Source organism: Typopeltis vanoorti, chromosome 17, assembly GCF_054136105.1.
Source record: "Typopeltis vanoorti isolate ZY-2024b chromosome 17, IOZ_Tvanoo_1.0, whole genome shotgun sequence".
NCBI classification, from domain to species: Eukaryota; Metazoa; Arthropoda; class Arachnida; order Uropygi; family Thelyphonidae; genus Typopeltis; species Typopeltis vanoorti.
This window is the reverse complement of record NC_143565.1, coordinates 15,100,392-15,244,570: the sequence shown is the minus strand read 5'-3', so window position 1 is coordinate 15,244,570 and position 144,179 is coordinate 15,100,392. Positions and strand designations below refer to the sequence as shown.

At 36.9% G+C, this 144,179-nt stretch overlaps 1 pseudogene across 1 annotated transcript; it reads right to left on the bottom strand.

Annotated features, from left to right (window-relative positions):
- Positions 1-32,932: 32,932 nt before the first annotated feature.
- Positions 32,933-93,981, bottom strand: LOC150097179 (allatostatin-A receptor pseudogene; annotated as a pseudogene). Its single transcript, XR_016549669.1, has 2 exons — positions 93,950-93,981; positions 32,933-35,514 (listed from the first exon to the last, which is right to left on the bottom strand). The product of XR_016549669.1 is annotated as an allatostatin-A receptor pseudogene (transcript).
- Between the last annotated feature and the right edge of the window lie 50,198 nt (positions 93,982-144,179).

The window sequence follows — 144,179 nt, the reverse complement described above, 5'->3', positions numbered from 1 at the left end:
AAACTATCATCATCTCAACAATCTGAAGGAATTATAATTTACAGTGACTCAAGAACAGCTATGGAGGCAATCAAAAAATGGCAATACCAAGCTCACACAAGACATCCATAAACTCTTAAATCAACTAAAGTGTTTAGGAAAAAGTTGCATTTTACAATGGATTCCTGCTCATGTAGGTATTGATTACAATGAAGCAGCTGATAAATTAACAAAGGATGCCAGAGAACTCATCCAAGAAACTCGCATGATAACTCTTGCTGATGCTAACGCACTAGCAAAAGCTAAGCTAATTCCACTGAAATCAGTGATACAACATCAAATTCCCGAAATCAGAAAGACCTCCACCACGATAGTAAGACTACAAACAGGACATTACAGAAGATCAATGAAGAAGATTGAAGATCAATACAGATCTTCATTTTTAGGCAGAATTATGCCGACTTCAAATTAATAGCATGATTATATCAGCTAACTAAAGGTTTTGGATAACATTAAATAATACTATTTCTCAAATATTTTAATTTATGCTATTATATGCTATTATAGCGTAATTTTTTAAGTTATTAAAAATAATATTATTTTAAGTATCGTGTATTTAATATTAAATATTTAATAAAGCCGTTAATAAAAATATATTAAATAAAGTATATTTAATATTAAGCATATTATTATATTTAGCTTATTATTAATATATTAACTAAGTATCACCTACTATAACTAACTGTTATAATAATCTAAGTCCTACAGATTTCTGTCTGTTACGCACAAGAGGACGCTGTGATCGCAGGTACATTAGCCGTTATAACCAGGATTATTTATCCTGGTTATAATCATACGATTCCAAATCATAAAAAAAAAATCTAAAGGTTAGTTTCGTAATTTTTATATTCATTTGTTTTCTTGTTACTTTGAATAAAAACGTAATAATATACAAACTAGAGATATGTAAGTTATTATTTCGTGAATGTTCATCAATCACAAGAAGAATATTGTAGGCGAAAATAAATCATTATTTTCGTCTGTCTGCTATTATTGATCAACTTTCATAAAAAACACAATAGCGAGTAAATTACAATTTTCTTCACACTTCTTTTAAAAATAATTATGAATATTATACATAACACATCTTTTTATCTTTAATTTTGTTTAGTTTTATCATTTCTAGTTTATGTAGTAATTTCGTGATAATTTTTATGAAAATGCTTTTTTACGATGAGTTATTGTACTGTCCGATAGAGGTCGCACTCTATTCGATCACTCAAGCTTTACGCTTGGAATGTTTCTCGTATTTAAATGTCAACAGTTCGTTAGATATGTATGCATTTATCACATCGATTCAACTGCAACGAGATGATCTCATTTTCATGCGTTGCCGTGATGTCACAGAATACATAATTAGAAGCAGATATCAGCCTACAAAACTAAAGTTCCTTCGCGGTGATTACTTTTCTCTTTTACCTGGAACAGAATAATTAATGCTCGCTGGAGGTAACGAATACAAAATGTTCTTAGCGACAAGCGTACAATAAATGCACACCAGAAATCTCTTTTTCATTAACAAACATTCCCATTGTAAGCCGACTCGTGTTACACAATAGAAATTACATTCACGTGTAATAATTGCAACTCTTAATCCAATTGAATCCTCGACAAATAATATTATTCTTGCAAGATGCATAGCTAGATGGTGAATATTTGGGGACACATTTTGTGAATAAATATAATAGCAAATTTAATTTTTTTTTTATTATGAAAAGTAAATTAAGACTCGAACAATGAAACAGAGAAAGTAATTCGTTTTGGATTTAAAATCTGAAATTAAAAATTAATTTTAAAACAAAATTTTAAATTAAAAATTTTAAATAATTATTATCAATTACATAATTAATTATTTTTCAATTATTTTGAGAATAATTATTTTTAAATAAATCATTAATGACTAATAATCATAATTTAATTAATTTAAAAATTAAACTGACACCATTTTATATCATACATTTACATCAGTGAAAAGTAAAGAACACAAAACTGACTTCATTAATCTGTAAAACTATTTGATCACAACTTTTAAAAGAAACTTCCAAATAGTTGGCCAAATATTGATTTTATTAATTTGTCTTAGAAATTCCTTTACCCTGTTATAAAAAAAATTCTCAAGTGTTTACGAAGCTCTAGGGACGCCAACAGACGTGTCGGTAATTAAATGAAATTCATCTGGAATGAATATTCAGGTTAATTGAGCGATGTTCATACATATATCGAAAGATGAGGTGATGTGTGAGTTCTTTTTGGTCCTAACTTCCAAATCAATAAGTGTCTGTGGGAGTACTACTCTACATGACACTGTTGATTCATTAATTAGCCATGTCAGAGATAAATGAATCGACAGGCAAACTACACCTTAATCTAAAATTACATCCTAAGTCTTCATATCAGTGACTGGCGTGTACAAACTTGCATGTAGAGTCGAATCGGTGTATTGATTACCGAAACGAGTGAGTGATGAAGGATATTAAAAGGCAATTTTTACAAGTTTTATTGGTGCCATGTTTGACTTTATTTGAAATATTAGGTGGACACCAAGTAAATTAAGGAAAAAGTGATCGGCAAAAGGTGATCCGATTGTATTGCTGTAACCTATATTTAAATCCAGGTTTCAATCTGTATCCCAAGATTCGGTTAAGAATAAGTCTCAAGCCTGAAATTTGCATCAACAGTATCAAATGTTTGTCTGGTGGTTTGCAACCCAAGTTCGAAACATGTGAAAACCATGAGATGGATATTTGGGGTTGAAGCTTTGAATCAGCGAGATTAGACTCATGATGGAACCAGTCGAAGGGAGAATAAGTTCTAACACATGTTTGAGATTCATTCTGATACCAGCCTAATAACTACACTTTTAAATCCAGCTTAAAACCCAATGTCCATCGAAAATTTCATCTGAATCATATGAGACGCGAGTTACTTAAGCAATTCGGTGCGAACTAGCTTGTACTAGTTCGCAACGAATTACTTTGTTTCCATGGAGATATTTACTTTGTTTCCATGGAGATATTTTTCCACTGACGCTATCTTGGAACCCAATCTCTATCGAAAATTTCACCTGAGTTGAAAAGAGCTTCGAACTTCAGATGCGAAATGTTTCATGTTCTAGTTTAATCTTAGTTTTGAGCCTAAATCCGAAACAGTTCTCTTCTAAAATAGATCCATGTTTGAATTGTATATTGGTTTGAAATCCAGGGACTCGAATCACATTTTAAATCCGCTTCTAGCTGAAGGTTCGACTAAGATCCCAAATGCTGTTTAGCACTCATGATCTGATTATGGTTCTTATGAACATCTAACTGGCGTAATCTGGAGTCATGTTCGATCTATTCTCTGATTTAAAATTTGAATTCGGTTTCAAACTAATTTCTTTCCAGAGAGTAGGATCTGAATTTGAAATGACTCTCAGTTATGAGGAATGATTACAAGAAAAAACCAACTGTTTTCTTCGGGAAAAAAAACAAGATTCAAATGTGAATCTCGGATTACGATTCAAACCAATCTCTAAGCCAAGATCGATCCAATTTGATGAACAAGAAAGATAAAGAGAGAAAGAGAGAGAGAGAGAGAGAGAGAGAGAGAGAGAGAGAGAGAGAGAGAGAGAGAGAGAGTTATACACTGGAAAGCCCATCTGTATCCTTAACCAAATATCATCCTTTTCAACGAAGAACTTTAAGGGGAGAGTGTCCGGGATATTAATAATGCGAGAGTTCCCTGACAGCACAAACTAATAAAAATTACCAGACTATATAGACTCTGACTACAAAAGTACTTTCAAAGAAATCTTAGGCAGTATTTTTTTATCTCTGAACCTTCTGAGACGTGAGTGGTTTAAGCAGTTCCATGCGAGCCAGCTTGTCCTTTGTTTCCATGGAGATATTTTTCCACTGACGCTATCTTAGATCAGGTTCTTTCTGAATAACAAGACACGCGACACTTGTAGCTTGCCCGTCTGTTCTTTGTCATACATCTCCTCTAATTACAATATGAGAAGCGGCGAAATCCTCATAAATTGTCTACTGCACCCCAGCAAAACGTATTGTTCGCAGCCTAATGCGGTTTTAATTATTTTGTTCTTGGTAGATCGTAAAAGTCACATAAAAATTTTATTTCTCAAAACGACCATTAAAAGGAGGTCGTATTTTAAATTAAAGAAAAAAAAAACAACTAATAAAAAAGGAAATTAAAACTGTGGATTCACGTACAAATAAGAGATCGTTGGTTTAAATTATGATCAGCAAGAACACAACAAAAACCCTGACAAAGTTGTAGCGTAGTTAACGATTGGAAAGAAATAAGAGATAAGGTACTATGGAAAAGTACTAAGGTACTATGCGAAAGATTTAGCAGAATCTTTCACACAAATCCAGTTTCTTCGTATTCATCAGCTCTTTCCAATACAGATTCTGCTCTTTCTTTTCCTTTACAGCTCTTTTCTATACAGTTCCTGATTCTTCGTATCTTTTTACATCCTCTTTCATACAGATCCTTTTCTGCAGTTGCTTTCCTGCAACTTCTTCTCCTGATTACACTAAACAATTCTTCTATTGAAGCTCGTGACGATTCTTTTCCTGAAGATTTTCTTGCAGCTGCTTTCATTCAGATTCTTCTCCGAAGGTTCCTTCTTTTAGCTTCTTTTCAAAGAGCTTGTTTTATCTTAAGATTGTTCATCCAGATTCTTTTGCACAGATCCTAATTGCAGCTACTTTGCGCATCCATTTAGTAGCTCCTTCTTGATCTTGAATAATCTATTCCACTTATGAGCTATATGGTGACAGTATGTGATCAGCTTGGGAGATCATACTGAAAATTGGATTACGAATGTCTCCAAATCTGATAACCATCAGTGTATAAGAAGTAATTCTGTTTCTTTTAATGCACAGTCTTTTTCAGACGACTCATCGTCCTTTCAGATTCTTTTATACGAATCCTTATTGCCGCTATTTTTATGCATAATAGCTCTTACTCCTAATGACCTTGAAAATTCTCTTGCACATCCCGACAATTCTTCTCCTGAAGACCTTTTTTATTCAGCTTCTTTCTTACAGATTCTTCTTCTGGTGTTCTAAAACCTTCCTCTCTTGGAGATCATGAAGACTTTCCTCTGATGATCGTTCTTTCAGATCCCTTCATGCAGATCCTTCTCGCAGCTCAGTTTTTGGGGATCCTTCTCTGATGTTGAAAATTCTTCTGCTAAAGATCCTGGAGATTTTTCCTCTGGAGATCCTTCTTGCAGCTCATTTGTTCTAAGTTCTCATGAATCTTCATCTCCTCAAGATTTCTCCAATGAAGATCGTTCTTGTAGTTAATTAAACACAGTTTTTCTTTCTGAAAATCGTTCTTTCATCTTCTTTCATACAGATCAGATCCCTCCTTTGAAGATCCTTGTAGATACTTTCATAAAGTCCCTCCTTCTTGCAGTTTTCATACAAACCGTTCACTTGCAGATCGTCTTGCAAACTCTTTTTATGCAAATTCTCCTTTACTAATCCTTATATACTCGATCTTTTTTCTGTCAATAGCATGATATGCGATCCGATGTTACGAATCCTTCCCTATTCATACGGATCAGCATAGTTTCATGAAGACCGCTGCATTTATAACCATGAACTGTTCTGTCTTTCTCCCCTCCTTCGCTCACTACTTCCAGAACTAAAGTATACATATTTTTGAAAGCGAGTCAGCCATCTTTGAATGAAACATTCATAAAGCTCGAAACAATACCTGTGTTTGCCCAATGTGGAATTCCGTTTCTGTGACACACACACACACACACACACACGCGCGCGCGTTAAAAGAACTGGAAAGCTTTTAGCGCGATGAGTGATTGCAAGATATTACTAAAAGTGAAGTGTCGCATCCGATGGAAATACGAACCTCGGTTGAATACGAAGGAGTTTGCCGTTCGTGTTGGCGTTCGCTGTCATCCATCACACGTGACATTTGTATACACCCTAATATGGTGCGCACACCAGGGCAACTGAATTGTCGACTGTGTCGAGATATTAAGTACTTACCGGAGAGTCGTAAATGCACGTCAGGGTGTAGAAATTGGAGTGCAAAAACCAAGAAATCTTTCCATGCTAAGAGAACAAAGTTGCCAACAATTTTCTAATGTTTTTTTTTTTCCTTTTCTTTTTTGCTGGTTACCGAATTGGTGAGTTGTAGCATCGCTCAGAAAAAGACCATTAATGAGAAATTCCTGAACACTTTTTTGAGTATATTTTCCTAGCCCAGATGGAGGTCTGCAATGTTAATGGGAAACTTTGACAGACAAACAGAAAGTGCAAGTAACAGATGCATTTCTTAGCATTAATATTGTCACCGTCAGCTGGCAGATATTGGCGACAAGCCAAAGTCCGCTAGGACCATATGGAAATACCAAACGTAGACGAGAATTCTGATAACCTTTTCTACTGGTAATGCAGTATTATTGAACGTTCAGTAGAAATCTAGACATAGTTGGGAAAAAAAACAGAGAAAAATAACACACAGCAAAGCATTGATAAAAGAATTAATCACATCGAAGAATGAGGATGAAGGATGCAATAGATGATGTCATTTAGAGTTTGGTCGTCTTAGGATGATTCTGTGAATCCATTTTAGGATATCGAATTATATTTATGAACCTCTATGTAGCATTCATTGATATACTGGAAAATAATAATTGTCAAGATAAGCAGGGTATCGAGATTATTTTTAATTCTTATACCACTGATGATGTAGGCTGATTACCTTTAGTGTGTAGACTGACATTAAAAGAAAAATGTACCTGTGTGTGTGTGTGTGTGTGTGTGTGTGTGTGTGTGTGTGTGTGTGTGTGTGTGTGTGTGTGTGTGTGTGTGTGTGTGTGTGTGTGTGTGTGTGTGTGTGTGTGTCGAATTTACTCTCGGCTAGGATGAATAATGACCTACAGATTTTCTTACGTACAGACAATCATGTAGGTCATCACAAGGCTTCGCAAACCTTTGTTTCTTTTCATTGAATACAAACATAGATGGTCTGAACAGAAAATAAGAACGCCAACAAGTCATTTTCCATCTTCTTTTTCTTTTTCTAGCTTACATCTTTCCCATTATTTTCGGTTGGGATTCTTCCACTTCACCGTTTGAATGTTGTCATCCCGGGGTTGCAGAAACGACATCCCGCTCGTTTTCGTCGTAGGACATTTTGCATTAATTTTTGTAAATAATCAATGGATGATAAAGTGTATTATAAAAATCATTAAAAAGGCAATTTTTATTAAGATGAATGTCAGTGATACATAACATAATGAAATCGTTATCCATCAGTAACATCGCTCATTGGATGAAATGCTAATGCTGTGAAGCATTAATTTTCGTGTTGAATTCAGCATCTGTTTGATAGCGTAACTTCAAACCAATGGCAACAATTTTGCGATGAAGATTTTATGACATATGAAATAAACAACCTGTTATATTTTTTGATTAAATATGTTAGAAAATGTATGGACAGTTGCTTTCTGGAAGTCAACCATTAATGTGTACGGATCTAATGATGAACGTAAGCACTTTAAGGCACTGAATTATCTGCTGTAAGTTAATTCTGATTTGTCTGGAAGCAAAGCAAAAAAAGCCACCATGGAATCCTTAGGGGTCTCGTGCTAGACCCAAGCCTGGATAAAGAAGGAGGGTCGGTTCAGATGAATCTCGATGCTCTGACTGTAAAGAAAAAACACGATTGTTATCTGATGCATATACGATCAACAGCTACAACATGTCGGCTCGGACATCGGCCGGATCAACAAGGTCCGCGATACCAATCAAGCAATCGGGGTTGGGTCGAAAAGTGGGATACCGAAAGGAAGCAGAAACTGAAACTAACAGAACTATTATCAGCAGGAACATGGAATGTACGGACACTTTGGATGGCAGGAAAACTAGAATTACTAGAACAAGAACTAGGAAACGAAGAGATATCGGTGGGATATACTAGGATTGGCAGAGATGAGATGGACATCATCTGGAGAGATCAATGGATGCGAAGTAATATGGTCAGGACATGACACCATGCACTAAGCAGGAGTTGGCTTCCTTCTTAGCAAAAGAGCTCGAGAGGCCCTGTTAGGCTAAAAACCAGTTAATGAACGAATCATAGTAGCAAGATTTCAGGCAAAGCCATTCAACATATCAATAGTCCAGATATATGCACCCACATCTGACAGCACAGATGAGGATATTGACTTCTTCTACAAAGATCTGACAGAGACAATAGAAACAATACCAAAGCAAGATGTGCTAATTATTGAAGGAGATTGGAATGCCAAAGTTGGAATAGATAATGATGGTTGGGAAAGAGTCATGGAAAAATATGGTTTCGGAGAAAGAAATGAACGAGGTGAAAAATTGTTAGAATTTGCTGTGGACCACGAGATGATGATCTGTAACACAAGATTCCAACAAAAGGAGTGTAGAAACCAAATGATGGGAAAATCAAGAACATGATTGATATGATTATGATTATAAGAAGATGGATAACATTAGTACAGCAGTGTCCAACTTTTTAAGGAGCGGATATAGACTCGGACCATAGTTTAGTGATTGCAAACATCAAGTTGAAATTAAAAATAAAATATAAACCCCATCATCAGAAACGAAGAGATACAGCAAGAATAAGTGAAGCAGAAATAGGAAGAAGGTACAGAACAGTGTTAGAAGAGAAATTTAAAAGTGTGGGGAAAGAAAAAAACTCGAATGTAAGAGTGAAAAGAGTAATGAAGGCGATAGAAGATGCAGTTGAAGAAACAGTACCAGAAGAAGAGAAGATCAAGAAGAAATGGATTACACAAGAAACACTGAAGTTAGTACAGGAGAAGAGAATGTTAAGGGGTAAATCAGAAGAAAGAGAGGAGCAATAGAGAAGAAAGTGTAATGAGGTGAAAAAAGCAGTCAGAATGGATAAGATGAAATGGTTAGAAGCCCAATGCGACAATATAGAATAAAAATGGAGAGCATATAACTAGGGAGGTGAAGAAAATTATTAGAACCATTAATGGAAAGTGGAAACCAAAACAAACCACAGTAAAGAAGAAAAAGGGCAGAGTATTGAAGAATAAAGATAAAATTGTACGATGGTGGACAAGATACTGTAGTGAGTTACATGAAGAAAAACTACATTCAGATAGCATTGGGAAACTGACTGAAGAATTGAAGCAGATATCACCACCAGGTAATGAATATGATATGTGCAGTTTAAGAGGAGAGGTAGAAAAAGCAATAAGATGGCTGAAACACAAGAGTCCTGGTAACGATAACATCACTGGAGAAATGATTAAATATGGCGGTGAAAGTATGGTTACAGAAATGCACCAACTATGTAATATGGTATGGAAAGAAGGGAAAATGCCAGAGGAGTGGGTGAAATCGATATTAGTGACATCATTCATGCAAGAAAGGAAATAAGCTAGAATGTAAAAATTATAGAACAATTGCCTTGACAAGTCACCTTGGTAAAGTGATGATGATGATATTGACAGAAAGATTGAGAACAAAATTGGAAGTATACCTTGCAGACGATCAAGCAGGATTTAGGAAGGATAGGACTACAATTCAACAGAGTTTGACAATGCGGTTAACAGTAGAGAAAGCTGGGAGAAAAAACAAAAACATATATACTGTACTTGCTTTGTTGATTTTCAGAAGCCATTTGACAGTATCGACCAGAAAGTGACAATAGTAGTGTTAGAATCCTATGGAATTGACAGAACACTAATAGCTATATTAAAAGATGTTTATCAGAATGCAGTTGCAGCAGTTAGAATAGGTGATGATTTGGGGAAATGGTTTAAAACAAGCAGAGGTACTAGACAGGGAGACCCAATATCACCAAGCATTTTCATCGCACATTTCGAAAGAGCAATGGATAAAATGAAGGAAGATGCAAAAGGAATATCTGTACACGGAATGAGAATTAACAATCTGAGATTTGCAGATGACGTTGTTATTATTGAAGAAGACGAAAGAGAACTACAAAAAACACTGAAACTGTTAAATGAGGAAGGGAAGAGATTTGAACTTGTTATGAACTTTGAAAAAACAAAGACAGTGGTATTTGGTGAGAAGAACATGAAACAAAAGATACAAGTGGATGGAACTGATATAGAAAATGTAGAGCAATTCACGTATTTGGGAAGTAAAATGACGTGTGATTTGGACTGTAAAAAAAAATAAAGATCAGGATTGCAAAGGGAAGAACAAATCTGAAGGTCATGGATAACATCTGGAAAAGTAAAGTGATCAGTCTGCAAACAAATCTAAGAGTACTGGAAACATACATCTTTAGCGGTGTACTGTACGGATCTGAAACGTGGGTAATAAATAAGGAATCAAGAAAAATAATTTTGGCATCTGAAAGACCTTGTTACAGGAAGATTCTAAGAATAGGATGGGTACAGAAAATCACAAATGAAGAGCTCTATCGCAGAAGAGGTAGACCATACAGAGAATGGATAGACAACATAAAAGACTGGGTGGAATGGGTATACAGAAACTGCGATACTGTGCACTGGACAAAGAAAAGTGGAAGAAGATAGTAAAGGAGGCATCGGACACCAATGGGCAGTGACCCCATGGTTCGTGATGATGATGAAAGCAAAAAGACTTGGAATGATAATGTTTCCTATTACTATATGTAGCCTGAATAACTGATAATATATATATTTGGGCTGCTTTTAAAAGTACCGTCGCATGCCCAATCCTTATTATTTTCAAGGTCGTCTAATCCAGCTAGTGTACCAACCAAACAATAAAATTCTCTCTTCATCTTCACCACTACCGTACAGTATAATAAAAACTGTTCACCATTTTCTAGAAATTTATACTCATCTGGAATTATATATCCACTTCTTTCAGTTGGGATAGGGGGTGCTTGGCCTTTCTTTTGCCTCCGTCTAATATTGCGACACAAATTTCTTAAAGACGACATCAGAGATGAAGGGAAACACACAATCAGACTCAATTAGAAAGCTTAATTTTAAAGAAATTACCTTCCTCTATCTAGTTGGTTGATAACATCACCAAATTATTAGTTAAATTTTTACGGCGGAAACGTCTTACGGCGAAAATGTTTACTGCTAATTTTCCGGCCACGGTTGAAACCATCTCAATCTGCAAGTTGTGATTACACCAGTTAGTAGTGGCGATCTATAGAATTCATATAATTCTCGATTACGTCATTTTCTCCATTTACCTGTTGTGTTATCTCTTACAGGTCCATAGACTTTTCTCGGGATTTTATTTTCAAAGATTTAAAGGATTTATTTTAAAGGAGCAGAATCCTGGATCATAATATTTGGAGTAATATGATCCAGGATTCTGCTTCATATAATGGTCATCTAGTATATTTATATTTTAACCCTGCTTGATAGAATTTTGGAAGAAAATAAATAAGAGCTACAGTGAAACCTCGCTTAACGCGAATTCGATATGCACGATAATCAGTTAGAGCGATTGAGTGAAATGATACCATTTCCCGCTTTAAGCGAGTGATTAATCAGTTAACGCGATTTTTTACTTCATGCGAAATTTTTTGACGCCAGTCTGCAGCGAGCGAAAAAGCTGGAAGTCATTAAGAGACATGAAAGTGGCGCTAGTAATACAATGATTGTGCGTGACCTGGGATACGATGAGTCCACAGTTCAGACTATATTAAATAAATAAGAGCAACAAATACAGAGAACAAGGGAAAGTTGCTACTGCTTCTTTAAGCATGCAGATACCCGAAATAGAAGCCATTTAGTGATCGAGATGGAGCGTCTTCTATCACTGAGCTAGTTTTCAATCACGAGTATAATAATGAAATTTGTTTGATGCTGATCCTGATATGGAACGAAGTTTCGAAGTCCCCCGAATTCTTGATAAAGCGATCGACAGCTCTCGCAAATTTCATGACAAGACGAAAAAGTCCAGCACGATTCAGACATCTTGACTTGATTTTTTTCGTAAAAAAAAAAAAAAGCTCAATCAAATGTTTAGACATTAAATGAAAATTTAAGCAATTGATTTTTATTAACTTTTTATTTCTTATTGCTTATTGTATTCGTTTAACGCGATTTCGCTTAGCGCGCATCGATTGATGGATTAATTAATCGCGTTAAGCGAGGCTTTCTTGTATTGGAGACATGCATTCTAGCTTGTATTTGTATTTTAATACTGATTCTATAATGTCGATGGTAAATTGATAATTTTTTCAATAGTTGTTTTTTCTACATACATTTAAATGTTCGGAATACCTTGCGACAAGTAGCTACAATAAACTCCCAAATGAAATCAAATCTATAACCTCAGCTTATGCATTCAGAAAAAGATCTCATGGGACTAAATAATGTTGACAATTACTTTAAACGAAAAACATGATAATCTTCCTGTTCAAATGTCTCAGCAGGTTGATTGCTCTTTACGAGATTGTTAAAATACTCTCTCCACCTGTTTGCTATTTCATCTGTAAGTAGTTCATGTTTATCCATTTATATGGTTGATTAGTGTTGTTTCGATAAGTGGATTTGTTTCCAGTTTCTTTATACAGTCTTTGATGTGATTCATTACAGAAGTTTTCAATATTTTATTCGCTTGGAGATACTAATTTTTCACTTTTTCTTTTATAAATTTTCATACTAAGGAAAGTAAAAGTAAATAATAAAACTGGAAATAAAAGAACAAAAGCTATATAAACAAAATAAATATTTTAAATTAAACAAACAGAGATATAATTCTTTTAATGAAAATACACCATTATTATTAAATTATCATATCTAATAAAAATGCATTATAAATAATGCATCCGAGAATGAATCGACCGTGAGATGCGGTGATTGATTCATTCAATCCAATATCCTTGGAGGGTAATGGATGGCAATGCTGTAGCCAATGAAGTTCTAACTGAGGCTCGGCTATTGCTGTAACCCTCTTGCCATGATCTGAGCTTTAAATGCTCAATAACACCTTATCCCTACACTGTCCTCTACAGATAACGGGGAAGATGAAAAGCATTCTTGCTTCGCCCCTTTAAGCCAGTCCTTATTATAAGGACTATAAGGCATCCGAGAATCTGCCCCTAAGATTTCGATGCTCTTTTTATGTTACACGTTCAGCCACATTAATAATACAATCGTTTTTGATTATAACGAATGCTATTAAAATATATTTTCATAAAAATAAATACAAAAATATACATTTATTTCATAAAGTACATTTTAGTCAACTGCTAATTCTTTATAACATATCGAGCCTTTTTTTGTGTGTCTTCTGGATCTTCATCGCATTCGTTTGACATATTTTTTTTTTGTTTTAATTTTGAAAATAGATAAAAATGATTCGAAGTCTGGATAATAATAAGAATGATTCATCTTATTATGTCCTCGTTGTAAAAGCTTTTTCTCATATTCAAATTACGTACCAAATATTTACGTTAAAATTCGTAATTCTTATTCTTTCAAACTTCAGGATTTCGGGCCTTTTTTTCTTTATTTATTTGTACGGTCATAATTTCCGAGTTGTTAATCAAAGGTGTTCTTGGAACAGTTTTTCTATTTGCTGTAGTATAAAAAGCTTTTGGGAAGCAAACCCTTCATTTGAAACTAACTCACCTTCACTTGAATAGTCTAACAAAGATTCCATAGTGTCGTAGACGGGAAAATTCCTGTAACTACTGCTTGAGATTAGTTTAAACGGTTCCTAAAAATTCCTCGCCTCACTGAAGAGATTTGAATAACTTTTTTTTTTTTTTAACTCGTCGCCCAACCAGAAGCATCTCTCTGGTCGATCAGACGCCAGCTCGCTTTTACAGTTGAATATGGTGATTTTTCCTATCGTGACATTTAATATTTAACCTTTTTTAATATAGACATGCCCGTCGGATTCAATTTGAACTGCTGAATACGCCTCAATTTAAGGCGTTATGAGAATTTTAATCCCCCAGAATGATCAACTCGCAGTTCCTGTACAGTCAGGTTTTGAGTATGTTGCGGTGTTGCAAAATTTAATACCACAGGGAACATCTCAGATATTGAAAGTACACAAATTTCATTTCGTTTTTTTGACCGTACACCACATGACACGGTTTCCATAGTAACGGGTTACGTAAACAAACATTAGATCCGTTGACGGTTTTTTTTTTTTTTTCGTGTTTCTCTTCCAAACTGTGGTGTGTGGACTCGGTAGTTATGCAGGAAGAAACACGAAACGAAAGAAGAAAAGAAATTCTGTTGAAGAAGTTAATAGATACATCATCGTGGGAGGGAGAGAAGTGCGGGAAAGAGTTGGCGAAGACAAGGAAAAAGATCTGGTGCAAGGTGATGAATGACTTTTAGATCAGTAGAAGAAATCGTAATTGTCGTGTGAAAGAAAAAGTTTGTAGTTCAAAGTGAAATCTTTTGGGAGAGAAAGAGAAGAAAAATCAGCAGGAAATTGATGCTACTGAATAATAAGTGTGGTAAGAAGAGAAAGAACAGTTCGCCCAACTCATATAGATGAAACTATTCCAATCTATCTTTTTAACAAGAGCTGTCTCAGACTTTTGGTCTCCAGTGATTTTTGGACGGTCAAGAGAATAAATCTCTCTCTGTTAGCGAAGTGTAAAAAGTAAAAGAGATTGGCGATCCTTTTTAAATATGGGAATCTGCTGAGAAACTAGTAATACGGTTGCGTTATCTTCCAAACAATCCGGTTACTATTGGATCAAATTTTCGAGTTACCACTAACTGAAGAAATGGGATTTGTAAACTCCTTTCAAGACGTTTCATACATTCTAATGTCTTCTATTATGGAAGACTTTAATGTGTAAACGACTCTGATAGCTTCCCATTGCTTTATGTATCAGATGGTATTATGCTACAAGAAACTGAAGAGACAAGGGATCTTGGTGTATTGGTGGATAAGAATTTAAAGTTCAAAGGTCACATAGCAAAAGTTGCAAATGCAGCTCAGAGAATAATTGCGATGTTGTAGCGAACCTTGACATGTAAGGATAAGGAGGTAATTTTGCCCCTTTATAAGGCGGCTTTTGATAAGACCACACCTGGATTACTGTGCCCAGAATTGGTCTCCCGGGTTCCAAGTGGATAAAGAAGCTGTGGAAAGGGTGCAAAGAAGAGTTACAAAGATTATATCCGGATTATGGGATTTCGATTATGAGGACAGACTGCGAGTATGTGGATTGCAGACTCTGGTTAACAGGAGATGATATGATAGAGGTCTATAAACTTTTGAATGGGTGTTATAGCAATTCAAATGATGAAATTTTTCGTTATATGGAAGGTGGGGAGAGAACACGGGAGCATCCATGGAAGTTAAATTTATTGAAGTCAAGAAAGGGGTAAGAGCTAGGTTTCTCTCTCAGATAGCATGAGTGAGTGGAATAATTTTCCCTTAGGAATAGTGAGTGCATCTAGTGTAAATGAATTTAAGGGAAAGTATGGTAGCTGAGTTGGGTAATTTACAGCCTCCGTCGATGAGTCCTTGAACTCCCTGGAGGTCTCAGATAATAATAATAATAATAATAATAATAATAATAATAATAATAATAATAATAATAATAATAATAATAATAATAATATTTTTTTTCAAATATTTACATATGTACAATGATCATCTATTCAGTATATTATTTTACAAGGTTCAGCACTTTGTGCTACATATAATGAGATTTAAATAGTAATGATGATAACAGTTTTTTTTTATATAACAATCATAATAATAATTTACAATTATATTGTTCAGAGTTACATAAGTTGTATAACATTACATGTTGTAGTTTACTATTTTTTTTTCAAGTTTGAAAAGGTGTGATTATACAACAGTATTTACACATATGCAATCTGAATATTGTTTCCTTATTTTCACAAACATACGGTGTAAACTCATGATTTATTTTTAAGATAATTTTTTTTTACATTGCATACATTTGTTACAATTATTATATACATTACATTCATTTGTTTACATATGATACATTACTTTACATTTGTTTACATGTGATATTTACATTACGTACATTGGTTTACATACATTGGTTTTCTTGTGATACGTACATAACATGCATTTCGTTACATATGATACATCTTGGATGAGAACTAATTTTTTTTTTCCTTTCATCCTCGAAGCTTAAATGTAAGCTTATCTGAGGATGACACCAGTTGGTTATTATGTATTGTTTTTTTTTTTTTTGCTGTGTTAGATGCTACGAAATCCATGATTGAGAAATTCGCGCGCGTGCGCACTCACACGCCCCCCCCCCACAATAAATTGGAATGTACTGATGCGTCGCTGAACTGGAAGCCTCAGCGAATATATTGTGTTTCATTAAGTTTGTATGGAATTTTGGGTGCGTGTTTCTTGTTCGTAGTATGTCCTCAGAGCTCTTTTCAGGCTATTGTAGTTTGTAAGGTTTCTGTATTCAAAAGGTAATTTGTTTATCATGTCTGGGATGTAGAAGTTTCGCGTGGCCTTTCCGTAGTGATTATTGTATTTATATGTGATATAATTAGTAGTCTGAGGTCTTGTTATACGGTATGTATTTCTGACTGTCCTGTAGTTGGCATCGAAATAATGTTTTAGTAAAGCTGCATAGTGACATAAATGTTTTGATGTCAGTATTTTGTGTTCTGACATTGCAATGTATATAAGGTCGTGATTTTCTTTGTTCCCGAAAGATCAGTTTTATCATTTTGTACTGTAGCGACATTAATCTATTTAATTTGTAGGGTGCACAGAATGCATACGTTGTTATAGCATATCTTAGTATATTTTGGCATAGTGCTTTGTATATTAGCGTTTTTAGGCGTATGGGAACTATGGCTTTTAATCTGTAGAGTTTGCCACTTATTATAATAATATCTTATAATAATAATAATAATAATAATAATAATAATAATAATAATAATAATAATAATAATAATAATAATAATAATAATAATAATAAAGATATGAGGCTAACAAAAACACAGTTCGTTCAGACAAGTTATCTGGTGTCTTTAAAATTAAGTCAGCTGTGAGGTGAATGCAGTTTAAATTTTTCGGCCACGACAGTTGGTTGGTGTTTCCATTTCTCTCTATATTCCTTGATCTTTTCATTTACATCGTAAATATCTAGTTATTTTCTAATGTCTTCATTTCTTATATGGGCGAGTAGTTATGTGCATCCTTTAATTGTTCTTAAAAATCTCTGCAGCGGCAGTTTACTTTCTTCTTTCTTTTTAGCCGTCCATGTTTCTGAACCGCATGGTAGAGTGGGAGTGGCCATTACTTCATAAAATTTTAGAAGAGTTTCTGATCTTTTTTTTTTATTATTCGATGTCCTTTTAATTATTCCACAGATTTTCTGGTATTACTTTAATTTTTCAGCTATATCTTTTAGATGTGTTATTATGCATTCTAAATAAGTAAACTCTGCCATCTGTCCTATTATTTTATGTCCTATAACTATTTGTGATCTAACATGATTCCGACCTTTAAATGCCATGACTTTTTTTTTTGTGAAATTTTTAAATTATATTGTTGCTCTGCTGGATAGACTAAGAAACGAAGACATAAGGAAACGACTAAAACAAGAAATAACAATAATAGACAAAATCCAAGAAAGAAGAATGCGATGGTTTGGCCATATGACCAGAATGGGAACAGAAAGATTACCATTTAAAAGGGGACCTGAAAATCAAATCAAAACAAGCGACAAACTGGACAGAATTGTTCAGACTCTCTCGAGAGAGACAGAAGCGGAAAGAGTTCATTCAACCTCATCATCATCATCGATATAGATGATGGAAGAAAGAAGAAGAAGATTATTGCCTTATTTTGTTTAGTTCGTAAACTTATTTTTGAAGGTCATTTTCATTGTCTTGTAATATACTCTCATCATCTGCATACAGCATTGCATTGATAAGAGTTATTCTCTTTAACTGGATACCTTGTTCTATTGTTGTTTTCCATATCCATATTTTGTTAATCTGACCAATATACATATTCAATAGAGATGGAGATAAGCTATATTTCTGTCTTCCACCTTGATTTATCCAAATTCAGGTATCGTTTTAATTATCTCCTGCCTTAGTATCTGCATTTTGATCTCCCTAAATCTAGAATTCAGCTTCTCAAACCACGGAAGATACCCGATGCTTAAATCACTCTAAATAGTCTGCATTTTATGACGTATACAGAAATCTGATTTATTGCAAAAAAAAAAAAAAGCAACCTTGATGAGTTCCTATTTATTGGAACATTATTGACAACAATATTCGAACCAAAAGAAATCGTATCTGTCTTCCTTGTTAATTCGAATATTGTTGTCAATAATGTTCCAATAAATAGGAACTCATCAAGGTTATTTTTTTTTTTGATTTTCTGACCCTACAGAATGCGCTTGCAAACCCACACTGAATGACCGAAGCCGTACAATCGAGATGTAACCTTGTTTATTACGGCAAAAACCTTCAAGTCCATGAACGCACAACTCAGTGTACACTACCGGAGCCACAAAGAAAGTTATAATTTTATTTTCACGTGACCTCGTTTTCTTTCTATTCTGTAGGCTCCAAATGAATTACTCGTTTGCTTTTTTTTAGATAAGTTTTTCAAAATGCGCAAACATTTATTAAACAAATTCTATTGGAGGCTCCTTTTATGCCTGCGGGTGCGATCTTGTGGCAAGTTCTGATGACATTTCATTTTTATATGGCAAATGTTTGTCGTGTTTCACTTTTTTAAAATCAAGCCATGTTTCAAGACCATATTTGGTTAAAAATTTCGGAATACTGCAAAAAAGGATACATTTAGGATATAGGATTCAATTTCAGTTAAATCCGTGAAAATAATCAAAAGACGAATTAAATGTGATTAGATGCGTACAGTAAATGAGACAAAAACTTGAAGTTTAATGACGTGGTCGAATTCCCTGTTCTAATTCCTACCAAAGATATTAGATGGAGCTGAGGTCTGGACACTGAGCCGGCCTGTCTATCGCTTCGAAGTTGTTTTGTGGAAACTAGTCTCGGACACGCAATGCAGTATGGCATGGAGCACTGTCGTCCTGTAACATGCAAGAGTCATTGCGAAGTACTTCCACAGCGTCAGAAGCATGAAGTTACCCAGGATGTCCAAGCAGCCATCGATGTCATAGCTTTGGGCAAGTCCCATACAACTGAAACACCCAAATACCATTGCCGAATTTCCACGAAACTTGAGAGTCGGAATGATGCAGTCATGAGAGAACTGTTGCCCTGATAATCTCCAGTCCAAATACGACCATCAGATTGAAACATTTGCAAGCTTGATTCGTCTCTCCGTAGAACCCTTTTCTAATCATCTACTGGCCAGGAAAAACACGTGAAACTCTCCGCGGATAGCTCTAGCGCTAGCACATGTCTCTGCAGGTTGACTGCGAGGTCCGCTGATTATTTGCGGAATGCTCGAACTTTCCGACGATCTCAGTCAGTGAGTGTCGGTGACCTTACAGGTCGTTTTCTTATTCCTACTGTGATAACGCTATAAACTTTACATTTACGAATGACATAAGCAGTGGCGCATATCGGTATACTGAGACAGGTGGCAATGTCACCGACAGAATGACCTCAGAAAGACTACCATCCCACTACAAAGTCTGTCCTTTCAACTGAACGTGGCATTCTGACATCGAGCACAATGCAAAACGTGCAACACATCCCACCATTTATAACCAGACTCACGCAGACACTATCTGAATATTTGCGTGGCACCTAAGGTGCACAATACTTTTGTGAACCTAGTGTAACCATCATTTTCATACCGTTATGACCTTCAGTCTGAAAGCCTTTATCAATGCTTTTAGGAAGTCCAAAAAGGATTCGATCTCAAGTATTTTCAACCAAAGAAATATTTGTATTTTTTTGGTTGAAAATACGTGAGATCTAAAACATTCTTTATTCTGCCTCATGTTCCATCTTTCTTAATATTTTGGTCAGCGTTAACCAAAAAAAAAAAAAATGGTCTTTGTGTCCAACACCAATACTAACTTTTATACCTTCTCTTAAATTCATCCGCACTACACCCCCTATCCAAAAAGAAACAGAACTTTTGTAAAATAGAAGAAACTAGTGGCGCCACCTGTTGTATCTTTTTATTTTCGAAAGCAGCAATTCATTCACGATATTCATGCCGTACGCGACGAATTCTCGCAATCAATCGCTTCAAAAGTTCAAAGCGTTTGTATCGGGCTCATACTCAAAACACCACGCATTGTCACCAGTAAGGATCGTTTCAAGGAAGTTTGAGTCCTTACGAGCGGTTTTAATGAGGTCCTTGCAGTGTTCAATTCGATACATTTTTTGGTCGTCGGTCAACTTGTGGGGAACAAATCGTAAATTCAATTTACGAAGGCCCCAATTCTCGGTCAAAATGTTGTGCGCAGTTGATTTTGGAATCCCCAATTAATTTCCAATCAATCTCACGGACGATTTCGGGTTTTCTTTGATGAAATCACTCACTTTTTGGATGTTAACTTCGCTCAGTCTAGTTTTTGGACTGCCTAGCTTTTCGTCATCCTCAAGCGTCTGAAGACCACTTTGAATTCGCTTAAACCACTCGTAAACTTGAGAGTAAGCTTGATAAGTATTCATCACCGTATGTTTTGGGAAGCAATCGATGCATTTCGATAAAACGTTTACCAAGTTTAACACAAAAGTCAATCGCAGCTCTCTGTTTGAAACTCATTTTCCGACCGTTCGTCAAAACACTGTCTCTTGGCACTATAACTCGGCTTGTAATGAAACAAATGTCATAAACAGTTGACACAACACTAATGAAGGTTGCCGCTTTCGACAACGAAAAGATAGAACAGGTGGCGCCACTAGTTTTTTCTATTTTCTGAAAAGTTCGGTTTCTTTTTGGATAGAGGGTGTTGATGCACTCGGACAGGTAAAAGCCTAGCTCAACCCTTTCTAAATGCACCCAAACTTAACTTCCAGGGATGGCTCCTTGTTCCCTCTCCATCTTCCATATAACGAAAATTTTCATCCGATGATAACCTATTCGCTTGACAATTGAACAAGTCAGGTATTTCCTTAATTTGTATAGATTTCCTCTCAAATTTTCGTATCTAAAAGAAGAGCAGGTTTTTGATTTTATGGACAGGAAATCGACATACTTTTATCGCTCTCGATACCTTAAGATCTTTCATTTCTCTTAAGATCTTTCTCTCTATCTTAAAGATCTCTATCTCTCTGTCTTCAGATTTCTCTCTCAGTAAGTGTTATATTTAGTATAAGTGTTAGAATACGACAAAATTTGAACCCACGTTATAGCACCCATGTTCACATTAATATAATGATCAGAGACAATAATAAAAACAGCGTTTGGGATTGAAATAGCATTCTTGTATAATAATATCATTTATTACCATAGCAACAGACACGAGGTTTGTTTCGCATAATTTGCCTGCTAAAACTATTCAATTGAAACCTAAATTGAAACGAATTTAGCAAGCTTTAATTGAGAATTTAAACTCTAAATTTTATTTAAATTGATCCTTTTGCAGTGATTTCATTTTGGAGTGTACGTCTTAATGCGAAGGTACAAGAAAGGGTCCTTTATTGTCATTTTTCAATAAATGATGATGGATCTAGTATTACTTTTGTGTACTAAGTCCCCCATTGTGTGTTTCGTCCCTGAATTCATTTAATAACGTCGACTCTCATTGCTTTACCATTAAGCAAATATATGATTAGCAGCGTTGTGCAGCGCCCTCATTTATCGATAGCTGAAGTTTCGTCATCTAACCGTAAATTTTGTTTCATTACTCGGTTCGCTGTATCGAGTGTGTGCTGAATTAAAAAAAACGTTCATACTTTCTCTCCATATTTCGATAGCAAAATCCATCGACTATGCTAATGAGCCACAGATGGGACGCGTGGCTAATGGCACCGCACGAGATCAATAAAGACCTCGTATTACGAGCGGCAATTGTCCTCGAGTAAAAGGCAACGAAATCTTTACGTTTGAAATGGGAATTAAGATAAATGGCAAAGTCGTCAATAATCGTGCCATTTTGAAAGCGGCATTGATTTAATTAAAGTCGGTTTCAGCGATGCCTGAAATCCCATTAAACTGACGAGGATTTATTGGTCGCACATAAGGCTTAACAAAATATTTCTTTTTGGGGGAATTTTACGCTGTCTTCGAGTATTAAATATTTCTGGGAAGTGTTGATGGATTTCCCTTAAGACCTCACGCCAGATGTTTCGGAAAACGAGCCTCGGTGGGTAAATCCATTCAAATAAGTCCTTTGTCAAGTGGCTGAACTCGAGCAATGCATATACTTTTAAGTGTCATTTATTTCACCCCCTCCTTTTTACTCTCTCTCTCTCTCTCTCTCTCTCTCTCTCTCTCTCTCTCTCTCTCTCTCTCTAATGGCTTTCATTTAAAAAAAAAAAATATGTACTTCGCCTTATAAGTGACTTCGATGTAACATACTTCAACAAGAGTGTATGAGCATGTAACCTCTCTGCCTGACTGAGAGAACCCAAACCCGGTTAATCCTGTATATAAGATTGTTATGTTCACCACAAAAAAAAAATCTATATATATATATATATATATATATATATACACTTCTCTTTAAAAATCAACAACAGGCTCACTCGCACTTTGTCATACTCTCGAGGGAAAAAAATTACCCAATCATCATATGCCGATGACGTCACTGTAATAGTCCGAAATGAAGAAGAAATGACAGTAATCGAAGAAGCACACAGATTATATGCACAAGCCTCAGGGGCTAAATTAAATTCTGCATAAACCACGGGCTTGTGGTCAGGCAGATGGAAGTCTAGAAATGATTCTCCGATCGAATGTACCTGGTCAAGCGAAGGACAAAGATACTTAGGTATGCACCTTGGCAACACCAGAATATATAACACACTGAACTGGACACAGCTGCACAACCGTTTTAAACAGGTGCTAGGTAAATGGAACAGCGTTCGTTCCATGTCTTCACTTAGAGGAAGAGTACTAATAGTTAACCAGATGACTGCGAGTGTCTTATGGCATACCCTCAATGTATTCGCACCTCCTGAAGAATTTCTCTACCACATTCAAAAGGAAATCAAACGTGTCCTCTGGAACAATACTCACTGGACAACATACCCTCAACTCTGCAAACCACTCAGCAAGGGACATCAAGGCCTGATTTCCCTTGAAAACAAGATTAGATCCTTCAGGATAATCCTCCTCCATAAAGACACTTCAATGCAATCACACTTATGTAACCACCTTCGATTACATCACGAAATCATCTACCAGAGGACTTACACTTTTCACAATCCCGAATGGCCAGTCCTGCACCATCTCTTCCCAAACTACCTCATTTTTACACATTACACAAGACTTCATCACACAGATGAAGTGTGCTAAACCAGATTCCGACATACAGTGGAGACTATGGCATAACATCTTACCAACTCCTTCTAAGCTCTACAAATTTCAGCTAAGAGAAAAACGGATCTGTGTCTATCCTGCGAAGTTTCAGGTAGCTTGGAACACGCATATCTAACCTGTCCCGCAAACAAAGTGATAATCACCTATGTCCTGAATACTGGTTCTAGCACCTGTAACTACGCACACAGCCAAGACGACTACTGGAATTTAGTCCATACAAAAGAAATCAGATACAGAATATGCAATTTCCACTTCATCTGCACCCATCCATCACCGAATCGGCACACAAACCCTTTGTATATCCTCCGTCGGAAACTACAAAGTCGGCTTTCACTGGAACTTGATTACTACAAAGAAACAAGAACTGTCGCGAAATTCATAGAGGAGTGGAATCCAACTGGTACCCTGTTCTGGATTGCCGTCGACGATACATTTCAACTGAAAGATAACTATGAGTGATACTGAACTGTAACGTTGATTCTTTTATTGTATTTTCTATTGTATATTTGTCAAAATATTTGTCAAAAGCATGGTATCATGTGTTGAACTCCTCCCAACAAATCTAAATAGCATTATCCATTGATTGCAACTTTTGTAACACGTTTTGTCTATACAATTACTTTAAACGCCAGCTATCAGTGTAATTTAATAAGCAAATTCTGTTGTCTTCTTTTAATCATCAAATGAAATTATTACATTAAGTGCAGTATTTAATTGCTTTTTAAATACTTTAGACAGTCAATAAAAACGCATTGAATATTGCTATTTCAAGAAATAAAATTGTACTTGTATTATCGTTATTTTATTTACAATCGAATTTGAAAAGTACTTCCTGCTGACTCAAATATGTCACTTTCAAATAACAAACGTTTCCCTAGCAACAACGCTATCAATGCTACACAACCTTGAAAATCTACTTTGCAAGGTTTTACTCAAAGTGGGCCATATGTAAATGTTATTATAAGACGGTTATAAGTTAAACAGTGCAAAAAAATCTTTTATGTTAGCTACGTTTTTATAAAAGACTTTTTATCTGTAATAATTAATATTGTATTGTTCATCAGCAGGAAGTTGGTTTGGAAATATTATTCGTACACCAAAATGTTTCTTTGTTTTTGTGAACTTAAAATGTTAATGTGATTTTAATGTTCGGAAAGGGAAGGTAGGAGGTGGTCAATCGACCGTGAGATGCGGTGATTGATTCATTAATGCCCTTGGGGGTGATGGATAGCAACGCAAAGCTGTACCAATGAAGTTTAACTGAGGTTCGGCTGTTGCTCTTACCCACTTGGGCGATGAGTTTTTGAGTTCGCTCTCTTAAGGTTTTTGCCTTAAGGGAGCACTTTGAGTCTCCGGGGAAAGTGTTCTCTGGCACGGCCCGCTGAGGGGTACTTGCCGGTGAATTATTTTCCTCGGAATATGAGCGGTTCTGCTCAGTGGTCGGGGAGCCCGTCACTGAGTGGAACCAACGCTGAGATTAGGACGGTCTTTCGCCCACTATGGAGTGGCCTAGAGATCGTCCGTATTTTTGAGATTTCACCTTTACTTACATAGTCGGTGATTGATTCATTCAATCCAATACCCTTGGAGGGTAATGGATGGCAATGCTGTAACCAATGAAGTTTAACTGAGGTTCGGCTGTTGCTGTTACCCTCCTGCCATGATCAGAGCTTTAATAGCTCAATAACACCTTATCCCTACACTGTCCGCTACAGATAACGGGGAAGATGAAAAGCATTCTTGCTTCGCCCCTTTAAGCCAGTCCTTATAAGGATGTTCGGAAAGCTAGCGTGTTTATTGATAAAGAAGTGGCGTTAATCATTTCGATAGCTTTGAAAAATAAAAATAAAAAATCAAGTGAGAAGTGTTATTAAAGCAGACAGCAAGTTTCCTCATCCACCAACAAAGAGGTGCATAATTATTTAGTAGAATTGGCATTTTGACCTTGACTTGCTGACAAGGCCAATCTCTGTCTCCTTAGAAGATGTCAGGACGTGTTTATGTCAGAGAATTATTAGCCTTTTAAAGGAGGCTAAGTTGTCATCGTTAACTGATTAAAAAGAGAACTTGAGAAGTGGCTTACTGAAGATGCACAACGCAAGAACATTAACAATATCTGGCATTAAAGACACGAAGGAGTTCGGAGTGAAAAACGGCTGGTAATAAAACGCATGTCCTTGAAGTTAAAAACTGTCAGATGACTGGTTGGATCGTATATGTGACTGCTACAGATTCTCTTTCATATACTTCACGATGACAGCGTATTTATTCTTATCCTACTTCCACTGGAATATCTTGTCACAATCCATACATCATAGAAAATCGATATTTTGCCGTATTTTTTTTTTAATCAGAATTCCGAATTGGAGGATTCTAAAGTATAATTTTACAATAAGATGTTAAGAATCGCAAGGGGAAAATATCAAGATACCTCTTATGTGTAATTAAATTTTTTAAATTACTTTGTTTATTCATTGTTAACGAATACTATGTTATGTGTGGAGTGTAGCCCTCCTCTATGCAGCTGAAACTTGGTCATTGAAGAAAGAAGAAATTAAGATTTTGGAAAGCTTTAAGATATGGATTTGGAGAAGGATGGAAAAAATCAAATGGACAGATAAAATAAAGAGGTCTTAAAAAGAGTAGAAGAAGAAAGGAGTCTGTTAAAGAGGATAAAAAGAAGCAAGGGAAACTGGATTGGACATATTCTGAGAGAGAATGGAATCATCAGAGATGCCATTGAAGAAAAAATTAGACGGAAAAAGACCCAGAGGAAGAGTAAGGAAAACAATGCTAGATGACATGCTGAATGGAGACAGGTTCACAACCTTGAAAGAGAAGGCTCAGAACAGAAGAGGAAAGTTTCTGCTACTAAAAGAAGAACCTGCTCATTTCCAGAATACTTAAGAAGAAGAACGAATATACAGTTGCTCTACAAAACAGAATGCTAAGGAAAAGTTCATCTTTGAATTCTTTGGAAGTTAAAGTCCTGACAGATAAAAAAATTATTTGGAAGTAAATCAACTTCATTATGTAGTAGTATCCTAGATCCTGTGCGCCTCCGTTGAGGATATACTCCAAGAATTAATAATAAGAATGATAACAATGATGTTGAAGAATATTATATATTTAAGCTGGTTGCCAACTCGATAACGTCCAATAGTCTAGATTTGAATCCCGTAATGGTCATTGGTGTTTGTGTAAGTATCTAGGTTTGTAAGTATCTAAGTTTGTGGAATAGAATGCAAACATCCATATGGAATGTGCATTCTTATGTTTGTTCGTTTTCTTTTTGAAAAGAAAAATCAGCTAATCAACTACTTACATACAAATATAAGCTACTAAGATTACTAAGGCTTCATATTGTATTAATTTGTTATGGAGGTCACTGTCCTGATGTATGGTAAACACCCTAGGAACAATCCAGTCACTCTACATGGAGTTCACTCTCTCCTGGACAAGGTAATCCATCTGGAGTGACAACAAAAATTTTTAATTCGCCATATTCATATTTTTACCGGAATATCACATCATGTAACTACTATCATATGTTTTATGTCTTTGAGAGAAATCGGGAGTACCAGTGGAAGAAACTGAAGCTACAAGATTGCAATCCGAGACCAGCTAACTCAGTTCCCAAGAACAATAACATAAAAACAACAGATGAACCACATATGAGTGACAACCAAACTGATATTTTTATAACGAAATTCATCGATAATGTGTAGTTGGGTTTTTGTATATTCAATTACGCTATCTTTTACTCTTGCAACCTTCGGTTTTTCAGCTGTTGATTTTAAATTTATCTTTTAATTATTCGTTATTTTTGCATGGGTATTTAAACACATAACACTACCAACATGTTCAATGCCCAAGTGCAACAGACTATCGCTATCTACCTTATAATTCCCTAAATTAACTTATTCAATTAACTATCCTCTGTCAACGATTGGATACATTCAACAAATTACTGATACCCAACCCACTGTCTTGCAACAATCCTGCTGCATTCCATTCACGCATACATTCTCCATTCTCTAGATATCCATTAACTCTCCTTGGTGAGTTATAATCTGATATTAACCTATCCAGAGACAAGTATAATATGTAACTTCCATCATCCTTATGTCTGTTAACAGACGTATCAACAGATATATCTGTTAACTGAGTACATGTACGTCGATGAGCTGTTTTCAGTGTTGTAGAGGAGTAAAAAAACTAACAAATAATAACTCTTAGTTCACGATACATAAAAATCCATGTTGACATTTATGGCAAAAGCCAATCATCCTGGACGTAACGTTGTCTTCTGAGTGAACAAAATTGCTTCGTGATTAGAGGGTTATCTCTACCTGCAAAGGTTTTATTGCCTGTGGAGGTCAGTTAGCAGTGTATATATATATATATATATATATATATATATATATATATATATATATATATATATATATATATATATATATATATATATACAGGGTGTCCCAGAATTCACGCGCAAGATTTAAGCGCCATTTGTGCGGTAAAGTGTTGCCAACAAGAAAAAAAAAAAGACAGCGTGACAGCTGACAGTTCAGGGTTATTACAAATGGAGCGCTACACGAAAGAATAACGCATTTTCATTGTTGAGCAATATTTTAAAATTAATGAAGGTTTGGCAGCTACAGTTCGCAATTGTCGTACAAAATATGGTTGGAATAGTGATTTAACTTCATCAACTGTGAAAAGATTAATTAAAAAATTCAAGGAAACTGGATCAATTAGTGATCTTATACACTCTGGCCGTCCTTCAACAAGTCGTTCAACAGAAAACATCCAAGCAGTTCGTGAGAGTGTTGCTGAGAGTCCAGGAACATCAATTCGGCACCGTAGTCTTGAATTGGGCATTTCGAGAAGCTCTCTACAGCGTATTCTCACGAAAGATTTGCATCTTTATGCTTACAAAGTTCAATTGACTCAAGAACTGAAGCCTACTGATCACACACAGCGAAGAGAGTTCGTTGAATGGATAATGGAACAACAACAAGTGGATGCTTATTTTTCGAACAAAATCATCTTCAGCGATGAGGCTCATTTTCATCTTGATGGCTTCGTTAATCGACAAAATTGTCACATTTGGGGTTCATAAAATCCATGAGTGATTGTTGAGAAACAAATGCATCCACAACGTGTCACTGTTTGGTGCGGATTTTGGGCTGGAGGCATCATCGGTCTATTCTTCTTCGAAAATGCGGCTGGTAAGGCAATAACAGTTAATGGTGCTCGCTATGGCGACATGATAATCCAGTTTTTTGCGCCTAAATTGCAAGATATGGATGTGGACGACATGTGTTTTCAACAAGACGGTGCCACATGCCATACAGCCCGAGAAACAATTCAATTACTGCATGAGTCATTTCCTGGTCGTGTAATTTCCCGTTTTGGTGATCAGAATTGGCCGCCCAGATCATGTGACTTAACTCAGTTGGACTTTTTTCTTTGTTTTTTTTTTTTGAAGTCTAAGTTTTATGCCAACAAGTCCACTCCTTGAAGGAGGAAATTGAGCGCTGTATCAACAAAATTCAGCCACATTTATGCAAAACGGTCATGGAAAATTTCGACAAAAGAGTGCGTATGTGCCAGCAAAGCCGTGGAGGCCATTTACCCGATATGCTATTCCACGCATAACCCTATACTGTATACTTTATGAATCAATAAGAAATTACAATTTTTAATTAAAAACCTGTGTTTTCTATCAAAAGTACTTCTTGCGTGAATTTTGGGACACCCTGTATATAATTATAATGTCTTATGGAATAAAAAAGGTACAAATAAATATGAAATAAATGACTTTATTAAGATATGAACTTAGTAAAACTTAACAGATAGCCTGTTTGTTTTTTTTTGTTTCTTTTGTATAAACTGATTGACTAAATGAAACATACTTTCGAAGCTCCGAAGAAGGTTATAAATCGATATAAAGGAATTTATTTTTGTTTAGATTAATCTATAGATGTAAATATTAAATGGATTCTGGGGAAGGGGGGGGGTAACTTTCCTTTATAGTTCTACATATTACTAGCACTCAAAAATGTTATCCTTCACAGATAGTTGTTTTTGACGAAACCTGGAATTGCATGAGTTTAATCTTCATCAGAGCTTTTCAGTAAAGGGTGTAATGACTGGTGTCACAGGGAGCTAAGAGATTTTTCCCCTCAAGATTCTCGAACTTTTTTACCCCCCAACCATGCAAACCTCCCAGGAGAACCCATGCAAAACTAACAATACTATCCTAAAATTACGTAAGCCGATCATAGCGGTTTGTGGATCTTCATCATCATCAACTGTGGCGCTAACAGACACAGTTAATGATGATGAAGAAGGCCCCAAGTATCTTTGGATTTCGTATCGTAATTCGACGATGAGGTGGTTGGTCTCATGCTTATAAGTATCAGGTGCGACTGAACCTACGAGGGATCTTGGTTGTGGGCTTTAGGGGCCTTTAAACAACACTGGTTATTATTATTATTTATTATTAGTGCTTCGAATGATCCTGCATTCGCGTGAATAGCAGTTGCACTGGGTCTGTAACGTGTCCCTTCCATTTTCAAACTCAACAGATGGAGTATTAACTAAGGTTCTTTAGAATATGTCAAACTTTATATACGTCAACAAAACCGATAGAAAAACAAGAAGAATGTGCACGTTGTTGAAAGTAGTTTCTCGATAATTTAATTAAAATTTGTGATTTCACTGATTTATAGTTTACTGTAGTAATTTAACGCATTTATCGTAATGTAATGAATTTAATGTATGTAATGTAAACACATTACATTGATAATGCAATGGGTTTACTGTAATTTATCCAACTGTTTCGTAATCCTTTGTCAGGAGATAAATCTAAATAGGGAATATCAACACAAGTTTGGACATGGTTTCATTTTCCGTCTTCTTTCACATTTACTGTTTAATTAAATTTATAAATCACGAACTCTATCAAGTTTTAAGTGTCCTTAGTCATTAATATCAGGGCTCACAGGTACATGTTGTCGACTAGTCTATTTGACAATAAATAGTATAAATATGGTTGCTTGCAAACCATAATAGGTTAACTCAAAAATTAAAAAAAAAATCAGCTAACGCCTTTTTATTCCCATATACGGGAGTAGGCGAGGCCCTTTAGCCCTATCTAACTTTTAAATTTTAAATAACCAAAAAAAAAAAAGTTCGTGATGGTGGATGAGAACAACAGTAAGAGATAATCAACCAGATCTTAATAAATGTTTTAATAAATAACTTTGGGGAACTTATTTTAATGCGGTTGGTACCACTTGGAACAAAAATCCTAGTAGAAAAACATAGAGAGACAGAGAGAGAGAGATCCAGGGCGCCAAATATTTTTTTTTTTTTTTTTTGGATGACGATACTATTATACAGTTTTTCAAACTACTAAATAAAATAAACATAAAATAAAATATAAAACGTTATTCAAGGAAATTTAGCGGCCGGAAATATTAATCTTAATTTAGTTCTTCTTCTTCTGCAGCTGATCCCATTAAAGTAGGGTCGCTATTTTTAGTGAGCCTCCTCCACAACCTCCTGTCTTGGGCTGTAGCCACATCCAAGTTCTTCATCCTCAAGTCCTCCTCCACCATCTCCTCTTTGGCAGTCCGCGCTTCCTCCTCCCTGCATATCACTCTGCATGACCTTTTTTTTCCCCACATACGCTTCCTGCCTCCTCATCACATCACCAAACCATCTCAACCTTGCCTCCTGTATCTTCGCTCCTAAGTTCGTAACTTTCACCGTTCCCCTTACATAGTCATTTTTCAGACGATCCTTTCTGGTCACTCCGCACATCCACCTAAGCATTCTCATCTCCACTACCCCCATCCTGGTGATGTTATTTTTCCTCAGGGCCACAGTTTTCATAGCATACGTCATAGCTGGTCTCACTACTGTCCTGGAGATTTTGCCTTTAAGATTGATCGGTACCCTCTTATCTCATAGCACTCCAGCCATCTCTCTCCAGTTCTTCCATCCGCTTCTATCCTGCATCCCACTTCCTTCTCAGCCTCACCATCCTCTTTCATTGTTGAACCTAAGTATCTAAAGTCACTGACCTTCCTGATGACATTTCCTTCCAGCTCCAGATCTGTCTCCTGGCTGCCATCCACTTTGCAACACATATACTCTGTCTCTGTATTCTCTTTTATGATTACCATAATGTGTAATAATCAGTAAATAGTTCATAGGTTAATATGATCGATGCCTCTTAGTATTTTACTTAGAGGTGGATTAATAATTTAGGTGTAGACAGTGAATGGTTTATAATTTTATATTATACAGATAATATGTATACATATTATACATGTATTACATATTATACATATTATTATTACACATAATAATAATATGCATAGGGAGCAGGCGAGGCCGTTTTGTCCTAACCTTCGAAGATTAGTTGGAAGCCAGCTTCCACTCTTAACCAATCACAAAATAGCTGTCCAAGATTATTATTGATTTTAATTGGTACTCCGGGAGCCTGTACAGCTCAGTGGAAGTGGTGTTTGCACTCCTCAGCGCTGAACTGTCCGTAGATAGACTTCGAGTTCAAGTTCTAGTCGCTGACTAAAGGAATTTTTACTAAGCATTTTTCGACCGGTTCCCGAGTTAGTCGATCTCTTGCACAGGCAAGCGGGGGTTTTCTCTGGAAACTCGGGTTTTTCGTCCAGTAAACTCAAGAAAATCGACAGTAGAACCCACACTACTTCAGACATTAAAATATTGTGTTAGGGTTAGAAACAACGACATATCGGAACTTGTTGAGCCGTGTCTTCACTGTGGGCTGCTTAATTAGTGATAGCCTTGGGCCAGCTATCTCTGAGTGGCCACCAGCGGGATTGAACTGCCGAATCAGTCTCCAAAAGTTAGATAGAGCTATAACAGCCTCGCCTACTCCCTATAAAGAATAGAAAGTCGTTAACTGATTTGATTTTTTGATAGGTACTTTGGGAAGAGAGAATACGGCAGACTAGTCTGAAATAGAGTGGGTTCTGCAGTCGATTTTCTTGAATTTACGGGAAGACAAACCGGACTTTCCCAGAGAAAAAAAAAATCATTTGCTCATACCAGAGATCGAGTAACTTGGAAACCGGTTGAAGAAAGGGTTAAAAATATTGGCGATTAGAATCGAAGGTTTTTCTTCAGACATTCTAGCGCTATGGATGAAAACATTTCCACAGGGTTACACAAGTATTTTATTATTATTATATAAATTTTTAAAAACTTTATTTTTTGAATCCACAGTTTCGTTGTCTTACTTATTGATTTACAATATTATTAATGGTTTTAGTGTCGATTTTTCATCAGTTATTTTTTGGATATTCTTCAAATTTCATGATGATATTATAAAAACAAAAACAACTGAGAAAATAAAGTACCAAAAATAGGATAATTTGTAAATTCTTTGTTTTATTGGTCAATGATTACACCTGAAGTAATGTTTTACATATATATGCATTTATATATATACTGTATATATAATTATTTATACCTATTTTCGGACGCTATTATTATAACACTGATTTTTTTACCCTTTGGCTTGTAGAAATCTCAATGAGCCTTTCACGTCCACTATCCTGTATTATTGGATAGCTTTTCCGTGGTCTTTTTCCCCTAAGATATGTAACAGCACCTCAAATGCATTGGTATGAATCTCAAGCCATATTTAGCGAAGTGACATAGAATGTAGAGCCCCATTTTTTTACAAACCATGCCAGTTAGCTAGACCGAGATGCATACACATGTTGATGGATATTGTTTGATATGACCGGCTGCAATTGGAAATTAAGGTCACCATCAATTAGACATCGTCAGATGCCTTTTTAAAACTCTTGCATTCGTGATTATCACTTGCAAATTCTATTATCATCTGACACACACATGGACTTGATGTTATGGTAATCATCTGTTTGGAATCTTTGTCTCTATTAATGTTGAAAAGAGCAGTTTAAAAAATAAATGAACAAGAAAAAGAAATTTGCTGTGAGTCGAGTTTCCTCCCAGCGATAATAGCAGTTCAGCTTGGTTGGGATTCACATGGGTATTAGCTCAAGTGACATACGATAAGCTGGCCCTTTAGCTGCAGAGACGTCTTTTAAAACTTACCTTATTTTGCTATGAAGCACCAAAGTTGTTACTCTGTTTATTTATATATAAATACTAGAAATATAATTCTCACTATAGGAAACACTTCTGTCAAACAACGTTTTCTTTGTTGGAAGTTCAATCTCTCCAGAATTCATTACAAGAAAAAAATGTTCTTGGTTTCCACAGATTTTTCCGCCCATTACAAACAATTATTTTTAAAATATCCACTCGAATTTCTTAGCAAAAATAAATAGTCCTTTGTGGAGTTGAAGAAAAATGTAAACACCTAAGTTCTTTTGTCAACCTGAAGGTACAGTCACATAGAAATATGTCATATCTACAACAAACATACAAATACTGAAATCATCAACATGTTGCTATGGTTACAGAATGATTCGAACGAGTTAGGTTTAGGATCAGGTGTGTTAGAACATTTACAACATCTACCTTTATTTAATATAAGTAGTGTGGTTTGGGAATTATAATCTTTTGGCATCGAGAGAATACAATAAGTTGATCAGTGCATTGGTGTGGGAATATGGTTACATTGTAATCTTTTTTATAGTTCTTCAGGTACGGACATATGGTAATAAAAATAACTGCTTCAGATTGCAATCTGTAGCAGCATCAATGGAACTATTATAGAATATCATTGGATAACTTAGTGGTTTTTGTGTTGCATGTCCCCACAGTCTCTCGCTCTGTCCTTTCATAGTCCGCTCTCCTTGGTCGGGTTCCTTGCGGACTGCAAGCAATCACCTTTCTAAATGCTTTGCGAAAATTGTCGGACAGAAAAGCATAAAGGATTGGATTCACACACGAGTTCATGTAGGCCAGGATGTGCGAGGTGATTTGAATCACAATCTTGGCGGTTGTGAGATCGTAAGCGTTGACGCTCTTCATCACCAAGACGATCTGGATGGGACACCAACATACTGCAAAGATGACTACGACCACCACTACCATCCTGGTAACCCGTTTCTTCGAACGCAAACTCTCGGCGCTCACGTGACCTCCCGGTGCAACGCCAAACCAAAGTCTCTTCAGCATCAACATATACAAACAGAAGATGAGTCCCAAGGGGATGACGTAAGAGGATAAAAAGAAACAAATCTGGAATGCGGCGTAGTTATAATCACCAGCCAGGAAGACGCACACTGAGTATTCCTTGAAGGCGAAATAATAGGTCATCTCTCCGTGAGACTGGGAAGCGGGGATGCAGGAAAGCAAGATGAGGAGCCACATAAAGATTATCGCAATATATGCATTCTTCTCTGTACGAATAGACATTGATGTTATGGGATGTACTACCGCCAGAAAACGATCAAGCGACATGAGGACGAGGGTATAAATACTTGCGTATGCACAAACGATTACTAAGTATTGGACAACCCGACACCAAGTGTCCCCAAAGGGCCAATAGGTGAGCGCATAGTCCCAACCGGTGAAGGGCACACAGAAGACAATGAACAGCAAGTCGGCCATCGCCAAGTTAATGATGAGCAGATTGGTGGTGGAACGCATCTGAGGATTGCAAGTCACTACAATGACCACCAGGGCATTGCCGAACAGCCCGACAATGACAATGATCCCGAATAGGATAGGAACCACGATGCTCAAGATCTTCTCCATAGCGAAAGCGTCACTGTAGTCGGGGTCGTAGAGGTAGGTCTTCGAATCGTTGCACATGGCGTCCGTAAGGTTGGTATCGTTACAGAACGTCTGAATCGTTTCGTTTACTCGCTGAAAAGTGCTAAAAGCGCCCTCTATTTCAGGCATCGGCGGTCCAGAATCCTGGACTTCAGCCTCGATGTCCAAGTATTCAGTTTCGTCCATGGGGACGAGAGTTAGCGTTCTTGATAAGGAATCAGCAGTTGACATGATTACCAATCTTCTTCTCAAATTTGGAAAATCTTCATATTATCTAAAAATAGAACAATAAAACACCTTATATAGTAGACATTAATAAAGGCTTTTAAGATGCTATTAAGACTACAATTATGTAAGCACTATGTTAATGATTATACGCTCAAACATTCGATGTAAGAAGAGAATGACATCTAAATAAGCATATTACTGTGGATGAATCTAAATGAAATGCTTCGCCATTTGTAAACGGAATCGTAGGGAGAATTAGCTGTCGACGATAGATAAACATTCTCATCTGCATCCAGCTGGTTATTCTCCTTGTACAAAGCACTCGGAGATAGTCTATAATTAGAATTCACCCGATCAGATAGCCATAGCTGTAAATTACAGATCAAGCAATAACATGCGTGATCACTAACCACACCCTGGTCATGTTAAGGCATGAATTCTCATTAATATCAACGAACACTCCTCGTATGTCACTAATCTACTCCCTTTGAGCCAAACTACAAGAAAGTTAGATGTCGGTAACATCCGTTGGGGAGATTATGATTTGTTGGAAAAATATTAAAGTTTTCATTCAGCTAGGTTATCTGTGCATGTAAAATATATCGTTAGCTGTCAAGTATCATTAAATTTAAACCAGCAATAATTGTTTAGTATTTCCAACTTTAAGCCTAAGTATTGCCTTTCGTTGTTTCAATTGTACACAAAGAGGTTGACAGTTGAAAGCACCGATTAGTATCCATTAGAGTATCAAAACATTCAATCTGGGGGTGTTTATCTAAGTGACAAACACAACCAAAGGCATTCGTGTCATTTTGAAGTTGACAGTGGTATTTATCGCAATTCGTTATCTAAAGTATTTTAATGATTTTGCTCGAGATAATCATTGATTCAAATCCCCGACAGGAAAGAGAAAATTAGAAGCACTGAATTTATTTATTACACACACACACACACACACACACACACACACACACACCACACACACACACACACACACACACACACACACACACACACACACACACACACACACACACACACACACACACACACACACACACACAAAGGGGTATTAATATTAGAAATACGTTCTTAGAAGCTCAGGTTTCATTCTCGTACTAGCTAATTAATTTCGAAACATTATTTAGGATTCTCCTAGGATTTTAAAGACTTGAGAAACCCAAAAAGAACGAAAATTAATTGATATTTTGTTTATCCTGAGATCTAAGCAATTAAATCGACATACGTAAGAGTGTGCATGTGGGATTAGAGCATTATTTAAAATGATGGTAGAAATATATTTGTAAGCAAGATGAATTGGAGTAAATGCAAATTCCGGCGTTGACTGCTGTCGAAGTAAACCTCAAGAAAATATGCTTAATGGCATTCGGAATAAACGTAACATCTCAAAGAGATAAAAACGATTTTCATTCCCAATTAAAGTACAATCACAAGTCGATCATGATAACAAACCTGCTTTGTAAACGGTTTCAGAAGAAACTACTGCAATTAGGAGAAATATCTCTTTAGTCAAGCTTTTAAGCCCTCGGGAAAGATGGAAAAGACTTGATTCTTAATTAAGAAGAACATCACGATAAATAGAACTTATATGAAAGTAAAAGAGAAAATATATTGCGCTAATAAATGTTAGATTTTTTTAAGTTTACTTGATTTTTTTTTTGAAAATAAGATAATTTTACGACAGCATCTAATTTTTCTTTTTCATGTGTTGATATTTGGCATAATGCAAATTATCACCTGCTTCGTTCTACTCTCTCTAGGTTCAAAATAATATACATTATTTTGATATCACGATAGTTTCTTCTATAATTATTGCAGAAGGTTGTTAAGGAACCTTGAAGAGAATATTTTAACAGAAATATAACTTAAATCAAAGTAAAAGGGAAAACATACAGGGATCTCGTATGTTATTCATTTGTGCTTTCCTCATCCATTGTTATAATGCCTTTACTACTGGTCTGAAGTGAGGTCCAAGTGGCTGTGAGATAAGCTGAATTCAAACTCAGGACTTTTGGAAGTAATGTCAGCTTCTCACCACTAAGCTAAGAACAGCTTGTCGACGTCTCCCTGTTGTCATGGAAATTTGAAAGTATAGTGTCACATTTGTGTTAAAAAAACGAATTTGTTTTGGTGATCATTCAATAACCTCAATAAAGATGGCTTTTAATAAAAGAGTCAAAAGGGTTATGTTCGTAAGTACAGTATATAAAATACATTTTATATACCGTACTTATAAAATGAAAACTGTATTTTCAAACAATTAGGCAACACTTTGTAGGACTTTATCCAATATTTCTTTTATTGCAAACTGAACCGAGTTAGGATTTCAGTCTTGATTTACCAAATGATATTCTAGTTTTATGTACATGTTCTACATCACTCAATAGGTTGTCTGTTTATTATAGTCACAAATATATGTGTCTGGGGGGAAGAGTTATATTATTGACTGCAGATTGTCAGGTTGGCCGAGTCGATATTTCCATTTTCCAACCAAATGTCTTTGTGGAAGATGAATTTTATCGCCAGGTGTGAGACTACCACTCTACTTATTGAAGGCTTGAAATAGTTTGAAAAAGTTTTATGTTTGGTTTTTCGAACAGGATTTCTCGTATTATGTAAAAATAAAGAAAAATTTAATAATTAGCTTTTTTTTTTATTAAAGTCACTACACAGGATAATGGTTGCTACTTTTTCAATAGCATTACCGTGGTGTCTTTATTGTTAGAGCTTGTATATCGCATCATTCATTCACCGATTGACTACCTCTCTCTTATGCCGTCTTTATTACGATAGCCTTCCGGGACAGTTCTTATCCACTCCAATGCTGATCGATTGACACTTTGATCAATATCGGAGTGTCTTACATAGGCTTTGTTACTATAGCCTTAAGCGCCTCTTACGTGTTATCAGCATCTAAGTTTAGATTACAGAAGATTAGATCAGCTCATCTACGGATAAATAGATTTAGGGTAGTTTAAATAGTGCAGGAAGAAAGGGTAAAAATAATTTGATGCTTTAATAAGCTTTTTAATATAAATTTTTTTTTCATGTTTATGAGGTTTTTTGGCACTTGAATTAAATGTCCTAGTGTCAGCTATCTTCACACTTCTTTCAAGAATACTAGTAAGAAAAGGGAAATAAGATAATAACATGGAACACGCAGTTTTGAAAAGATGTTGTGTGTGTGTTATGTTCCATCGAGTCGTTTTCGACTCGTGGTGATTCTATGAACATAAGCTCTCCATTCCGATCTGTCCCTGGCCGTATCTTTCAGAATTTCCAAGCGCATTTCAGGCGTTCCTTTAACTCCATCCACCCATCTTCTAATTCTTGGTCTTCCTCTTTTCCTATTTCCATCAACTTTAGCAAGCATCATCATCTTCTCCAGACTGTCATTTGATCGAATAATATGTCCAAGTATGACAATTTTTGCTTGATGATCATAGCTTCGATGGAGCAATCTGGCTTTATTCTGTCTATCACTGATTTATTGGTTTGCTTTGCAGTCCATGGTATTCTTAGTAAGCGTCTCCAAACCCATAATTCAAAGGCATCTATCTTCCTTCTTTCACTCTTTCTCAGGGTCCAACTTTCACATCCATAAAGCACCACAGGGAATACCATTGTTTTCAAGATTCTGATTTTTGTTGCGAGGTTAATATCTTTAAAGATCTTGCTTAAATTTGTCATTGCTTTTTTTCGAGTAATAATCTTCTTCTAACTTCTTCAGTACAATAACCATCTTGATCAATTCGGGATCCTAGGAGCACAAAATTGTTAACTGCTTCCATTTTCTCCCCATCTACTTCAAAATCATTAAGTTCACGTGTTGTCCTAACTTTATGTGGTTAAGTTTCAGGCCATATTTAGCACTTTGTTCTTTATCTTTCATAATAAGTTCCTCCAAATCTTCTTTGTATTCTGCTGAGAAGGTGGTATCATCTGCATACCTCAAATTATTAATATTTCTTTCACCAATTTTAATTCCAACTGAAGACTCCTCCAGCCCTGCCATTCTTAAAATTATTCACTGTACAAGGTAAACAGGTACGGAGATAAAATACATCCTTGTCGCACCCCTTTACCTATTGTGAACTACTCAGTTTCTCCAAGATCTGTTCTGAAAGTAGCTTCTTGTTCATAATAAAGATTCCTCAGAAGGATAATGAAATGCTCTGGGACTCCCATTGGTCTTAACACATTCCACAGTTTCACATGATCTACAGAGTCAAAAGCCTTGCTATAGTCAAGGAAACAAAGGTAGACATTCTTGTGCTCTTTCTATTATCCATCTCACATTGGCGGTTTGATCTTTTGTTCCTCTGCCTTTTCGAAATCCTGCCTGTTCATCTGGCATTTCTCTCTTTATGAATGATTCCAGTCTTTTCTGAATGATCTTAAGTAAGACTTTACTTGCATGAGAAATCAGTGCTACAGTTCTGTAATTTTTGCACTCTCTTGCATCGCCTTTCTTCAGTAAGGTATATAAACTGATTTTTTCCATTCCCTAGGCGATTTAGTTGTGATCCAAATTTGCAAAGACATAGAGCTGTTAAAATTTTAACTGCCTCTTCTTCCAGGTCTTTGAGCACCCTCCAGTAAGAAAGGATGGCTGTTGAAGTGCCTACCTCACTTCACTCCCCAATGGTACTGGTTCCTGTGTATAATCCTGCTCTTCAAATTTCTCTGAAAAGATGTCACTGAGTTTCAAAATGAAACAATTTTATTTTAAATAATAAAATTATTTTATTTTTTATTAGTTTTTATAAAACAATAAAATTTTTATTGGTTTTTAGCATTTCTGAATCTTAAAGTTCTTAAAAGAACTGGGCAATGGACTGAGTCCTTGACTCTTTATCCCGTCATCTGAATGAAGAAAATCTGTGTGGATGAAGTGTTCTTGAGCTAAAAGCTCTAGTCATGACTAGGTAAAGGCAATAGCCGAGCCTCAGTTAAAACTTCATTGACTACAGCGTTGCCATTTGTTATGGGCGATGGACTGAGTCCTTGACTCTTTATCCCATCATCTGAATGAAGAAAATCTGTGTGGATGAAGTGTTCTTGAGCTAAAAGCTCTAGTCATGGCTAGGTAAAGGCAATAGCCGAGCCTCAGTTAAAACTTCATTGACTACAGCGTTGCCATTTGTTACCCTGATTAGTAAGTAAAGGGTAAAATCTCAAAAAATCGGACGATCTCTAGGCCACTCCATAGTGGGCGAAAGACCGTCCATGTCTCAGCGTTGGTTCCACTCATTGACGGCCGCCCCGTCCAAGCACCCCGACGGGCTCCCCGTTTAAGCAGAACCGCTCAGCGTTGGTTCCACTCAGTGTCGGCCGCCCCGTTCAAGCACCCCAACGGGCTCCCCGACTCCTGAGCAGAACCGCTCAAATTCCGAGGAAAATAATTCACCGACAAGAACCCCTCAGCGGGCCCTGCCGGAGAACACCTTCCCCGGAGACTCAAGGTGCTTCCTTAAGGCAAAAACCCTAAGGGAGCTAACTCAAAAACTCACTCCCAGGATAACAGCAACAGCCGAACCTCAGTTTACTTCCTCGGTTCAGCATTGCTAATTGTTACCCTGATTAGTAAGTAAAGGGTAAAATCTCAAAAAATCGGACGATCTCTAGGCCACTCCATAGTGGGCGAAAGACCGTCCATGTCTCAGCGTTGGTTCCACTCATTGACGGCCGCCCCGTCCAAGCACCCCGACGGGCTCCCCGTTTAAGCAGAACCGCTCAGCGTTGGTTCCACTCAGTGTCGGCCGCCCCATCCTAGCACCCCGACTCCTGAGCAGAACCGCTCAAATTCCGAGGAAAATAATTCACCGACAAGAACCCCTCAGCGGGCCGTGCCGGAGAACACCACCCCGGAGACTCAAGGTGCTCCCTTAAGGCAAAAACCCTAAGGGAGCGAACTCAAAAACTCACACCCAGGATAACAGCAACAGCCGAACCTCAGTTTACTTCCTCGGTTCAGCATTGCTATTTGTTACCCTGGAAGTCCTAAAAAGGACTTTTGGCATCAAGCCAAAACGACTTTTTCTATAATATATTCTTCTCTAAAATTCATGATATTGAAATAAAAAAATGGTGTATCAAAGTAATTTTCTATTATTTTAATTAGTTTATTAAAAACTGGAGTATTTTTCTTTAAATCATTTCTTTTATTTATTTTTCATTATAACTGTTAATGAAATATTAAGAATAAATATATGCATTAAGAAAGAGAGTCCTGTCTATTTTTTAATGAAACACAACACTGTAAGATAGGCCCTTCGTAGTTAATTCTGTCATCGAAGTTCCAAGCCCATAAATCAAAAAACGGTGAAAGACACAAAATCCTATGTAATACATTAATATAAAAAAAATCTGAATACCACGCTATTTGAACTAAAAAGAATAATAAATTGCACACGTATAGATAAGAAATAAAGTGTCCTCCCACTTTTCAAATGTCGCTCTATGTGACGGCGTGCTACCAAAACTTCGGGCAGATTTCTGAGAAATGTTTCCCATTTATGTAAAACTTCTGAATTCCATTATCGAAGTTCGATTGTCTATTTATCTTGTACTTTTTCTTCAACTCCTCATTGGTCCTAAATTCCGTTGTTACATGTTAGCGTGACTAGCTAATTCTTACTCATTGCGTTTGCTGTTTTTTGTTTCCAGATCACGCAAGTAAAGAAAAAAATTACCAAGCCCCTCTCTGACAAGAGACAAATGTAATGACAAGGGTGGAAACTCAAAAAAAAAAAAAATCATATTAGAGTAATACTACAAACAAAACACTGAGAAACTCAATGCAAATACTTTCCTTATAAGCTTAAAGGTGAGAAGCAAGAATGCTTTTCATCTTCCCCGTTATCTGTAGAGGACAGTGTAGGGATAAGGTATTATTGAGCTATTAAAGCTCTGATCATGGCAGAAGGGTAACAGCAATAGCCGAGCCTCAGTTAGAACTTCATTGGCTACAGCATTGCTATCTGCAAGTACTTTCTTATAGTTTTTATAAGAACTGGGCGATGGACTGAGTCCTTGACTCTTTATCCCGTCATCTGAATGAAGTAAATCTGTGTGGATGGGGTGTTATTGAGCTAAAAAGCTCTAGTCATGGCTGGGTAACGGCAATAGCCGAGCCTCAGTTAAAACTTCATTGGCTATAGTATTTCCATATCTGTAAATAGCTTATAGTCCTTATAAGGACTGGCTTAAAGGGGCGAAGCAAGAATGCTTTTCATCTTCCCCGTTATCTGTAGAGGACAGTGTAGGGATAAGGTGTTATCGAGCAATTAAAGCTCTGATCGTGACAGGAGGGTAACAGCAATGGCCGAGCCTCAGTTAGAACTTCATTGGCTACAGCATTGCCATCCATTTCCATTACCCTCCAAGGGTATTGGATTCATCAAAAATCCTATTCCTTCACCATTCAACCCTGCAAATACTTAGTCCTTATAAGGACTGGCTTAAAGGGGCGAAGCAAGAATGCTTTTCATCTTCCCCGTTATCTGTAGAGGACAGTGTAGGAATAAGGTGGTATTGAGCTATTAAAGCTCTGATCATGGCAGGAGGGTAAGAGCAATAGCCGAGCCTCAGTTAGAACCTCACTGGCTACAGCATTGCCATCCATTACCCTCCAAGGGTATTGGATTGAATGAATCAATCACCGCATCTCACGGTCGATTGATTCCTTTTTCCCCATTCTCCCCCCCCCTGCAAATTGCAAATACTTTGATTGTTTGTATACAGTTAACTTAAATTTATATTAAAAATGAGAAACTTAGAATTGCTTTTCATGCAATAATCAAAATTCTTTTTAGAAAGAGTATCTAGTATTCATTAGTTATTTAGTTAAATTTACTTACAAAAGTATTTTATAAAAGTTTCACGAAAAGTAATTAAAACAGAAGGGTAAATTAATATTTCATTATATCTCCTAATAACATTAAAAACGTAAATAAGCAAATATCAAATATCCATCGAATTTTTATATTTCGTATTTGTTGACGCTTGGTAGAAACAAAGGGTATCCAGTAGAATTAAGTCTTTTAATTGAATGTGTATTTCTGGACAATTTGTCTATTTTGTGAAAAGGGGAACTCGAGTTTCTGGAAGAGCTCTGCCACCTATCGGCTGAAACGTCCTTACGATATTAATTCGCGTTTTAAAGGGCATTCAATATTTTTAGTCAAAGAGAAAAGTCGACCAATGGAGGCTAGCAAATATACGAGATAAAATTTCGTACCGAAGTAAGTGAATAGATGTAGATCACTATCATTTGTGCTGTAAAAGTTTCTAGTTAGGGCTGTATGAGGGGGTTGCAAAATTGTTTGTGATGAACACAATTCTATTTTATGCTTTGAGATGTCGAGGTCTGGAAACACATGAAAGGTTTTATCAACCAAATTCACTCATCTGTTTGAGATAAACAGACCAGTAAATGACAAGAATAAACTTCGAAATACGATTTCGCAGAGGATTTGAGCCATAAGATTTGGGAGATGATTAAAAAAAAAATAAATAAATAAAAGCTCGATCTTCAGCCAGTAATTCAGTTTTTAAGAAACGTGATCCAAGAACCGGATATCATCCCCACTTGGGTATTTCTTTAGGATGTACAAAGGGATCAAGAATTACTAGTATATAAGGCTGCGGGTTCGAATCCCACCGTGGCATGGATGTTTTTGATTGTCTGTGGAAATACCAGTGGTGGTGGGCGGTAGATGGCGTTGGTGTAGTTGAGGTTAGTTGTAGTTGGTGGAGACAGAGAACTGTGGAGTAGGTGCCCTCCCTCGATGATTCTTTGGACTCTCTGGAAGTGTCACGTAATAATAATAATAATAATAATAATAATAATAATAATAATAATAATAATAATAATATATACTGCACATACTGAGGAATTATACTGAAAGAGTTGCTTAGCAGAATAATGTAACTATATCTCAATCTCGTGGGTTTATCAATTTACAGTAAATTATTAACCACTAATCATGTGAATGAATATTGCAAACGAACAACTTAAATGTAATGAATCACGGTTACAGGTTTACACTAATTCAACGTAGCAGAAATTACTGATTATTAAATTTCTCGTAATTTTAAATCGAGTTAGGAGTCAAGTCCAAATGCTGGAAATTACGTACTGGGAATCTTTAACTTCATATATCAGCCCAACTACAGATCTTCTGACGTCAATGAGAGTTTAAAATAAATTAATCCATTGACACAGAATCGCTGTTATTTAAGTCCTTATTCTTATAAGGACTGGCTTAAAAGGGCGAAGCAAGAATGCTTTTCATCTTCCCCGTTATCTGTAGAGGACAGTGTAGGGATAAGGTGTTATTGAGCTATTAAAGCTCTGATCATGGCAGGAGGGTAACAGCAATAGCCGAGTCTCAGTTAGAACTTCATTGGCTACAGCATTGCCATCCATTACCCTCCAAGGATATTAATCACCGCATCTCAGGTCGATTGCTCTGTTATTTAAGGAGCAAGTAATTTCTTTACATACACACATGTATATGAGTAACTTCACGGTGTTTCCTAATCTTGTTTCTAGTCTGTCATTATTTAGTACTAGAAACAAACAGATTGCAAATAACCGTGTTAGCGGATTTAAAAATCATTTTAAAATTACTTAATTGATACCACCACTGTTTCCAACGTCCACTTCACCAACATTCACAACATAAACACAAATATAAATTGCCAACCGCAGGAGTTACAGACATTTAGACCTGACCTTCTAACTGATTCTGAAAAATAAAATTTGACAACTAGGGTATATCTCGATTGTCCAAGCTACTCTCTGCATGAGTACTTTGACCAAGGGTAACATTTGTGCTTCTGCCTTTGTGCGATCTGATATTCCATACCAGACAATGTCAAAATTAGAATTTTTTGTCTTCGACTTCATCTGGTTTAAGGTTTCCTGTTTCCATTCAATTGCATCTGCTGTCTCTGCTGATTTCTAACTCCTAACAGTCACTGTGATCCCTTCGATATCTTACTTATAAAAGTGAATTGTCCCAGATCCAAGTACCCAAATATTGAAGTCATCTTCTTGGGTGAATTAAATGTCCACCACTCCAACTGAATTTTCTTTTCCAATGACAATAACCACGTGGAAGAGATGAGGAGAATGTTTACTGTTATGAAAGATCTAATGCGAATCGTTCCCTTATCAAACAGAATAATAGGTCACGTTCTATATTCTCTAATATCCATGATCTCTTTTAAACTAGTTCTGTTTTCTCTCTTTCCAGATACACCGTATAGGTTACACTGTTATCAGTACTTAGAGCATAATCTTGTGCACTTTTACCCTCACAGAACTCCCTCCCCAAGCCATTTTCAACCTCCTTTTCATCGGCTCTGAAACGTAAAAAAGTGTTTCTTTCTTTCATCAGTCTACTGCTTCCACTCTTCTGATCTAAACATGTGCTTGGGTACAGTTACATGAATCATTTTCCTGTTCCTTCAAGAATTTGTACTCACTGTAGACATCATGGTTTACCAACAGGTGTATCAAAGCAGTCTACCCCAAAGTTGCTTGGGAAAAGAGTTCTAGCCTAATTCAATAAATGCAGAACGGCTACCAAACTCTTTCAAATCTCATTTGAAATAGTTTGCGAGGGGGGAATTCAAAATATCTCCCAACTTTTGTGAAGGCTATAAGGCTCAACTTTCCTACATCTTTGCTTTCTCTCTCTCTCTCTGTCTCTCTCTCTCTCTCTCTCTCTCTCTCACAGTAGCGATATAACAACATCTGAAAACAAGTTGACCTCTTCGCATTATTCTTATTTCCCGACTGATGTGCACAGGTATGTTACGAGGCAATTTAACTAACCAGAAACAGTGAACTCCATTCCTCGTGAGGTCTTTTGGGAAAACACTTCTTTAGAACAATTTTAAACAACCTACGGAACAAACGATTTTAGTCTTGGAGGATATTACCTGAACTGTACACCAGAGTTGTTCTGCAGAACCCACCCTGCATCACTCTACATTCTTTTATGGTCAACTTGCATCTACTCCGTACATGGAAGTAGGTCTACGTTCATCATTCGAAAAGAAAATAGAAAAATTCCGTAGCGAAACTACTAACCAATGTTTCTCACCTCGGGCTTCTCTGAAATAATCGAGTCATTAACCTTTAACCCCTTCAATATCTACAAGTCTTCTTTTATGTGACTCCCACGCACGAAACTTTGTTAATCTATAGAAACTTTAGTGTGCAGAGATGTTTTCTATTTGAAATTTATATCCAGGAACAAACTTGTGGTGCTACACTTTACATTTTTAAAGTATTTATTGAGATCCGGCATTGAAGATTGCTGAGCAAATTTCCATCCATTAACATTCTTCAATCGGTCGTGTGCGAGATTGATATAAAAAAGATACTTTGGTTGTTTTCCACTTCCTATAAATTTACAGCTTTTTTGCGCTTGCGTGTAAACATACAGCCGATTCACTTTAACAATGGTCAATTGATTTTTATGCTTACTACTAAAATCAACATTGTTTTAGATTATTTCCAGAAACATCGTGACTTTTAATTTTAAAGGAATTAATTGCACGAATTTGTTTTATCGAGAAAGAAACACGCTTAGAAGTGACAGAAATGAAGTATAAAATAGTCACTGTTAGTGGTCGTTATTTGTACTTTTAAATTAAGCATTTAATTATTTTAATGACTAAATCCGTTAAAGGAGCGTTTTAAAGATTAAAATGCGGAAACTTTGTAATGAAACGTTGCCAGAACTGTCGTTGTAGATTTATATCAACACTGATCACTGATGACTATGCAGCGAATAGGTCGTTGTGATGTTAGTCCGACTCGCATTATGCTCTAAATATTTCTGATCTTCGTGCGCCGTACCATCCAACGAGCCACATGTTTCCAGCCAGTATAAATTGAAGGAATACGATGCTTCTAAATCTGTGCGACTGTGTCCGGGTGAAATAGCTGAGATAATCGAACTGACGGAGTATGAAAGCGGTGTTGTCACAGGATGCCATGTTTCAGGCTTATCTGTTCGCAAATTGGGCCATCTCAGGTCAACAGTCGGTGATACCATACTAGGGTGGAAACGCAGGGAGTGAGCCTCATATGCTACCTGCAGTGAACAACCTACCACACAGAACGTGACCTCAGGGTGCTACGAAGTGTAAAAAAACGCCGGTGGTCGTCCAACAAGTTGAAAACGGAGTTTCGGACATCGACCGGAACACCAGTCTACACAAAAACATCCAGAACCGAAGTTCACAACATGGGTTTCTATGTTAGGGCCGCAATGTGCAACCCCCATGTTACCAGAACCAACATGTTGCGTCGTCTTCAGGGGGGTGCAAAGAGCACCCCTGAAGACGACGCAGAAGCATGGAAAATTGTGTTATGGAGCGATGATTCACGCTACAGGTGTCAGTGGGGTTGTATGGTCTGATCCTGTATTTCCTGGTTTGGCCTCAGACGTCTGTTTGTAATGCCCCGAATATTGAACTCTTGACATTCTGGACAATGTAATGCTTCCTACTTTGTGGCATTTCTACGGAATTGATCATAATCTCTTTAAGGCATGCACAATGTCATAAAGTTGCTACTGTAACTGCACGGATGGTGGACATGAAGGTCACCACATTTGAATGGCCTCCGTAGATAGTCCTGATCTCAAACCTATTTCCCATATGTTGGATGAAATGAAGTGCCGGGTTAGGCCTAGGTACTACACTAAGCAACTGTCCAGGACCACATTACAAGGTGCTACGAATGTAATGTGGTCCAGGACCACATTACATGCCCACAGGAAACATAGTCCAAAATTCCCATTGATCGCTGTCATACGCTTGTGGAGGTCCTAGGATTGGTCCTATGTCTTAGGATGGGTGCAGTCATTGCACCGAAAGGAGGTCCTACATCTTATTAACGGTATTAATAAGATGTAGGACCGGTATAAAGGCTCGGTATTCTTCGCCCTATGTCCGTTCACTTCTTTTCAAGCAGTGTAGTTATGCTATCATTTAGTTCATTGGCAGTACTACAATAGAATTCATCTGCTTCAGATAGAGATGGAAAGAATTTCTGCGATCTCAACTTTTTCTTGCTAAACAAGAAAACAGGAGAGTGAAGAAGTGAGTGCAATTGGAATACATAATATCTGATTCATGCACTTGGTTCGTTTGGGGTGATTTCTGAAAACATCCAATTATTCTACTTACAAGAACAACCTGCATTCCAGAGTGACTTAATCTTGGAGACTAAATAATCCGTGAATTTAGTCCTGAAGAGTCCCAGATCCCGTGAAAGCAAAGAGTATCCAGGATCCAAAGTGTTCACTGGAATTATTTCGGAAATTAATATTACGATTTGGGAGTTCCTAAACTGAATCTACATCAGTGGAATCCTAATCCCAATACAGTCAAAGTATCTTGTCGGCCAAGAATAATATATGAACATTAGTATAAGGATCGACTATTTCTAATCTGATCTAATCTAATCCTAAAGCTAATTTCTTTTAAGGATAACATAATACAAGTCAAATCCTAAAGGATAATTTCATTGAAAGTTTATCTTGAACAAGTCCAAGTATCATCTTATCGTGCTATCATCTTAGCTACGGATAATTCAGGTTTAAAGATGCTATTGCAATATACACCCTCTGTGCAAAAAGGAACCGAACTTTTCGACAATAGAAGAAACTAGTGGCGCCACCTGTTGTATGTTTTTGTTGTCGAAAGGTATCCTTCATCAGTGCTGTGTCAACTGTTTATGACATTTCTTTCATTAGAAGCCGAGTTATAGTGACAATGTGTTTTGACGAACGGTCGGAAAATGAGTTTCAAACAGAAAGCTCCGATTGTCTTTTGTGTGAAACTTGGTAAATAAACGTTTTACCGAAAAGCATATGGTGATGAATGCTTATCCCGTGCTCAAGTTCATTAGTGGTTTAATCGATTTCGAAGTGGTCGTGAGACGCTTGGGGACGACGAAATGCCGGGTCGTCCAAAAACTGGACTGAGCGAAGTTAACATCCAAAAAGTGCATGATTTCATCGAAGAAAACCCGAAATCGTGCGTGCGATTGATTGAAAATTAATTGGGGATTCCAAAATCAACTGAGCACAACATTTTGACCGAGAGTTTGGGCCTTCGAAATTGAAATCGCGATTTGTTCCCCACAAGTTGACCGACGACCAAAACATTATCGAATTGAACACTACAAGGACTTCATTAAAACCGCTCGTAAGGACTCAAACCTCCTTGAAACGATCGTTACTGGTGACGAAGCGTGGTGTTTTGAGTATGAGCCCGAAACAAAGCGCTAGGGTGATGAGTGGAGACCACAAGAAGAGGGGCATCCGAAAATAGTCGCTTGGAGAAGTCAAAAGTAAAGACAATGCTGATTAGTTTCTAAGATTCCAAGGGCATTATCCACAAAGAATTCTTCCGCCTGGCCAAGCGGTCAATGGCGAGTTTTATCTCGAAGTTTTGAAGCGATTAATAGCGAGAATTCGTAGCGTACGGCATATAAATCGTAACAACCAACCGTTCGTGAAAACACACTGTCACTCTTCACACTATAACTCGGCTTCTAATGAAACAAATATCATAAACAGTTGACACAACACGAACGAAAGTTGCCGCTTCCGACAACAAAAAGATACAACAGGTGGCGCCACTAGTCTCGTCTATTTTCCAAAAGTTCGGTTTCTTTTTGAACAGAGGGTGTAATGCAGTAATTATTTCTTTCAAATACAAGCTACATTAAGTCATAATCTACTTACAGATATAATCCAAGGATTATCGTATAGTAGGATAATTTTATAATCATTACATCTACGCAATATCCAGCAATCCTCAGCAAATGATCATCTGCATGAAGATAACCAAAACAAGAATCGGCATCTTTACACGAAGCTAATGTGGACTTGAGCAGTGTGGACTTTATTCGTTTGAATGATTTGTCTTCATTTGTTGTGAAATGCATCCACAATTAGCGTAATTGGATTTTGAATGCTCCCAGAAACAATTTTCTGAAGAATGCCCGGAGAACACGCCATCTACAGGTGTGAATGCGAAATCCGCTTTCGCTAACGAACAGGTGACAATTCTCATTTCTCATAGCTCATCAGAGCTTAACGAGATGTCCGTGGCCTTACGATATCGCATCGGATAACTGTCTGGACATTCAATAATTACCTAACCGAACCTTCCAGTACATCTTTCTCTCTTTCATTATAGCAATTCGCTATTGTAGCACCGAACGAATTTTTATGTATAATGGCAAATGCTCCATCATCGCGTCTAATACTTCAAGAGACGCTCGTGTGACAAAGTGCTCTTAGCCGGACTCATAAAGCATCGGAGACTGTCGTCGGCGAGTGACGATGAGGATTGTGTGTCGCCTGTCATTAGCGCAACCCAATAATAACATTGATAAATGATAGCGGCGATTCTAACGCTGTCTCTAAGCCTAATCACGATGAACAATAATGAAGAGAATTAAGTTATAATTTAGTGAGTTTCTGCGTGGGAAGAAGCTGCTGTTAATGTCAGCGGCAATATAATGAGCTACCTGTAGGTAGCCTCTCTCTCTTTCTCTCTCTCTCTCTCTCTCTCTAGAACGCTTCAGTTGTCTCCTGGTGGATACTGAATTGTTAGAAATGAAAAGTGAGATCTTGGCTACAAGCCTTTTAATTTTACATTCTTACAGCTTGTATTCGTTTATTATAATCATTTGTTTACGATAATCATTGATAAATATCATCTGAAGATCGAGATTTCTATCGGCAACAGTCTTGTCTGTGACAAAAATGCATAGATGGTTTTGTTGTTTGGGTCCCTAGACAGTTTTTACTTTCATTGGTTTCCGATATAGCAATTATAATTTCACAGTTCTCTGACCACCACTAAAATCAAATATAAAAGTTATCATTTTCAAAGGAAGACAGATGAGAAATAATTAAAATATCGAGGACAGGAATCTTCTGTAGGAAAATTTAAATATTTTTAAATGTATCTTTGGATTATCTTCATCTGAAAGATTCTTCACATTGGGTGCAAGAATTCTTCCATTTATCAATGCATCTCTGGCACCCATCTTCAGGAATTATGTGGGAGTTGCCGGTCATAGTTCTACGTCTTTAACGACATGGGAATCATTTACCTTTGAGGGTGATTTTCCCTCTGATCAACATATCACAAGGGGGAGCAAGGGAAGATTTTTTAAGTTTACAAATCTGCCACTTGTGCGCGTTAGGATGAGCTAATAGTTACAGCCGAAGCAAGTAAGGTTTATCTGATCAAAAGTATCCGGACACCTACTCGAAATTGTAATCAGACTTTCCCTGTGACACACTTTCCGGTAATGGACATTAATACGGGGTGGGTCCACCCTTTGATTCTATGACAGCTCTAACTCTGCCGGGGAGACTTTCTACCAGGTGTCGGAACGTCTGTGGAGGAATCGCAGCCCATTCTTCCTGAAGAGCTGTAGCCAGAGCTGTTGTGGTGATGTGGGTCGTTGGGATCTGGAGCGAAGTCGGCGTTCTAATTCATCCCAAATGTTTCTATGGTATTCAGATCAGGGCTCTGGCACGACCAGTCCATTTCTGGAACGATATCATCGACAAGCCAATCCCTCACAGACCTACCTTGCTTTACGCAGGTAGCATTGTCATACTCATACAGACAATAGTCATTACCGAATTGATCTACCGTAGATAGTACACAATGGATCAAAATGTTCATGTACCCTTCCGCATTTAAATTTCCTTGTAGTTTTACGAGAGGACCAAGTCCATTCGAAGAAAATAACCCCCCACACTGTAATGCCATCTCCTCCAAGCGTGATTCATCACTCCAAATTACATGTTTCCAGTTGTCCACTGTCCAGTGGCGTCTCTTTACACCACAGCAGACGGCTCTTAGCGTTCACAGGAGAAATGTTTGGTTTATGGGCAGTTGCTCGACCATGGAATCCCCATTCCTCTTAATTCTTCTCCATACTTCTTCTCCATACCCCTATACTTCTCGGGCCAACCGACCGTGTTTGGTCGGGTAGGCCCGCGTTTAATGACAGACATTAGCCTTGGTTGTGCCTTCAGGTTTCCACTTCACAATCACGTCACCAACTGTTGACTTGGGCAACTTGAGGATGGTTGAAATGTCTCTGACAGATTTCTTACTGATGTGGCAACCAATAACTAGTCCACATTTGAAGTCACTGAGCTCCCTTGACCTACCCATTCTGTTCGTGCTGCTTATCTCTGAACAGCACGAATTACGGAGGGGAGAGGGAGGGTGTCCGGATACTTTTGATCAGATAGTGTATTATCAGTGTGTTTTGTTTCCAATTTTCGAAATTGTGTGTGTTCTGAGTGGTTTGTTTGTTTTTCATCTTAGAAAACGGTAAGATGGAAAACCTTGACATTTCCTTAGGAGACAAACTAAACTAATCTTAAACGCTTTGGGCCCATGTAATGCCCAAAGCGATTAAAGTTGAGTTGTTGGTGGTGAAACTTGCGGTCATCACTCAAAAGTGCCTTACAATATTCTCATACAATTTCCAACAAACTTGATTGTGTTTTAACATTAATTGACTTGAAAACTGCAATGCGCACAACATCGTGATAAGCTTTCAATTGTTAAAGAGCTAATTAACATCTTACAACATATTAAGATTCGCTGATGAAGTAATGAGTCTCAGAATTCAAACTAGCTTACTGAGATAAGTGGCTCATTACTGTGTATTAAAAGTCTTTCGAAACTACACTTGAAGTTTAAGTAGTTGGGATATTTTCAACAAATGCCGGAGGGGAATACGCTTTGAAGAGATTGGCATTGTGTTCAATTGTATGTGTTCACTGACCGATTTATCAGCTTTATTTTTAGAACAAAAAAGATTTTTCAATAACTAAATCTTAATATAATTCTAAACAATAACAGCCGCTTTTGAGAGCTCCTAAAAATTATTCAATTAAGAATATTTTTAATGATAAGGCTCGAAATGAATGACATAAAAGATTCTAAAAATACAGGTTATCTGGAAATTATAACGTCGATAAAGGCAAAGATAACAACGAAGAGTTAATTGTTTGGGATTTGATTTCGGCAAATCAGTTTAATCAATTAAAACCAGCACAAGAAATTTTTTGCATGTTTTTAAACCGAAATCTTTTTATGGTATGATTGCGCATGTCTAGGACCTTCTATATAATGTCCAAAAACATAGAATAATAATGATACGCTTAGCGAATACTTGGCAATGGTGGTTGGAGGATGCATCACAAATATTTGAATTGACGAAAGCCGGAGAAATATTATCACTGACTTTTTATCGATCCAGGGTGGGACTGTCTACAAAAAAGTTTATAACTTTTGAGCATAATTAAATTAATACTGAGAGGAAAAGCTCAAAATGTTATTGGTGGATTGAATTCGACTTTCGGTTCTCTCACGATCATACTAAAGATTGAACTCGCAGCGATCTAATCAAATATTAGTGAAATGGAAATAAAGCAGCCGATATCCATCACCAACACCGTCTAATTCTAAGGTGGAAAATTTCTCAAAGCTGGCAATTACGTGCAAATCGATTTCCTCTTATAGAAACCAAGTTGAACTCTGTTTAATGGATACTGGTATCAGGAATGCCCAAGATCGATCTTTAATTAGTTTCTCCATCACTTTATCCACAACAACTCTAAGAGTTACTGGTCTATAACTCACCGTACTATGCGAAAACTCCTCCCTGGTGAGTTGCAGCTACTTTAGCGTACTTCTAATCAACGAACCACGCCTCACTTCAAGAACTACCGGATTCAGCTATCGTCGACAGCATAAACCTTATCAGGTGCAGGTGGAATAAATTCTCGCTCTTTCCTCAAAGTACAAATAACTCATTTAGAAGATCGATAAAATATCTCTTCGAAATCACATCAATAACTTGGTATTCATCGAAATCCAACATATTGCGTATTAGATTTGTCTACAATATTAACAGTAATTATTGATATCCTGATATGTGTTTTGGGAAAATGCAGTATCAGTTTGGTTATCTCATTGAACGGAAATAGGAAGTGCACCAATTCCCAATGGACTTTCTTAATATAATAAATAAATGAAGTGTTTTTATTATTAAGGCTGAAACCTAAATAATTAATAATCCTTATAAGGACTGGCTGAAAGGGGTGAAGCAAGAATGCGTTCTATCTTCCCCGTTATCCGTAGAATTCAGTGTAGTTCTGATCATGGCAGGAGGGTTACAGCAATAGCCGACTCTCAGATAGAACGTCATTGGATACAGCATTGCCATCCATTACCCTCCAAGGGTATTAATCACCTCTCACGGTCGATTCAGCCACTCAGAAAACCGAATAATCCTTATATAAAGCTGGCTTAAAGGGGCGAAGCAAGAATGCTTTTCATCTTCCCCGTTATCTGTAGAGGACAGTGTAGGGATAAGGTGTTATTGAGCTATTATTAAAGCTCTGGTCATGACAGGAGGGTAACATCAATAGCCGAGCCTCAGTTAGAACTTCACTGGCTACAACATTGCCATCCATTACTCTCCAAGGAAATCCGAATAATCCTTATAAGGACTGGCTTAAAGGGGCGAAGCAGAATGCTTTTCATCTTCCCCGTTATCTGTAGAGAACAGTGTAGGGATAAGGTGTTATTGAGCTATTATTAAAGCTCTGATCATGGCAGGAGTGTAACAGCAATAACCGAGCTTCAGTTAGAACTTCATTGGCTATTGGCTACAGCATTGCCATCCATTACCCCCAAGGGTATTGGATTGAATGAATCAATCATCACCGCATCTCACGGTCGATTGCTCCCTCAGTCAATCCGAATAATCGTAACATTGTAGAATATTTAAATCATCATAAGCGAATTCTTAGCAGGTGTATAATGATCTGCAAAAATATATTATTGAAATTCATTAATTTGAAGATATAAATTAAAATAATTTAGATTATTATAGTTCCACATATATTTTATAATTAAATATAGATAAAATTAAAATATTCCTAAAAATTTAGCATATGATAATATAGCTTTGACATCGAAGGTAGCTTGGTTGAATTTCTTAAAAGACATCAACTCTGTCCAGGAATTTCGAACTCTTTCTATGTTTTTTCTATATTTGGCTATAAAATATGAATGGATCTATAATATCCTCCATTCCATTAACTTATTAATGCCAAATTGAAGCTATTCTGCTCTATACCTCAGTAACTGATTTAAAGAATTTATAAATCCTACTGCAGGTAATACAAGTCTTTAAAAGGATATATAACTTGTGTAAAAAAATGCGTATTCTATAAATTCATGGCAGATACATCCCTTTAAATGTTCTACCCAAGTGCTTTTTTTTTCACTTTCTTTCTACAGGTGGCGCTAATCATCAGTACCAGAAACAGGATTTATAAAGCCGTATACTATAATGGGGAGCGGGTTGTATTCCAAAGTTCTCTCGGTTGTTTTATTTTTGTTTTCTCAAAGTACATGTAATAAATCCGCCCACATAAAAGCAACCTTTTAGCATATTCTCCGAAGGATTTTGAAAATAAAATGCCATTGATACGATGGAGGGAAAAGCATCATCTCTGTCTCTGGAGGTATTATTAATCCTTGTTTATTTCTAGGAGGGGCGCGTGACAATATTTAAAACAAGATGTGTGATTATGGAAAAGTTACTGTACTAACTCTAATGGAGTGTCACACTTGGGAATGTCATGTGATAGTTAGAAAATATCCAATACTTAAAAGAGAGAAAAACAAGTTGGCCTCAATTCATCGTACGCTATGAATAGCGGCCTACGTCTAAAAAATATATGTGAAACTATAATAACTTAAATCATATTCAATTATATCTTCAAATTATTATATTTTAATAATATATTTTATCACTTCAACTTACACCTACTAAGAATTCATTTATTATAATTATTTAAATAAACTACGCTGTTTGAACTAACATTAGCTGAGAAGTTCTTTACCAAGACAAGTAACCACCCAAACCCTTTAATCAAGGAAGCCTCGGAATATAATGAAGAAGAAATCAACAAATATAAAAGACCAAAGTCTATCTTAAGTTCAGCTGAACGCAACTAACTTCACTGCCCTCAATGGGCGAGCATAAAGCTCACAAACATTCCATTTAAAGTCCTACCATTACAAGACAAAGGGGAATATGAAAAGCAATTTTGCTTCACCTATCTAGCCAGAAATGTTAATGTTAATGTTAATGTTAATGAACTAACATTAGTTCAAAGCTTTCTGAGGAGAGTCATTGAGGGAGGCGAGGGAGGAGAGCATATGAGAGAAGGGAGGATTTAGTTTTGTGACGATATATATATATATATATATAAATAATTATATATATATATATATATATAAATATATATATATATATTTACTCCCTCCTCCCTCGCCTCCCTCAATGACTCTCCTCAGAAAGCTTTGAACTAATGTTAGTTCAAACAGCGTAGTTTATTTAAATAATTATAATAATTATTATAATTATATATATATATATATATATATATATATATATATATATATATATATATATATATATATATATATATACAGGGTGTTCGGGATAAATTTGACAGTTTCGTAAGGAAAAAGAAAATCTTCTTTGTATCTATTAAATTTAATGAATTGACAAAAAAACATTACAGGCAGAGTTAATTACAATACTATCAACAAGATTTACTCAAAATAACCACCATTAGCATCGATCACAGCTTCAATTCTGCTTCGGAACCTCGAACAAGCTGATGCTACAGTCTCCCTGGGAAGGGCCGCAAAAACTGTTTTAATTTTATCCATTAACTGGGCTTTTGTATTACTGGAAGTGCGATTGGTGTCTTTTTCAACTGCGCCCCATACAAAATAATCCATGGGGATAAGGTCTGGGGAGTTTGGAGGCCAAACATTTGGACTGGTGAAGTCGTAGAAATTTTCAGACAACCATTTTTGACTTTTCCCAGAGGTGTGGCAAGGGGCCGAATCCTGCTGCCATACATACGGCCTACCATTGGCTACCCTTGTTATCCAGGGCTTGACTACAGTTAGCAACTCCACGAACAAAGCCCGAATTCCAATGCCAGGGTTCTTCAACACCTGTTCCTGCAGATTTGCGAGGAATTCTGCTGTACGAACGCAATCAGATCGTCTGCTAGGGATCTTTCTTCTTGCTACATCCTCGTAGTCACCATTGCAAGTCTCTAGTTCATGCCTGATTGTTTTTACTGTATTCAGGGAGCATTGGGCAGCAGTCGTAATATCCTTATTTTGATGGCGGGCACGAATCATCATGATACAAGTTATTCTCTTCCATGATTCAGGTGGGTTCCAGCTATCCATCCTTTCTGACATCTTGTATATGAATGAAGAAGGGTCCAAACTTTTAAATGAAGAGAAGTGTGTGTTAATACATGTAACTTACGGAAAAATATAATTAATTATAAATATGTCAAATTTATCCCGAACACCCTGTATATATGAGAGGAGGGAGGATTTAGTTTTGTGATATATATATATATATATATATATATATGACAGGAGGGAGGATTTAGTTTTGTGATAGATACATATGAAAGGAGGGAGGATTTAGTTTTGTGATATATATATATATATATATATATATATATGACAGGAGGGAGGATTTAGTTTTGTGATATATATATATATATAGTGATTAGTGATACATATATAGTTTTGTGATATATATATATATATATATATATATATATATATATATATATATAGTGATTAGTGATATAAATATATATAATGATTAGTGATATATATATATATATATATATATATATATATATAGTGATTAGTGAATATATAGTGATTAGTGAATATATATATATATATGGTGATTAGGATATAGTTTTGTGATATATATATATATATATAGTGATTAGTGAATATATAGTGATTAGTGATATACATATGGTGATTAGGATATAGTTTTGTGATATATATATATATATATATAGTGATTAGTGATTAGGAGGATTTAGTTTTGTGATTTAGAGAGGAGTCATTGAGGGAGGATTTAGTTTTGTGATATATATATATATATATATATATATATATGACAGGAGGGAGGATTTAGTTTTGTAATAGATACATATGAAAGGAGGGAGGATTTAGTTTTGTGATTTAAAGAGGAGTCATTGAGGGAGGATTTAGTTTTGTGATATATATATATATAGTGATTAGTGATACATATATAGTTTTGTGATATATATATATATATATATATAGTGATTAGTGATATAAATATATATAATGATTAGTGATATATATATATATATATATATAGTGATTAGTGAATATATAGTGATTAGTGAATATATATATATATATGGTGATTAGGATATAGTTTTGTGATATATATATATATATAGTGATTAGTGAATATATAGAGTGATTAGTGATATACATATGGTGATTAGGATATAGTTTTGTGATATATATATATATATATATATAGTGATTAGTGATATAAATATATATAATGATTAGTGATATATATATATATATATATATATATATATATATATATATATATATATATATATATATATATATATATATATATATATATATATATAGTGATTAGTGATATACATATGGTGATTAGGATATAGTTTTGTGATATATATATATATATATAGTGATTAGTGATTAGGAGGATTTAGTTTTGTGATTTAGAGAGGAGTCATTGAGGGAGGATTTAGTTTTGTGATATATATATATATATATATATAGTGATTAGTGATATAAATATATATAATGATTAGTGATATATATATATATATATATATATAGTGATTAGTGATATAAATATATATAATGATTAGTGATATATATATATATATATATATATATAGTGATTAATGAATATATAGTGATTAGTGAATATATAGTGATTAGTGAATATATAGTGATTAGTGAATATATATATATATATGGTGATTAGGATATAGTTTTGTGATATACAGGGTGTTCGGGATAAATTTGACATATTTATAATTAATTATATTTTTCCGTAAGTTACATGTATTAACACACACTTCTCTTCATTTAAAAGTTTGAACCCTTCTTCATTCATATACAAGATGTCAGAAAGGATGGATAGCTGGAACCCACCTGAATCGTGGAAGAGAATAACTTGTATCATGATGATTCGTGCCCGCCATCAAAATAAGGATATTACGACTGCTGCCCAATGCTCCCTGAATACAGTAAAAACAATCAGGCATGAACTAGAGACTTGCAATGGTGACTACGAGGATGTAGCAAGAAGAAAGATCCCTAGCAGACGATCTGATTGCGTTCGTACAGCAGAATTCCTCGCAAATCTGCAGGAACAGGTGTTGAAGAACCCTGGCATTGGAATTCGGGCTTTGTTCGTGGAGTTGCTAACTGTAGTCAAGCCCTGGATAACAAGGGTAGCCAATGGTAGGCCGTATGTATGGCAGCAGGATTCGGCCCCTTGCCACACCTCTGGGAAAAGTCAAAAATGGTTGTCTGAAAATTTCTACGACTTCACCAGTCCAAATGTTTGGCCTCCAAACTCCCCAGACCTTAACCCCATGGATTATTTTGTATGGGGCGCAGTTGAAAAAGACACCAATCGCACTTCCAGTAATACAAAAGCCCAGTTAATGGATAAAATTAAAACAGTTTTTGCGGCCCTTCCCAGGGAGACTGTAGCATCAGCTTGTTCGAGGTTCCGAAGCAGAATTGAAGCTGTGATCGATGCTAATGGTGGTTATTTTGAGTAAATCTTGTTGATAGTATTGTAATTAACTCTGCCTGTAATGTTTTTTTGTCAATTCATTAAATTTAATAGATACAAAGAAGATTTTCTTTTTCCTTACGAAACTGTCAAATTTATCCCGAACACCCTGTATATATATATATATATATATATAGTGATTAGTGAATATATAGTGATTAGTGATATATATATGGTGATTAGGATATAGTTTTGTGATATATATATATATATATATATATATATATGGTGAGTGAATATATAGTGATTAGTGATATATATATATATATATATGGTGATTAGGATATAGTTTTGTGATATATATATATATAGTGATTAATGAATGTATAGTGATTAGTGAATATACAGTGATTAGTGATATATATATATATATATATATATGGTGATTAGGATATAGTTTTGTGATATATATATATATATATGGTGATTACGATATAGTTTTGTGATATATATATATATATATATATATATATATATATATATATATATATATATATATATATATATATATATATATATATATATATATATATATATATATATATATATATATATATATATATATTAGTGATAGTGATAGATAATATAGTGACAGTGATAGATATATAGCGATTAGTGAATATAGTGATGGACGAACCATCTCGATACCGAGGAATGGATTTGTATTTAAATTCGTTCAGCGAAAGGTAAGGTCTCGCTACTAATATACTTAGTAAGTTACACTTTGTAACTGACCAGTAAATATCTCTCCCCCCCACACACACACGCGCGCGAGCACTTTAACTGGACACGAATGGACATCACCGATGAGTGTTCAAGCCTTTAGCAAAGATCAGCTACTTGACCTTTTCAAGAAAATTCTAAAAAGGTTTGACACAGAATTCCCAGGATACATAAACATTTATACACATGTCAACGATCAAGAGGGAGACGAAGAGGAAACAGAGGGCGAACTCACAAACATATCATCACCCACAGCCGATAGACTCCCGAGATGAACGGTCACCCAAGAGATGGAAGACAGAACAAGAACACATGGAAGAAGACGTAACACCACAGAACACAGAAGTTAAAACTGAAAAGGTCCCACCAGTCATCCTCCGGGATGAAGAGAAGTGGACCTTAGTCTCGAAATCGTTAGGCGAACGAAACATAAAATTCTCGACTTCCAGAAACACAGACGATGGTGTTAAAAATTCAGCCAGATACAGTCACCGACTACCACAAAATGACGAAGGTGTTGGACAACGCCAAACTGCCCTTCCACACCTTCTCACTGCCAAGTGAGAAAAACCTTAAAGTGGTCCTCAGAGGGGTTGCTGAGGGAATCAGAATAGATCGAGATCACTGCTGACCTAATCAAACAAGGCCTGACACCAGTCAAAGTCAGCAGAATGATAAGATCTGACAAAAAGCCAATGCCACTTGTGTGCTAGTAGAAATAAACAATACCCAAAAAAGGATTTATGAAATTACAGATATCTGCAGGATCAAAATAACAACTGAGCCGCTAAGGAAAAAGGCATAGGCAGGGCAATGCCACACATGCCAAACGTTTGGACATGCACAAAAACTGTGCAGAGCAGCATACAGATGTCTGAAATGTGGCGAGGGACACCAGACCAACACCTGTACCAAACCACGCACAACTGCTGCGCGATGTGCAAACTGTGGAGGACCTCACCCAGCCAATTACAAAGGATGCCTCTACCACCCAAAAAATCGAGAATCAGCAAGAATTAACCCAGCTCCCATTCGCAATTACACCAAAAGCAACGAAACAGGTCACCCTTCAGTCCGAAACACATCAACACAGGAAGGCACGAGACCCACAACCAAGATCAAAACTTATGCAGAGGCTGAAAAAATTCGCATCTCCACTACCCATGAGCAAGCAAGCACAGGTTTAACGGCAGCTTTAACAGCTTCGCTGTACAACATGATGCAAGAATTTAGCAAAACAATCATCCAGAATCTCACCACCTTCCAGAAAGATGCCCCTACAAGGAAGCCAAACCACCATAACAACCACACACGATGAACAAAAAATTCAAACCAAAGTCACTCATGGGTAGTGGAGATGCGATTTTTTTCAGCCTCTGCATAAATTTTGATTAAGATAGTTGCATGGAATGCAAACAGATTGACAAACAAAGTCCTGGAGCTGCAAGAATTTGCGACCAGACACAGTCCTGATATCATCTTAATTGGAGAAACCCACTTAAGGCCAGCAAACAATCCAAGAATACGTGGCTACACTACATACAGAAATAACAGACTTTGTGCAAGAGGAGGAGGCACTGCTATATGCATCAAAAGCTACCTAAATCACAACACAATACCCAATCCCAAAACAAGGAACCTGGAAGTAACCGGAGTGGAAGTACATACCAGCAATGCCAGCAGCATAAAAATTTATGCCGTTTATAACCCACCAAGCCTACCTATACTGACAACAGATCTGGACTCCATCCTAGGATTCAATGACTCCATTATCATTGCAGGGGACCTCAATGCAAAACACATATCTTGGTTCAGTTCATCAAACAACACCAAAGGCACCACGCTATTCAACTATGCATTGCTCAAATCTATGGTTGTGGCTGGACCCACCGAACCCACTCACTACAGCCCTACAGGCAGCTCAGATGTGTTAGACATCGCCATTCTTAAAAATATTAAATATCAATACCAACTGAAAACAATAAATGAACTCTCTTCGGACCACAATCCCATAGTACTCCAGCTAGGATCATCAGATCCAATCTCTCCTCCACGCACATTCATACCATGGGACAAGCTAGCAAAGGTCCTCCCAGAGCATATCGGTCCAGTTCCAATCATCCGCAAAAAGGAAGAGATGGACACAGCCGTGAATTTAACCAGCCAAATCCAGAAAGCAATGGAAGCAGTCAGACAAACCACAGTCTACCACCCAGCCAACCACATCCCAGAGGAAATAATGGATCTAATAAGAGCAAAGAATAAAGCCAGAAAGCGATACCATAACACAAGAGCACCACAAGACAAAAGAGCATTGAACAACCGAAACAGACAGGTCCGAGAGGCTCTTCAAAAACATTGAAACCAAAAATGGGAAGACAGACTGACCAACATCAGTGCTGAAGATCACTCTGTCTGGAAATTTTTACCGCACCAAACAACAAATCATACCCCCCCCCCATGCAAACTAAGAAAGGAATGGAAATTTTTACCGCACCAAACAACAAATCATACCCCCTCCCCATGCAAACTAAGAAAGGAATGGTACACACAGATAAAGAGAAAGCGGAAGCACTAGCAGATAAACTGGAATCACAGTGCAATCCATCTTATACAAACCTAAACATCAACCTTATATACAAGATACACCGCCAGGTTAAGACAACCTTACAACTGCAGAAAGATAACTCAGAACCCATCACTCCCACCACTCCGGCAGAAATAACAAACATCATAACCCATCTAAATAGCAAAAAGGCTCCAGGCCCAGATGGCATAAATAACCGAATAATAAAACTTCTCCCAAGAATGGCCATAGTACATCTCGTCAACATAACTAACGCTATCCTCAGATACCAGCATTTCCCCACAGCTTGGAAGATCGCAAATATCATACCTTTCAAGAAGCCAGGAAAGAACCCCCAACACCCTGAAAACTACAGACCAATCAGCTTGTTACACAGCCTCGGAAAGGTGACCGAGAAAGTGATACTCTCAAGGCTTCAAGCAGAAACAGACAAAAGGGGAATTGTACCAAACGAGCAGTTCGGCTTCCGCAAGGGCCACAGCACAGTCCAACAAATACACCGGCTAGTGGAGATCATCACACAAGGCTACAACTGGAAACAACACACAGTTGCGATCTTCATCGATGCAGCGAAGGCATTCGACAAAGTTTGGCATCAAGGCCTTCAGTACAAATTCATAAAATTTAACATGGCAGTTAAGTTAACAAAGCTGAGGCTCGGCTGTTGCTGTTACTCTCCTGCCATGATCAGAGCTTTAATAGCTCAATAACACCTTATCCCTACACTGTCCTCTACAGATAACGGGGAAGATGAAAAGCACTCTTGCTTCGCCCCTTCAAGCCAGTTCTTATAAGGACTTTCTTTAAATTCCCCGTGTGGTTGCCGGGATAAGAATAGCACCAATGCAGCTCATGCATGTCCTACGAGGTGACTAAAATGGGTACCCTGTGAGAGTAATGGATGGCAATGCCGGAGCCAATGAAGTTCCAACGGAGGCTGGGCTATTGCTGTTATCCTCTTGCCATGATCAGAGCTTTAATAGCTCAATAACACCTTACCCCTACACTGGCCTCTACAGATAACGGGGAAGATGAAAAGCATTCTTGCTTCACCCTGCGTTATCCTAGAAAAATACTAAAGCCTACTCGAAAATGTTACGCCCATAAGTTTTTCGACACCAGCACAGTGCAGTGAGTCCACATCTCACGCTACATAAGCTGTCCCCACTCCTACTACGTCTATTCCATAATACCCGACATTCCCATTTTAAAATTACATGTGATGTGGCCACCAACTGAGAGTCAAACTAAACGTGAAAAGTATATGCCTAATGATAGCCAAAAACTAATAAGGATACGTGGGACCCATTCATGAATATCAGAGTTGAAAATCGTATCTGTAAAAAGTTTCAAAATACGGAAAACGAGAAAAAGAATGTCCACTGAAGGCGGAAAATCCAACAAGACTAATTCTAACTCCTCGAAGGCATGTAGGTAAAGAAGCAAGGCAAAAGAGAGTTGATAGTTCCGTATAGTCCATGAACACAAAGTGCCGTAATGCTAAATCTGCACGAGAAAGACTAAGTAAATAATTACCAACTGCAGAACTTTTTAACCATTTTTTTTCAATAGATTCCAGATCATCCGTAGAGGTAAATAGACTTTTTATAATTCTTAATTATAGAAGTAATAGAATACATACAGATAAATACTAGTTTGAGTTAAGAACACATTCGTTTGTTTAGCAAGGCTGTGCAAAATATTCTCGACTGCAACAATCATTAAACATGATCACCTCTCTACCGATTTACGAAATAGAGTTAACACTAATTATCCTTACGCCATTTGAGTAATGAGAAGGTGTTTCTAGCAGGGGCGAATGCCGGTCTTGAAATTCACGCTTACTCTTGTTATCATTCAGGGAATGAGAGGTGTGATTTATGTCTGATTAGCGGAATAATGAATTACTGACCATTTAAAACTATATATTTAGAAATTAAATACATTTAATCATACAAATACAACATTTATTTTACAAATGATATTCTATCTTTTTCAATTTAGCTACTTGAATACAAATTCTACCGTACGGTTCTTCTTTATGAACTGGTCAATAACATCGTCATAAAAAGTTGGTTGTAACTTCATTTTCCCAAGCAATACGCACACCTGTAAAGGCTGGCTGTAGCTCGTTGGCTAGAGCTACGTGGATTGCGTATGGCCCGTGCTTAAGATGACTTCAATGGAGCAGAAATGGCTATGCGCGCGCATGAAATCACAGTGCTGCTGCGAGGACCTGGAAGCTCCTACAACCGAGCAAGCCAAGGTAGCTTTGACTAGACGAGCAAGCATCGGCCTTGCTCAATTATTATTGAGCAAGGCCGATATATATACAAAACGCAAAGCTCAGTTATTGCCGCGCAAGCTTAAGACGTCTTCTGTCTACAAAAATAAAAGCCTAAATGGAATGCTTATAAATGCATGCATTTATTAACAAATAAATAGTACTTCACTTAAATTAAGGGGATATTAAATTATTAAGGGGATATTAACAGTTATCATAAGACATATTTATTGATTGTTACAAAATAATTAACAAGATCTCAAAGTCAATAATTAAAAATTAAAATAAATTCAAAAACTTCGTAATAAAAATTTAATTTTATGTATTTAGAAAACTAGACTGTATGCGAGAATGATGTCATTTTTATACATGTTTATATTATTTCTTTTAATATAAACCGCACATAAATTGTGTGTGGACTACAGAGCATGTAGGATATATTGAGATTCAGGGCATCTTATATAAAGAGTCCGGGAAACATAACTCGTCAACATCTTTTTATAGTAAGTTTGTTCAATTGAGTGTGTTGTGCTTGGTCGCTGAAAGTGAATACAAAGTAAGTCAGCGCCTGATTCTGTATTATCAGCAGATACACGAGAATTGGTTACTTCGTGGGGTTACATAATTTATGATGTTCTGTCCTCTGAAGAAAACAGACAGCCCGTAAGGACATCCGAAAGAAAATATTACAGGAGTCCTCAGGGAGATACTCTTGACGATGCAGCAAGGTCTGTATGAGCGAAAGATAAAAAAATTGTTTTGATCATCTCAAGATAAGTCATTAGCAATGTCAAAGGAAAGGAGAAAAATAACAGGAATGGTTCTGTGGGGATGGGTTCGTCTCTTGCTGGTGATTGGTATCTGACCTGAGCTTCCCTTTCCGCACAGAGTTAGTAGGACAATCAGAAACATTCATGCCCATGGCGGGATTTGAACCCGCAGCCTCTTGGCTGGAGAGTAAATACGCTTACACATACACACACACACACACATACACAAATAACTTTATAAGTGTTCCAGTTAAATATGTTTTGGTCGGCCCGTATAATTTCTGAAATGTATCCATATTGTTAAAGAACTCCAGTAATGTCTGGGAACAAATAAAGATACGTATTTTACTTTCTCCTAGGTGGTGTTTTCGCAATTTGTAATAAATAGAATAATCTTAACAGGCAGTATGCCTCCTTTATAATCACACAAGCTAATCAGAGGATTACGTGCGTGTACTTACCTGTATTTATACAATATCATCAGAAGAATAATGAAGGTGGTATTATTTTTAGGGGGGGAAAGACAGAAAGAAAAGATTAATTTAGAATGAAGGAACGAAGAAATACTTAATAGAGTGAATATTCACATGAGGTGAACACTATCGTAGCAAAGTGAATGCCCAAAGCACATTACAGTCCTCTAAACAATGTTTAATGTCCATAAACTTGTAGAATGGCTCTTAGTCGAAAGTAGAAAGAGTCTTTAAATGGGAAACATGAAAACATTATGGAGAATTTCTAATAACAAACAAAGCATCGCACGTAATTGGATAAAAAAATCTCCTTCCAAGGCCACACTAATAATGACTGAGCAAAAAGAAATAACACGCGGCATTTGGAAACATCGGAGACATTTTAAATGGTGACGGTAATGAAAGCAATGGGGTTGGAGTAATAAAAGAAATGAGGGACACATTAATGGATTTAGTCATCTAATGGATGCCATATTCATCTTCCGCATTTCAAAGAGCAGCTTAATCATGACGAAACCGATCACCACTAAGGACTTTTGCTAATGAGCTTTTTGGTTTTTGCACTTGTCGGTAGGTGTCGCTAGAGTATCGAAGATTTAGTAAGGAAGGTATTAAACAACGGGTATTTAGAGTTTCTAAAATGAACAGTGCATTAAGAATGCTGGTTTCTTTCAGACATAAAGAATTGAAATTCTTCCATTATAATAAATCTGTCGGGACACAAACCTCAACGCCATCTACCGGTAAGGAAGAGAACTGTTATGCATTTTTCTACTCCAGAATAAAAACATGTCTTCGAAGAAATGACAAAAACAGCGCCATCTATGAATTAAGTGATGGACTAGCATGGGATCTCAGGAATATGAATAAAAAGGTTAAGCGCTCCGGACAAAAATCAAAAGGTCATCTATGAGTGAGACGCTGAACAATGGTATAAAGTTTATTACTATTATCATTATTATTGCTATTACTACCACTACTACTACTGCTCTCAGGGAAACAGCTGGTCGCAAAATTTAGTAGCAGAATAAAAGTGAATACCAAAAGAAAGTAAAAAAACGGAAACAAAACATTAAAAGCACTGTCAATTTTAATGTAGTATGAATTGAAATTGAGTTTCATGTTCATTTCTGCTTCCATTTTCAACTTCAAGTTGAATCAACAGAACCCGTGGTGATGCCTTATCCTCTTACGTTGAAAATCCGATATTTTCCTGTCATCTTTAAGTAGTGTTTTCTCTTTTAATTTATGTAATCGATTGGATTTGCTTTACTGCCCTCTGGAGTCAAAACTTTTACTAGAGAGGGAAGTTGGTTTCTCAGTTCATGTCATTATTTTTTTTATTTTGTTTTCAGTGCTATCGATAAAGATACAATACGATTGGCATCCAACCGACAGTTGATTTTACAATGGATCTTGTTTGTTTATGTGTGTGTGTGTGTGTGTGTGTGTGTGTGTGTGTGTGTGTGTGTGTGTGTGTGTGTGTGTGTGTGTGTGTGTGTGTGTGTGTGTGTGTGTGTGTGTGTGTGTGTGTGTGTGTGTGTGTGTGAACAACGTCTTGCATTCTTTCTAAACCATTTTATGGGATCATCTGCTTTCATATAAACAAAAACTTCTGTTTTTGTTTACATGAATCTTTCATGTTTATATGAATATGAAAAAATTCATCTAAAGTCGTATGTCTTTCCAAGTATAAACCTTTTGAAAAGATTTTCGTTTTACAGAGAGAGAGAGAGAGAGAGATTGTTTCTTAAATTTAGTGGTCATAACTTACTGTACCTTCGAAGTTATTACAAGTTATCTAAACACGTTTTTCCAAGCGGTTGTATTGGGAAAAGAACTCAGCCATCTTATGATGGTTTTCTCGGAGTTTGGGGTTCATAAAATGTATTCTAGTTGAACTCATAGATTTCATTTTATTGAGTGCTGCTATTGCAACGAAAAACTACCACTGCAGTGGAGTATTGTTGGAAGTATATGGCCTTACTTCATATTCCTGGAAAATGCGTGGAATCATACTTGCTTTGGAAATGTTTGTTTCAAATGTATTCCACTTAAATAATTTTATTTCCCTGACAAAAAAATAGCGAATTTTACGTATTAAGTTAGATGTGTTTTATATTATGCAGACAAAAATTCTTCCCTACTTTGGATGTTTTGGATTACAACAACAAAGCACATAACAACCAATGCTCTGCAGTAGTGTACTGATATTTTTGGAAAGGCAGTGTACATAAATCGTGCAAAAGGATCAATAGCTTTTGACAATAGTTGTATACGCCTCCTGTAAGTGATTAAAATTCTTCTTTTTTTTTTCCAAGAGGGCCATCATCGAAATAAAAATGTTGTTCTAAGTTTACATCATTTGTATACTTTTATCGACACACATCAGCTCCAACAACAACACCTCGCCATACTCCGATAACAATTTATAAAATTGTATTTCCTTTGGGTCTCCGTTGTTTATCCTTCAATTTATGGCGATACACACGGCATTCTTTGATCTACAAATGTAGGTGGCTTTAAATATTCATGATGTCCAATTCTGCAACATACAGAGGCTCTCGTATCTTCTTTGTATTAGCGTATCTTTGTTTCCATTTGCATGTAACTTACAGGAGAAGACATTAATAATTCATTGAAAGGATAGAAAAAAAAAAGGTTGCATCAGTCAACTCTGTTCTGCTAGTAAGCGCTCTTTGGATTACTTACAAAGATGATGCATGTAAGAGTTTTGTTAAGCTCTGGCTTCTGTTTAACAAAGCATGTGTTCTTTGATAAAATCAAATCCTGCAAATGCATTCTCCTTGATATTTAAATACACGTGAACAACAAGTAAGTTTTAGAGTCTGGAATTAGCCTTCTGAATCACCGGTTTTGCTGCAGGTGTGTTATCATCCACCTGTTTCTATCTCGATGGAACGAAATCGCAACAGACGAGGTGTTCTTTAGCGTCTGGATCCCTGATCTGTTCGTCTTTATCGAAGTGTGAGAGAAAGCAGATGACCTCGTACTGCTAAATCCCAATCATTAAAGCATCGTTGCCCTTTCGTATTTCCACTCTCTGCTCCCGTCTGATGTGTCAATCCTCCATGCGAAAAATTAACGTCCGAAGAGAACACAAGTCCAGAGTTTTATAAAAACTCGGAATTTACGAATAACAAAGAAAAAGTTCCAGACAGTAGACGAGATATTTTTTCTCCAAAATGAGCAACTTCATCTGTGTAGGTGTAAAGTTATGAACTTCGTATCCGCATATGTTTCTCCGTAGTCTTTTTTTTTTTTTTTTGGTATTGTATATTTGTACTATCGATGGTCAGGAGCGTGATGACTGAAGTTTGGCAGACTTCCAAAAATACACGCATTCGCTTTTAATGCTCTAAATCCATAATAAATAAAGCCTTGCTAAACAGAAACCATTTCTGATTTTATAAATAAAATTTATAAAATCATAAATTTTATATTTTTTTTGCTGTTTTAGAATTTCAACCCCTTTCACCCTTTCCCACCCAATATAAAAAATCGCTATATAAATACTTTATATATATTAATTATATAAAAATACTATATATATATTAATTATATATTTATTAATGTTAATTTATATATTAATATAATTATATATAATTAAATATAAAAAATATAATAAATATATAATTAATATATATATTAAATTATGCTACATCTATTTATTGGTAAATATACATCTCTAATGCCCTAAGAATCCGTGAGTAAAAAGCTCATGACATTTAAACAGAAGCAGGCAAAATAGCCGTAAATATAAATACTTTGTTTAAGAGGAGTAACATGGGAGCATGGGAGTTTTCCTAGAAATAATATTCAAATGTCATTTTTACATAACAAACAGATTTATTAATGTATTTTAGATATCTTATCGAATTTTACAAATTTTTATTAGAAAAAATATTGCAACTTTAAAATTTCATATAAATATTTGATATATAATTTTAAAAAGTTGAAATTTTCTAGAACAAAAGATAAAATATAAAAACACCTTTTAATTTTTTATATTATTTTATTAGTTATTATTAAAATCATGATATGGTCGATCCGTGTGGTTGCCGGGATAAGAATAGCACCAATGTAGCTAATGCATGTCGTACGAGGCGACTAAAATTGGTACCCTTGGAGGGTAATGGATGGCAATGCTGTAGCCAATGAAGTTCTAACTGAGGTTCGGCTATTGCTGTTACCCTCCTGCCATGATCAGAGCTTTATAGCTCAATAACACCTTATCCTTACACTGTCCTCTAGAGACAACGGGGAATATGAAAAGCAATATTGCTTCGCCCCTTTAAGCCAGTCCTTATAAGGACTATGGTCGATATTCCGGTCCTTGGAGGGTAATGGATGGCAATGCTACAGCCAATGAAGTTCTAACTGAGGCTCGGCTATTGCTATTACCCTCCTGCCATGATCAGAGCTTTAATAGCTCAAAATAACACCTTATATCCCTACACTGTCCTTTACAGATAACGGGGAAGATGAAAAGCATTCTTGCTTCGCCCCTTTAAGCCAGTCCTTATCCTTATAAGGACTATAAGGAAGGTCGATATTCCTGCCATGATCAGAGCTTTAATTTAATAGCTCAATAACACCTTATCCTCTACAGATGGTCGATATCGATATATGGAGTATTCACCATCAGATAGGGAGGAATAGACTTCCAGGGTAACAAATGACAATGCTGTAGCCAATGAAGTTTTAACTGAGGCTCGGCTATTGCCGTTACCCAGCCATGACTAGTGCTTTTAGCTCAATAACACTCCATCTACACAGATTTACTTCATTCAGATGACGGGATAAAGAGTCAAGGACTCAGTCCATCGCCCAGTTATTTTAAGTTTATGGTCGGTATATATATATATGGTAAGAGTAATGGATGGCAATGCTGTAGCCAATGAAGTTCTAACTGAGGCTCGACTATTGCTGTTACCCTCCTGCCATGATCAGAGCTTAATAGCTCAATAACACCTTATCATACATCAGAGCCTTAATATTGCTGTTACCCCTGCTGCCATGATCAGAGCTTTAATAGCTCAATAACACCTTATCCCTACACTGTCCTATAAAGATAACGGGTAGATGAAAAGCATTCTTGCTTCGCCCCCTTTAAGCCAGTCCTTATAAGGATATATAATGGTTAGTATGGAATTTTAAGAGAATTTAGCTTTGTTCTTTTAAATTTTAAATATAACAATGGCTATTTTTATGACCTTTATAAAACAAAAATTATGAAATATAAAATATGATTATCATATTTGGAATATTGATGTAAAAATGAAAACTGACAGACGAAAGTGAAACCGAACACTTTTGTTTTCTAAGTGAAAAATACTCTTGAGCAATTGAGTTAGTAAAGACCAGAAGCAAAACCTGGTCTTTACTAACTCTAAAAGCAGTTATTCCCCAGATCCACACATTTCAGAATGCCTCAATAAATTCTTTCTTCTTTACTTTATCTATGAGTTTGATGCGAACCTGGAGGAAAAACCGATTCAAAGAATGCTACTTGTCTGCCGGACATAGCGAGTCAACAGAGAGATATCTCAGGTGACATGCGTTGTTATCTTGACCAATTGCTGTAGGGTGCTAACGGAATATTTCAGTTAACACAATGCTACGGAATCCGAGGTATTCTTTTGCCGGCACGTTGTTCAGTCCCGAACATAAGGTGAGGCGTGCTCTCACACACATGCTATTATTATCTATTAAACGTATGTTGAATTTTTCAATACTTGAAAAGAGAGAAGAACGGTAGTGGTGAACAGCCCGCTTCAGACTTTGATTTTTTTTCATCCGAAGTTGATTGCTTTAAGTGCTTTATTACTAACGCATATTTTTAATTACCCGAATCAAAGCAGCAACGTCTTTAGTGATACAAAGATGGCGTACAGCGCTACTGGGAAACTTGGAAAACTGTTTTGAAGTGATAATGACGAATCTGGGTCTGATGCCCAGACCCAGACCCAGAAGTGAAAGTGATACAAAGGCTGAAGTACTGCAAAGTCATAATTTCTTATGACTTTAATGATAAGACGAAGCGGAAATCCAACAGCAAGTCTATTTCACCGTTGACTTTTTTCATCATCTAATTATGTAAACTTTATTTATAAAAGGCTAAGCAGAGACTGTCGTAGAAGATAGCCACCAATTTTTCTAGATATTTGTTAAAGATACCAAGCTATTTTAAACCTGGTTTTAGTCCATTTCCCAAGTAAGCAAACAGACAAATAAGTCAAGTTTGCGCCTGCAAGTGACGCAAGTCTAGCTGACCCTACAGGTAGTGCAGGACCAGGGCAACTCGTGGTAAAGGTGGTATAAGCTCTGATCACTAATCTTAATATTTACCCTTAATGCAAAGCACATCTCCTGGAGGAGATGCATGATGCTTTGTATTAAAGGCAAGCGGCCACTACCCAGATCGGCATCGACCTTTATTGAAGTCTCATCAGTGGGAACAAAGCTAGAAATACCAAGATTTTAATCCTTATAAGGACTGGCTTAAAGGGGAGAAGCAAGAATGCTTTTCATCTTCCCCGTTATCTGTAGAGGACAGTGTCGGGATAAGGTGTTATTGAGCTATTAAAGCTCTGATCATGGCAGGAGGGTAACAGCAATAACCAAGCCTCAGTTAAAACTTCATTGGCTACAGCATTGCCATCCATTACCCTCCACGGGTATTAATCACCGCATCTCACGGTCGATTTCTATCCTCTCACCAAAATTTTAGTAATACAGTGCTTATATAAGTGTTTTGCCAAAAGAAGTTACCATAAGGTGTTTTAACCTTATTAAAAATCTCTGGAGGAGATATTAATGTAGAAAGTATTTTACCTTGGGTATAATAAATGTTAAAGATACCAAGCTATTTTAAACCTGGTTTTACTTTGCTTACTTGGGAAATTGAGTAAAACCAGGTTTAAAATAGCTTGGTATCTTTAATATTTATTATACTAGATATTTGCTAGGAATGTGCGTGAAGTTAAATGCCTATTGGTTAAAGAGGGGAAAGTAACAAAGCGGAATAAATTTAAACATCAGCAAAACAAAAGTGATGGCTTCTGACAATTTATACGAATTTATAATGGAGGAAGATAAAATAAAACTTTTATGATTTACTGGGGTCCAGAATCAGAAAAGATGATAAATGTGAAGGTCAAATTAATAGAAAGAGAGTCATGGAAAAAACGCGATGTTAAACCTGTCAAAGATTATGAAAGATGGAGGTGTGAGTAAGACCACTAAAGCTAGAATTGTCAAAACAATGGTATTTCCAGTGATGTACGGTGTGAAAGCTGGATTATTAAGAATAAAGACATAAAGCCAACTGATTCATTTGAATTATGGGTGTGGAGGAGACTACTAAGAATCTCATAGACTGAAAGAATGATCGGTAAGAAGGTTTTAGAAAATATAAAGATGGAATGCTCCTGGATGGCGATGATCAATAGAAGTTGATGAACTTTGGACATTATGCAAGCTGATGAATCATTGGAGAAAGCAGTTGTGTTGAGGACGATTGAAGGAATGAGATGGAGAGGAAAACTGCAAAAGAGTGGGGTGGACAACATAAAAGAACTTACCGTTACAATTACTGAAAGAAAGGACAAGAGACTGAGTGGAATGAAGAGCCTTTGTTCACAGGAACGAGATTCGAAAACGACTGGTTGGAACATAACATCAACAAATGCGTCAAGTAAATGTTAATATTGAGAGAGAGAGAGAGAGAGAGAGAGAGAGAGACATACGAAGCTACAGAGATTAGATGAATTATTTATCATAGAGTTAATGAAATTTACGTATCAAAGCTTTACATGTAAGAGAGACGATATAATAGATATTGATATAAAATATAAAAGTTCGTAGACTAGTCAATAGATGGTTCGAATCTAGTTTATGGTGCGATAAAAGAACGTAAAGGTTTGGACTGAATTGAACAAAAGGCGAGTAAGCTGGTTACAGAGTTTTTGTGCCTGAAACTTGGATTTTTTCGCTTCGCAATAGAGATTGCTTGGTCGTGTTAGTGCTTGATATGTAAGTAACTATGAGATGGCAGATATGAATGTAACATACGGATTTATAGATTGGCCAATGGCCGGCACTTGATTTTAATGGCGCGTGTTTAGATTTTTATTATAAAAATTTAGCCTTAACACAGATTTATTTTGGTTACTTATTTCTGGCGTCAGTAATCAGTCGTCGTTAAGTGTGAGCCCATTAATCATCATCATTGCAGATCGAGTTGAATATTTCTTCGTTTATCTTTCTCACTATCAGAGGGACAACTTTCACGGTTTTCCTGTAACGCAATTGTCCCATCATTAGCATGCCAGGATGTCGTTGTTCCAGTCTCTGAGTTGTGGCGTTTTGTTTATCTGAGATTCAAAAGCTCGTTCATCATACAGACTGTGTTATCGCTAACTGCCGACGACTTTTACCAGCGATGCATCGGCAGGACAAGAGCAGCTTGTTTAGAGAACACACACACACACACACACACTGGAGTGATCGATAAAGTTCCGTGTTTGTAGCTTCTCATCTTCCTTAACAGTGTCCATCAAATCCACTGCTGCGATTTCGGTAATAGGTTGAGCTTCTAGATGAACAACAATAACCAAATGAGGGAAGATAATGGTTATTTATCTGGCCACTTGCGTGATAACAGATAATCATTGCTTTGCATGTAAACTTCGGATACACAGTATTACCTCAGAAGAAGATTTTTGTTGTGTAAAAATAACGATCTTTTCCAAACTCTAAAAACAAGAAAAGTTTGGAGGATGGACTAAGATGAATGAGATGATCTCACGCACTGAACCTGATACTTAAGCTAGGAAGAAAGTATCCTGAGCCTATATTTTTCGTAGAGGACGTAGTCGTGAATAGGAAATCGCATAAATGCGCGCGCTGTACAAAGATGCAAACAGCCAGACCGTAGTCTAAGCCACTAAGAATACAAAACGCTTATAGAAATTGCCCAAAGCAATTGTACAAAGACGAATAGCGTGTCATTCACAGCTGCAAGTGTCATCTATCGGCACAATGGTAGCAGTACGTTGCTTAGCAACGACAACAATAGCATCGTAGACCGTCATCCACAACGATGCCTTTCTGCCAAGCGGATTTCATATAAAATCAAACTATTCTTGGGAGTCGAAACTCCGCTTATAAGTTTTATTAGGGTAGCATCTATGTCTCGCGATACTCCCCCACTAGAGGAATGCTGTTTATTTCATACATAATAAGGTATAACGCGATGCATTAGCTCTGTTTCTATTGCTCAACCCTTCTTTCTCCAATATTGCCTGGATTAACAGAGAACTACTAATGCAATTCTAGCTTCGATGGGTAGTCGGCAAGTTAATCGGCTTATATCTAAGTCCTAACGAAAGCATTGGGGCACTGGAGATCCGATGGAAGGAACGAAATGGATCGTTCACTGCTCCTTTTAATGATTGCTTCCAATATGTCATTGAATCGACAAAACAACCAAGACATTCTGTCTTGTGGCTTAGTGCGTCTTACTTAAACATGGAACTATCTTCTTGAGTAAGCGAAGAAAGGTATTATCAAGGTAACTTTTGTTAAGCAACTCGACATCAGTTCTCTCTCTCTCTCTCTCTCTCTTAGAACGTTTATTATTGCGTGGGTTAGGAAGGTTTAATGAGCAATTAAGATTGAGAAACTAGCTACCTATAACGTCTTAAGACATGTAGTTATTCTTAGAATATGTTTTACTTCCAGTTCCTTCCTGCGATGAGATTTTTGAGTTTTACGCAAGAGAGAAAGAGAGAGGAGATTTTTATCTTCTGTAATAAACAATATAAAACTTGACTCCACTAGTCTTCCTTAATATGATCAAACATCGACACCAACATTTTGTAATCAAGATGTCCATTGCACCAAAGTGATGCGAATTTGCCATTTTTTAATCACAAAGCCCACCCAGTCATTTAGTAGAGTCTCTAGAGTCTCTGAAATGCTATGCATTCACATGTGCTACAAAACACGAGAGTTAGATGAAGGAAATATTGACAGCAGGGACGAATTCATCATGATTGCTATGCTTGCTGCGCAAGCTCATTAATTGAGAGAGAAGTAATATTTATTTGTTAATTAAGGCATTCATTTATAAGCATTCCATTTAGGCTTTTATTTTTGTAGACAGAAGTCTTAAGCTTCCGCGGCAATAATTGAGCTTTGCGTTGTGTATCGAAGGCCGATGCTTCCTCGTCTAGTGAAAGCTACCTTGGCTTGCTTGGTTGTAGGAGCTTCCAGGTCCTTGCAGCAGCACTGTGATTCCATGCGTGCGCATAGCCATTTCACGTCATCTCACTCTGTTGCTTAAACACAGGCCATACGCAGTGAACGTAGCTCAAGACAGTGAGCTTCAGCTAGCCTTTAGAAGTGTGCTTGTTGCATGGGAAAATTAAGTTACAACCAACTTTTTATGACGATGTTATTGACCAGTTCATAAAGAAGAACCGTAGGGTAGAATTTGTATTCAAGTAGCTAAATTGAAAAAGATAGAATAGCATTTGTAAAATGAATGTTGTATTTGTATGATTAAATGTATTTAATTTCTAAATATATAATTTTAAATGGTCAGTAATTCATTATTCCGCTAATTAGACTTCAATCACACCTCTCACTCCCTGAATGATAACAAGAACAAGAGAATTTCAAGACCAGCATTCTCCCCTGAGTGACTGTGACAAGATAACCTCCGTTTTGCTGCAGTTTTAGACGAATATTGAACGTAACTGCTAGTACAGTGGTTCCCAACCTTTACCCCTTTTAAACACATTTCTATAAATTATACCCCTTGTTTTTAAATACTGACACTTTTGTTCATTGCCTATCTTAATGAAAAGAATCACAATTAAAGACAACGCACTTACTTATACTCAGTCAACAACTGAACGGATCAAATAGACTGGCCACGGATGGATTTTTATTTTTGGAGAAGTTCTAGAAACGTCGCAAATGGAAGTCAGTGGAAGGTTCGTTATCCAAAAGGTCATTTCTCAGTAACATGCGATTGTTCTGGAAAGGAAGATGGGTGACAAAAGTGACGCATGAACTGCATAATGATTGGTAGAATGATTGGTGTTGAGGAGGGGTTCATCGCCACGCCCTCACCAATCATCATTCGCTAATGTGACCTAGTTTTATAGTGTCTCCATTAGCGGTGATTTAAACTCAACATTATTGTTCCATAACTAACGTTTTGCGTTTTGTTTACTTTACTTGTGTCTCCGTCATTACTGATTATTTTTCGCGTACCCTGGGTTGTGAGCCGATGTGCTAGTACATCCCCAGTACCCACAGTAATGAAATATTCTTAGTGATACTTATTATTTTCTGAAGCTTGCAAGAAGAAGAAGCGTTCTTTGTGTTTCTATACTTCTAGAACTACAGACAGTTAGATGTATCTTCGAGAGTAATTTGGTTAGAGGTTTAAATGCAGCTAGTTGCCGGCCAAAATAATTCACTGAACTATTGCAGCGATCGGAATGGAAAATATTCGACCCATTTGAAGGCGTACATTTCCTCAGCGTACTTCCCTATCACTAAACCAATGTTGTTGTTCGACTACGGTGATCTCTGGCATATTACGTTTTAGAATAAAGTCCTCCCATATCTGTACATTTTAATTTTCAATAACGTTTTGAACTGTGTGTTGCCAAAGGATTTTTTAAGTTGTTAAACCGTATTTGTTACACACGTTTTTCTGTACTGCTTTTGCTAGTGGATCGTGCTTTTGTTTATAGTCTGTACGGACAATCTTCATGCACGAACTAATCAGATTGTCCACTGCTCTTCTTTATCTCTTCACAGTATACATTTGCTATCTGAACTTTTCAATCTTTTTCATTATTTCATTTGTTTGTAGTGCTTGTTCTCGAGTAGAAAGTAGACCTATACTCTTTGTTGTTGCCTTGCTGAAGCTACTGTATGTTCAGCGACTGTCAACTTTCGCTTCAGTATCCTTCAAATATTGACCACGCTGCTCTGTTGAGTTTACTACAGTATCTATTTCTTTTGCCTCCTTCCTTGTTGTAATCCTTCAACGCCCGCTTTTCTACTTCTGCTCTTTGCTTGACTTTTAAAAGCCCACGTCTTCCTCTTTTCCTGGCTATATTTGACCGATCCACATTACTGTGCAGGTGCAAGGCATGATTCGCTGTCATTAATTTTCGCTTTCTACGATGAAGTGCATCCAAATCAGCTTGTATCAGATCATGGTCGGTGTATGGATTGCTGGTACAGTGTTGCCTCCATTCTAAAGAAACCTCTATATGCTTTTTGACTCATGAACTCCGCTATTGGGCTCATTAGTTCATTAGTGGCGCATTTCTCATGTCCAAATTTCATACCAATGTCCTCACTAAGGATCGGACTGTATTGAGCAGGACTCAATTTATCTGCTGATTTTCCGCATAGCTTGAGGTCATTCATGTATAACAGATGTGATATTTTCCCTCCTTGCTTTAAAGTTTTCTATCCGAAGCTAGTTTTCTTTAGAATTAATCTTCGAGGAATCAGTGCTAAGATGAACAACAGAGGTGATATTGAGTCACCTCGGAAAATTCCTCTTTTGCTGTGCCCAAATTGTCTCCATTGTCTAATAGCTGAGGTTTCCACACGATCATGACAGCTGGTAAGAATTTTCTGACGTTTTTAATCATTCCAAAAATTTCTAGGTATTATCTAATCCGTTTATATATAAGTAATTATTATTATTATTATTATTATTATTATTATTTTGATGCCAACTACAGGACAGTTAGAAATACTTACCGTATAAGAAGACCTCAGACTACTAATTATATCACATATAAATACAATAATCACTCGAAAAAAGGCCACGCGAAACTTCTACATCCCAGACATGATAAACAAATTACCTTTTGAATACAGAAACCTTACAAACTACAATAGCCTGAAAAGAGCTCTGAGGACATACTACGAACAAGAAACACGCACCCAAAATACCTTACAAACTTAACGAAACACAATATATTCGTTCAGGCTTCCAGTTCAGCGATGCACCAAGACATTCCAAATTATCGTGTGTGGGTGGATGTGGGTGTGTGCGCGCGAATTTCTCAACAACGGCTGCAGCGAAAATAGAACCTATATTAAACATCAGTTTACTTCCCAACACAGCAAACAAACCCAATACATAATAACTAACTGGTGTCATCCCCAGATAAGCTTAACAAATAAGCTTACGAGAATGAAAGCTGAGATTTTACATCTCATCCAAGATAATAATAATAAATAAATAAATTTAAAAAAAAGGGAAAAAATCGAAATCCATGTATCGCATTTAAGTGTTATAGTTACCGCGCTTAAATATTCTAAAAAAACCAAAATTGTAAATATAACTCATTGTTAAATGAAAAAATGCTGCATTATTATTATTATTAATACATTATACCGGACAAAAAAGGACAAAAAAAAAAGAAAGAAAAAAATCTGTTCGAATTTCATTGTTATAAAAAAAACAACAGAATTAAACCTGTTGTAAATATATAATCACAATTTTAATAATAAGAAAAGGATTGAATTTTTTTAAAAGAAAAATATGCAATCAGGTATGTATCATATGTAATCAAATGTAAGTAATGAATGTATCGTATGCAATAAAAAATGATTCAAGAGTGAAAAATAAAATATTATTATTATCTAAACTTACAAATACTATTTTTTGTAAATCCTAGCCAGCACGTGGGTTGAATTTATCGTGTTCAGATTAAAAAGATCACAGTTGATTAAGAGCAACACGAAGTAAAAACTCAGAATTCTTTCTGCCCTTTGGTGCCCCCCCACACTTTCCCCCTTAGAACTAATTCGCATTTTTTGGTTTATAAACTTTTAGTTCAGCAGATGGGATACGGGTTAAGTCTGAAATTAGACAGAGAGAGAGAGAGAGAGAGAGAGAAAGCGACGTTGTGTGTGAGGCATTTTCCTCTTGTGGAATGAGATAGATACCTCTTCTTTCAGGAGGTTACTTTATTTTTAATCGTTATCCCTTGCTCGAGGATTATTAAATCTTTCAAAGAATGGGAAATCGATTGCAAGATTTCCAGCTCAGAGGGGTACAGTTTAAATAGAACTGAAAGACTGCTCTTAAAATAAAGAAAGTGAAACATGGAAGGATGTGTGTGTGTTACGAACATCAGGCCACAAAATATTCCTTCAGATATTCGAAATTAAAAAAATAGATAAAACCCTCGAAGGGTAAAACAAATTCACGAATTGTTCAAAACAATTCATTGATTGAAGATTACAGACCTGATATGGAAACAAAGCCTGCAGATAGACAAAAAAAAAGATTAGCGAAAGCCCGTGTACTGTTTTATTAATTATCCGACATATTGGAGAAAACAGAAGAGGAAGAAACACCTTAGAAGAAGAACACAAGTCTTATATTAAATACCACGAGCCTGAGCAGTCTGGATTTGCAGATAACGCAAATCCACACTTAACGTGGTGTTCATTGGAACAAGACAACAGTCCTTCATTAAATGCATTTCCTCATAGAATGTCTTTATCCTCCGCAGCTCAGACGGTATAGACGACGTCCTTTAGTCGGTAAGGACCTGGGTTCGATTCCCGTCGGTGACTTGAGGAACCTTTATCTGGTCTATTTCGACTAAAGGTGAGTTAGCCGGTTAGTGAGTTAGCTTCCCTCCTCTTTTACCTTCTAAGCAAGGTAAAATTCGCGGTGGATAATTCCAGAAGTGTCGATAAAAGCAATGACCATTATCTTGACACGTGGAGAAAACTTTCCCGGCTATTTCATGCTCTGATGTTCCGTTTCCCGATCAAAATAAAAACACTCACATTCCACCGGTGACAATTCTTTGCAACACATCACGACTTTGATCAACTGCATGCATGGAATTTTGACAACATGCTACTCGGTGCTCTCTCTGTTCGTGCGTCAACGTGTGCGGCCAAATCTTCCTGTTGTCAAATCCCTTTCTAAGATTCAATGGCAGTTTCCTCATCGACACTACAGCGAGTAACCAAGTTTGGTTATTCGCGTGTCATGGGCAACAATTTCCCAAGCTTTTACCACATTTTCATTTGACCGTGCAGAAACTGGACTTCCACAGTGTGGCTCATCCTCCAGGGACTTCACCCCCCCCCCACCTCTTTTAATGTTGAAAACCAGCAAAACACCACCTGGGAACGGTTCAGACAGTCATCGCCGTAAATTTGTTTAGGTCTTGGCGCACTTCTGTACTAGTTTTTCCTCATTTACAATAAAATTTTATCACAGTTCTTTGCTTCATGACGTGACTTTTCACTCGCTCCACTCACACACACTTACTTCATCGGTTGCCATACTCGAAAGTTGCACCAGCAATTACAACACACTCTAGCGATCAAAACTGTAAACACGTTTGTAGTTTTGACCGCTGTCCGTTTGTTTCTTTTACTTAAAGTGCTGTCCTGTAAAAATGAGAGAGAGAGAGAGAGAGAGAGAGAGAGAGAGAGAGAGAGAGAGATGGAGAGTGGAGAATAGATACGCCATCCTGTTGGTATCATTTTAAGGAAACTGAAGAACTCTGATGTTTTAAATTATTTGAAGTCCTTGGGACGGTTAACGAGTATTCTTCTTTGACACTACAGACTTCCATAAAGAAAGAGCGAAAGACAAAGAAATAATCGGTTTTAAATCCTGCATGAAATTGCGACCACACAAATGGTTTCATCTGCCCATAAACTTGTAGATTTGAGACCTTCGAGCAGATCTGAACAATAAAATTTAGTACGCCTGTCAAGACTCGTGAAAATTTCACCAGCACTCATACGTCGCAATCTTTTCAGGCGTAGAAAACTGATAAGTGTCACATTCCGAGTCATGGCAAGCAAAGCGCCACGAAAGATCACACTTTCTGCGTTGGCCCGACGAAAAACGCGAGTAAAACGATGCGGTTAAAGCATCCCCAGCCACGAGACTGAACATGTCACCAGCAGCTGTCACCTTTCCGAAAGCTCATTGCTCTGCTATCTTCCAGATGCTGCGAACAACCGTCACGGTGGAAACAGCATCTCCGCACTGGACGCCGAAGATCGTATAAGCACCGCGACTTCCAGAATCATACTAGAACGCCAAAGCGAGATAATCTACTTTCTCTTTATCTTGTTTTTCATACAGGATTAGTAATTTACACATGCGGAAACTCGTATGATGTTTCCGGCACCTGATGAAGCCCCAAGAACGAAATATCCAGTCTTTATTGGATACAATCAGCGAGTCGTAAAATCCGCTCATCTCCACGGAACTTCCTTTGTTTTATTTAACGGCATTGCATCCCAATCATGCTTACAAAAACAAATGAAATAAATATTTTATCCTTGCAATCTATATACCGAAGCTTGATCGCGTGCCAGCTAGGTCATCAGCTATTTCGGGAGACTGCTTCAAGGCAGCGATCTTCAGCTATCAGAAATACTTTTTCGATCTTTTCGTCTAGATAAACACCGACATTATTGATTATTTCAATGAAAATATACGCGAATAGAAGTCTATCTCCAATGAATACATCAATGAGTTGAGATAGCGAATAGATTCAAAACACACATTCAAATTGTGCAACAGAAACCGGCTGTTTCGTCTTAGTTTTAATACTGGCTGAGATGATTTGAAATTTTTATCAGCAACTATTTTTCTTCATAAAACCAAATGAAGTTGTTCTTAATGAAGATTACTTTTGCAGTTCTTTTCCTTCAGAAGATATTCTACGACATCTTATATATATGAACACACACACACACACACACACACACACACACACACACACACACACACACACACACACACACACACACACATATATATATATGTGTGTGTGTGTGTGTGTGTGTGTGTGTGCGTGCGTTCATATAAAAGATGAACATATACAGGGTGTTCGGGATAAATTTGACATATTTATAATTAATTATATTTTTCCGTAAGTTACATGTATTAACACACACTTCTCTTCATTTAAAAGTTTGGACCCTTCTTCATTCATATACAAGATGTCAGAAAGGATGGATAGCTGGAACCCACCTGAATCATGGAAGAGAATAACTTGTATCATGATGATTCGTGCCCGCCATCAAAATAAGGATATTACGACTGCTGCCCAATGCTCCCTGAATACAGTAAAAACAATCAGGCATGAACTAGAGACTTGCAATGGTGACTACGAGGATGTAGCAAGAAGAAAGATCCCTAGCAGACGATCTGATTGCGTTCGTACAGCAGAATTCCTCGCAAATCTGCAGGAACAGGTGTTGAAGAACCCTGGCATTGGAATTCGGGCTTTGTTCGTGGAGTTGCTAACTGTAGTCAAGCCCTGGATAACAAGGGTAGCCAATGGTAGGCCGTATGTATGGCAGCAGGATTCGGCCCCTTGCCACACCTCTGGGAAAAGTCAAAAATGGTTGTCTGAAAATTTCTACGACTTCACCAGTCCAAATGTTTGGCCTCCAAACTCCCCAGACCTTAACCCCATGGATTATTTTGTATGGGGCGCAGTTGAAAAAGACACCAATCGCACTTCCAGTAATACAAAAGCCCAGTTAATGGATAAAATTAAAACAGTTTTTGCGGCCCTTCCCAGGGAGACTGTAGCATCAGCTTGTTCGAGGTTCCGAAGCAGAATTGAAGCTGTGATCGATGCTAATGGTGGTTATTTTGAGTAAATCTTGTTGATAGTATTGTAATTAACTCTGCCTGTAATGTTTTTTTGTCATTTCATTAAATTTAATAGATACAAAGATATAATTCTTTTTCCTTACGAAACTGTCAAATTTATTCCGAACACCCTGTATATATGTTCATCTTTTATATGAACACACACCTTATAGCAGAATCAGAAACAAATGGGTAGAGTTTGTTACCTTCGTCAACATGTTGGGACCTCAGATTGTAGGCATTATTTAGAGCTAGCCATCAGAATCAGACCTACTAAATGGTATCGAGTGTCATGGGTACGCTATTTTTAGAAAGGATAGAGATAGAGTGGATAGGAGAGGAGGGGGCGTGCTGCTAATGATATCGGATGACTTGAATCCAGTTAGAGTTGAGACCTATGATTGTACTACTACTAATAATAATACTAATAATTTAAAAGATTAATTACATAGTGGGGTGTTGTTACAGACCTCGTGGATCGGCTGCTAGTGATGAAGAAATGCATCACCAAATACAAAAGATGAACACGAAAAGAGTAATCATGACTGGAGACTTTATTTATCTAAATATTGATTGGATGGAAGTAGAATCTCATGAGAATAATGAAAATGCATTTATTGAGCTGTTGCGGGACAACGTCCTCACGCAGCAGGTGACAGAAGGAACTCGAGGTCAAAGAGTGTTATGTTTGATTATAGTGTCAGAGGGCGTTTCAGTTAAAGGCGTAACGATTCTGCCTCCAGTTGGTGACAGTGATCATGGATTACTCACTTGGGAAGTGACTAAGTTTATGAATGTTCCATTCAAAAGAGGTTACATGCTGAACTACAAAGCAGGAAATTATGACCAACTGAAGAGAATACTGAGTTCAGTGGAATGGGATCGGTTGCTGAATAGAAAGAATATCGACAATGCACGGGAAACATTTAAACAATACTTAATGTGTCCCGAGAGTTCGAAGAATAAATTGAGTAGGAGTCAAATGGATGTGTAATGTTATTAAGCAAGAGATTCGTAAGAAAAGGACGATGTGGAAAGTATACCGTTTGCATAAGGATGACGTCCGTTATGAACGTTATAAGCAGCAGGCTAGAATAGTCACAACTGTTGTAAGGAAAGCAAAGTCTGAGTAATAAAAGAAACTGGTTCTGCGTGGTGAAGACAACCCACAAGAATTCTCTATCGATATGCTGCAAGTAAAAGAAAGAATGAATATAAAAAAGTAACTCATAAATCCAGATGATGTGAGAGTACAGATGCAGAAGATGTTATTCAGTTAATGAGTGCCCATTTCGTTAAAAGCTATCAACTTAGTGAACGCAACATTGAGCTCACTGTTACCTCTTCACTAGAGGAAGAAACGCACGTGTGTCTGTGAGGCTGAGGTATTAGAGCTGTTGCAAAAAATGAATAAGAATTCAGCAACAGGGACTGATGGAATATCAGGATGTGTACTAAAAGAGTGATCAGCTGAACCGATCATTTCTTTCACCGGAATGTTTAACATGAGTCTCAGAGCAGGGAAGATTCCTCAGGAATGGAAGGAATGCGTGGTAATTCCATTGCATAAGGGTGGTGCAAAGACCGATGTATCAAACTATTAACTAATTAGTATCTCACCAGTGGTGGTGAAGATTTTTGAAAAATTAGTTAGGACCCGCATTCAGAAATGGGTTGACAATGAATCTCTACTTTGCAATGAACAACATGGATTTACTAAGGGAAGGTCATGTTTTAGCAACTTGCTCACATTCTATAACAATGTTACCATTGAACTAGACAAGAGAAAGGATACACCATGATACTTTTGGATTTTGCTAAGGCTTTTGACAGAATGCAGCATGGTAGACTTTTGCATAAATTGGAGAAAATGGGTTTGGGTTATACAATATTAGCTTGGATATGAGGATGGCTAACTAACAGATATCAAAAAGTGGTATAAGGGGGGATCTGAGTCTGCAAGGTTTAAGGTAACAAGTGGTGTACCATAAGGATCAGTGCTTGGTCTACTGTTATTCAATCTGTACATTAATGATATTGGGAAGGATTTGACAAGCCACATACAGCTATTTGCTGATGATGCAAAGTAGGGTAATCAGGAATGCTGTTGATATGCAGTCTTTGCAGAATGATTTGAATAGGCTGGAATTGTGGGCATGGGAAAATGGGTTTCAGTTCAATCAGTAAATGTAAAGTCATTCGCTTCAGCGTGATTTAGATATCCAGTGTCGTATTATATTGGTGGGATTATGCTAGAAGAAACCGATTAGGCCAGGAATCTTGAAGTGTTGTAGATAGCAAGTTGAAGTTCAGGGACCATGTAGCAAAGATTGCAAGTACAATTCAAAAGATAATTGCAATGCTCAAACGAACGTTCACATGTAAAGATAAGGATGTTATTTTGCCTCTTTACAAGACCTTGAACTTCAACTTGCTATCCATTCCGTGACTGGAATGGATTTCCACTGGATGTTGTGAGTGTGAATGAATTCAATAATAAGTATGATAGGTAGTGTGTGTAGTATGTGGCCTCTTTCGATGTGTCGCTGACTCCCTGGAAGTCTCGCTTAATAATAATAATAATAATAATAATAATAATAATAATAATAATAATAATAATAATAATAATAATAATAATAATAATAATAATATATTTTGATTAGTGAAAATCAACAAGATTAAATTGATTCATCCCAGCAGCTTAGTTCTTCTCAACAATATTATATTTTCAATGTATTTACTAAAATAAAGAGCTCAAAGGCTTCATTTCGGCGATGCAAAATTACATAAGCAAAGTGGATATTAGATCCAGCATTATTTCAAAGCCGAATGTAGAAACTATCAATGTTTTGTAAGTTGACCTCGGCGCCAATGTCTTTTAAGTAGTCCACACTAAGGCAAATGGAGGATGCCGAGGAATGTATTCCAGGAAACTCTCTGGTCAACTTACGAAATTTTCATGGTTTCTACATTCATCTTTGAAATAATGCTGGATCTAATATCCACTTTGCTTATGTAATTTTCAATGTATGTGTATGAACGCCTCCAAATTGGTAACAAGTATGGAGTCGAGCACAAAGATAATTCATCTGATGATGTTTCACCGAAAGATCATTTAGCAAAAGGTGAATGCTATTTCATCCATAATAATTCACCGAAAAACACTGTGTGAAGTGAAATTAGTTATCAAAAATAACTTCTGTTTTTATTGGAATAATTTTGAAGATGTTAAAATTAATTGTAGATATTATTCCCCTTGTATAATTTATATAGGCGTGTGCGTCAAATTTTTTTAGAAATATTTTTCTAAATTTTTATAGTTCGAAAATAAGCCTTAATGCTCTCAAAAATAACTGCTCGCCTATGAGACATAGTTGCACCTTTTCCCACATCGTTATTTTTGGTCTAAAATAAATATAAATAGATGATTTATAATTTTAGATAATAAAATAGACCTATAAATTAAGAAATTATGTTTTCTTGGATATGATTAGGTGGAATTAATTTGAGAAAAATACTCTAATCAACCGGTAAGGAGAAATATCAGCATTTCTATATTTTAGATTGTCCGCTAATCAGTCCCAAGGATGAAACTTGGGCTCAAATGCAGATTGAGTTTGCTTAATCCATTTCCACAATCCAGTTACAAAAATTCATTACGAAAAGAGAGAATGAAAGAATCACAGAAAGAAAGAATGAGAGAACAGTTAGTTATTCAAAAATGAAAACAACGAAACATACTTTCAACCATAAAAGCTACAACAGGCATCTAAAATAAAGTAAATATTTTATTACGGCTGAAGTTAATCATCAAACACTAAACTCGAAAAGAATTTATTAAGAAAAACAGCATTCATTGATTTTCAACACCTCATATTCATAATTTACGAAGCAAGTAGCTGTGATCGTGACATCCCGTGTTATGTTTTAGAACTCATCACACCAGAATATCAGCATTTTACAGTTTGATAAAATTATACAGTTTGGTATAATTCAAAATCACTTAAAAATAAAATCCATTCCTTTAATTGTATTGTCCAAATATTTAAAGGGACGGAGTAAACACGATAAGCACTACGAATACTCTACTACTGGCGCAAACTGCACATGAACAACAGTGGAACTGCGCCACGGACAGTGCCGCATTACGCTAATAGCTCGCATCTCACTATGACGTGCATATGCTTGCGTACGTAGCAATATGCCACTGTGGTAAACACAGTGCTGCTAGCGCCCTCCTAAGTGCTACAAGATGGATTTTTATTATTTTTTATACAAAATAAGAGAATTGTATAGGATTGTTGATGATAAAATTAAACATTACAAGCAAATATAAATAAATTAATAAATATATTTATATATCGAGAAAAATTGGTGGTGCTGCAGTTCCGCAGTGCCTATGCACGAGCCGCCCCTAATAATAATAATAATATTTTGAGGATTACAGTGGAACATGTCGAAAATAACTTCTTTTTGCCGTACAAGAAGTTATCTGCATGATTCAGTTTTATTAAAATTAGTCCATTTTTAATGGAAAAGTTTGTCAAAACATTTTTAAAATTGATTCCCCTCTAGCTGGATTTTGTTAGAATTTTTATTAAAACAAGTCGATGAATATCTGTTTAACCTCCATAGTAATACGTGCATATTATAATGTTCTAAAATACATCAAAATAATTATTAAAAGTCTAGATGATCACCTGCTTGTGTTATCTGCATATTGGGTGATGTAACGGAAATGTTTACAGCAATATTTGGCAATAAAATAACTTTTTTGGGATAAATTATTAAAGAAATTCATCGAAAATGATCTGTAAAAGAATTTGGTTTGGTGATTTGCAATTAATCTATAAAAGGATCTCAATTAACAGCTATTTACATCGTTAGAGGTTTATTGGAAAATGAACGAATAACTGATGCCTCTTCACCAGGAAAATATCCAAGGAAATATCTATAGAAAGCACATAAAACAGAATAGATTGACGATGGCTTAGCGCATTAGTAATGCTGGAGAATCGATTAGCCAACTTTCCCACTGCTGATCGGAATCAAGGTTCTAAGTGATGTTTTAGTGACCTTAGCGAAATATGACGAGTAATCTGAGTTTGACCAGATGCCAATTTGTACGGCTACAATTCTGAGTTGGGCCATAAAAAGTTAGATAAATGTCAGCCCATGATGAGAGATAACATCGTGTGGGAAGCTGTGGATATTATCAAAGGTAAAGAGAAATGACTTGAAATCTTTCTCATAAGACAAAAACGGGACTACGTTTAGGTAGAAATAAAAGACTCACTCTCAAGGAAGTACGACTTAGAAATGTTGCTCAAAGCGGTGGTGGTTGTGAGTGACTTTGAAACTTTGCACCAAAGCATCGACAGGATTTTGAGGATAGACAGAGAAGGTCAGCAATATAGAGGTTGAAGGGTGTTACAGGAAATACACAATCGTGGGATATTCCGACATTGGTAGCGTGTAGTGTGCGAATAACAAAAATGAATCCACCCATCCAATTATACTGAAGAGTAGGGAGAGAGGTTCAGTGGGATTTTAAGTCAAATCTCATCACATGAGCTGCAAATGCCAAGGCCGACTGTCTGAATTCTTAAAATAATAGAGTGATCATGAAATATTTCAGAGCTGAGTTATTTAATTAGACAAATATCATCCTGTGACGAAAGTTAAAGCAATAATACATCATTACACTGCATATGGGGAAAATGCTACAAGTAAAGAAAAATGCAACCTAATATATATTGATGTTCGAGGTGTCTATTTAGATACTTCAACTTTCTGTCATCACAGTCGTTGCAGAAGGAGATAATCTTTCTTTTCATGCATACAAGATGAAATATTCGTCTGGGAATCTGACCGTTTCTTCTCATCAGATGAACTTGACTGTAACGTGAGCACTTCGGTGTCGCTAAGAAGGGGACGTTTTCTATAAATAAATTCAGATATTTATATCTAAACTTTCGTATATTTATATTATTCTATGCATAAATGCAGCAGCAAGATCACCATTTAATGCAAATGCAACGAAAGCGTCTGTCGTTGGTGTGTCTAAAAGTCCCTTCAAGGGTCCCCAGACGAGATTCTCTACAAGACAGTATTCAGCGTTTAAGGACGACCCTCGTTTTAATTTTAAAGTCATTCGAGGACGTTGATTTATACCCAGAATTCATTAAGGAATTAGCAAACAGTTTATACTCCAACGTTGGTGACAGCACGTGTGACTAATTATCTTTAAGGAGGAGGCGACGACTTGCTTGTAGAAGAGGCGACTCTCTCCGAGTATTCATGCAACGAAGTGCGCTTATTAAAGAAACTGTGAACGTCAGGGTGTTTTTCCCTGTAGAAATAAGTGAGGTTTCGTGTAGTTACAATTGATCTTAATTGGTTGAAAATTCTTTGGAACTCTTAAGCGAACTTTCACTCATTACGCATTTGCGAGGCAAATTTATTTCACACTCACAAAGTCCGACAATGAAACAACAAATTTAAAAAAAACAAAAAAAAAACAAAAACAGTCTACTTCATGATTAGCTGTTAGCGAATGCGACCTACTGCGAAACTCTACCCAGCTGAGTCTCGATACGTTTTTCAAACTCTTCTTACCTCGCGACATCCTTTCAATCAATGACTGCTTCAGGCAGTTGAATTCTGAAATGAGTTTGCCAACACTTTTGTCAACAGTTATCTATACAACTCTATTTTCGTCCAAAAAGAAACAGAACTTTTCGAAAATAGAAGAAATTAGTGGCGCCATCTGTTGTATATTTTTGTTGTCGAAAGCGGCAACCTTCCTTAGTGTTGTGTCAACTGCTTATGATATTTGTTTCATTAGAAGCTGAGTTAGAGTGACAGTGTGTTTTGAAGAACTGTCGGTCGTCACGATATTCATACCGTACGCGACGATTTCTCGCTATCAATCGTTTCAAAACTTCGAGATAACACTCACCATTGACTGTTTGGCCAGGCGAAAAGAATTCTTTGTGGATAATTCCCTTGGAATCTTAGAAACAAATCAGAATTGTCTTTACTTTTGACTTCTCCAAGCGATTATTTTTTTTCGATGCCCCTCGTCTGATGTTCTCCGCTCAGCACACTGGCGCTTTGTTTCCGGTTCGTACTCAAAACACCAGTAACGATCGTTTCAAGGAAGTTTGAGTCCTTACGAGCGGTTTTAATGAGGTCCTTGCAGTGTTCAATTCGATACATTTTTTGGTCGTCGGTCAACTTGTGGGGAACAAATCGCGAATTCAATTTACGAAGGCCCAAACTCTCGTCAAAATGTTGTGCACAGTTGATTTTAGAATCCCCAATTCATCTTCAATCAATCACACGAACGATTTCGGGTTTTCTTCGATGAAATCACGCACTTTTTGGATGTTAATAACTTCGCTCAGTCCAGTTTTTGGACGGCCTGGCTTTTCGTCGTCTTCAAGCGTCTCACGAGCTTTGAAATCGCTTAAACCACTCGTAAACTTGAGTACGGGATACATATTCATCACTGTATGCTTTTTGAAGCATTTCATGCGTTTCGATAAAACTTTTATCAAGTTTAGCACAAAAGTCAATCGCAGTTTTCTGTGTGAAACTCATTTTCCGACCGTTCGTCAAAACACGCTGTCACTCTTGGCACTATAACTCGGCTTCTAATGAAACAAATGTCATAAACAGTTGACACAATACTGATGAAGGTTGCGCTTTCGACAACTAAACGATACAACAGGTGGCGCCACTAGTTTCTTCTATTTTCAAAACGTTCGGTTTCTTTTTGGACAGAGGATATAGAGAATACACAGTAGAAGAAGCAAAACTGGTATTGTGGGAAACGACTTGAATAAATTGAATAAATTTAAATGGAATAAGAGAGAAATTAGTCAAAATACAAACTAGTTGTTTACAGGATAATGTTCGAACCAATTAATTTATGGAGCTGAGAGTTATGTTAGAAATAAAACACTTGATCAGAGTCAAAAGATTACAGATGTTAGCGTTCTGAGAAAAATTAGGAGAGTGAACAGATGGCATTAAGCTAAGAATAAGGAACTTGATATTGTCAGCATTCAGGATTGCTTGGATGTTAAGGCCCCTTCGGAAAAATTAAAATATTTCATGGTCCCCATGGATAAAAAAAATAAATCGTAATACGGACATATATTATTATAATATTTATTGTATTTATGTTCAATACAAAACATACGCAGCGAATATTGCAAAAATCAGTTGCAAATATTACATTTTTAGCATCTTACATACACATTTGACATGGCACACCTAACACATTTTCCATTTGTTTTCATTATTTCGTGGCCCCCTCAACAAAGATAACAGCCCCCCAAGAGAGCCGCGGCCCACAGTTTGGGGGGAGCTGCCTTACAGGACCGAAATATAAGATCTGACAATTTTGGTCCTGACAGATAAGAGATTAACTTGGAGGAAAATTGTGAATAGGAAGTTGGTAATGATGTAAACCTAGTCATGTAGTTACTGCATACATTCCTGATAATAATTTCAGTACTGTTGGATACATTTGTATTCAGATACCAGGAATTTGATGGTGGTGGTGATGATGGTTGTTGCATTTGTGTAGCGAGAAGAATCTCTTACAACAATCTCTCTATAGTTAATCAAGTATAGTTTTTACGATAAATGTGTTATAGTAGGAGAACTATGAAGCTCACTTTCGTGAACTAACTCAAGGATAACACCACTTTACCACTGAATTAACAAATAAAAATATCAGTTTTCATGCCACACCTAAGCCTAGCACCATTCACTACGAACTCTAGATAGAGTTCAACGTGTTTCTAAATATTCTGAGGACCCCAATGTGGACTAAGGTGAAATGCTAACTAACTAAACTCCTACATATATTGTCTTCATCAAGTGCATCTCTTCTCTCCATAATAATAAAAAAAAATATCGTGGGTCTTAAAAACAATCCCTGCACCATATTTTGTGCAAAAGCGAAAATTTATTACAATAATTTAAAATAATATATATTTCTGTTTTATATATATTTCAATGTCATATTTCGAGGGTACTTACACTGCTTCGTTATAACTTTCATGACGCAATAGAAATATTTCTGCAATAGAAAATAGAAAATCTATTATAATAGAACTATTAATTCTTAAAATGGTAGGCAAATTAACCATTGAACACCATATGTACAAACAAATATTGTTATGTTCGATAGCAGAAGTTATTATATATATATATATGCAAGTCCTGGTACTGATATTTCAATAAACTTAACACCCTTGTTTTCACTTTTTTCAACCACTGTGATATCGGGTGTATTACATTCCAAGTTTTTGTCAGTCTGGATTTGGAAATCCCAGAGTATTTTAGCTTTTTCATTCTCAACCACTTTCTGGTGAACTTTATGCTTCCAATAGTCTTTAGGTACTTCAAACCCATACTTTTTACATAAATAGCAGTGGATTATCTTAGCTACGTTATCATGCCTTTTACGGTACTCAATTTGTGCGATTTTGCTGCATCCACTTATAATGTGGTCTACCGTTTCTTCCTTTTCTTTGCACAATCTACATTTACTGTCTTCTTGAATTTTTTGTATTTTTGCCTTCATAACGTTGGTTTTAACGGCCTGTTCTTGTGCTGCAAAAATTACCAATTCTGTTTCTTTCTTTAGTGCTCCATTTCTCAACCATTGCCAGGTCAAGTTGCTGTCAGCGCTGTCCTCTATGCTGTGAAGGTATTTTCCATGCAATGCCTTATTTTTCCATCTTTCGGTTCTCACTTTTACTTGGTTGGTTTTGTACTCCAATTATGTGTTCATGGGTTTAAATAAACCCTCTTTCCTTACCTCAATTAGAAATGTTTCCGTTATTTGCTTCAGATAATAATTTAAATTTCTTCAATAACTAACTTGCTTTACTTGTAATAATCCATCCTCTACCTCCTTTTTTGCATGATTGATAGAGCCTATCAATGTCACAGCGAAGATTGAGGGCATGGTGCATTGTCATTAATTTTCGAGTTTTTCGGTCTAAATCTTCCACCTCTAGCTTGGTCCATTCAACAATGCCTGCTGAATATCTCAAAACAGGTATGGCCCAGGCATTAATTGCTTTTATCAAATTTCCGGCATTAAGCATTGACTTAAGGAGTTTTCTTAGCCACCTTATGTATTCTGCTCTAGTTCTTTCTTTGATCTTATTGTGCAAAATTTATGATCCTTCTAAAATTCCCAAATATTTGTAGTTGCCTTCGAATTTTATTACCTTGATTATTTCACCATTGAGCAGCTCGATTTCGTTCATATCTTCAGACCTTCCTCTTGTTATTCCAGCAATTGCACATTTGGCTAAGCCAAAATCCAGTGATATATCTTGACTGAATATGTGCACAGTATTAAGCAATGATTCAAGTTCTTTCTTTGATTTTGCGTACAGCTTAGGATCGTCCATGTATAAAAGGTGAAATATCTTTGCACTCTTTTGCGCAGTTTGATAACCATGAGCATTTTTATTTTAAATTCTAGTTAAAGGGATCGATGAAAATATAAACAATAGAGGTGATAATAAGTCTCCTTGAAAGATGCCCCTTTTTATGTTTACCTCTCCAATTTCTACTCTATTCAGGATCAACATTGTTTTCCAATTTTTCATGCAAGCTTGCAAGAATTTTTGTATGTTTTCGCAAATACCGAATAGTTCTGTTCATTTTAAAATCCAGCTATGAGGCACTGAATCAAACACTTTTTCATAATCTATCCAAGCCATATGAAGGGTGATTTTCCTACGTTTACAATTTTTCAGAACCATTTTGTCAATCAGCAATTGGTCTTTTGTACCATATGAAATATATATATATAAAGGATTAAAACTTCGTTTTAATCCTTTTTCCCAAGAAAGGCAAACAGACAGGTAAATCAAGTTTGCGTCTGAAGTATTTTCATGTCTGATGCAATTCGTGGTAAAGGTGGAGTAAGCTCTGATCACTTTCCCTTAATATCTCCCCTAATGCAAAGCACATCTCCTTGCGGACATGTATGATGCTATGCATTAAGGGAAGGGCCACTATCCAGACCGGTTTCGACCTTTATTGAATGTTCAAGTATAGGTCAAACTCCAAAAACGTTGTTCCCCTCAGTAACAGGCTCACAATGCCACTGAGAAGAACCCTCATCGTTTGCTCTACCTCGAGGCAGGCTCACCCCACCACCGAGCAGGGCCGCTCATTTGCTCATACGTCATCTGAGGGGTAACAGCAACAGCCGTGCCTCAGTTAACTTCATGGGCTACAGCATTGCCATTCATTAACCTTCCCAGGACCTAGGTGACAGCAACAGCAGAGCCTCAGTTAAAACTTCATGGGCTACAGCATTGCCATTTATCACCTAAGTTTCAAACCGGTTTCTACCCCATTGAAGTCTCGTCGGTGGGAGCTATACCCTGAGACGCTAAGGTTGAAGTAATGCAGAACTTATAAATTTTACGTATACAAGTTGCCACAAGGTGCTTTGACCTTATTACATAACAATCGCAGGATGAGAGAAAGATGAAGAAAGTTTTTCACCTTGGTTATACTATACGTTAACGATACCAAGTAATTTTATAAACATGGTTTTAATTATTTTTACCAAGTAAGCAAACAGACAAGTAAGTGAAGTTTGCGCTTGAACGTAGTTCAAGTCAGAGGCAACTCGTGGTAAAAGTGGAGTAAGCTCTCATCACATTCCTTAGTATCTCCCCTAATGCAAAGCGAATCTCCTTGCCGACATGTATGATGCTCTGCATTAAGGGAAGGGCCACTATCCAGACCGGTTTCTATCTTTATTGAGGTCTCGTCAGTGGGAGCCAGACCCAAAAAATGCAAAGGTTAATACAGAGCTTACAAATTTTACCTAAACGAGTTGCCACAAGGTGCTTTGACCTTATTAAATAAAAATCTCAGGATGAGAGTAAGATGTAGAAAGTTGTTTACCTTAATGCATAGCAGCATACATCTCCGCAAGGGGATGTGCTTTGCATTAGGGGAAAATACTAAAGAAAGTGATCGGTTCTTACTCCACCTTTACCACGAGTTGCCTCAGACTTGTACTATGTTCGGTTCAAGTCATTTAATTCTTCATAAAACTATATATATATATATATATATATATATATATATACATATATACATATACTGTATATATACAGGGTGTTCGGGATAAATTTGACAGTTTCGTAAGGAAAAAGAAAATCTTCTTTGTATCTATTAAATTTAATGAATTGACAAAAAAACATTACAGGCAGAGTTAATTACAATACTATCAACAAGATTTACTCAAAATAACCACCATTAGCATCGATCACAGCTTCAATTCTGCTTCGGAACCTCGAACAAGCTGATGCTGCAGTCTCCCTGGGAAGGGCCGCAAAAACTGTTTTAATTTTATCCATTAACTGGGCTTTTGTATTACTGGAAGTGCGATTGGTGTCTTTTTCAACTGCGCCCCATACAAAATAATCCATGGGGTTAAGGTCTGGGGAGTTTGGAGGCCAAACATTTGGACTGGTGAAGTCGTAGAAATTTTCAGACAACCATTTTTGACTTTTCCCAGAGGTGTGGCAAGGGGCCGAATCCTGCTGCCATACATACGGCCTACCATTGGCTACCCTTGTTATCCAGGGCTTGACTACAGTTAGCAACTCCACGAACAAAGCCCGAATTCCAATGCCAGGGTTCTTCAACACCTGTTCCTGCAGATTTGCGAGGAATTCTGCTGTACGAACGCAATCAGATCGTCTGCTAGGGATCTTTCTTCTTGCTACATCCTCGTAGTCACCATTGCAAGTCTCTAGTTCATGCCTGATTGTTTTTACTGTATTCAGGGAGCATTGGGCAGCAGTCGTAATATCCTTATTTTGATGGCGGGCACGAATCATCATGATACAAGTTATTCTCTTCCATGATTCAGGTGGGTTCCAGCTATCCATCCTTTCTGACATCTTGTATATGAATGAAGAAGGGTCCAAACTTTTAAATGAAGAGAAGTGTGTGTTAATACATGTAACTTACGGGAAAATATAATTAATTATAAATATGTCAAATTTATCCCGAACACCCTGTATATATTTAATTCTTATATATATATATATATATATATATATATATATATATAAGAATTAAATGACTAGAACCGAGATTTAAGTAAAAAGGTTTTAATATAAACACACTACTAGTAATTTATGGACTACAACTGTTTCGCTTTTTTTTTTGTGATAGTCAAATTCGTTTGCTTTGTCAGAGTCTAATACTCATATTTATTCATGACTTCGTAACATTAGCTAGAGAACTCTCGCTTAACAGAATTGCAAATCTCATTGCGACAGCAAATTAATTTAGAAATAAAGAGCATTTACATATCAGTATTTTGTTTATTTTTAACCTTCTTTGTTTGAATGAATCACGGCTTGATTCAAGTTTTGAAAGCTTTTAAGCTCCACTTTGTAACTTTATTATAATCCGCGTCGACTTCAATTCAGTTACATAATAAGATTTCTAATGTGTGACGTTCCTTGTATTTTGCTAATCAGCTTTGCTGAATTATTAGGAACATACGTTGTTAATAAAACCCTGCACGTTCTAGATATTACGTACAGGTGACCTGCAACACACGCTCACACACTGTATGCATCTGAAGCACATTGTAAAGAGGACCTCTAATTATGTCTTACTGGATCAAAGGTTAAAAATGTTCTGTCCTTTGTATAACATTAGTCGATAGGGTTAGAATTTTGTGTCTCAGAAAAGAGATTGAATGCTTTTCTCTTCCCAGCTGAGGTTAATTAGTGGTTTGGGGGGGGGCAGCCATTTCCACTCTTGGCCAATTATAGACGCCTGGCCCAAGCCTATAGTGATTTTAACTAGCATGCAAGGATGAGAATGGCAGACTTCTGTCGCCATCTCGTGGTGCCAAACGCTAACACTGAATATTATTGTGTAATTTTTATTTTCAACTTACAATACATTAGTACCATGGATGGGCAAGAAGGAACATGTACCTTCAAGCGGTGTGGATTGTATTCCTTGGGAAATACATAAGATGGTAGACTGTTCCAGAGGGCAGTAGTGGAAGGGATAAAGGAAAAGGAGGAGAAATTTATTTTGTGAGTTTGGAAATTCACTGTGAGGGGTATTTATCAGTTTCTTCACGCTTTTGGACTGATTGGACAGAGAGCGTGGGTATTATTGATGCTAATTGTGATGAACAGCTGCTATAGAATTATTCGTAGGAGATGCAAGCAAAGGAAACTGAGCGATTGTGTGAGAGTGAGTGAAGAGCAACTCTGAGTGAGGATCATTGATCAGTCTGACCACTTTTCTGTACAGAGTCCATTATCTTTAGGAAGCTCTTAGAGACCAACTTCACCAGATATAAAAGTAATATTCAATGGTCGAATGGATTTGTGATCTGTATAAAGTTAGGAGGTGTTTGGAGTTGAAGTAACGCTAGGAACTTAAAACGAAAATCTTTTTTGTAAGCAGAGGACGCAGTATTTGTAATATGTTTGAGATAAGAGAGACTTCAGGTTAGTGTTATTGCAAGAAGATAAATTCCATCATGCATGGTGATTTAAGTGTTGTCAAAAGTAAGACAAAAGTAAGATAAACAAGATTATCCAAACCAGGCTAATGAATCTTTTGGAGATCTTCATTTAAGGTGAGAGTGATTAAGGCTTTGAAAATGTAGTGATTTGTGCATTGCCAAATTTTACTCCTCAAATTTCCTCCTTATCGTTTGGCAAAATGCTTGCCAAATGAAGAGGAGGAATGCAATTTGCTGTCGTCAGCGAAACTATGTAAGTATATAATACGTTTATCGTAAAAAGGAGAATGTTGTAAGATATTAGTCTGGATACACAAATGCCATAATCACCACCATCATCAAATTCCTAGTATCTCAATACATATAAGAAATGCATCCAACAGTACTGAAATTAATATCACGAATGTATGCAGTAACTACATGACTAGGTTGGTAGTCTGCTGGAGTAAGTCTTTTTTGTATAGAGAGAACAGGGTAGGTGAAAGAATAGAGCCTTGTGGGAAGTGTGCATCCAGTTTGTCAGTGTCCAGTCGTTGGCAATTCAAGTGCAGAAGTTACAGGGTAGACCAAATTATGGCAGTTTACTTAACAGGCTTTTGTGTCAGATCCGATCAAAAGCCTTGGAGATATCAAGGACAACCACTTGGGACTGCCAAATTTCCATGGTATGTTCGAACATGGGTGACATAAGTGAGTAGATCACCTGTGACCAGAGATGGAAACCATACTGGTGATCATTTACTAGGTGAGAGACTTTAAGATAGTGTAGAAGATGAATGTTGGTAGCTCTATCCATCACTTTGAAAAGAACTGGAGTAAGAGAGAGAGAGAATTTGGACGGTGGTCTGAGGATATTGATTTGTCTCCCTTTTTAAGTTAAATGTGAGCTAATTTCCACACTGCACGATAAACACCAGTGAAATAAGAGAATGTAAAAGCCGACAAATAAATCATTTCTGGAACACAAATCTTCAGGACAATTAAAGAAATGCCATCCAATTTTTAGTATCCAATTTGAGCAAAATTCTCCTGATATCTTTTTAGCGAAACGACGCACTGGACATTGAGTGTAGGGTGTGCGGGATGGTTGGGGGACATTTGCCAAATTCAGCAGTACAAGAATTGGAGGAGAAATAGAAACCAAGAGATTGGTTTTCTCTGCGGACGATGATGCGACAGTGACATCAGGGCTCAACAGTAGTGGAGCAGTGTTGAGCAGAAGTTGCGACCAACGACTTTGGTCAGAAGCCAGAATGCATGGCTGCCATGTAGAGAGAATGCAATTTACCTACTTTGAGCTCTTTCAAAGTCATTTTTGACTTGCTGATAGCTTTTTGTCAACTATTCCGGGATTTAGTATAAGTGGATGGAGTTTTGAATGCAAGCCAGTTATGGTATGCTCGATTGTTCTCTTGTACAGCTTTCGCACACCACGTGCAAGAATCAAAGAAGTAGATAGGGGCCAGGAACTTAGTGTGGAACGAGGAATTAATCTTCTTATGCTGGTAAGAAATATTTTGACGATATGTTCAGTACATAGATTTGGATCATGTAGCCGGAAGCAATAATTCACGAAGTTGCATAGATCGTCCAACTTGGATTTCTTATAATGTCATACGATGCGAGGATGCCAGTGATTGTGTTCTTGTAGCTTCATAGGAGAAGGGATCAGCACAAGTTTGTGGATTGAACTAACTAGCCAACCGACTACATTAACGTGGACTTGGATCGGTCCTAGTGAGGAAGAGATTCAGGAAATTCAGAGTTCGGGTGGGCTTCATCTATGCAATTTGAGTAGGAGAGCCAGCTGGTATGGTGAACATTGAAATCTCCAAGGAAATTAACATCACTATTAGGAAAGTTGAATTGACGAACATCGACGTTTAATAAAGGAAATCGAAAAATTCAGTTAGCGTGAGTTCTAATGTAGATTTCCTTGAATAGTTAGTTGTGGTGATTTTACATTTTATTATCAGTTTCAAGATGTCAATTTCAAAGAAATAAATGAAATTCTACTGATATAATAGTATCACATTGGATATCTCCATGACAACGGCTGTGCTGTTCAATTGAAGACAGGTTGAAGTATGCTTTAGTCTCTTCTCGTGAGATTTCTTTAACAATACTCTTAGCGCTTTCTTAAAGTTGTCTACGAACGAATAATAGTAATTCTAGTAATAGTAATAGTAATTTTAGTTTTAATTTCTACTAAAGATGGCCATGAAACACGGTTAAATTTTTTCCAATAATAAATAGATTAAAGATGAAAATCTCGTCACCTTATAGTTCTTATAAGAACTGGGCGATGGACTGAGTCTTTGACTCTTTATCCCATCATCTGAATGAAGAAAATCTGTGTGGATGGAGTGTTGTTGAGCTAAAAAGCTCTATTCATGGCTGGGTAACGGCAATAGCCGAGCCTCAGTTAAAACTTCATTGGCCACAGCATTGCCATTTATTACCCTGGAAGTCCTAAAAAGGACTTTCAGTCATCTATTTTGAATGAATTAATCACCGCATCTCAGGGTCGATTGATTCCTGCTAAGTCCTTATAAGGACTGGCTTAAAGGGGCCAAGCAAGAATGCTTTTCATCTTCCCCGTTATCTGTAGATAGAGGACAGTGTAGGGATAAGGTGTTATTGAGCTATTAAAGCTCTGATCATGGCAGGAGGGTAACAGCAATAGCCGAGCCTCAGTTAGGACTTCATTAGCTACAGCATTGCCATCCATTACCCTCCAAGGGTATTGGATTGAATGAATCCTCACCGCTAATGAAACCACCGACTTACTTATTCGAAGCCTGATGCGCCTTGAAAAGGTGCTTGGACTCTACAACCAGGTTTCCGGATAATGTAAGAAATAAAAATTAAAATACAAGAAAAAATAAAAATCGATAAATGAAGGTAATATAGATCCAGTCACATTTTATAGTCAAATGTAAAATGAACCTTCAATAAAACAACTAATAAAAGACGAACTACTGAGCAGAGTTCGTGTCTTTTAAGTATTGTATGCCGAAAGTTATATTCTCAAATGCTGTATGCTAAATTTCGAAACTTTTAAGTGTCGTTTTATATTTGGCTATAAAATATGGTGGGATCCATAATATCCTTTATTTTAATATCTTAATAATGCCAAATTGCGGTCTTTTCGATCTACATTTTAGTTGCAGTACTTTACGACTAGAATTCTGTAGTACATTGCACTATCGGAACGCTGGTGACCGTTAGATAATAACCGGGGTATGTTGCGAGCATCTGTCGGTTTATTTTATGGCTTCCTGAGATGACGGTTTTCAAGTGAAGAAACTCAATTAGGATGGAACAATAAAAGTGTTTGTTATATCCTGTGCCGCGTCTGATGTTGTGGTGCCAAGTATGAAGTCTCTCTGGAGTCTCTTCATCTTTCAAATTTTAAACGACATTATTGAAATAACTCTTCGTGCATGCGAGCCATTTATTTCTTTGCTACAATTAGAAACAAGGGCGCATTTCTTCGCTTCCATTAGATTGTTTTTTTGGTACCGTTAATCAGCACAGAAACCTACTTAACACGAAGCCTTAAGAAGGAAAAGAAGTACGTTGCTTGGCTTGTTCTAAAATTATTTCCGCTTGAAAGAATAATCTTTACTGGGTTTTTTTTTTTGCTTCCTTCTTTCTTTTAGTAGTTCTTTTGGGAGTTCTTAGTCTGCTCGTTCTTCCGTTAACTCCATTTTTTTCGTCTCCATAACTGCTGATGGGCATCAGCGTTGGAAATGGCACGTTTGTGGAAAAGAAACCAAACTCTGCCGCTTTCTCTTCAATACCAATCTTTGACAAAAGCGCTGCGTGTAGGTGCAGTTAAATTGCTGTAAAGAAGATCTGTTACGGGAAGTAAAGTTACCGATTGAACCAAGCAAGAAGGTGGGTGTGAAAGGCAATTCTAATATTGATAGCAAAGTACTGCTTGGGTCATGTGATGATAATAATTCCTAAAAAGTAAAACAGGGAACATACGAAATTTTCCAAGCTCACGAAGAGATGTATATATTTGTTACTATATAAGTATTTAACATCGAAGTGTTTAGCTACCAACCGGAATTACGAATAAAAAAAGTGTTTTATGAATTGCAGTTTCGCATACATCAAATTTCTATTGGTTCCTTTTGCTAAATACTGAGTTAGTTAGTTTCACATTTGACGCCTCTTATTGGCAGAGGCGTAGCTGGGGGGGGCGCAGGGGGAGGTCCGCCCAGGAGACACTTTGAACCTTATTGAACTTTTGCAGTTAATTCTAACATACAGTCTCGAGAATACATTTCCAAATATTGTAATACTACTGCGAATTTTCCTCACAATTCCTATAAGTGTTGCTAGTTGTGAGAGGAGTTTTTCTAAATAAAATTGATTAAGAATTACCTACATTACTATGAAATAGACTTCGCCAATATCATCGATGATTTTGGTAACAGAAAAGCAAGAAAAATAACATTTTAGAATGTTGAAATTAAAGTTTTACTTAAAAAATAAACAGTGTTTTAATTTATTTCCGTATACGTCGTTTTGACTATTAGTAGTATTTTCGGTGTGTATTGAGAGGGGCGGCAAACTCAGGGACTGCCCCGGGCGGGAAAAGCTCTAGCTACATCACTGCTCATTGGATACCGTATGATCACCCCCATACTTTATCGAGAGTGGAGTCTCTGCTAGAAGAACAAGTAACTAGTCTCGGACACACAGGATTAGCAAGACAAATATTGATATCTTTAGTGGGATTCGAATTCATAGTCAGGTTTTCCCTTTGAGTCGTTTCCGACCGTTAGGTGACTTTGTAGGCATTGCCCGAAAGTATTCCTGGTGAGATTTTTACAGGGTAGTTCAGTATTGCTTTCCCCACCCCCACCCCAATTTTATCCGGGTTCGGGACAGGCAGATGGCTGGGACGTATTCATTACTGAATGATATATGCAAGTAAACACAACAAAGATAAGGGGATATTAGATCCCACATTGTTTTAAAACCGAATAAGAAACTCAAAGATTGGAATTAGAGAGTTTCATGCCGAATATAGTATAAAAAAACTATAAAAGTATCGGCGAATACTAGCGTGAGCTAAATGCAAGTAGTCCTAGAACGTAGTACAAACACGGGCAACTCGTTGCAAAGGTGGGGAAAGTCCTGATCTCTAATCTTGGTATTTTCCATAATGTAAAACCACATTTCCTAGGAAATGTATGCTGTTATTACATTATGGAGGGAGGTCACTACCCAGACCGGTTTCAGCCTTTATTGAGGCTTCATCAGTGAGTAGCTAGACCAAATTAATACCAAAGGGAAAATACCAAGAATAGCGATCAGAACTTTACCCACCTTTGCAACGAGTTGCCCGTGTTTGTACTACGTTCTAGGACTACTTGCATTTAGCTCACGCTAGTATTCGCCGATACTTTTATAGTTTAAACTCTCTGATTCCCATCTTTGAGTTTCTTATTCGGTTTTAAAACAATGTGGGATTTAATATCCCCTTAATTTAATTAATGTTTATATATCGTCGAAATGAAGCCTGTTGGCTCTTTATATTTAAGTAACAAGAAAGATATTTAATTAACCAAATATTTCGGTCTGGAAATAGCAGACCATCTTAAGTGGTAATACAAGAAACAGTTCTAAAAAATACAAGCTAGAATACTAACAATGGATCGTTAAAAATAGAACACGCCGCGTGATGTTATATCACTAAGTATGAAACGGAATATTTTGAAGTAGAGACATGATTGAAAAAAAAATTAATGAGTAATCTTGATTAGACTTTCCCAGATTTTTGAAATAGATATACAATCATTACGATTCAGGTTGGGACGATGGAGCAAGGCTTCCACACTTTCCTTGAACAAACGTTCGAACCTATAACGGATCTATACAAGAGGCGAGTCCTGGACCAAAATATGCTGTGGTCAGTTTCAATCCCGTGTTGAGCCAATCCAGACTTCTCAGGTTTGTTGTGAAGAATGGGGGATTGATGTTCTTCATGGTGAAAAAAAAACCCTATCTTTGTATGAGACCGGCTATCTCACCTTTAGTCAAAAGAGACCAGATAAAGGTTCCTCACATCACTGACGGGAATCGAACCAGGTCTTTCCCCTTTGGTCGTAAATACTATAGACGAAGTATAGACTCCATAGTTCAGTCATTATAGACTGTATACTTACCGAGCTATGGAGGCTAGTAATTCATAGCCTGGTGGTTTGGAAAGCGGCTTCGCTGTCCACTTGACCAACCACGCAACCAAGTACTGTGTAAATTGGCCAAATTCACAGTAGTAAATGTTTTCCTTAAACTTTCATGTTTCTTTTTATTTTGCGAAGGATAAACATCCCTAAAATACACATGAAACGTTTATAAATAATAATTTCCCTTTATTAAAATAATCACCTCAACGGCTGATGGGTGATTATTTAAAGGGACATTTTCGCAATGTCTCAGTTACTATTGTTTTTTTTTTTTCCAAAACTTGAATTTCCGTTTTATTCTACATTATAGAAAGTCTAAGAATTGGAATCTTCATATGAACTAAATTAAGATCTTTTTTTGGAAAGTAAAAGAGAGTAAAAATCTTTAAACGAACAAAATAGTAAATACAAGCCAATGAAGCCATTTAAACAAAATGAAGGAATGCACACTTTATTCAAAGTACGAAACTTAAAAGAAGAAATAAAGAAAGTCTTAGAAACCGGAGTTTATTTTATCACTATAGAAACAGTCAGTTTATTTCCAAAAAAAGAAATGTTTATTGAAAGACAATTCTATTTTTTGCACTTTTCTTGCAGGTGAGAGGAATGAATTCGTCTATCCCCCCAAGTCTCAAGGAGATCACTAATACTTAACAAGAAACAACCGTGGAGGACACACTACCCCATAGTGGCTATTTTTCACGTTTTACTTTGAAACGCGGGAGGTGAATTGTACCTTGGGGGCCACCGGGTAGAGACTTCCCATTTTCACAGGAAATCTGGGTCAGCGATGTTAGTAAAGAGATGCGAGCTACTCGAACAGCAGCTCTGGGATTTTGCACAACTCGGTGTGTGGAAGTGCTCTTAAAGATTGACTGCAAGTGTATGCGGAATCCAGATGGTGAGAAAGCGAACGTTACTTCGGAAAGATTTTAAATTTACCGGCGGGAGATGTTCCCTCGGCAAGAACGCAGTAAGGAAGTACTGAGGAAATTCACAAGAAACTCCAGAGTTTATCCAGAAAGCGATGGAAAATAAAGCACTAATGTTTTAAATTTAAATGGAGGATGGTCTCAGTAGAAGGGAAGTAGAAGGGACTATTTATATAACACATTGCAAAGAAATATCTTTATTTGAGATTTATGTCAGTTTATTAATTATCCTAAATTATTATTTATTTTCTTATCAATTTCAGCTTCTCTTTTTTATAGCTGTCTATTGTAAAACATCTTTTTTTTTTATTGCGGATTGCTGATTCCATTATTATTGTTGTAGTAGTTGTTGAGACAACTCCAGGAATCAGGGAATCATCGAGGGAGGCCATATATTATTACCCCCACCAGCTATCATACTTATTCTTGAATTCATTCACACTGCTTGCACTCACAACATCCAATAGCAATCCATTCCAATCGGGCACCACCCTATGAGAGAAAAATCTACCTCTCATCTCCTCCGTAGCGGCCTTCATTCTCAGCTTTCAAAGATTCCTTCTTGTTCTTTCCCTACCCTCCATAAATTGAAACATTCCATCAATTGAAATCCTGTATGACCCTTTCAGAAGTTTGTAAGTCTCAAACATATCCTCTTTTTCGTGTTTGCTAGTGTCTGCCGTCTACAAATTCTCAATCGGTCTTCATAATCAGTATTCCACAATCTTAATATCATTCTCCTTTGCACTCTTTCCACTGTATCAGAATCACTACAGAAACCAGGAGACCAGACCAACATGCAATAATCCCAGTGAGGTTTTATCAAGGTGTTGTAAAGAGACGAAATGACATCCTTATCTTTGCATGTTAAAGTTTGTGTCAGTATTTCAGTTATCTTTTGAGCTCTATTTGCAGTCTTTGCAATATGACTCTTGAACTTCAACCTCATATCAACTAAAACTAGCAGATCCCTGGTTTCTTCAAGCATAATCCCACCAATATAATACGACATTAGATATCTAATCACACCAAAGTGCATGATCTTACCTTTATCATTTAACTGGCAGCTATTTTCGCATGCCCACTGTTCCAGGATATTGAAATTATTCTGCAAGTACTGTATATCAGCAACATTCCTGATTACTATGTCTATGTTTGTTTGTTTTTTATTATTATCCTTAAAATATTTGATTATTCATATATCATTCGGGAGTTTACGCTTGCATGTACTTTTCCATTTCTGAATCCATATTGTTTTTAACATTTTAATTATTTGGTTTTGACATCTGTCTAATATTATTCTAAAAACCAATTTCAAGGTATTGCTTATGGATTTGTTCATAAAATCATTTTGGCTTTTCTAGTATACTATTGAGTTTTCCATAGTTAAGGCAAGATACTACAATCACATATTAAATTAAAATTTTTATTAATTGGATGATATTGTTATCTCTTATTTTTTTATTTCATTTTAACTAAATCTGGACCTAGTGGGTTTTTTTAAATTTTAAAGTGCTTGTTTTACTTCCTTAGTTAAAATTGCTTGGACATCTGTTTCATTCTTATTATTCTCACTGTTATCTAAATATGGATCCTAGAAGTTTTCCCAATATTCTACGATATCTGTCTCTCTTCCATTACACATCCCGGTTTTCCGTTTTTTTTAATTTTTCATTATTCATTTATGTGTTCCTTTTTGCTTCTTAAGAGTTCGTTTATCATGGTGTAGTTTGTAAAATCACAGTGATTACTGAAATCATCAGTTTCTTGACATTTACCATTTAATCATGTTTCGTTTTCGCTTCAAAATGCTGATTTAGATCGTTACCTACGTTCTTTTTTGTTTTTAATTAACGTCATAATTTCATCAGCTACCAAAAGAAACAGGCTTGCTGTCACAGTTACTGACAGGATACCCTGCTATTTGAGAAGATCAAAAACAAGTGTATAGGACATTATCTAACATATCATGCATTAAAACTGGATAGGGACGCTGGACGCACTGCAAGATACAACAACTCCAGATGACCCAAATTATTAATAGAACGGAAACAAGTGGGTGGCAGAAGACAGGGATGAAGATAAAAGAAGAGATGGTAAGATGAGGTTTTTCAGGATTGGTGGAGTGCAGGGATGAGAACAACCGAAAAGAAATAGAGAAAATTCGGGATAGAACTTCTTCTAGGAGTGGACCGATCCACTCCTAGAAGAAGTGGATCGATCCATGTAGAAGAAGAATTAATAAACATAGAGTTTTAATATTTTAAGTGTAATAGAACCTTTTGTGTGTTTCATAATTTTAGGATTTTTTTCCCTCTTTGATGTATGTTCCGAAGACCACGGGAGTTTCTGTGAAACGCTGAGATTTAAATTCAGCCAATATGATAAAAATTGAATTATGTGTATTTTTTTTTCATTTCTTCTTGAATTCTAATTTCCCATTCATTATTGGTCTCGGGTTTATAATCTCAGTACAAGAGCAGTGAAGTCATCAACTAAATTGCACGAAATCTAAATTGACTTATGTCAGTTCGTTAGTCCCATGTATAAAAACTCATATGCACTTAAAAAAAGAGATATTTCTTTAAGTGTAAATGCTCTCTTAATAAAGTCAGTAATCACAATATGTGTCCAACTTCGCATCCAAGAATTCACGTCATATTGTCATTGAACTAATTAAATACAAAACTGACTTTTTTATATCAGTGGATGTGTTCGGCTCTCGCATTGATGAGGATGATGTAGAAAACTCGCGTCATACTCTACCAGAAACAATTCGCTTCAGTCTTCCTCTGATTTGTCAGATAAAAATCTTTACTGTCTGAATACCAAACAGGTCACCTATACTTCCGAATTCCTACAATGATGTCCTAAAGCAGCTGCCGAATTAATTCCGATCTTGTTTGGAGTTTCTATATTTACTTTTCTTCTTGTATCTATCGAGATGTTAGCTCACATCCAATCTATGTCTGTGGTTGAACTATTATTCCTCTACCTTCACATTCTACAAAAATAATGGAGAGCCACCGGAAACCTATCATCTTCTTCCGGGTTTTGAAGTACGCCATTTAGCGATCGACAGAATGAATTCAGCTACTATTGATCAGCAGGAAATCCGGTTTAATTAGCTCTTTCTGGACACGGGCCATAGAACGACAAAGAAGCTATTGATCTTCGCATTTCAAAAATTGCAGACATCTAATATAGAGGATTTCTTAGTAAACTTCCATCCTATTTTTTTTGGCTTTACCTTTCGCAATTTGGTAGCATCTCTTTTCCCTGCCTACTCGCAGCTGAATGCACATTATCCATGGATCTCTGTTTCACACGAGTTTGTTGACCCTATGCAAACAACCTCTCATCGACTGTACATACTGCTTATAGTTTTTGAGATGACATGCTACAATCATTCTTCTTTTTTGCAATATTTCGAATTCCTCTGCAAACACATTTACTTCGTTCACATATTCAAAAATGAGAGAACGATCCAATCAATATCCTGTTTTTTTGTTTTTTTTTTGAATAACAGGTTTTATTTTACACCTCTGGTTACGTATGAGAATGCCTACACAGAGTTCTTGATAGTTTTGTTTTAGGCAGTGGTAGCTCCGATAGTCAGCTGATTTATCATCCGTAGATGTCTTTCTGTGAATATCACCGAAGCACCACTCTGTTCCATGCTGTGAATGAGCTAAAGCAGAAGAGAGAAATCCGCTTGAGATAATTGATCCAATGTTTGCAGAGTGTCACGAAAAGATAAAAATAGCTCAAGCTTGTATGCTACAAGTAAAGAAGGTTTGGTATCAGACTATTCTTTGTACGCGTGTTAATAATACTTCATTACATAACTTCAGCTATAATTTCAATTGCATCAATTGCATTTAAACTATGAAATAAACCATAAAAGGGCGCTTGCCAGTCACATTAAGTCGAAATCTGTTCGTGATAACCTCACCCCACTGCACTGCGCCATACAGCGTCTATAGCGGGACGTAACTGATCTACACCTACCATCTACATCTACACCTTCTGAATTTGAAGCCTTTATGTTGTGCATCACCCAGTGTTCTCGGCAACTTTAATAAGAATGCTGCTGGTCAATAATCGTCAATAGTGTTGATCACAATAGGCAAAACAAAAGACCTTTCGGAGTTCGATGAAGGCTTATTAGGGGTGGCAGGCCTGGATCCAGAATTTTGTAAACAGCAGAGTTGACTGGTTTCTCAGGAGGGGAGATATCTCAGGTGCTTAATCAGTGGGAAAATAACCCACATTACTTGTCTAAGAGGTGTGACAATGGTCCTAAGAGAATATGTCAGATACGAGAGCCTGAAGGCTGTTTTCTCTTCCCAACCCATATTTCAGAGAACTAGAGGAATTCGCTTCTCGAATACGACTGCCAATTTCCGGGGAATTGGCAGCCGTATGCCTATACGGAAATCGCTGATTTCTGCGAAGTTTTCATTTTTCAGTGACTGGAATGTGTAAGTATATGCTTTGCTCACTTCATAACTGGCGTGATGCATCACATGAGTATAGTGCATACACTATGACTTTGTTAACTATTAAAACCTTTTAAAGAAATTCTATTCCCATTCAAAGACAACTATTTCGTACTGTCACGTGAGAAGAATCCTTTTTTTTTTTTTACTTTCTCCAATATTATTTCTCATACAATAGCCAGTCACCTATTACAATGATCAGATCTAAAAGTTTCGTTATTTAAATGGAGTTTTACAAAATGAAGTAGTTTGAGAATAAAGAAAAATATTCGACACACTTGAATGCGATCACCGATAATGTGTGCATCATGAGAAATCGTTTTAACGATGTGTGTAGGTTTTTTGTTTGAATGTTGGGAAAACTTTGCCAGATGTTTTATTACAGGTAATGCATTCTCTCCTATCACTCAGTTGAGTCCCGGATGTGCAGACTCGGAGAAGCGTGACTTATCGACTGTTAGATCACCTTGTCGTGTTCTTCTCGGAAAGACATGTTCTGCACATTAAGAAACTCTAAGAAAGTAGGTGGATAGCTCCCCCCCCCTCTTCGAGATCATCATGCAAAGACACTTTGACCGCGACGTTCCCACCTTTAAGCACACCATTCCTGGAAACGTTGAGAGGAAATGATGAAAGTACCCATTATGATAAATATCCTCGTTTAGAGATCTAAACACCTTACAGGGAACATTATCTGTCGATCGTTTCTGTAGATGCGTTCGCCACTTCGTGTAAAAGGTCCCTGGAGGGGACTTGGTAATGCATATGGATTCTTTTCGGCACGGCAAGCCATTGCTAGAGTTGAAAGGTACAACAATTAATAGAGAGAGATAGAAAGAGTAAAGACAACTGAGAAATATAACCTGAGAGGAACACAGGCAGAAGGAAAGGAGACAGAAAGATAATAAAAAGACAAGACGGAAATTAAAATGAACTTTTAAGAGGACGTGTGCTTAACGCTGTCAGATTTGTGGTCTTCCTCGCAAATTTCAATTGGATTTCACACAATAAAATACCACTAAAGTCACTTAAAAGAATGCATCTCATATATCTTCAAAATTTGAGCCAATCTCTGACGCCACGCAGGTGAATACAAACAAATCTTTCCATCCTAATATATCCATCGTTTTCGACTGTTAAGAGCTCCTCATGTGGAAGTAAATCAAAATTAATGTGTCGCGAATCAGAAGTAATGTCGTGCAGGAGTTAACTACGACCATAATCAACTTTGAGTGCGTCATAAATAATGATAATTCGATCATAATTTATGTTAAATAGATGGGCAATGCTTGTCAAAATCATCATTTTCACACTCGAGTGTTGTTCAAGTAATGATCCCACGTTCATTATAATCACTTAATCCAGGTATAATGAAGCGCAGTAATATGTGTTAAGTACCTCGTAACTAATGCCAAACCATGAATATAAAATCAAGTAATTAGCGATAAATAAAAATAGCATCTACAAATGGATTAAAATTAGAAAAATAGCTTCTCCAATTTTCTTCATGATTTAAGTAGTCCAAGTATTAAATATTCGACGAAGTTTGAAGTGTTATTGACCAGCAAACAGTACTTTTTAAATATGTTGATCGTAGGTAAGACTATTCTTGCCAGTGTTAACTATACACGTAATTAGTGCGAAATAATATTTCTACTATTGATTAGATTATAGCACGCTATTAGTCAGAGATAAGACGCAATTTCTAGTTGTGTTTCACTCCTCTTGATTACGATTTATAACTGATTACTGATTCTCTACACTTGATTACGATTTATAACTGAGCCAAGCACTGGAACTAATCCGAAGTGGGTTATCTACTGCACAATGACTTTAATTACAGTTACGCCGATCGTAGGTACCCAATAATGTCTTGAATACATTTGGGTGAATGTAAATATGTCGTCAGAGCATACTCGTTAATATCATAAGGGGATTAAGGACACTGTTGATGAGGTGCGTTAGCAGGAGATAAACCACACCTTTCATCTGTACCTGTTTTCCGAAGATTACATGCATTCAAATACGTAGCTGTTCTAATAATTATCAGATAAAATCCGCTGTTATGGAAAACTGAACATTTGATTAACATCACGCCTTTTCAACAATGTCCTCGATATTGAAGGAACATTTTGATATCAACAACACGTGCGAAATTTTTTATGACAATTCGAAACTCGTGTATAGATTAGTTAGGTTATAGTCTGTAAGTCACCGGCAAAGCAAATAGAGACTCAGATTTAATTATAATAATATATGGAGATGCTGCTATGGCCGAAATAAGGCCTCATTCCAAAGTGATCCGATTTGAATAACCAACAACATCGAAAAATCATAAAGCCGGTAAAAAGGTATGCGACGTTTTAGATTCAACAATTCCATATCGCCGAGAATGACATCGTTATTCACCCGGGTTGATTTTCAAATCAAACGTCCTGGGAAGAAAAGGTGAAGATGAAATTAACTCAGCGCGTTCGTTGAGAATGTTGACCTGTCAAGCAGTCCCACGAACTCAGATCAGATATAAATCGCATCACTTCTCGAGACCAAAGCACCATTCCCGAAGCGCTAGCCAAGATTTAGATGTAAGTCTAATGACTACGATGTTTACGTTTGATACATTAACGCACACGAAATTCATATTAACGTATACGTTCATAAATCATACATTCGTACCATCATAAAGAATTCTGGAGTTCATAATTACAAGTACAGAGCGAATCCTGGTATTATATGATATGAATTTTAAACTTTAAATGACGCGCTGAAAATTAATGATAAAAATACTAAGTTTCTTTTCATTTTACTATAATATTCTTTCGCAGCTGAACTCTGCACGTGAATAAAAGTTCTTTTATTCAGCTGTGGTGTTGTAAAGTCTTTCGTGACACTTGGGGTAGCCTGATGGCTTTTCAATCTATGAACTGAAGCACAAGTTTAGCATTAATAATAGACTTCTTAAGAATTAATCTCCATCCTTAATGGTCCTCTGTAATCTTTCTAAAAGCCTTCCGGCTAAATCGCTTTCACCGAGTGACAATCTTCAACTGCTCTGCAAGGAAGTCTCGTTTGGGATCTGGCTTCACTCAGTTTTCCACCTTCCTAATTCCTGACGACACTTCACGACTCCTGTGCACCTCATTACAAGCACCCTCGCAACGGATGCGGAGTAAAATGTTGCTTAACACCAACACCCGAGGTGTGAATCGAGTAGTGATTTAAGAAGCTCATTAAATTATCCCCCCCCCCAGTAAACGAGGCTAGCTCGGGAGTGTGGAGAAACTACATCGCAGGACAGATGGTAACGTCGTTTGCATACTAGAACACTCGGCGTATGAAGGATGAGATGAGCCTCCAGCTTACGTCATTGTGGGGTGTCACGTGATTTGACATTTTCCAGTACAGTGAAGGGACGGATGTGACAGCTCAGGATGCTGAAGTGCAGCATTTGAACAGCGAGATTGATAATGTTCCGACGATGAACTGACACAAAACATGCCTGTCGTTCCACATTAATATTATACGACGTTTGATGAAGATCTACAATTGCGAACGCTGTAACTCTTCGGTAGGTGGCGCAACGAGAATCCAAAGTTGGAAATCTGCAGTACTTCAGCCTTAACACGATAAATCTCAAATAGCAATAATATTACATTTAAATCAAGTTCCCTAAAGTCAGTCTTAAATGCGTCGAATTACGTTGTTTGTCTTCTACTTAGATTTAAGACTTAAATATTAATCTAGTTGGCCGAATGGCTGACGGACCCCTTCTTCCAATCAACCATGATGTTTGTGAATGTCTTGAAGTACGAGGGTTCTCGGCCTAACAATGAAAAAACGAATTTATAATTTCAAAATTATTTTTATTCTTCAACATAACATCCCTTAACACTACTACATTTATTCCAGCGATACTCCAGCGCCATCATTATCCCATCCCTGTAATGGTTCTCAGTAAGATCTGCAAAATACCCCTCTACAGCTGCAATCTGTTTCGAAGAAAAACGCTGACCAGCGAGGAAGAGTTTTAGTTTTGGTACGAGACAGAAGTCAGAGGGAGCCAAATATGGGGAATAGGGTGGATGTTTTAACAATTCGTAGCGCAGATCCCTTAATTTTCCCATTGCTAAAACACCTTTGTGGGCAGGTGCATTGTCCTGATGAAAGATGATTTTTTTTTCTTCTGCATATCGGGTCTTTTCTCACGAATTTTTTCGTCTAGTCTGGTTAAAAGATCGGAATAATATTCCCTGGTTATTGTTTTATCCTTTTCAAGATAATTAATAAACAAACTTGAGCATCCTAAAACACCGATGCCATGACCTTACCTGCTGATGGAACCGACTTTGTCTTCTTTGATTCTGAACAACCGGCTTCTGTCCACTGTTTTGACTGCTGTTTGAATTCTGGTGTGTAATGGTGAATCCAAGAGTCATCCATAGTAATAAATCGACGCACAAAATCAGTTTTATTCTTGTTAAAATGCTCCAAGCACTGTTCAGAGTGCATTTCATGGGTTTTTGATCTGCTGTGAGCAAGCGCGGCACCCATCTTGCGCAAAACTTTTTCATTTGCAATTCTTCATGTAAAATATATCCTACACGTTCTTTTGAAATGTCTATAGTCTCAGCAATTTCACGCAGTTTGATTCGCAGGTCATCAAATACCACATCGTGAACTTGATCAATGATTTCTGGTGTTGTTATACTTTTTGGACGTCCTTCACGTGGATCATCTTCAAGGCTGGAGATGATCCACAGAGATGACCCATTTCTTAATGGAAAACGAAGGAGAAGAGTGCCCATAAACTTTTATGAACTTCAAATGAATTTCTTTTGGCGTTAGACCTTCTTTTACAAAGAATTGTATAACGACCCGATACTCAATTGTATCAATTGTATCAATGGATGCATATGACAGATGTACCAACCTAGAAAAAAAATCTTGCCGATAGTGTTGCCATCTATGGTCGACGCCGAGAAGGTTTCAGACCAGCCCCGTATAACTGAAGAATTGAATTATTTAAGACTTAAATACTGATCTATTTGGCCGGGTTGACCACCCGCTCTTCCAATGAACCATGACGTTTGCGCATGTCTTGAAGTAGTTGATGACTTTCATCACTGGGTGACTCCACCATCTACTTATTGGTGAGTTGCAACATTAATAATGTCAGCACGCTCATAATAATGGACTATAGTTTTACAACCTTTTGGGATGGTAGTCACTTAAAAAAATTAAACGAATGGGACTCGGCAATTCTTGAATCGAAAACTTCCGGGAATGATATTATGAAACCAAATTACTGCAATTGCTCCAGTGTATTTAAGGCTGGCGACATTTATCATTTGCAATAATGGAGAGAAAAAAAAACGTCATCTGGAGACATTTGGGTGAATATAGGGTGTGGTCATAAACTGCAAAAAAAAAAGAAATATGTTTTGTAACACGTTGCCATGACGAAATTCTTTCCTTTCAAGGACGACTTTGTATCTATACAACCGGAACCTCATTCCTTGGCGCGTGATTGGTCATTGCGTCGTCATCAAGCATCAAATGGGGGGGGGGGGGGGTTTACTGTTTCTGATTCTTAAACATCTCGAAATATCACAGGAGGTAGCAACACGCTGAGTTGCAACATAAACGACAGAAATAATCCATCTACAGTCCAATGATATTTTAACATGAATGACGTCATGAGTGACGTATTCAAATCCAGAAATAAACCTCATCTCGTGTCTCTTCTAATATCCTTCTCTGCTTCTCAGCTTTCTTGTACGCTGCGTCTTGTATGCTGCGTCTCTTGTATGCCTGCTTCTTCTTTTTTTTTTTATTAATTATAAATAACTAATTCATTTTGAATACAGAATAATTACAAACATCAACTTGTGAATTTAAGAGTTAGTTTTTTCCCCACATTTTCGAGTACTATTCATAAGAATCACCACTAAAATTGACGAAAGTCACTGAAATTGATGATATGTTTCAACTAAAGAATTTTAATGTCAGTACGTCAAAATTTTGACCCATAAATAAAGGATGTATTAAGAAGATAGAATTACGCATACAAATAAAAATTTATTTAAATATTAGTGGGAATTCCAATTATTTGTTTTCTTTTTATAAATAATCCGAATGATTTGGCAGTTTTGTGAGACAATATAATACAGAAATAGTCTGTACACATCTATTCTAAATAAAAGCACCATGTTCATAGCGCGAAGTGCGATTAGCTCATTATCATACGAAGTATATGTATTTAGAAATCGAGATACTCTATTTCAACTTTTCCATAATTTTATAATTTAATGTAAATATTATTAAGAATATTAAAGGAATATTTATTTTAATTAATATTTTATAAATTATATCATATATTAGAGGGATAATCGCTAGTAATATATCGCTTGCTTACTAAACCCTTCTAAAAAATAGATATTTAATTATAAAAGACCATCACACAACAAATACCTAACAAATTCCCCCAGGGGCGCATTTTGTGATATGTTATTTATCTCTGCTGGAAGATAAGCCATTTTTTCATGTCTAGTTATCTACTTATTAATATTAATATTAGGTTTACTCTTTTTTTTATACAGGTGTGCGTGATTGTCTGATTTGTTTAGTTTGTAAGTTAACGTGTTTTTGTTTTTGTTTTTTTTGGTTTAAGTAGATATTGTCGGTATGGTGACTGTGCGGTAGAACAATGGCGGAAAAACGTCATTGGTGGATGATTTGAATTTACGTGATTTAGTACAATCCAGTGTGAGAAAGAGACAGATGCATTCTCCGCGAAAATGGAAGGAGAGTGAAACAGGTGAACGAGTTTGTATTAAGTGTTTCCACAGAGAATGTCAGTTAGGTGGCGAAAACTTGCGAATGTTAGTAGAGCAGATAGTATCGACTGCAAAATGGTAAACGATAATGTCTGAATTAATATTGAACAGGCGCCGGCAGTAGAAATACACGTAGATAAGGAAACAGCGCCCTTGAATGTTATCCTTCACGGGGCAAATGTCGGAATCGAAAGGTTACAAAAGCGGCAAGAGATCAGAACAAAAACAAGGTAAGGAGAAAATTATGTAAGGAATACGTGTTCAAAGAAGCACTTGGCAAAAATATAACAAAATCATTAAATTAAAGGGATAAAAGCATCATGAGAAAATATCAAGGATAGTGAGGGAGCTTGCTCCACCTTTGCTTCGAGTTGCCTTGGTGTTGTACTACCAAGTGGTCACTTACGCTTGGATTCGCCGATAGTTCTTCGGCATGAAACTCGTAGATCGTAGTTTTCGATCTTAGAATTTTGCGTACTGGCTGTAAAATAATAAGGGATTTTTATTTCATTAATTTAATTAACTTCGCCAGAAAATATAGCCGTTTGGCTTTTCATCTTAATAACAAAATCATGTTTCCCTGGAACAAAAAATAAGGATATTAGCCTCAGCATCCTGGATGCAAAAACGGACGTCGAAGGAAATTGTTGTCTTAGTTGGTACCAATGATTTCAGAGGCGAGAAGTATTCTATCAAGGAGTTGGGAGACGAAGCCAAAATGAACAGCAAGAAGGTGAAGATTGTAAGTCTCCTGCCACGCTATGATAGAGGTGAACTGAGGAGGAGAGCGTTGATAGCAAATGAATCAATACGCAGGTTGTGCAGAAGGAATGATGTTAGTTGTCTACCTACCTACCTATCCTCTTCGCTCCCTGCGGAGCATACGGCCTCAAGTTGTCTACAAAGAGACTTTTATTTCTTTTACCGAGAATGATGAAGTGCAAATTCACTAAAACTTAATCAGTTAGGTTGAAGGTAGACAAGTGCGTGTATGTGTATGAAGGTACTCACAAGGCGAGTGAGTGTAAAATCTACTCTTTCAAGCCAAAATACTGGAAGTAAAGGTGGTTGTGGGACTAGAAGGATCATCATCATCAAGCCTATCAACGACTTAGTCCTGGAGTGGCCTCTTCCGGCCTTAGAAGTCATCGTTGAATCGTTTAAGAAGACGTCCTGGTTTCCCTTTTCCTAATGGCTTGTACTTTAAGGCTTGTTTTTGGTAATCTTTCCGTTTTCATGCTTTGAACGTCTTCCATCCATTTATGTTTATATTTTTTCTATTACTAATTCCTGGTTTAATTCTTTCATAATTTCTTCGTTTCTTTTGTGATCAAATAGAGTATACTTTGCAGTTTTTCTCATAAATTTCATTTCTTCTGTTATTAATCTTCGTTTGCCTTTTTGTTTTATTGTCCAGATTTCGCTTCCATACAATAAGACTGGTAGGGCTAATGTATTGAATACTTTTAGTCTGGTTTGTTTTTGAACTAGGTTTGGTTTAAATGTAGAGTTAATTACACCTGTTATTTTTCAATATTTTGCAATTTTTTCATTTTCATATATGATCGTACATCCTAGGTAGTTAAATGAATTCACCTGTTCTAAGATCTTGTTATCTATTACTATTTTAGTTCATGCTGGATCTTGTCCTTTAAAGGCCATAGTTTTTGATTTTTTTCTGTTGATAACATCATACTATAATCTTTGGATATCTCATTTAGATCGAAAATAGATTTCTGTAAGTTATCCTCAGAATTTGTAATTATTATTTGGTCGTCTGCAAAGAGGAGAGTGTTTATGTTCACAGTAGGAGAAAATTTAATACCTTGATGGAAATTTTAATTCCATTTTATTATTATTTCATTTAAGTAAATATTAAAAAGTGTTGCTGAGAGGGGATATTCCTGTCAGACCCCTTGGTTTATCTCTCTCGTATATAATAGCTCATGATTTAGTCTTATTTGTGTTTGCTTATTTTCATATATATACTGATGATAGCTTTTAGAATATTATTAATTGGTATTTGTCTTTCTTTTAACATGTTAAATAAAATGCCTCATTCAACTTTGTCAAATGCTTTCTCAAAGTCAATAAATGCAATATGTGTTTCTAAATTGTATTCTCTTCTTTTCTCTATTATTAATTTTAGGCAAAAGACTGGGTCTATACATGATCGTCCTTTTCAAAACCCATTCTGCACTTCTAAAATAAAGTTTTCAGAATATTTTATTAGTTTGTTATTTAAAATTCTGCTATATATTTTGTAACAAGAATTTAGTATGCTTATACCTCTATAGATTTTACGATCATCTCTACTACCTTTTTTAAAGATAGGGATTATTATTATTATTACATGACACCTCCAGGGAGTTCAAAGACTTGTCGAGGGAGGGCACCTGCTCTACAACTCTCCGTCTTCACCACTAAATCCACCAACTACAACGAATCGAAACTACCATCAACATCTACCGCCCACCACTAGTATTTTCACAGACAATCACAAATCCATGGCCACGGCAGGATTCGAACCCGCAGCCTTTTGGCTGGAGACCGGATACGCTAACCACTCGGCCAACCAGGCCGGCTGTGATCCCAACAGGAATCACAATTTTTTCCATTCTATTGGGGGGTTGTACTAGTTGAACAGATGTTATTTAAAAATAATAGGAGTCCTTCTTTGAACCTTATTCCTGCATATTTATATAATTCCGAACCTAACTTATCTTCAGGTGATTTTTCGTTTCTTGTTTCTTTCAGTCTGATTTATAATTATTTTTCGGTTATTTCTTTTTCATTAAATATTTGCCATTTATCTTTTATAAAGGGACTAAAGGAATGCTGCAGTTTTTATATACTAATACCAGAAGTATCAAGGAGAGGGAAGTTTTTGGCATTAGATATTGCAACCTACCTAATATATATAGGCATTTGTAAGACTTGGCTAACAGCAGATGATGTAGTTACAGGGACAGAATGGGAAGGATTTACATTTTCAGTGAAGATAGAGAAGATAAAATGGGGGTTACTGATGATAGCAGATGAATAGAAGATAGGTAGGAGGGTGGCTGTATATTTGAAGCAATGTGGTGTGAGATTAAGGCCAGTTGGTTGTTTGCTATAGGCCTGGTGGATCCACGGATAACATGGAAGACGTGCATCGCAATTTAATCCAATGAGTGCTTTTCGAGTGATTATTATGGGGGACTTCAACCATGAAGATAAAGATTGGAAGGAAGAAAGATCACATGGCAGAAAAGAAATAGAATTTATACATCTGCTGAGAGATAATTACTTAAGGTAGCATGTAATGGAGAGGACTAGAGGTGGGAGAGTATTGGACCTGGTCATAGGATCGGAAAAGCTATCCGTAACCAAGTTGACAACATTGCCTCCAATTGGGGAAAGTGACTATGCGGTCTTGACTTGGGAAATTGTAAAACATGAGGGATATTCTACCAATAAGGGATATTTGTGGAACTACAAGGCAGCTGATTATGACAAACTTAGGAAGATGCTCGAAGCTGCGTTATAGCATAAAACCCTGCAAGGAAAGGATTTAATAGTGCATGGGAGATAGTTAATGAACATCTAGAGGATATTATATTAAACTGCATCCCTTACCTTAGGTATACAGTTTAATATAATTTCCTCTAGATGACCCTTAAATACATGTATATCCCATCCACTACTAACATCCTTACCTGCAGTGTTTTATGCCATGGTACAGATTTAAGCATGTTATAATCAGCTGCTTTGTAGTTCCACAAATATCCCTTATTGGGAATATTGGACCTGGTCACTTTCCCCAGTTGGAGGCAATGTTGTCAACTTGGTTACGGATAGCTTTTCCGATCCTATGACCAGGTCCAATACTCTCCCACCTCTAGTCCTCTCCATCACATGCTGCCTTCAGTAATTATCTCTCCGCAGATGTATAAATTCTATTTCTTTTGTGCCATATGCTCTTTCTTCTTCCCAATCTTTATCTTCATGGTTGAAGTCCCCCATAATAATCACTCTAAAAGGACTCATTGGACTAAATTGCACGTCTTCCACATTATCCGTACTCCTTGGCTTATAGCAACAACCAACTGTATATTTTGTCTTACTTGCCTTAATCTCACACCACATTGCTTCAAATATTCAGCCACCCTCCTACCTGTGTTCTATTCTTCTTTGTGGAAATGCAATCAAAACCAATTCATCTGCTATCATCAGATAGTTTGTGTTTGTGTCACTGCTTCCCGTATGAGTGTGGGTTCTTCTCTTTGTTTCTAGAATATCAGTTTTTACCATTTTATTTTGCAACGATTGTAATCGGATAAGTTTTTACTCTGCGCATAATGCGTATGATGTGATTGCGTATCATAAAATGTTTTCACATAATGCTTTATAGATTAGTATTTTTACGTGTGTCGGAGCAATGGCTGTTAGTCGATATATAGCTTGCGTGCTATTATCCTGAGTTTGTCGTGTAGATAATTTGTATAGCTATTCCAACTTTGATCTGCATCGAAGTGAAGTCCAAAATGACGTGTGACTACACTTGTGTGATTGTTGTGGTTTTAGATCAATAATAAATGTATAGGTGGATGCATGTCGAACAGTGAATTGTAAAAGTTCCATTTTTTTTAACACAAAATATATCGAAATGAATTAGCAGATTCCTAAACAATACAGTTTGTTTTACGTTGTATGTTTTCGTTTGTCTGCATATTTAAAAGCTCCCCCCCCACACACACACACCAAAGAGAGTAGTTGAAAGGCTCTCTTCACTTACCATACGTTTAAAGAACGGAAATGTTTGAAGATGACGAATTTTTGTGCGTTGTCTTACAGTAACAGAGAATAGTTGAAATTCTAGAAATGTGGCGGATACATTAAACAAATCTGGCACGTTACGAGGCGTGTCTCGATTATCTAAGGGACACGAAAAGAATATCTAAGAAAACTTTGTCCAAAAGTTCTGATTTCGGGTTTTTATTTTTTTTTTCCATTGCGGTCGATCCGATGAAGTACTTCAACTCTCAGCTTTCGACTGCATAGTCAAGCGCTCATCTTTTTTCAACTGAGACTCCACAGAAGAGCTCTGTTTACTGAGTTAGCGGATGCTTCAATTCGTACGCTATCATGCTGCTGCACGAACTTTGCTCGCATGTCGAGGATCAAACGAGTATCCCCACGACAAGACACTCCATACCGAAATCCTGCCAGACGTGAATATTTGGAAATGACAGTTAACTTTTGCTTTAAAACTTCACATTCGTGAATGAAGTTGTTACTTAGACTACGCTGAAGCTTCATAGTGCAAGGAATAAGAGAAGAATTAAAAGAATTACACAAGTTTCTTTTTTTATTATTTTTTTTAAAGAAGACAAGCCGTATAAACTCAAGGAGGTATACAAGTTCATCCAGAGTAGGCTTTAACAGGCGCTCCTGCCAGCGGTGGGACTCCAACCCACGACCTAGTGGTTTAAGAGTGGCTATGCTATCCATTGTACCAACCAGGTTGGACTCATGATTAGTAAACTCTTCACAGATGAATGATAAGAAATAATTTTATATGTAAACAAATGGTAAAGTTTACTCCCTATTTGCACCAGAGAGTTTTCAAAGGCATTCCTTGCTGCGGATTTCTCTTTATATTATTATTATTTGACTGGTGATATGTTTATTATTATTACGATTCTTATCACCATGATCATCATAAACTTTATCCAGATTTTCCTGACTGGAGAAGAACAGGACGGTGCGGAACGTATGCTACCATTAATACTTTATTTGTGCTAACTGAAATAGACAAAACCGATGGCCACCCACCTCACCTTTCGCATAACTTTGCTTCTGTCATACAGTTGATCGCATCATCTAATGTGGCTATTTTTTTCCTTGTTTAAACCAAAGTTTGTAAACTAAATGTTCTTACGAAAAAGAGAGCCAAAAGGCTTCACTTCGGCAATGCAAAATTATTCAAATGAAGTGGATATTGAATCCAACATTATTTCATAGCCGAATATAGAAACTATAAAAGTTTCGGCGGATCCAGGCGTACGCCAAACTTTCATGACAGGGCAACTCGTAGTAAAAAGTAATGTGACAGTTCACTTCATCCTGAGTATTCTTGGTCTAACTCCCACTGACGAGACCTCAAAAAAGGTCGAAACCGGTCTGGGTAGTGACCCCCCCCGTAATGTATAACATCATACATCTCCTGGGAGATGTGTTTTACATTATGGGAAAATGCTAAGGAGAGTGATCGGGGCTTTCCCCACCTTTACTACGAGTTGCCCTGTTCATGAAAGGTTGGCGTATGCTTCTATTCACCGAAACTTTTATAGTCTTTATATTCGGCATGAAATAATGTGGGATTCGATATCCACTTAATGCGAATGTTGTTGGTTAGTTGAGAACAGGAATATGACTTTGGACCAAATATGTTAACAGAAAAGTTAAAAGGAATCAAAAGCAACCCCCAAAATGAAAACAAATTAAGCAGTTTTTTTTCTCTTTGCTGTCGTAGGGAGAAATATTTTAACGTGTCTACATTTCTCTGAAATTCAGAATATTCTTTGTGATGATTATATTAATCAAACGTTCATCCAATTCTACTAAACAATCTTGTTATTAGTTATACATTATATGGGACCGACCATCTCATCTATGGGTTAAAACGTTTTGATGGCGCTTTCCTATCCGAATTAGGGTTCACACCGAGATCACTTCAGTTTGTTCTTGTTTACTTAATTGTTTTCTTGTTTTAACACATACTAAACATTCGAATAGTTCAAAACAACAGTTATCAATCGAATCCCATGCATGTCGCGAATGTCGTTGGACTTTTCAAACGAAGGTGAGTGAGCTAATCTTCTATGAAAGCAACAGCTTTGTGTCTGTCTGTATTTAGTGCCGAAGACAGAAAGATATTTTTATCTTCAAGATAAGATTATTGAGCATGTGTGTGGTTTCAAGAACTGAAAGACATTTTTCCTGCAGTCGCGTCCTTTAAATGACTATTTGTTCTTCAATTTTATTTATTTTAAGTTAAAAAATTCTTCACATATTACAGTTTGACTGCTGAACTAGACACCGCTGTGTCAGTCATTCGAATAGTTCAAAACAACAGTTATCAATCGAATCCCATGCATGTCGCGAATAATTTCGTTGGACTTTTCAAACGAAGGTGAGTTAGCTAATCTTATATGAATGCAACAGCTTTGTGACTGTCTGTATTTAGTGCCGAAGACAAAGATATTTTTATCTTCAAGACAAGATTATTGAGCATGTGTGTGGTTTCAAGAACTGAAAGACATTTTTCCTGCAGTCGCGTCCTTTAAATGACTATTTGTTTTTCAATTTTATTTATTTTAAGTTAAAAAATTCTTCACATATTACAGTTTGACTGCTGAACTAGACACCGCTGTGTCAGTCATTCGAATAGTTCAAAACAACCGTTATCAATCGAATCCCATGCATGTCGCGAATTTCGTTGGACTTTTCAAACGAAGGTGAGTGAGCTAATCTTCTATGAAAGCAACAGCTTTGTGACTGTCTGTATTTAGTGCCGAAGACAAAGATATTTTTATCTTCAAGACAAGATTATTGAGCATGTGTGTGGTTTCAAGAACTGAAAGACATTTTTCCTGCAGTCGCGTCCTTTAAATGACTATTTGTTCTTCAATTTTATTTATTTTAAGTTAAAAAATTCTTCACATATTATAGTTTGACTGCTGAACTAGACACCGCGGTGTCAGTTTCCATTCTAAACTCCGAAAGATCTTTTTGATGTATTAAAAGCTAAACATATAAATAAGACAGTTCCCTTTTCTAGAAAGGAACTTTTTCTTTACCTGAGAGAATTCTAGAACCGAACAAACTTTCATTCCCCCCCCCCCTCTTTCTTCTTGACTCCATTAAATACTGGATATTCGAAACTCACCTGTAGCATGCGCTACATTTATGTTCCCTCCCTATTTTTATCGAGCGCTGAATCTCTACAAACTCCTGACTTTTCCAATATTTCAAATAAATTGAAACGGAGAGAGAGAAGAAGAAATACAATAACACGATTTGGTTGCTGCCTTTTTCTTATTTTTTGTCGCATCGAGTCGATGTGGACTGTGGCGAAAAATCTACAAAGCCCACACACACGCGAGGAGGAGAACGCATCGTGGATAAAAGTTTGAAAACTTTGTTCATTCAGAACAAGGAGATTTGGATGAATTTATGAAAACAACATACCAGCACTGAACTGAAATAGACACTATAGATGGAGAAACGTGCGATTTCCGGGTTTTGTGTGGATGCAGTGTCTGGCAGGGGGGGGGAGCAGAAAGGAAGCTAAGAAATGTCACCATGTCCTAAAATTTACGACCGTTTCGGAGAGTCTGATAAAGTATATAAAATTACACGTTTGGTATGTGTCAAAATCGAGATCTGGCTCAGTTATAGAATAGATAGAAAGAAAAAGGAATTGAAGATAGCTAAAGAAAAAAGAAAAAAAAAAGACTACACATTGCGATGAAGGCAAGTTTTAAAAATACATGGTTGTCTACTCGGTGTCAAATGAATAATCCGTACTGGGAATAATCCAATGCGTGTAACGTGGGATGCGCCCATTCAATAGGCTAGCTTGTGTATAAAAGCATATGAAAGGACATCTGATGTAACATTGACGTGAATTTAAGTAGCTTCAAGAAGAAAACGAACGTGAAGATACCATACAACCGTACACCATAACAGAAGTACGCATAATGTAAAAACAACAAAGGATAAAAGGCCTTCTAAATTAATATCGTAATTTCTTTAACATATCTGCTATAACACTTTTATTGTAGTAGTTGACTGATGCCTAACTATTTTTATATAAAGATAACATCTATTAGGAGAATTATTACGTCTGTTAATTATTACATTAATTTTTTTATTATTATTACATTTAATTATCACATTAAAGATTACGTTTATTAGGAGAATCCTTACAAAACAAAAAACCTTCGTTTGAATTTTTGATCTTTTTTTCACTGTTTAGAAATAGTAATATTTTTATGCTTTTTCTAACATTTTATATCCTCTTTTTTTCTCTATTTTCGCATTCATTTGTAATGAGCTTTTGATTCTCATTTTAATTAACTTTTCAATGCAGATAGCAGCTTCTTTGGACTGATAATTACATGGGGGGTAATGATCCCCTCGAAATAATAGACTCGAATATAGAGTCAGAAATAATAACTTTGACATTGAAGGATCACGAAATATTTTTTACGATCTTAGACATATTAAACGAAAATCCAACAGAATGGTAGTGTATGTGTTTTCGTCTAAGATAACGAGCCTCGGTAGCTCAGTCAGCATAGACGAAGCCCTTTAGTCGGAAAAACCTGAGTTCGATTCCCGTCTGTAACTTTCGGAACTTTTGTCTCTTTCGACGAAAGGTGAGTTAGCCGGTGTCATACGGTGGTGAGGTTTTTTCACCTGGAAACTAGGGTTTTTGGTCCCCCAGTACATGCAAACCGGCCCCGTGAACACACATGGATTATGGTGAGGAATACTTAAGACCCAGACATAGACTTGATTTATCAGCTATATGCCGGTTCTGAGCCGGATAAAATGGATGGTGGATTGAGGTGATGCCGTAGTTCCCCGTAAAAAGCGGACTCAAGGCGGTTGTATCGCATATACTAAATAAAGAAATAATAAATCTAAGATAACAGCATTTAGTCGATGTTTCATGCTGTCTTCCTTGGAAGTGGTTCTCTTGCAATTTATTTCAGCAGATTTACAGATTTCTACATCTTGGCATTTTTCCTAACCTATATACAGGGTATCCCAAAATTCACGCAAGATTTTGATAGAAAACACAGGTTTTTAATTAAAAATTGTAATTTCTTATTGATTCATAAAGTATACAGTATAGGGTTATGCATGGAATAGCATATCGGGTAAATGGCCTCCACGGCTTTGCTGGCACATACGCACTCTTTTGTCGAAATTTTCCATGACCGTTTTGCATAAATGGGGCTGAATTTCGTTGATACAGCGCTCAATTTCCTCCTTCAAGACGTGGGTAGTCGTGGGCTTGTTGGCATAAACCTTAGACTTCAAAAAACCCCAAAGAAAAAAGTCCAAGGAGTTAAGTCACATGATCTGGGCGGCCAATTCTGATCACCAAAACGGGAAATTACACGACCAGGAAATGATTCATGCAATAATTGAATTGTTTCTCGGGCTGTATGGCATGTGGCACCGTCTTGTTGAAACCACATGTCGTCCACATCCATATCTTGCAATTTAGGCACAAAAAACTGGATTATCATGTCGCGATAGCGAGCACCATTAACTGTTATTGCCTTACCAGCCGCATTTTCGAAGAAGAATGGACCGATGATGCCTCCAGCCCAAAATCCGCACCAAACAGTGACACGTTGTGGATGCATTTGTTTCTCAACAATCACTCGTGGATTTTCTGAACCCCAAATGCGACAATTTTGTCGATTAACGAAGCCATCAAGATGAAAATGAGCCATCGCTGAATATGATTTTGTTCGAAAAATAAGCGTCCACTTGCTGTTGTTCCATAATCCATTTAAGCGTTGTTCTTTCGTGTATCGCTCCATTTTTAATAACCCTGAACTGTCAGCTGTCACGTTGTCTTTTTTTTTCCTCGTTGGCAACACTTTACCGTACAAATGGCGCTAAATTTAAGTCTTGCGTGAATTTTGGGACACCCTGTATTAATCCTAGCCTCAACAAATCATTTGTTTGTCGACACACAAAAATTCTACACTAAAGAAAAAACATTGATTTAAAATATTTCGTGAGTAGAAAAAAGTCTTCCTTTTTGATATGAGATGCGATATCCGGAGCTGTGTGCAACCGATTAGTTTCTAAATATGTCGTCAGAGTGTAGCTACAGTAGCAAATGGAATACAGTCCATTAAACTATATTCATCTGCAGTTATTGGTCAGCTAGAATACGTTTAGCGGAGGATGCTGGTCTTAGTGCAACGCATGAAACTATATAACCCGTATTTGTATAACAGATTACTGGGAAAACAGCCTGTCATCCATCTCGGTGTGTCCACTCTCAACAATTCAGGAAGTGGACCATCAATATTCACGGTTACCATAGCAACATGCAAGTCAGTTACAAAAGCAGTTTGAATTTTCATGAAACGCACCGGCTCTCGGTTTGAATTTCGAAGTTGCATGCGTGGACGCTCTTCCTGTCAACTAGCGCGGAAAATGACAGACGCCGGAGATGCAGGGATAAGAGGGGGCAGCATACAAACACGCGTACACTGTTGTTTCAGGGAGGTTAATTAAAATAATCAGTCACACTCACCTAGCTCGGATCTCCCTGCGGTTTCTGGCATACATATTTCAAGGACAGAAACATTCAGATGGAACAGCTGGTCGACAATGCTATAGAGAACGCAGGGAATGAGCGATAATTCAGCTTCTAACATCCGAACATCTCACTGATGAAATAATTCCATCAATGCGTATCGACAGGTATCCCATATTGAAGGAATTTGGAAAAGTCTGAAAGAAAACGGAATAATATAAATGATTATCCTTGTCTGTTATTGGAAAAAAGCACAATGCATGCTATGCTAAGAGAGATAGACTCTGACCTTCAACTGTGTATGTGCGGACTACTAGAAGGTCAAAGAACACACACATCAAGATCAGTGAGTGTAAAAACATTACTTTTATGCAATCTATATGAATATTTATTCAAAAATAAGTCTCTAATAATGCCAATTCTTTTTTAATTCATTCGTGTTTTCCAGAATGGATAAAGAGAGTTAGTATAGATGCTAAAATAATATTTATTCTAATACCGCAAGGATTACTAGAAAATTAATTTCAGTAAATTTCTACTGAATTTATTACATTTCTACCGAATTTAGCAGATTTCTACTGGATTTTTATTTTCGACTGAATTTAGTAGTTAGTAGATTTCTACTGAATTTAGCAAATTTCTACTAGATTTTTATTTCCTAGTTTCCGACATCTAGTTTCGAATTTAGTAGATTTCTACTGAATTTGTTACATTTCAACCGAATTTAACAGATTTCTACGGGATTTTTATTTTCTACAGAATTTAGTAGATTCCTACCGAATTTAGAAGATTTCTACTGGATTTTTTTTTCCTACCGAATTTAATAGACTTCTACTGAATTTATTTTCTATCGAATTTAGTAGATATTTATTGAGTTTAATTTCAACTTTTGATGCCAATCATATTTATTTAAGTTGTGGGTAAACGAATTTAGATTTTTATCCTATTCTTTACGAGTTAAGTTCTCAATAGTTTCCTTTCGTATTATTTCAATAACAGTTTAAACTTTTTCCCTTCCATAATATTCTTTGAAAAGCAAACATGACATTTTAGATTGGTTCTAAACCTGGTGTATCGTATGACAGATTTCTTTGTTATATAATTTAAGGAGTCGGTTTCATTATCAATAATCTTTTCGGTGCTATAATGATGATCGATGGATATGCCGATAAGAAAGAACTTTGTTTCGTGTTACTCACTAAGTGTGGTAGTTGATCAAACAAAACATCGGAAGTCTTGCTAAAAACGAGTTTGAAAAAATGCTCTCATAAAGTGAGAAATTATGTCTTGAAAGAAGGATGTTAATGAGTTTAACATATTTGGTTTCGAATTAAGCACAATTAATATGAAAGAAATGTAAGAATTGAAAAAAAGATATTCCTTAGTCATGAACGAAAAAACGCGTTGAAGAAAATACATGCGAATCGCTTATAGTAAAATCCTCCTACGCTGCTGCAATGTTAAATTACTGACGCCCCTTCGATATATTGAGTTAACCTCGAACACTTTAAATGTAATGGCTTTAGTTTAAAAAGTAATTAGCGTAAGATAATGAAAGTATATGAGAGGAAAAATGTCTATCAGCTGAGTGTGTGATCTCGGGCTAGTTTATCTCATTTCTCGTATGAATTTCGCGTAATGAGAACCGCATGTTTACAAGTGTTTTATATGAATGGTCAGTGTAATGAGGTTATTTTTAACAAATATTTTTCAGTTGCAATGAAAGCATTAAAGTTAACATTGTTCTGGATCCATCAGTTTTATTGTTTTATTTTTATTAAATTTATATTATATTATTTTATTTTTATTTTTATTATAATTTATATTATATTATTAAATTTTATTTGATCAATTGCATTTAAAAATTTGCAGGATTTTTGACTGTCGATATCATTTTAATCTTGGCATTTGTATATCCTAGTTACCAAACTAATATTGGTAACACGTTTCTCTTACGCTTTAAAAAAAAAAAAAAAAAAAAACATTCGTATAGATCTTTTTTTTTTCACCTGTGATAAAATGATTCCAGCTACCTAACATCGACATTTGACATTTATGACTTCAGGGGTGAAGCAAGATGCTTTTCATATTCCCGCTATCTTTTGCAGTTACAGTGAGGGTAAAATTTATGAGCAGTTTGCTCGCCCTGATTGGGCATGGAGATTATGCATCGCCACAGGAAGTTAAAATGGCTTTTGGTCTTTTATATTTGAATATATCCGTTGCCTCGTAGGCTGCAGCTTGCTGAACTAAATCGTTAGGGAAGAACTTAGATGCTCAAGATTGTAGGAAAGAGAAAATATAGGGAATATTTGTATCTCTATGAAGTTGATTGTTTCTAACATACCACGGGGCATTCAGAATCATTCCCAAGCACTTTTCATGAACTCGCTGTATTTTGATAATGTTAGTATTAGAGGTGTGGCTCCAGGCGGGAGAGGCATAGGTGATTATAGGACGAATCGTCATCTGGTATAGTTGCAATTTGATTCTGTTGTTGCGGATAAATCTGAGCTATGGCTTTAGACCCTTTGCGCACATAGACTTGATGTGTTGGTTGAAAGATAGCTTTTTGTCGAGAATTACACCCACGCATTTTGTTTCTGTCTGCCAGGGAATTTTAGTATGGAATAGTAACACATCTCCTGCAGGAGATATTGGCTTTTTTGAGAAAAGAACGGCTGAGCTTTTCTGGGGGTTGACTTCCAATCTCTATTCAAAGAACCAACCCTCCATCTTTAGAAGGTTTTCTTGAAGCTTTCTGGTAATGAAATGGGGTCAGAGAGATCTGGTTAATATTGCTGTATCATCCTCATACAGGGCCATGATGGAAGGTATCGGATTGTGCAGGATGTCCTATATGTATACAGAGAACAGCAATGGAGCCAGTAGGGATCCTTGCGGCACTCCAGCGAAGATATAGCGCTGGGATGAGGTAGAACCGTAGCTTTTCACTTGTATTGATCTATTCTGAAGATATGAACGGATTAGATGAACCATTTTTAGTGAGATACCGACTGAGATAAGTTTGTGTAGGAGTCCGAAATGCCAGATTTTGTCAAATGCTTTGGATAGGTCTAGGAAAAGAGCTCCTGTGTACTGGCGTTCAGTTATAGCTGGTGGTGATGTATTCCACAATTCTGTGGGTTTGCTGGGTAGTACCATGGTGTTGCCGAAAACCGAACTGTTCTTTAGGGAGGATGTTTAGGTCATTTACTGAGGTTTGGAGTCGTGAGAGGATGACCTTCTCCGCAACCTTTCACAGGTTGGAGATACGACTGATTGAACGATAATTTTGAGGTATGTGTGGGTCCTTGCCTGTCTTATGTATAGGGATTACATCGGTCAGTTTCCAGGTGGAAGGAAAATAGTGAAATCTTAAGACTGCATTTATTAATAATGGTCAGGTGCACTACAGCTTTTCGAGACAACATCTTGATCACCCAGAAATGCCGTCTGGTCCAGGAGCTTTTTTGTTCTTTAAATTTTTACTAATATCATGCAGTGCATATTTCACCAGGTGATGTGGGTACAATGTGGTCAGTACAGGTATCAGGAAGTTTGAGTGAGTGTCTGACATGTCTGTGAATTTTGTATATGTGATTGAAGTCTAGATTTCTAATGCAGGTTTGCACTGCTCTTCCAAATTTCTTTCCATGGCCTCCACTTTGTCCGCATCAGTGTGTACAAGCCCCTAGTCAGAGAGTATTGGGGGGAAGAGATTTGCCTTTGTTTTTGATATTTCTTAGTAATCCCCAGATAGAGTGATCAGTAGGTGAGATAGTGGCTAACTTTGCTTCCCATAGATGGTCTCTGAGAGCGTTGAGTGCATCTCACACTGGCCTAGTAAGTCTGTTTAGATTTGTTTTATCTTGTAGAGCACGAATGTTACGAAATCTTTTCCTGGCTCTGTTTTTTCCCCTGATCAAATTCATAATGTCTTCAGGCAAACGACCAGGCTTGTGGACAGATTTGTAGAAGGTGGCTACCGTTACGGCAAAGTTAATTTGTTGGAAGAGGCTTGTAACTGCAGATGTTATGTCTTCTTTTGTAGGTATGTGAGGAACAGGGCCAATACTATCCTTGAGCACTTCCGACAATTTTTTCCCACGATATATAGGAGTGAGATGGAGGAGACAGGCATTCTTGTCTTACCATCTGAACTAGTATTGGGTGATGATCAGATGACAATTCATTTATTGATCTTAGACTGTATTGAAGATTAATATCCTGCAGGGTGTCCACAGTGCCAAACGTACTAAGATGAGTTGGTTCAGTGGGGCCTGCCACAACAGCATTGTGTGATTCTATGAAGTTGGAATGATACAACCGTTCTTGTTGGTGGTGGATCTGCATTTTCATACAGGGTGTTTGGAGTTCAGATCCCCGGCTATAATGGTGGGTTCCCTGACGCATAAGATGGCATTTAGGTCAGAGTGTAGTAGAGTTTTTAGGGGGTGGGTTGTAAGCAGAGTAGATTTTCAGTCTGCCAGTCGAGCTGGTGAACACCATGCACGTGATCTCAAGATTAGTGGTTGGAGGGTTGTTCATGCTTGATGTAATTTTTAATGAAGATGGCAGTGCCTCCACCTCTGTACACCAATCTGTCATTTCTGTTTAGGAGGTAACCCCTTATTTTAGGGTTATCTGAGAGTCTTAGATGTGATTCACTGATTAATATAACATCTGGTTGATATCTGTTAGTGAAGTCTTGAAGCTCCAGAATTTTGTTTCTTAGGCCATTCGCATTCCATGCAATGATCTGCAAAGATGCTGGAATAAATTTGTTTCTACTCATTAATTAGCGCTGTGATGATGACCTGTGTTTCACGTAGAAATCTTTTGGTGGAGGTTGCTGAAGGGTTTAACAAGCTGAAGTCTTGTAGCATGTTGGCCAGAGAGGCTGTAATAACAGCTGTTAAGTTTGTAGGTGCTGATTTGTTTGTACGAGCCAGATCGGTATAACTTCTTGTTTGCTTTTGGTTCACTCTATCTTTGAAGGTCTCTGACTGTGGACACTGAGCCTCTGGCTGTGGTGCAGGGACCTCTGGTGTTCTTATACTAGAGGAAGAGGACTGTTTGGCTGATTCCATCCGTCTCTTTTTTCGGTGCCGAATGCATCCCTTGTAGTTGGCAGGATGGGGGTCACCGCAGTTGACACATTTAGCCAGGGTTGTTTTTGGCTTGGTGCAAATATTGGTTGGGTGGCTGTCCCCGCATTTCAAACATTTAAATTCAGCTTTACATAATTTCTGGGCATGGCCAAACTTTTGACACCTATGGCACTGCCCAGAAGATGCCCCTTTTCGGAGTGACAATGAGCCCTCAGATTGTTTTCAAGTTGTAGATATTTTTATATATGTTATGAATCTCTACAAGGACTAACGGCATGGGAGATTTGTTGGATCTGTACATTCTGCTGACCTTAACTGGAGGTAGATCCTGTAAATTAAGATCAGCAGCTATATCCTCTGTATCAATGTATTCACAGACGCCACGGAGGACCACTTTTAAATTTTTCTCCGAGCTGAGCGAAAAGGTATGATATTGTATACCTCTATTGTCCATTTCTTTTGTTAGTCGTCTGTAGTCTATCACCTTTGTAGGATGTGTCTTTATTCCTTCATCCATATTTTTGGCCTTTACATAGTTAATGTGTAGGTTGGACATTGTTGATCTTAAAGCTGCCGATCCCTGCTTTTCCCTCAATATAATCGGAGGTACCTTTTCTTTGGGAGAAGCAGTGTAGTTCAAAATTTGACCATCTTGTTCCATTGTGAAATCTTTGAGTGGGTCGTCTGTTATTCCCCGCTTTTTACGTACGTGGACGTTTTGAGAATCTGAAGCAGTGGGATTTTCAGATTCTGACTGATCTTCCATAATCTCGGCGTCAACGTCTGTGACACTTGCCGGGGGAAACGTATCATAAAGTTTCACTTTTCCTGGCCAATTTTTGTTGAGTAGTTCGCCCAGTCTGATAAATTCCCGGTATACTTCTTCAAACATTGTTTCGTTTGGCTGCTGTTCCATATCTGTCAATGAGGACCTAAAAAAAACGCTTACCGTGCAGTTGTAGCCTTACCGGCACTTCTGCAGGACTCTGAACAGTTTTGGTAAGAGCACTGATTCAAAATTGCATGATCTTCGAGACACATTTGCCACTATTCCAATATGAGAACAAACTCACTTACCATACATCATGAGTGACCCTCTAACATCTTATAGTTCTTAAAAGAACTGGGCGATGGACTGAGTCCTTGACTCTTTATCCCGTCATCTGAATGAAGTAAATCTGTGTGGATGGAGTGTTATTGAGTTAAAAAATTCTAGTCATGGCTGGGTAACGGCAATAGCCGAGCCTCAGTTAAAACTTCGTCTACAGCATTGCCATTTGTAGACGGAAGTCCTAAAAAGGACTTTTGTATCATCCTAATACGTAATCTCATTTCCACCCTCTAACATGGATTTTATAGTGCTTATAAGGATAAGGACTGGCTTAAAGGGGCGAAGCAAGAATGCTTTTCATATTCCCCGTTATCTATATATATATATATATATATATATAGAGGACAGTGTAGGGATAAGATGTTATTGAGCTATTAAAGCTCTGATCATGGCAGGAGGGTAACAGCAATAGCCGAGCTTCAGTTAAAACTTCATTAGCTACAGCATTGCCATCCATTACTCTCCAAGGGTATTCAGCATTTTCACGCAATAGCGATCTTCTTCACAGTCCCTCTAACATGGAATTGTTTGATTCTCTTAAATATATAACATTTATTATAAAAATTTTGTGGTATTCTAAATTATGACGATTATAAACTAATAGTAAAATAAATTTTTATTTCTAAGTTATGCTTCTTTTTAAATATTTTGTATACATTAATGTTTTTAATAAATTTTAATATTATTTGATATTTATATTTAAATACAACTATGTATTTAAATAGAATTGGGAAACCATTGTGATGTAATAACGGAGTAAACCAACGATGTGAGACTTGATCAAAGCAGATATGCAGAAACTGCATTCACCTAAATGTAAGCACTCTGTATAGAATAAAGAAACATTTATGGCACGTAGGATAGATGATGTATAGCGCATCGGAATACTTGAATTTATTATGCAAAACAAAATAACATCATCCAAATTGGTTTTAGCAAATCAAAGAAATCTAGACTCACACGACCATTACATCTAGAACAGTGTGCATTTGCATAATTAAGTAAGGATTATTGAACAAAACGAGAATAGGTCCGTGACTCAATTTGTTACAGCAGCGTTTCGAGAAGAGAACTCGTTGCAGTTGCTGGTCTATTCGCTGACAGATGCAACAGAATGTTTCAGTCTAACTCCAAGCACGATTTACGAAGTCTTATACACAACCAAATACGATCAGCGCGTGAGTCTCACTGTCAAATGAATGCTGCCGAAAATGTGACATGAATATTAGCCGTGACGGACGACTGCTTACTTAGTAACTAAAGAAAGAGGCCTTCGAACCATACAGCGGCGTCAAGGAAGTACATTATAGATAAGGAATGTGTGCTAGGATAGAATCAACAGTGCACATATTCAGTTTCAAAAGAATACGTCAGAGAATGATACAGGATATGTGAAATAGGATTTCATACACTCTATGCAGGATAGTAAACAGATTGTTATAGAGCATCGAAGAACATCTAACAGCACAGAGACAAGCAGCACTAACTTACTATATTTATCACGTTTCAAACTACGCTAATGGAAAGCATGAAAGATATCTGAGAAATTATAACATTTAAAGGCTATCGTGTAATTAAACTCCACATAAAACGAACGGATCAATTGCATGACTGATGCGTACATTACTACAATTAGTTATTTTAATTTTCCATCTATAATAATACATTAAAAGTTTAAATCTTTTATTTCATCAGCTATCCCTCCATAGGAAACACAATTTTAATATTTATTCCAATATTTTGAAGCATGTTAACAAATCTTCTATAGGCTTACAATCTTTCCTGGGTTGGAATATATATACTGTATATTGCTTTTAAATTCTGTGTCATTTCTAATTCGTTGGCTGATCAACAGTAATCTAATAACTAGTTTAATTGTTCATCTGTTATCTGGAACTCCCAACTCAAACTGAGATACATACAGATTTCGTTTATTTTCTATAATTCAATCTTTCTCATCCGTCAGATGACTGTGGTCTCTTATGAACAAATCTTTACCACGTAGCTCTTGGAGAGGTATCTTTAATCTTTAAGGTCACTGAGTGGCCATTTCTTAGTGAAAATGTCTTAGTAATTTTCCCCGGTAGGAAAATTACTAAGAAATCCTCTATTAATTAATAAAAGGTGTCTTTCTAAAATTCGCTGTAGAAACAAAATTCTGTAGAATATTTAAAATATATTTTAATATTTTATTTAATATATAAAATTAATTTGTATTTTATATAAAATAAATGACTATATCAGAATAATCACTATTTTTTTTTAAATAAACATTTTGCTTCCCATATTATCGTGATATATAACAATACAGTTACAGCACGAGTATATAGAAATTATTATTAAATCAGACTAATGTATAGCTATCATGAGAAGGAAATGAATCAATCGACCGTGAGATGCGGTGATTGATTCATTCAATCCAATACCCTTGGAGGGTAATGGATGGCAATGCTGTAGCCAATGAAGTTCTAACTGAGGCTCGGCTATTGCTGTTATCCTCCTGCCATGATCAGAGCTTTAATTGCTCAATAACACCTTATCCCTACACTGTCCTCTACAGATAACGGGGAATATGAAAAGCATTCTTGCTTCGCCCCTTTAAGCCAGTCCTTATAAGGACTATAAGGAAGCTATCATGAATAAAACTACACAGACGATTCTATAACTTAAAATTAGAATTTAATTCTTTGGCGAATTTTAGCAATGCTTTGCTGGAATAAATAATAATTACTTTTATAACTTGACTATTGACAAAACACTAATAGTTTTCTTATATAATATAAATAAAAATTAATGAAAGCTTTGAGTAAAGAAAATAGGGATTTTCCGGTTCCGGTTGTTGGAGAAGGAAGATGGCGGCTCGCTTGTTAATGTTTCCTGTATTTTTGATGGTTAATTGCGAATTTGATTGATATTTTTTAGCGATTTATGCTTTCGTGTCGAGTATTATGTTTACATGTATTGACCAAGCTTTTTCTCTTAGTTCGGAGAAAAATCTGAAAGTAGTACTGCGGGGTGTCACGGAGGATATAACTACAGATGAAATTGAGGCTGACCTCCACCACCAGGACCTGCCACCCATTAAGATCAGCAGAATGGCTAGAGCGGACAAATCCCCTATGCCTCTGGTCTTGGTGGAGATACACAAAGCATATAAGAACATCTATGATTTAACATCGGTTTGTGGACTCCGGATCACCCCAGAGCCACTCCGTAAAAGGGCATCTACTGATCAATGCCATAGATGCCAGAAATTTGGCTATGCCCAAAAACTCTGCAAGGCAGAGTACAAATGCCTGAAATGTACTAAGAACCACCCCACTAACACCTACACCAAGCCGAAAACCATCTCGGCTAAATGTGCCAACTGTGGTGACCCTCATCAAACTATAAGGGATGTACTCAGCACCCAAAAAACAGAGGGATGGAGACAGCTAAACCGCTCTCTTCCTGTAGTACAAGATCACCTGAGGCCCCTGCTTCTCAACCTGAGACTCGGCAGCAACAGTCGCTGACCTACAAAGACAGTGGAAGCCAAAGGCAAACAAGAAGTTATGCTGACGTGGCCCCAATTAAGAAACCAATATCAGAAAACAATCAGCCAATAGCACCTACTAATATGACAGCAGTTATTACAGCCTCTCTAGCTAACATGCTACAAGATTTCAACCTGTCTAACCCGTCAACAACCACCACTGAAAGATTCCTACGCGAAACTCAGGCCATCCTCACAGCAATCATAAATGAATAAAAACAAACTCATTCCAGCCTCCCTTTAGATCATTGCATGGAATGCAAACGGCTTAAGGAACAAAATTCTGGAGCTACAAGATTTCACTTACAGATACCAACCTGATATTATCTAATCAGTGAAACACACCTTAGACCCTCTGACAGTCCCAAAATTCGGGGTTATCTCATGTACAGAAATGACAGATCCAACTACAGAGGCAGTGGCACTGCCATCTTCATTACAAATTATATTCAGCACCATTCTGTGAACAACCCACCAATCACCAACCTTAAAATTACAGGCGTGGAAGTTTTCACCAGCTCTGCCGGCAGATTGAAAATCTATTCAGCTTACAACCCACCCTTAAAAACTCTGCTACACACTGATCTAAATGCCATTTTAGGAGTTAGAGTACCCATCATTATTGCTGGGGATTTAAACTCCAAGCACCCTGCCTGGAATTGTAGAACCACCAACAAGAATGGCTGCATCCTTTCCAACTACATAGGATCAAACTATGCTGTTGTATCTGGAACTACTGAACCAACTCATCTCAGTGCGTTTGGCACTGCTCACATCCTGGATGTAGCTATCCTGCAAGACATTAAACGTCAGTACAGCCTTAAATCACTAAACGAGCTGTCATCGGATCACAACTCAATTCTACTACAACTGGGAGAACAAGAATACCTATCTCCTCCCTCTCACTCATGCATTTTGTGGGACAGATTGTCTAAAGCATCAAATCTGATTAAATGGATCAAACTGAGGCTAGTCACTGCAGATTCCACACCAGAAGATGTGGAATCTGCAGTGACTAGCCTCACCCAACAGATTAAGTCTGCTATAACGATTGCAACCTTCCATAAACCTGTTCCCAAGCCTGGTCGTTTCCCTGAGGATATTATGGACCTGATCAGAGAGAAGAACAGAGCAAGGAAGTGATTTCGTAACACTCGCGCTCCTCAGGACAAAACAGTTCTTAATAGATTGAATGGGGCAGTGAGGGAAGCACTTAAAACTCATAGAAATCAAGTTTGGGATGAAAAGTTAGCCTCTATCTCACCTATTGATCACTCTATCTGGGGGTTACTGAGAAACATCAAAAATAAAAACAGACCCCCCCCCAATAATCTCTAACCAGGGCATAGTTCACAGATGTAGATTAGGCACAATAAATAAAGAATAGTAAAGAATCTAGAGGTGCAGTGCAAACCTTTATATACCAACTTAGATTTCAGTCACTTGTACAAAATCCACAGGTCAGACACGCTTTAAACCTCCCAGATACCAGTGCTGACCATATTGCACCCACATCACCTGTTGAATTATATGATATTATTAAAAAAACTAAAGAACAATAAAGATCCAGGACCAGACGGCATTTCGAATAGGGTGATCAAACTGCTGCCTCGAAAAGTTGTAGTGCACCTGACCATTATAATTAATGCAATCCTAAGACTTCACTATTTTCCTTCCACCTGGAAACTGGCTGATGTAATCGCTATACATAACCAGGCAAGGACCCACACCTATACGCAAATGTATCTTCCAATCAGTCTCATCTCCAATCTGGGTAAGGTTGCGGAGAAGGTCATCCTCTCATGACTCCAAACCTCAGTAAATGACCTAAACATCCTCCCTAAAGAACAGTTCGGTTTGCGGCAACCCCATAGTACTACCCAGCACATCCACAGAATTGTGGAATACATCACCACCAGCTCTAACTGATGCCAGTGCACAGGAGCTCTTTTCGTAGACCTATCCAAAGCATTTGACAAAATCTGGCATTTCGGACTCCTACACAAACCTATCTCAGCCGGTATCTCATTAAAATGGTTAATCTAATCCGTTCATATCTTCAGAATAGATCAATGCAAGTTAAACTCAACGGTTCTACATCGTCCCAGCGCCACATCTTTGCTGGAGTGCCGCAGGGATCCCTACTGGCTCCATTGCTGTTTTCTGTATATATGTCAGACATCCCACACAATCCAATAACTTCCATTTTGGTCCTGTATGCGGACGATACGGCAATACTAACCAGATCTCTCAGACCCCACTTCGTTACCAGAAGGCTTCAAGAAAATCTTCTAAAGCTGGAGGGTTGGGTCTCCAAGTGGAGATTGGAAGTCAACCCCCTGAAAAGCTCAGCGGTTCTCTTCTCAAAAAGGCCAATGTCTCCTGCAGGAGATGTGTTACTATTCAATACTAAAATTCCCTGGCAGAAAGAAACAAATTACCTGGGTGTGATTCTCGACAAAAAGCTATCTTTCAACCAACATATCAAGTCTGCATGTGCAAAAGCATCTAAAGCCATAGCTCAGATCTACCCGCTAATTAATAGAAATAGCAAACTCAGCAACTGAATAAAATTGCAACTATACCAGATGACGATTCGTCCTATAATCACCTATGCCTCTCCAGCCTGAAGCCACACCTCTAATGCTAACATTATCAAAATACAGCGAGTGCAGAATAAGTGCTTGAGAATGATTCTGAACACCCCGTGGTATGTTAGAAACAGCCTACTCCACAGAGACACAAATATTCCCTATATTCTCTCTTTTCTACAATCCTTAGCATCTAAGGTTTTCTTAAAGACGTCCACACACCCCAACGATTTGGTTCAGCAAGCTGCAGCATACGATCCAACGGACATATTCAAATACAGAAGACCAAAAACTATATTAGTCTCCTATAGCGATGCATAATCTCCATGCCCATTCAGGGCGAGCAAACCGCTCGTAAATTTTACCCTCACTATAACCGCAACAGATAGCTGGGAATATGAAAAGCATTTTGCTTCACCCCTAAAGTCATAAATGTCAATTGTCAATAAAGAAAATGCAATAAAGAAATTCAATGAGTTTTTATATAATGAATTATTATATAAATTATATAAAGAAAATAAATAATTATTACTGTTATAACTTGACTATTGACAAAACACTAATAGTTTTCTTATATAATATAAGTAGAAATTAATGAAAGCAGTTAGCAAAGAAAAGGAAAAAATGATTTGATGAGAATCAATCGACCGTGAGATGCGTTGATTGATTCATTCAATCCAATACCCTTGGAGGGTAATGGATGGCAATGCTGTAGCTAATGAAGTTCTGAGGCTCGGCTATTGCTGTTAGCCTCCTGCCATGATCAGAGCTTTAATAGCCCAATAACACCTTATCCCTACACTGTCCTCTACAGATAACGGGGAAGATGAAAAGCATTCTTGCTTCGCCCCTTTAAGCCAGTCCTTATAAGAATAAAGAAAATAGCGGTTGGAAAAGTCATTTTTAGGAATTCCAGGGTAATGAATGGCAATGCTGTAGCTAATGAAGTTTTAACTGAGGATCGGCTATTGCCGTTGCCTAGCCATGATTACAGCTTTTAGCTCAATAACACCCCCATCCACACAGAGTTTCTTCATTCAGATGACGGGATAAAGAGTCAAGGACTCAGTCCATCGCCCAGTTCTTTTAAGAACTAAAGAAAATAGAATAGGCGGTGATTAATACCCTTGGAGGGTAATGGATGGCAATGCTGTAGTCAATAAAGTTCTAACTGAGGCTCGGCTATTGCTGTTACCCTCCTGCCATGATCAGAGCTTTAATAGCTCAATAACACTTTATCCCTACACTGTCCTCTACAGATAACGGGGAAGATGAAAAGCATTCTTGCCTCTCCCCTTTAAGCCAGTCCTTATAAGGACTAATCAGTAGCGTTGAACATATCGCCCCTCACAATTATCATTAATATTCGGCACTTTATTAATGGCAACATTTGTCGTTCCGATTATTCATTAGCTGCATATTTATGAACAAAAGCTCTCCTAAAATTACGTCGGCAGTATAATGGTGAAATATATTATCAGAGAGAAATTGGGTGTGGTGATGGTTGCTGGTTTATCTCTCCATCTAAACCGGAACAAAATTTCAAGAACTTCATATTTTGTCACTCAAATAATGCTTGACTGGTGACACAAATGTTTATTCCAAGTTATATCTTCGGCTTTTATTCTAGTCCGTTTATAGATCAACTGTTTCCTTGCGTGAAGTTTGCGTGCGATAGAACTTCCTCTTCAAATATATATGTCACTACCAGGACGTCAGTAGCTGTGCATAAGAAAAATAAATATTTAAGGAACATCATGGAATATCATCGCAATAAAACACACAAACTAAAGTATGGAAAGCAATTTCTCCACCAACACGGAGTAAAATGAAACAGTTTATTCCCACCGGTGCATAGTACGTGCGAGCCAATTCAGTTATTGCAGATAACTATCGATTTTTATTGTGTAGGTAAGAAACAAAAATTCTTATTTATTCATCAAACAAACTATGTAAAACAAGGCTGTGCCCAAAAGAACAATATCTCATTGAATAAACTAGCGTAAGTAATATTACTGAGATTTTTGGATGTGGTATCGCCATGCTCCTCACAAAATGAACCCAATAATACAGAATGCAGCATTCAAAAATATTTCTGTAGCATGAATCATCCAGAAAAACTTTTCAGTATTAAACTTGCTGTAGACTTAATATCTGATACGTGTAGATGATCAATCGCTTGATGATTTAGCACGTATACAGATGACATTTTTGAATTCGTTGATGGCTGCCATACTTTGAAGATCATGCACTTGCCACAACTTTTGAAAAGAAGGGATAAACGTACATGAACTTTGAATATCTTTAATGAAACTACTTTCTGGGGACATTACCTAGAAATTTTATGATCAAAATATATTGCGGATCATTGGTCATCTCATTAAAGAAAGCGATGATGATTCTCTTTCGTGACAGCAATGCTAGACTACAACTGTTTTGGGAGGATGCAGGAATCTCATGAAACAGATTAATATCTTGCCGCCATATCTGATGATTCTCTCACCTTAGGTCTTCATCCAAATGAGACAAACTGCACATGTC